Genomic DNA, 122,737 nt, shown 5'->3' with positions numbered 1-122,737 from the left:
TAAACAGAAAGTAAAATCGTCAATTCCCTCATGAAAAAAAGGACATTAAGAATGCAGTGGACCCGGAAGAATTCTACAAGTTCCTTGATAAGTTGAATGATGACTCTCAATATATTGACTTAGATCAGTCTGAACAATATCTTAATAAAGTGAAAATAAGGAGTGTTGAATCATTTTTCTTAGATCCGGCAACACCAGATGAAGTGAAAATGATAACAAATTCACTGAAAGGCAAACTTACTTCAGATACATATGGTTTATCCACTTGTATTCTGAAAGATATTATAAATGTTATCGCGAAACCTCTCACTATCATTATCAACAGATGTTTCGAAGAAGGTGTTTTCCCGGAATCCCAAAAGAAAGCGAAAATCATTCCTGTTTATAAACAAAGCGGCAAAAATAACATGCCACATAACTACAGACCGATTTCTATTCTTCCAGCATTATCAAAAATCATAGAGAGTTTGATAAAGAATAGATTAATGAAAAACATGGAAACACATAAATATTTAACAAATAAACAGTATGAATAAAGAGAGAAAAAGTCGACTATTACATCACTGATAGAAGTATTAGAAAAAATTACGGAAAGTCTTGATGACGGCAACAAGGTAAAACTGAGCTTATGCGATCTGTCGAAGGCTTTCGATAATGTTTCTCACTAAATCCTCTTGAGAAAATTAGAATATTATGGAATACGAGGCCTGCCTCTTAAACTGATCGATTCATATATGGAAAATAGACAACAATATGTTCTAGTCAATAATAAATCTTCATTGTATATATGAACGATCTACCCTGCAATATAACATGTGAAAATGTGTGTAATTATGCGGATGGCACCTCATTCTCGAAAGCCTGTAAAAACTCAGAGTCACTCAGAACAAAGACACATAAAACTCTTCGATAAGCTAAGTCTTGGTTCAATTCCAACGGCCTCTTCTTGAATCTAGAAAAAATTGAAATATTGGAAATAGACATGAGGCTGAGAACTACACAGTGTCGAAAGCGTGAAATTTCTTGGAATAGAAATTCATGAAAACTTCAAATTCAGTTGTCACATAGAAAAGGTGGTAGACAAGTTATCGTCTACAATATTTCTGCTCTCCAGGCTGAAAAAAATTACCCAAGACAACATCTTGGTAAATACTTATTTCGCTCTATTCAATAGGTGTATGTCTTATGCCATAATTATCTGGGGCGATGTATCGGAGGCAGATCTGGTTTTCCTGAAGCAGAAGAGAGCCATAAGAACAATTGCGGGTATTAATAACACCATTTCCTGCAGGGAATATTTCAAAAATTTAAGAATACTTACCTTCTATTGCCAGTTAATTTTTTCATGTCTAAATTACATCCATGAAAATAAACACTTATATTTTACGACGGGCGAATTTCATCAATACGCTACACAAAAAGCCACTAACTATCTAAGCATAAAATTATATAACCATCTTCCTGTGGACTTCAAAACTCAAGATGGTTTCAAGAGACTCCTCCGAAATTTGATGATTTCGAAGGCCTTTTATTCTATTGAGGAGTTTCTGTCCGATGTACTTCAGTAAGATTCTCAATACTCTTAATGAATATGATAATATATGTGTATTCATTTTTGATACTATTTTCTGTTTCAAATGTTTTGGTATTTATTTTACTATTAATTGTTACCTTTGGCTTTGCAACTATTTGTGAAATAAATTTAATATGATTGGATTTGAAACGAACTATAAATCATTAGGTAGTTAACAAAGTTAGAATTAAAAGTGCAGATTATTTATTTATACATTTAAGCATAAACGCACTCGCCATTTTAAAAATATCATCGATTAATAATGATATTTAAATGGTGCCTTGTTTAAATTGAATTGTTTTGTTAACGACTTTCAATTTGTTTCCATCTAAGAAAAACCAATTCTCGAAATGGGTGGTAACTATAATAATGTAATGAACTCGCAATCCCTACGCCACTGCCTATTTCTAGAAGGTACCGGACGCACCGAGAGCTTGATAGAAAGATCAAGTCCCTTCTGGAGAGAGATGCCAGAGGTATATAACCAATGGAAGCCGCAGAGGAGGGCAGTGTCGTCGTAAACGGCATTCAGTGCTCAAGTAGAAATAAGTGGTGGAAATAAATTAATGTAGTAGTTGAAATAAATCAGCTGTAAATAGTTTTTTAGGGTTTTGTATCTGAAATAAATCACCAATTCAATCAACCAAAAAATATTAAAATACTAAAATTGATGTCAAAGAAAGGAAAAACTTAAAATTTGAAAAAAGTTATATAGTATTCTGAGACAACCTCTGGACGGCAGACGGATTGTTTTATTCGACTTTCGGATTCTGCACAATCCAAAGTGTTAACTATGAAAAATAGTGGATTTGAATTTACTTTTTCCTGAAACGATGTCAAATAATCATTATTCGAAATGATGAACTAAAATGAGAAAACCATTGACTGACGTTAAGTTAGAAGCTTTTGCTCCCTTTTCAAATTCGTATTCCTAAAATTTTTTATGAAATTTCTTATTTGCATTTTAGCTTCAATATCTAAATCATTCCTCTACACAAACCTGCAGTCATAAGTTTCTGTCTGTGAAACGCCATGAAAACGTAGAATCACGTGATACTGTGGACCCTATGTCATTTTTCAAATTTTTGAAATAACAAAAATATTTATAGATAAAATTAATGAATGAGTAGGCAATTCAAAGGTTGGATATTTTTCCATTTCGATACTGAGTATTCCTAAATTGGTTGCAAATAACAAAAAAAAAATCGAAACGAATCAGTACTTTCTCCGAAAGTTATTGTGAAGGAATATATCCATATCCATCAGAAAAACTTGAACATGTACACAAAAATATCAATGAAATCGGAGGGATGGTTTTTTTCAAATAAACTTTTCTCACCAAATTTTGCATTTACATTCTTTTCATTATCATATAACTGGTTTCTAAATGCCAGTTCGGTTGGATGGGTATCTTTTATATTATTAAGAAAATAAATTTCATGAGGGTGGAAGCATCAAAGGAATTCTGCCCATTAACTAAGGGAAAATATTGTCTTCATCAATCAAAAAACTACAGACATGTGCCTTGAAATAAACGCGCAAAAAAAATAATAGTAAAATTAAGCTTTTTTTAACCATCGAAAATGAAATGTGAATGAACTGTGTGAAAAACACATGTACTTTCGTGAGAATTGATAAATTAGCATTATAATCACAAAAGTGTTTCCACTGATATTGAAATGGTGGCTAAGTAATAAATACTCCGAAATAAAAAAATTTACCCAATAGTATATTATTATATCCAATGTAATGTAATAAACCTAATCTTAGCATACATTTTCTATAATCTCATTGGGAAAATTAGATTGAAGTTCAATTTATAGGGTTAGGACCATTAACATCAGGTGACCAATTTGGACTGAGCCAACATTTCGTCTATATATTTAGACTACAGAATTAGTTGTTTTATATTTATTATTCATTCCGAAAATAAAATACAAAGTTTTCTTTTGTTATATTTTTTATTGAAATAGTGTTTTATATTTTAGCGTTGACAAGAGGTTTATCTCAGATCCAAAGCATTGCTAAAGTAATAAAATAAATTTAATATCGAAACAAGTCCAAATTCGTATTAAATTCGGTGTTTTCATGTCTTAGAGTAAACATGTTGAAGTTCAAATTGTAGTGTTACGTCTAAAGGCCAGTTTCATAATTCATGCTAAAAGGCCCCTCTTGGTAAAGACCGCTTCATTAGAAAGTCGCCTTCATATGGAGCTTTATTTTATTCGTGAGTGTCAAATTTCCTCGGTTTGGCTATTATGAGAATTTGTGATTTATTGTTTGCATTTGGTAATATCTCAATATTGGGCACAGATCGGTGGATTGCCCAATTGATGAATCAGTTCTTCGTAAAAATTCCAATATTCTGAGAGGTCTCACAGAGCTTAGGAGAATCGGGATAAAAAACATTAAACAAAAAATGTATTTCCTACAGACATTAAAAATATGCTCGATTATGCGACACGTTTCGACTTGTTTGGCTGGGTTTGGAATACACTCAATTAACTACTGACTTCGAGTTATAGAGCTAATTTTTGTGTGTCTTCGACAAATAGAGGTAAAAATGGTCAAATATATCCGTAAACTCATTTCCAGTTATGCATGGAAATCTTTTCGGCTTCGACGGGTTTTTCCAAGGGGATTGAATTGGAAATAATTCCATAATCTATGAGTGTGAAAATAGTGTCAGGAATGATCGCTTCACGAACGAGAGTTTTTCTTCTTCTTCTTCTTCAGGTGCCATCTCCTCTCAGAAGGTTGGCTATCAAAATGGCTACCTTCATCTTTGACACTGCAGCCCTAAACAACTCAACAGAACTGCACTTGTACCATTGTCTCAAGTTGTTTAACCAGGAGATTCGCCTTCTTCCAATGTTCCTTCTTCCCTGTATCTTTCCCTGTATCACTATCTGCAATAAGGTATATTTCTCCCCTCTCAGCACATGACCCAGATACTGCAACTTTCCAATCTTCACCCCGTTCAGTATTTCTCTCTCTTTACCTCTTCTTTATTTGATACTTTGTCTATCCACCTTATTTTGAGTATTCTCCTGTATGTCCACATTTCGAAGGCCTCCAGGCGATTACTAATATCCTGTTTTATTGAGAGTTTTTAAGCTGTTGAAATTTCCATTTTCAGTTATTAAATATTGCTAAACGTTCAAGCGAAGTCCTTAAATTTCGTTCTGACATAAATGGATTGGTAAATGTTAAACACAAATTTTTATTAACAATTTTGTAAAAAATGTATCAACCCTCCCCTCCCCAGTCTCCCCTATTATTATTTTACGTTAGAGTGATTTTTGCAAAATGTGTCTGAGTCCGCTTCTGCACCGCTCGTATCATATCGGATCGGCATACACAAACTAATACTAAGCATAATATATCCCCAGCATCAATATGATTGTCAACAACGCGCCGACCTGGCACAATAGTGGAAATTGGTTGAGGTTCGAAGAAAGTCGGAATTGTTCGTGTGAACTCGTAGTGTGTTCAATTACTTACTACACCTAATTATCGGCTGAACAGCAAATGTACGTTTATAATCTGCCAGAGTTTCGATCTGGAAATCTCGAAACCAACTGAGCGCCGTCAACAGTCTCGCATCTTTCTCTAGAATAAAACGACAAGTTTGATTGGCGTTATATTCAGGTATCGCCGTCTCTGTCCTGATGCGCTACGTTCAGTTCACGAAAACTGGTTATCATTGAAACAGGCAGTAATCATGCGTTAAAACGTTTAACTTGCAGTGCTTAGTAGCGTAAATGTCATTTTCGTGTGCGTTTGCCCCGTACTGCACGGTTGCCTATATCGAACTGCGATTGATATACATAGATACTAGATAGTGTGCGTAAACTATCATCTGGCGTCCGAAGCAATGATGGGCGTTTTTCAAGAGCTTCAGAACTTTTAGTGATAATACAAGATAGAAATATTGTTTTCATAAACTTTTTATTATGTATTATAGTCTGGTAGATAATTAAATGGCATTTATTTTTTAAATACCTATGATTTTCGACATATGTCTGCTGCGGCTACGAAGTACTTAGTCCATTCAATCAGTCCAATTTTTCACTCCTTTTTTCAATGAATCTGGCTGTATGGTGGCAATGCTGGTTTAAATATTGGCTTTCAATCAGGGGCGGATCCAGGCGATTTTTGAGGGGGCCAAAGAAAGTCACGGCTCATATAGGTTAGCAAAATAGCGGATTTTTTTGTTGGTACCTACTAGGTCGAGTGTTTTTTATAGAAAGATGGATTTTAGTAAATAATATCATTTTCAGTTTCCAAAATTTTTGTAGGACAAAAACAAGTTCAAAAAATTTCACATATTTCATAAAAATATGTGGATTTATTTCATAAGAAAACTTAGGCGCAAGAAAGTATAAGGTGTAGTGAAAAGAAATCGTTTATTTTCGCATGAAGAACAATTACCATAGTTAGAATGATCCAATTTAGGTCAAATATGTGCTGTTTTGTTCGATGAATACAGATCCGAGTTGTGCTTTAGAAAAGCAGCTCTACTTAGATAATTCCTTGACAATCCCACTAAACACCAATCAAAACCTTCCTGGCCGTTTTCGACGTCTCACCGCGTTTCGACCACGACCGTTTTTGCTTGACGTTGTCGTGAATGATCCACTTTTCATCAAGCATTTCAAAAATGGGACGATTTTGTTGCGATTTAGCAGTAATTCTCAGTGGGAATTCGGTCCATGCGGTTTTTTGCGTCAACTCGTATGGTACCCATACATCTACTTCTTGAGACCAGCCTTATGCGAATAGTGTTCCAAACGGTTTATTGTGCACTCTAAAGCTCTTGAACAATCGAAACAGGACTCGACAATGTCCATATTTTCGACAATTGGCCTTCCAGTGCGTGGTACATATTTGGACCCCCCCCCTAAATTCTGCTGGCTCCCACTAAAATTTGACATACTAAGAGTAAAAGATTAGCAGAACTATAGTTTTGCTTTACTTTGGCCCCCCAAAAAAACGTCACCCCTGTTTTTGAAAACTGGCATCGCCACTGCCGGTTTATCATAGTCAAACACATTTTTTTGGCAAAATTAGATTTTATTATTCAGCATAATTGCCTTCGAGGGCGATACAGCGATTATAGCGATCTTTCAACTTTTCGATACCATTTTTGTACTATGATTTGTCTTTCGCTTCAAAATAGACCTCAAATTCGGCGATCATCTCTTCATTGGCGCTAAATTTCTTTCCAGCGAGCATTCTTTTGAGGTCTGAGATCAGGAAAGAGTCACTGGGGGCTAGATCTGTCGAATACGGTGGATGCAGAAACAATTCGAAGCCCAATTCATGCAATTTTGCCATTGTTTTCCTTGATTTGTGACACGGCGCATTGTCTTGCCGAAACAGCACCTTCTTTTCTTCAAATGGGGCCGTTTTTTAAAGATTTTATCCTTAAAACAACCCAATAATGCTACATAATAATCGTTCTTGAAGGTCTGACCCTTTGGGAGGTAATCAATGAATATTATACCTTGCGCATCCCAGAATACTGATGCCATAGCCCATAACCTTGCCAGTTGACTGTTGTGTTTTTCTCGCTTTAAATTCGGTTCCTCGTGTGCAGTCCACTCAGCTGACTGTAATGATGAGTGAAATGACGGAGCCATCTTTCATCTATTGTCACATATCGACGCAAAAATTCAGGTTTATTGCACAGCTCCAACCACTGCTCAGAATCATTAAGACGTTGTTCCTTTGGATCGATTGTGAGCTCACGTGGCACCCATTTTTCACACAGTTTTCTCATGTACAAATATTCGCGAATGTTATGATGTACTCGTTCAGATGATATCTTCACAATGTCTGCTATCTCGATCAACTTCACTTTACAGCCATTCAAAATTATTTTGTGAACTTTTTTCGTCGTGACAGCCTCTTTTGGGCGTCTATTGCGTTCGTCGTCTTCGGTGCTCATTTCACCACGTTTGAAGCATACCAATCAATGATGGTTGATTTTCTTAGTGCAGACTCCGGAAACTCTTCATCAAGCCAAGATTTTGCTTAAACTGTATTTTTTTCCTTCAAAAAGCAATATTTTATCACAAACTAATGGTCGGACTGCTGTCAAATTTTGAGACGTATCGTTTGAAGGTTGGTACTAAATGAAAATCATATGGATTCAATACTAGCACCTCCATCTGTGCATCAGACCGGGGACTTTTCAATTGGCCTAATACGTCAAAACGTTATAATTATTATTATTATTATTGTTTCAGTAAGAGTAGATGTACAAATACCTATAAACTCAAACTTAAAAAAAATAACATTCGGAAACTAAATATAACTCAAAGCAAAAATTATGGTTTACAATGACAAAAAAATTTGGACGTATTATTCTCGAGGTTGGGTAATCCATCGGTCATATCCATTCTTGAAGGCGTTGGTGGAGGTTGCATCTACAAGATCACTCGGTAGACTGTTCCATAAGTGGAACACCCTATTTGTGAGGAACTGCTGACTCTGAGGCGTGCGGAACTTTTCTCTCCTAAGCTTAGGTGATTGTGGTTTCTGGAAAACAAGCGACGGATATCGTCGTCAAAATGATTGCGAAGGGCTTTGAAGGTAAAAATGATATCGCCTCTTGTTCTCCTGTCTTCAAAGTTTGGCAAACTGAAGAGTTGCAGTCTTTCTTCATAAGAGGGTCTAATGGGTCCATAAGGAAATCGAGTTACCCACCGTTGAACCGACTCCAGAAGAGCTGCGTCCGCTCGAGATGAAGGCCACCACGCTGGTCCTGCATATTCCAGAATAGGTCGCACATAATATTTTATTAGTTTACTGAGCGTAGCATTGTTACAGCCGTTAAAAGATTTTGTTATGATATAATTACCTATAAGACAAAAAATGTCAAATTTTACAATGTCAATATCAGTTTTCATCTGGCTATATCAGCCAATTTTCAATACATAATTAGTAGCTCTTGTACTACGAATTCCGCGAAGGATATGCGGAACGAATTCCCGTCACTAAGGCGATGCGATTTTGCCGCGTTTGTTTGTGTATGCCTTTTATCAGTATCTGCAGTGAATCCGAACCGGCAATACGTACACCTCGCATCGAAATGCAAAAGATTATCGAGTTGGTTCGGAAGCACCCCATCTTATATGATCTTTCTCATGAAGATTACAAAAATATTCGCAAAAAAGATAAGATTTGGGATGAAATAGGAAAAGAAATTTGTGAAGATGGTGAGTAAAACAATTTCTCTATTTCAGTATCATAATGAGTTCATTACAATACTAAAAGCAGTGCTGTAATGAACTCATTACAGCATTGTTTTCAGTTATATTTTCGGTTTGCTCGTTGGCTACACTGACTTCAGATCCTATCAAATTACAACATACGTCAATTGTCAATATAATATATTTTGAATGTTGTGAAATGATTTGCAGCATTATTCGCAATTTCTCTTAATTCTGGTGATGTTAAATCGATTCCTTCAGATATAATTCACGAATTCAATGCGTAATCAAAAATACATCAAAATTCCAAACTTACAATTCAAATTACGTAATCTGTCAATTTTCGTAACAGTCACACCAACTGCCAAGATACAATACAAAAGTCACTGGGTTGTATAATTTGAATTTTTTATTGAATTTCGACAATATTTCACAAAACTTGACTGAAATAGAGAAAATATCGTCTGATACTCGTTGCAAAAGGCTATTCCAACGTTCTAAAATTTGCTCCTTCGCCGCTTGTTTTCGAATTTCGCATTCTTGTTTGAATAGGATCCCATTCTGCAACTTGTTTTAGAATATCCTCATTTCTTTACAAACGAAATTACATATGAAGGAGACTATTATTCTGTTATATTTCATTATATATATATCAAAAAAAGTTACAAATTTATCTCGTTGAGAGAATTCTTGCTACTCTCCCTGGAACGTTTGGGAAATTCTGAAGAGCTTTGTGTTTAGGTTGTAAAAATTCGATCAATCCATTATCAGATTTTTTCGTTATTAAGAAATTATGTAGAATACATGTTGCTTGTATCAACTTTTGTTTTAATCGGTCCGTAGAAAATTCTTCATCTTTGAACAAATATACCAAAGGCTTTTTCCATTACCCTTCTTGGCTCACAAAGTCTCCTTTTAGAGTTTTCTTTACGAATATCAGCTTCGCTCTGTTTGTAAGGGAAAAGCCTCAGCATAGATGGTTTTAAGGCCAATGCTTTGTCTCCGATTGTGACATGAGGAGAAGGTTCATTTCTTTCTGGGAGACGTTTGGTTCGTTACATTTGCTTCGAATCTTCTTCTTATCTTGGAAAATTAAAATATTCCACCATTAATATTTTTACCAAAACCTTCAATATCGATTGAAATAAATTTAAATTCCGGACCAACAATTGCTTATAATACTATTAAGAATTTGTTCCAATAATACCAACATTTTTTATCAGTAACATGTTTCTCGTCTATGCTGCCTATACAATTTGGCAAGTGCCAAGAATATCTGAAGCCTTTTTCAGATTTTTTTCCATTATTCGGGAAAATATGTATCTTGCAAACTTTTACATGCAACTTCACAGACTTCGTTAACAATAGCACTTACAGTTAAAAAATCAACTTCAAACTTAGGCTAATCTTGTAGAGTGTATTCCCAATAGCCAGATATCTGAAACAATATATTTTCAGGAGAAGCAGTTAAGAAAAAGTGGCGGAATCTAAGAGATAGCTATGCAAAATATATCAGAGGCCACAAGATAACAACAGGTCAAGCGACCAATTTAAAAAAAAAATGGATTTGGGCGGATCAAATGGAAGGATTCAGACCATTTTTGAGCTTCACAAAAACTAGTTCAAATGTGAGCGAAATCCTCTCAGAAGAATCTAACACAGGAATTCTGGAAATAGCTGAACCTGATAATGTGAGGCAGCATTCTATTGAACAGAAATATAAAATATTCGAATCAAGCTCAAGTTCCACACCATCAATATCTCAAACTAACCCTAAAGTTGCTCCTACGAATGATACTTCATCCTGTAAAAAAGGAATAAAAAAACGGAAGTTCGAGCCATCCACTTCTGTACAGGAAATGATCGCTTATTTTGAGGGAAAAAGAAAGAAAGAGCATGATGCAATTGATGCAGTTTTTTTAGGTCACGCATCAACGGTTAGAACTTTTTCACCTAAGAGGCAAATTGAAGTTAAGATGAGGATTGCACAGGTGATCATGGAATTTGAGTTTCTAAACTTGGAAGAAAGTGCATCGAAAATATCTGTAAGTAGCATAATTTCCATTACTTCTGCAGCCATCCGATTACAAAAGCAATTGGAAAGCTTCAAGTGTTTTGAAATAGCTACATCCACCAACACAGCATTGTCGACGAACCAACAAATATGTATCAATGTATCATCACATCATTGTATGAAATTTCTATTATGGTTGCCTTATCTTGATTTTGTGAATACATTTCTTCGTTTTTTTATGTTGAAATACGTTCTTTATTGAACAAACATATTGAGTATTTATATATAAAAGTTTTTTTACGTGAACTATCTTCCACTACGCAAAAAGAGTGTTTCTTCTTTTTTGATGATGTGTACATATCTGATTTGGTATGTATACATTTCCAATTTAGGTATTTGAGTACAGTTTCGTTCTTTGCCAAGAGCACCTATAGGTAATTAAGGTAGATCTTTGTCGAATGATGCAATTTTTTCGCTTTGGTGTGAGGGATATTACGAATTCAGTACAGGATATTCGCAACTGATGTTCGTTTTGGTCAATTCAAAACAAAATAACTGCTCTTTATAGGGTATGTACTTTCAGTGTTTTATTTTGAATATCATCTAAAAACAGGGTGATTGTCATCATGGGAAATCAGCTAAATCAGTAGTCAATCTACTTTGCTGCATTATTACAATTCCCACAATCTTTTTATTTTTCCTCTTGTGATGGATAGGAAGAAAATTTGATTGAAATCGCAATTTCTGTAATGGTTGGTAGCTATGGAATATATATGATCATAATAATTATAGTTGGACAACTTATGAAATATTTTATTTCCGTTGAGAATAATCATTTTGCTGCCTAAGCAGGAAATGTAATTAATACTTTGCTGATTAATATGTATCTACAACAAGGGTGTAGCAATGGGGGGGGGGTACTGGGGGTAACAACCCCTACCCCATGATTTCCAAAATATAAAATTTCAGAATTCTCTCAAAGACGAAGAACGGAAATTTTTCCATGAAATAAACCAATAATCTTTCTACTTTCCTTCAAAATTACCCCCATTCCTCATTTTTAATCCTCAATTCTATGTAGATTATTATATTATACCCTATTTAAAGTTGATTATCACAAGTCAAATAAATTATCTCTACTTCTGTTCTCGTTATTATAGTAAAAATTTATCAATTTCAAATATATTTTCTCTATGTTCAAGGCACCTTCTAAGATTAAATCCATATTCATTAAATCTTTCTATGCCCTTCAGAATTTAGTATACCTCCTTTCCAGGGTCAACAAGCTTGTCGAGCCGTCAAAAAAAATTAAAACCAAAAATTCATCAAAATGAACAGACAACAATTTCAGGTAGAATACTTAATGACAACAATTGCTTTCCTCATAGAACAAAGTTCGAATTTGTGTATCCGAAATATGCCACAAATAAAATGCACACTCTTATGATTCTCGATGACGCTTACGTATCAAGGTTGGCCATGAATATAATAATAAAATTTGTTATTTGTCATTGTTATTTCGCACGTCTCGTATTAATGCAGATTTCCTTCGGTTTATTCGAAATTATGTAACGGCTGTGATGAAATGACTATCAATAATTATTAGCTTAGATGGGCTACATAATGATTTGGACATGGATTCGAAAAGTAGGCTACCCGATAAATTTGCGAAAGTTCACTATTTTGAGGAAAAACAAAAATTAATTGGTATGTATAGAAGGCAAAAAATTGAGAGAAGCACTGACTTGGTGTCAGGGGCTTTTGAGCGCTCGTTCATTTATACACCTAGTACGCCCTTGGATACCAAAGAACTGTAAACATAAAAGTTCCTAGATTTGACAATACCATCAACAAAATTATGCACTAACATTTGAATAAATATTCCATATATAGGATGTTCCTATATTGGAGGTACAAAGGAAAATCAGAGATTTCTTCCTACTTTTTTGCAATGATTATTTTATCGAATCTTTTTCAATCTTCGCTATAGCTTGTTTGAAAAGTAATTACCAAAACTTATAATTAATTTACTTAACACAGCTTACAAACTGAAACTTAATAATAATTTGAATTTTAGTGAGGATTACTAGAGAATAGTTCCAATTTTTTTTTCGAAATTTGTAGAACATACAACAAAACAATAAGAAATCAAAAAGTTCCTTTTTACATTGTTCTGATTTGCGGGCACTATCAAGAAAAAATATCACCCTTTAGGCTTGCATTCAAAAGTACAATATATCATGCTAAAAAGTTCAAATTGGAATATAGAGGAAGTATACGCAATTTTTTCATGTCCCCAACATGGTTAGATTTCGTTGGAGGATTGTAATATATATTCAAATAAAAAATTTTACTATTTCGTTAAGAATGCATGTTTATTATATTGAATGAAATATATTTATTTGAGTAATTCCCGATTAAATATGCAAGTTCGTTTTTTGAATTTTTGATATATTTTGGTATTTATTTCGATACACATATCTTGAGTTAATATGAAACGTTAATTAAGAAATGCGTTCTTTGTGGAGAAACTCGCGAATTGAGTGAAATATCGTGTCACTGATATATTTTCATTTCCGCGCGCTTCATGTCAAATTTGATAGTTCTTGTTGTGGACAAAATTTGCTGCCTGAAAATGACATATGCTCTCTCTATCTATGTTTATTACTCTGAGGGAATTCAAATAAGAAGTGTGAATACAATATTACTTCGGCCATTTCTTTGAAAATTCGATCGAATGAAACAAAAAAACCGCTCCATGGATTGAATTGAAATTCTCTGGGATTTTTGTGGTGATATTGAGCTGTAAAACGCACACTCAACATTGATGGTTTTTTCGATATTTTCAATTCAGCGCTTGATTATCCAAAAAACCTCCAAAAGCCCTTTTTTATCAACTTTTCAAATTAATGTAGAGAACGAAGCAGTTTTTTTTCCGAAAATAGCATAGCTACTTCTTGTAGAGAATTCATTCAAGATTTCAAAACATCCCCTACATTTTCTGTGCAAACATTGATTGGTGAGATATTGATGGTTAAAGACAAAAAGGTCCTTTTCAATTCAAAGTTCAATATTTCAGAGAGAAATGCTCGTATCGAAATTTTGAAAAGAGGATATTGAAGCTGAATGAACAAGTTATATCATCCGTATAGTGGTTAAGTTGGAAAAAAAAATTCCAAGTCTGTAGGCCAAAAATGAAAACTGAAAAAATTTCGCAGAAATTTTAGACACTGTATTCATTAGGATTGAGCGATACACGTTGCTTGAAAAATTTTGTCATCATGAGATCTCTAAACTATAAACTTCAAGCTTCGAAAAGCTTTTTTTCAAATTGAGATACGACCATTGTTATGGAAAATACAGCCATTTGAAAAACCGCTAAAAATTTCGAATTTTATTTTGATCCTTTAATTTATTTCACTAGTATATAAGTAGGTATTCAATTTAATTCAATCAAGTTGGAGACGAATGATGATAAGTTTGTTTATCAATATAGGTCTTGATAACGAATTAAATCGTCGATTTATTGACGAAATTAGAATATAACTATCAACAATTTCATATACAAAATCATTACAATAACCTGTCTCGTCTCTTCCTCATTTCCCAATTATTTTTTCCAAACAGTTGATGTGTCCATGACTTGAATACCTCGCAAAGTTTTGTTTACGAAACATTTTGAACTTCACCTCATTTCGATTTCGCTAATATCTGCGAATGTTAATAGAATGGGAACGTTTGTTTATTAACAATTATATAACCTTGACTAGAGTCAATTAATATGACAGGAAGTAGGTATGATCTAGTCACCGAAAACCTCAACAAATAAATGTTGAATTTGTTTAGATGGGAAATTCATATTCATTGGATGTTCGAGTAGTGAAATACAGAAAAAACAGTGGACTCTTCGATTTTTTCGAGCAGAAGGAATGAATATATGTATTGATATATTTCTTAGTAATATGTCTACCTTTCGTAATGTCTGTTTGGGAATGGCCTTACAGACTAATTCTGCAAATTCATAACTGAATTTTTGAACGCAATGAACTCCATTATTTATACATTGTATCCATACTCAACTGTCAACACAAAAAACAACATAATTTTTGTTAGAAAAATGCAGCTGCAACAGACCTTTGCTATTATCATATTAGAGTCCAATTTTTTGTTCAAATTACCTTCTGCTGTTTGTACAATGTGTAGTCTCTTTCTACAGAAATTTCCAAAACTTACGATTTAGTCTGTGTGAGATTTAAAAAATATCTGCCGTGAACTACCAACATTTCCTTAAAAACTTGAAAGTTCAAATTGTTTTGTAATATGCCAAATTGGGGTACTTTTCTTGAAGATTTTAAATCATTGAGGAATCAATAAATATTTTTATTAAATTTTCATATTCTTCACTGAGACGTACCTATACTGTGAACATTTCAAGGCTTGAAAATTATATTTTGGAAATACTTCAAAGGATTATCATTGGAAATAACGAAGCAACACATCTACATGATGATGGCTGAAGATGTTAACGTCACTATATTTGCATTGTTCTGAATAATACCTTTAATACAACACCATTAACAAGCAGGTAAAATGTAGGTATTGCTACCAGTTACTTGTTACTCCAACCTTTGTAGTATTATCTCAAACCGACTTTACACATTTCACTTCTCTTCAAGTATTTCGCAATAAAAGAAAAATGACGGTTGGTTGAAGAGAAAATCAAAAACAGTTACATTTTTGTCGAATGAAATTTTAAGGAATTTGTAAAAGATTTTTGCTTTAGACCTAATATAATGTCCTTATCTGAATCATATTTTTCAGTGAAGAAATATTCTGAAATCAGTCAAAATTCTACCTACCTGAAAACACTACTCGGAAATGGGGTACAATATTGTTCGACACGTCCTTGAGATTCCGTTGCTTTCGAAGATAGTTGAAGGTTTCTCGTTCAAAAAAAATATTCAACTCTCATTTGGAATACTTGTTTTGAAACGAAAAATATTTGTGTATTATGAACATCTATTTTCAGCTTTTTCCGAGAATTTTGAATATTTTTCTTCAATCAATGGATATTCGTGCATTTATTATTTGTTACCTAATTTCGTTTTTGATTTATTTGTGTAGAATTACAACTTACAAAGATGAAAGGCAGCTTATTGTATTTGGAATGATATGTAGAAAAATGTATTGAAATATTTTATAAGCCAAGCAATTACATCAGTTACGAACGAAATTAAATGGGAAAAGACATTTACTGAAAAAAAAGTTTACAAAAGATGAAAATTTGATCGATTTCAGAAAATCACTGTGGAAAAGTCACGTGCTAAAAGAACATAGATAATTCTAATAAGAATTATGCATATCTTTGTTTCTAAGGGCCAATTGCACCATTCAAAAAATAAACATTGTTTCCATAATCAATGTTCAGTATTAATCGATGTTTGATAATTACCAAGGTTTAGATAATCAGGAGATATGTTTGGCAACATTGCAAAATCTCGACGGTGATCATAGAGAAATCTAGTGGCGTACCCAAGGGGGGGATAAGGGGGATATATCCCCCCCAGGAGTAATATACATTATATGTAACAACTTTCATTATCACAATCTTATTATGAGTAAGCAAACATCTTTGGAAAACTTTTTCAAGAGAAGGAAAATTTGAAATTTTTTTTCTTTATCCCCCAAAGCTTATGTCTGAGCCAGTGGCGTACCCAGACATAAGCCTTGGGGGGGAGAAAGAAAAAAAATATCAAATTTTCCTTCTCTTCCTGATTTCTCAGAAATCAGGAATTTCAATGTTCTCTGCTCTTGTGGTTGCAAAGTTAACATAAATTTTAGCACTTTTCATCAATCAATTTTGGAATTGAAAAACTTTCAGAACGTGGCTTTCAATCATAATTTATTTAATTAGATAATTTCAGAGGCTTACTGCCTCACTCATAAGGGAATAGGCTTACACCAAAAAAATGAAATGAGCACTGAAGTAAAGTCAGTAGCTTTTTAGCGGTCGTCATTCATGCGCCGATTTTGCCCTTGAGGACCATATAACTGTATAGAGGTCTAGCATTTGGGAAAAACTATAGGCACAATCGCTCAAAGTTATAGATGGGACATCTGATAATGATTCCGATTTGCAGCATGGCAAACGACAACATAATTCGTCTAGTTTGATTTTCTTTGCATAAGGCTGCAAGATGAAGTCAAAAATTCATATTCTTGAAGTATTTCTGTGTGAATTCCTTTTACTCATTGAATTATGACTCTGAGAACGAGTTCAGTCCATCGGAACTGGTTTGGAGAAATGTGCAGAAGTTCTCCGACATTGTATTGTGACACAAGAAGACGAATTCTCATAATTGAGTTTTATGGCAGGGTAAGACCTTTATGTCCTCAGAGTAATGGTATTTTGAAACCTAAGTCACTAGCCCGAAAATGTTAACAATAACTTTCGACACAGCTGTTGACGTAAACTATTTCTAAGGCCATGTCTTATTTATCGGAATCCGACTAGGGTTTGACTTTGTGTACAAATAGGTAAACCTATCAACAAACACGAATCTTGCAACGCCAGTAGTACTTGAATTCTTGATGTCACTCCCTTACAAAAAAAATTTACACTTTGATTTCTTGTTTCCACCTATATCAAAGAATATGAAGAAATCACAACATGAATATCGCTGTTTCATTTTGTAACAATGTCCATAATTTTTCAATTTTTTAGCAAGGAATTGTCTCGAACGATAAGATTCAACTCACTGATGACAAATTTTTGGACGAATTCAAGAATGTCCTTTTAGCCAGTAGTAAACATACGAGGAAACTTGAAAATTTCAGGGTAATTTCGGATCTCTAATGTCGCAGTTGAGTTCGTTAATGGCATAACTCGACTGCGTTTCGTTCAAAATTTTGTTTTCCTATTAATTTCAAAACAGCAAAATTTTAAGTTGAGCACAAAATTTCATGTTGGTCGCGTAACCAGAACCATAAAAAGTTCTAGAAGAATATCAAAAAAATTACGCAATATTTCCATGATCACAAAACGATAGAATTGAAATTTAGGGTGTGAATTGGATTGATTAAACAATTGCAATACGATTATACTGAAAGTAATATTTTTATATTTGCAAATTACATTCGAATTTTGGGTTTATAACGGATTTATTGTTAATTTCTTATATCTTTTGAAACAATTTAGAACGAAAAATAATTATTTTTTTTTTAAATACACAGTGTTTTCATTCGGATTATGGATTCTATATAATACAATTATACTCCTCAAAATGATTAAAATAAAACACACATACTTATTCATGAACTATTAATAATAATAACATATATTCATCATCAAAGTTTTTTTATTAACTGAAGAAATTGTCTATTAATTGTCGAGTAATTTTGTTATCTAAAAATACTGTCTTGCATATTGCTTTCGTCAGTATCGTTTAAAATTGTATGGTGAAAATGTTGAGTTAATCTAAGCATTTCTTCGTATGGAAATCCTGGATTGTTTATCGATTGTTTGCAGCTCTCTTATTACGGTAACAGGTGAATATAGTCTCTGGAAATTGCAATCAAAGAAATTGCACTCCGCAATATTCTATTATTTATTCAGACTGATTGTGGCTTTCTGCATTTGTTAGTTCATATCAAATTGGATAAACAAATGATATGTTGAATTACGATATTTCATTGCAGATAGTTATTATAAATTCGGTTTTGGTTTACCCATTTGTTGAACGGAAATACAAAAATCCATAATTTTTAAGAAATAATTTTATTCTGAAATTTAAATGAAATTTTTATAAAATAATAAAGTTGGGAATTTGTGTTCGAAAATATTGTGTTCAGTATTTAAAATTTGGGCTATTTATGGGGGTTGTAGTCAACTAGTCTTTTTAGCTACAAGTTCGGTCCAGTACAAAACTTTTTGGTTTCTTGTAGTTTTGTATCGAGGAAAATTTTCAATTCTTCACTAATCCTAAGGAATATCCAAATTATTATAAAGATCCATTTAGTAAGCTTTGATGAATAAATTAATTATTAATCTTGGTACTTACATATTAACCCAATCTGTAGCGAAGATTGATGAAGATTCGATAAACTGGTATAATCATCACAAAAAAGTAATACTACAAGAAAAACCCTGTGTCTGGAAAACAAAGCGTTTGAGGATCCAGGTTCATGGGACTATTTTCTTCAAAAATTACCAAAAAATCTTTTATTTTACTTTGAACCTCCAATTTAGGAACAGCATTTATGTTCTATCAGTTTCTTCTTTGAGTCGATATAATAGGCAGTGAAATGTTCGAAATAGATACAGCAATTAAAATGAAACATGAGTGAACGTCTATAATATACGGTCTAGAATATTGTTCACACTCTGTAACTATAGAAACCAATAATTTGTGAATTTATTGTTCCACTTTCAAACCAAATTGTTCCAAGGAAAAGTATGTCAACGATACATCATTGCGGATTCGTATTCTCTATTGTCTATTTGAAATCGTTCATTGCCATGTTTGATGTATGCAAGGTATATATGGAATATATTGAGATGAATATAGAATCATATTATTGATTGATATTTTTATGGATGATCTGATGATTGAGAATAACGGTAAGACTACCTGAAATAGGGAGCTTCTTGCGCGTTTGTTCATCACTTAAAATCATTACTTAAAACCTTTCTTAAGGGCCAATTGCACCATTCAAAAAATAAACATTGTTTGCATAATCAATTTTTAGTATTAACCGATGTTTATAATTTCTACCGACTGCACCGTTTGATAATTACTGATGTTTAGCTAAACAGGGATATATGTGGCAACATTGCAAAATCTCGACGGTTATCATAGAGAAATCAGGAATTTCAATTTTCAGTTATAATTTGTTCTGCTCTTGTGGTGGCAAAGTTAACATAAATTATAAATTATTATTATAAATTGTCATTAAATGATAATTCACAATCTGAATCTGAATCTGAATCCATATTACAATTTTAAAATTCCTCACAACACCAAACAAGAAACACACAATGTGATAATATCAGGTGATGTCCATAGAGAAATAATGTTTATGGTTATGTAATAAGTCATGTTTCGACGTTTTGAGTTGCGCATAACCCTGGTCAGATTAATCGGGAAGATAAACGTCTTAATTTTACTGTTTAGTGTAAACATTGATTAGGCCACATTAAACGTCATTTAAAAGATGGTGCGAGAGAAATCATATCAATGTTTAAATTTTTAATCAATATTTAGCAGGAGTTGTCCAAAGACATGTGAATGAACGAGCGCTCAAAATCTCCTAATTTCGGGCCAGTGCTTTTCTAATTTTTTCTATATTTTGCTTGCATTTTCTATGGTTCTAATGACGCTATCAATACAAAACTGTGCACGAAGCTTGAAACTGTTATTGAATTTTAGGTTTACTCACAAAATTTCGACCCGAACAGATAGGTATATTGTTACGGAAATATTAGGTGTTTATTTTCCAAAATTTCTCTTGAATTTTCTATGGTGTGTATTTCCTATGATGTGATCAGTTTTATTTGTATAGGGAATGAAATTATTAGTTCTTTTCTACATTAGAAGTTCCAGTTCGATCAAATTGATAGTTTTGAATTTATAAAGAAAACAAATTACTACGATTTTGACCATCAACTGAAACTTGAGGTTTCTATTTTTTTTCCTTCGAGAATTGACATATTCATTAATGGACGCACATAATCGAATTTGAAAACGAATTCCTCATAGTTAAGACCATTCGTGGCACAAAATTTAAACACTACAGACGTAGTGACAAAATGATAGAGCGATGTGTTGAGGGATCGACTGCTCAAAAATGTCAGTAAACAAACCAAATTATGTATATGATCTATGAAATATCGTCACAAGAGTAGATCGTTGTACAGGGTGTCCCAAATTCGATGCTAACTGAAAGCATCCCGAAAACTATAAGAAAAAATCTCCAAGGACCCTCGATCTCTTATTTCGAAATAATAAGATATCAGAAAGTAGATCATAAATATCTTGATTCGTTCTCGGGTTACAGGGCGTTTCTGCAAAATGACTGTTTCAAATATTTCAGTTTATCTTGGTTTCTGTTCGAAATATATAAGTTTTTATGGTTTATATGATACTCATAACAGATCATACAAATTAATTACCGTTTTAGAGATATAAAGCAAAGTTTGTGTTTTTTAAATGGAACATCATTTATTTTTCAACGCAACTTTTTAGCCGCAGATTTGTCGAAAAGCATTCCGTTATCACTTTTTGAAAAATGTCATCCATATCGGAGATATTTAGTTGTGATATCCATTACGAGTTTGAGATCTTTGCATACGAGTTGAGATTGTATGTTGTAGAGCAACATATACAAATAACCAAGATAAAAAACTAGAAAATTCTGAAAGAAATTAGAATCACTCTACGATGTACCTACATAACTCATTTCAGAATACTTAATATTTGTCTAATTCTGTGGCAAATCCGTTGATTCTGCCATACCTTGTAGAACAAAATGGATCGGTAATATCTCAGTTTCACACATATTTCATGGTTATTTTTCATTATTATATTATTGTACTCGGAAATCTCCTGTGACGTATTTATGTATTATCTGTCAGATTTGTGATACAGAAAACAATTCTTCTAACCAACATTTTTGCAATGCAAAAATCACTAAACGATATTTATGGAAATATTCAGTGAATTAGAGAAAATAATGTGTAATATTTCGTGGCTCATTTTTGAATTTTGAACGCGTGGAAGAATATCAATGCCTTATTTCGAATCAATTCTTGGAACCAATCATAAGTGAAGAATTACCAATTTTTCAAATAATTTTCACATCGCCACATCATCTAGTCCAATCACCAAGTAAATTCCATTTGGAATTCTTTCACACCAACATATCTTTCTAGTTCAAAGCATCGATATATGAGCTGGGGCCGTTTGAAATTCCTCATTAGAATGGTCATACTTTCGATCAGATGAGCTCCCCTATAATTAACCTCAACAATTCACCGGTAGAAGATCTCTCCATCTTCGACGGGTTCAAGGTAGGACCGACGTCTTTGAGGAATCAGTGCGGAGCTGTCGAAATGACACGATTGTCTGGACCCGTTATGAGGAACAGAATTGCGATGCCGTTAAGAGAGAAGCCATCGAACTACATTGCTCTGCCATGCTTGTGTCATGGTGAATTTATTCATATATACTCAATTATTGTGGATATGCTACAATTGTCGGACGACTGCTGGTGAATATTGGTGGTACAGTGGCTCGAAAAAAAGTTGCCGACGTTGAAACATAACGCATTCCATATCACGTGACCCAATATGACGTCTGTGGGCAAATAGCTTTTTGAAGTGTCATAAGAAAGTATTTGGTTCGTTGTGAATAAATCATTAAAAACTTTAAAAGTTATCACTATCCAAGCGAAAGAAGCTCTAGCTGAAATAGGACATGTCATCACGTTAGCCATGATATTACAGCAGAAGGAAAGTAGCTAGCACAAAACTTGATATGTCGTTCCAAAGCCTGCTAAATGGAGGAATTTTTACTGCAAAGAAAACAAATTCTCATTGATAGTTTTTCATTCATAAAACGATTCGAAAGATACGACTTATTTCGCTATCTTCAGAGTATTTATATTCACCACCTCACCACACTCGTCAGTAAAACTCTTTTGCCACTCATGACTTCTCATATCAAGGCAAATTTAATGCTCCTTCGGAATATATATATTCCGAGTCCTCATCGAATATGATCATATATGATCATATTCGATGAGGATGCTGAAATTAATAAGATATAATTGGTTTTATGGAAAAAAGTGATAAATTCCGAGAAATGAAGAAATGTTAAATTGAAGAATAACCGCCAACATTTCGACCATGTGTTATATGACATTTTTTGTTGTAAATCACTTGTATAATCTCCTCCTGGAGTTAGGCCGTTTTAAAAGTGTACACCCTGAATACTACAAACATTGTTACTTTGATTTTGACTGTTAGTTTGGTATGTGTAAAGATAATTACAATTTACATGACAATCATCTACTGTAATTTTTTATTGTAAATTATTAATTATTTTACATTATCCCTGTTGGAACGACTTCCGCAATCAACTACAAGGCATGTAACAGACATTTTTTCGTGAGAATACGACTAATAAGCTCTAAACAATATAGAAATCATTTGATGCAGTCACGAAAACAAAAATCTCACAACTTTTAGATTAAGTTATGACAGAACAATATGACAACAAAGCAATGTTTGCCCCCAGCCGCCATATTGAATTTGTTTTGACAGGTCATTGCAATGCATTTTTGTCGAACTTGTTCATCGTTGATCGTTACTTGGTTAAAAATTGTGATGAGCAAGTTCTGGAAGATATTAAATCAGTTTGTAACACAACACGAATAATTGATATTCAATGGATTCGGTCCTTTCATGAAATTCATTATAAATAAAATAAAACAAAGTATTAAATGTAGTAAAAAGAAATCCATTATTTTTCCAATAGATGGCTTTAGTTATCTGAATCTCGCGTTGTTTGGGTTCCACTGGATGGCGTTAGGAAGAAGAGATTTCGTACTACAAAAATCTTTGTGACAGTTTTGTGATCAGTTTACTCAGTTTAGTTTGAGCGCACTCCAAAGATGGACACTAGCAAAGAAAAATACTCTATATTTTACAGCTTTTCTTCGATAGAGTTGAAAATGCAAGTCAGGCGACTGAAAATGAAATAGTGTTTAACCTAATATTGCAACAGCCAATAACTCGCAATTTTGGTTTCGTCGATTCCATCCCGGTAATTTCGATTTCATAGATGCACCACGCACTGAAAGGCCATTGTCGAAAATGTCGATAAAATCATGAACATTGTCGAGTCCGACCGTAATGTAAGAACTATTCAATAATATTATAATTATTTATTATACAGGTTTAGAATTATTTAGAGAGGCACTATAGGGATATCGAAAACCGTTAGAAATACGGGTTATAGAACAGGGGTAGAATCTTTATATTGGATAATGGCTACAAACCGAATTTCGTGAAGTTATCTCTAGAAACGAATGAGTTATGCAGAAAAAGAGAAAATCTCGATTTTCAGTTTTTTCGAGATAATTCGAGATCTATTGGAGATATTTTGGATCTGTAAACATCAACACACAAATCCTTAAATGACGCAACTTTTTTGTAATTCAAGCCACCCTGTATTTCTAACGGTTTTCGATATCCCTGTAGTCCCCCTCTAAATAATTCTAACCCTGTATATAATATAATATAATTTCCACTAATATTTAAATTTTTGCGACAATTAGCACAATGTTGGCAAAACAATATTTGAACAAATATAAAGGTAAAAAAAGTGTAGGTCCTTGATGAAGGCAATCTAATATAAATATCAGAATTATCAAAATTATAATTATTATATTTGTATTTAATATTATTATAATTCTATTAAATATTATCTAGAGATATTCTGGAACGATGCGTCTGTCTGTTCATTCAATTATTCTCAATTCATTAACCGTTTACTCAATTTGTACACTTTTGTATATGTTTTTTTTCGGTTGGTTTTAATATTTCGTCAGTTGGAATTGTATTTCTAGACAAAAAAGTTTATATGTCAAAAAGATACATATATCAGATAGTGAAGATTCAAGTTTTCACCTGGAAGATAGGGAAATAGATTTTTGTAACGAGAATGTTTGACTTAGACGAAATGTCCTAGTTTTCGAAAAAAGTGTCAAAATATTATCTAGATACCAAATCACTCTATCTGAAATCAGGAGGTATGAGTGTAGAATCCGTTTAAATCTTCTTGATTCATCAAATCATGTCAAACGTCATTTTATATAAACGATTAATAGCTGCTTCTGAATTATTGAGCAACAATTTGAAAGGTAGTTCTCCAAATTAAGATTGGTCGTTTTTCAAAACCTCCTTTTCATTAAGTTATGCCTATTCAAGAAGTTGAAATCCTTAAGAAATTATAAAGCTGAAAGTTTTGACCACAGGAATGCTCAACAGAATTGGAAAATTTCGAGCTTTTTAGCTATACTATAGTCTGTTTTTCACCGTTTCATGTTTATAACATGAGTAAGCATCATGAAAGTTTCTAGGCCTTAGATTGTGACTCGACGCTGGAGTTCTCCGATAAGAATATAAATTCTTAGAAACCATAGCCTGCTATCAAATGTATTCAAATTCTTATATCAAGTAGGCTGGTATTGAATAAAGTCATAATGAATAATAAATAAGTTTTGAAGGAATTAAAAAATTATGGGGTTTTAACCATGGACTCGTCTTCAAGTATTTCTATTTGTATTAAAACATTTCCACAATCACAAGTTATACTGCATTCTACAGTTGGTATATACAGGATACCTTGAGATTTGTCTTGGATATGCTCAGGTCATGCTCATGCAGATTGGAAATCTTTTGAATGTTTGTAAGAAATTAATAAAACTTAGTTTCATGAATAAAAATTGAACTGAGAGAGATGAGTACTACAAGAAGATCTCATTATGGAGATGAGATATTATTTCTGCCTGTCATCAAATAGCCTTTTTTTCGATTGCTATACAAATATAGGTAGTTACTATTAGAATCGACCCAGAAAAAATGTAGTTTGTTTTAAGGCTATACAAAAGAAAAACTCCATAAATAAGCGTTTTGATAAAATGTGTACCTACTAAAAATGTGTAAAACAAAAGAAAATTTTCCAAAAAAAAAATGAAGCTCAAAGATTATACTGAATTTGTCAGCAGTTCACTTACTATAATGAATTTGTACCTATACCTACGAATAAATTGAAAATTGTCGGATATAAAGTTATAAATATCCATGTATTGGAAGACTTTCAAACATTTCAATCGCGCTGTTCTTTTTTTAACGATCATTTCGTCAATAGCTATACGTTTCGAATACTTATAGGCTCGGGTATGATTGAATTTGGATACATCAAGTAAACATTGGATAATAATAGTAAATTAACACGTTTAGATGGAGCAACATTAAGAGTATCGGTAAATCTCGCCTGTTCCTATAGAGATTGAATTAAGGACGTCTTTAATTATTTCACAAAAAATATTCAAGATGAGAAGATTGTCTTCAAAATATCTAATGACAAGGAGCTTTCGAAAGTGAGTTGTTTACTAATAACAAAAACGTTTTATCTTTTGCTAACGTAATTTTACCATGATCAAAGTAATCGGCACTTTTTGTGAAGACTGATATCTGATATGTCGACTAGTTATCGTTTTTTTACGGAAATACGTTGTAATAAGCAATAGATATGGTGCTAATTTACAATTGTCGGCATTCAATATCGGCACGAATGAAAGGATGAAATTCTAATATCCAGATCAAATTTGATTTCGGAATTATTTTGAAGGAAAGAAAACTATATAATCAGTTATATTCAATAATCGCTTTATTCTTTACTAAAATAGAATCTGATCTCTACTAAAGTAATCTGAAAAGTGAATACATCAGCGGTACTATTATCATACCTAAGGAGTTATTCAACTATTTTATGTACTTTAGACTACAAAAACTAAAAGTAAGATAATAAGAAAAATAATGAAATATATACTTTATTTTAATAATGACATAATGTCAGCAATTCAAGAAAAAGGTCGTTGCCAGACTGTTGAAATAATCCTTTCACTTACAAAATACATTTTGCTTACAATATAGCAAAGGGGTGACAATACAAACATTAGAAATGGATCGGTTTTGTGTGCGTTTTCAACATGGATGGAGAAGGCATCTCCAGATACGCCATCTGTGATGACATAACATTGATCTCGTAATTGGTGCCAAGTACAAATTCAAATTCAAACTAATTCATCTAACTGTACAAAATGTAGAAAAAAATGTACAAATGTACAAAATGTAGAAAATTTCACTGTAGAAATGCTCTTGCTTTCTTCTGGGAAGAGTATCGTGTAATTTTTTTTTTATGATAACAAATTCAATATTAATTGATAACGGTCTATGGTCCAAAGGATTGAAAGTGACGACTTAGTGATAAGTTTTCGACAGGCTTGTGGTCGACTGGTCTTTCAAGCTCATTATTTGGATGTTAACTGGTTTTCTCAAAAATCTTTTTGGTCTTTCTCATTCTAAATCTCTGCGGATATGTTGGTTTATCACAAATAAGGGCACATTACAGCTCTTATCAGTTTATTTTTTGTTGCTTGAATCTTCTTGATATGGCTTTTAGCTGCTTATGTGCTAGTTGAGGTCTTGAAATTGACTTGATCATTCTCAGTTTCATATTTTGGTTCATAAGACTCCTATAAGACTTCCTACGAGTATAGGTTGTTGTAGTCTGCTTATTGCTGTGTTTTTTATCCACAGAGACTTTGATGTGATATTTATATGTTACTCCTTTATCTTGTCTCACACTTAGATACTTATTTGACTTAATTTGCCCATTTTATCTCTTCTCCATCTATCTTTAGATTTGAGTTGATCCCTAGTCTCCTTTTCTGTAGGAGAATAGTATGGTTTTTTTACACTTCTTTAAATCTTACAGATAATGAACCATTCATTTATATCATCTAATACTTCTTACAGTCTTCTGGATATGACGTCTATTTGTCGATGTCTGACTGCTACCTATGTATCATTCCGATTTTAAGAAGCCTCACAAAAATGAGTCTTGAGGAGACAGACCTGGAGATCTAGCTGGCCATTTTGTATTACGCATCCGACCAATCCAATGATTGGTTTACATAAATCTGAAAATCGTCACCACCACCAGAGACATATTGAGGCAGAACTAGAGCTTCATCTATCTGGAAAAACCAACGTGATTCAGAATAGCCATTGGGCGCCTTCAGCAGAAAGATCGGTAGCGTAAGTAGCTCCACTACTGATGGGTATCAGTTTGGAAACGTTAGTATTCTCTGCTGGACTGGTTGCTCCTTTTCTTGACAGCAATATGTTCTGTGAGTCCTTCTTGAAGGTTATGTTATGATGAGAGACAATTTTCTATTATCATATCGATTCTAATTTCCAATTTTGCTTTCGGAATTATTATCGTTTTATTTCGGCTGAACTCTCGCCTCTTTTTAGAAGTGAAAATAGAGCAGTTATTCCAGTAAATGAAAATTTTTATAAAAATAGTCCTTCAATATATGGGAAATTAAAATTTATTCAGAGTACTATTTCAGAATGCTAATAAAAGTATATGTTTCAGTTTCCATCAATGCTATATTTGAAATTGAAATTTCGTCCCAAAATCACTGTCACAACTGTCACTTGTCAGTAACTGTTACCAAAAAGAAGCATAAAATAAATTCGCTGCCTAAGATGGCGACCGCTAATACGCTTATACGCTCTGTAGCGAAAACTAATAGAATGTGTTCAGCAGAAAATTCATAGAATCTTGACTAATGTTCCACAACTGTTGAGTCTGCTGAACGCGCCTATTGTCATTCTCATCGATGTCAATAAGTAGAGGGAAAATCAATTTTTTTTGGTGTTCTGAAGTAGCATTCACTAGTCAAATTATTCTCTAAGAATATATGCGGTCACCAAAGTTGCCCGCCCTGACATTTATTTTTTGTGGTGTTTGAGTGTGAGTTTCCTTCATTCGTGCGTTAATATGAAAAAGTTTTTGAGATATGTGTTAACGAAATTTTTTTTTGTGCTCAATGTTGGATCTGTGTTTACCTTTCCTAATACTTCGAAAGTTGAAGCTTCATTCTTCACTTGAAACTCGAGTTTTCCATTTCGTTTTTTATTTGTTACAGTTTCTTGAAATTTCCGTACCAAATCCAGAATGTAGATATTTTCCAATTATACATATATTCATCATTTAATAAGTGAGCTGTCTGGTTTGGATTTTCATCATAGAAAAAAGACACAATTTCAACCAATTGTGTCTTGTTGAAGATCAGAAGGAATTATTGTGTTTCTTAGAATTGTTCGATATTGAAAAAGAAATCCTGGAGAGAATAAATTATCGAAATAAGAGTTTTGGTTTGATTTTTTGTGCATCTCATTAAAAACGATATTTTATATTTCTACAAACTTCAACAACCCTAATTCACGACATATAATAGCTTTTATTATCGAGGAATACAACAGAATATCTCCTGAAATACTCCGAAATGAGAGACGGAAATCTGAACAAAAAAAAAATAATACCATTGTATGGAATTCTATACGGGGTCAATTTGTTGGGATCAACTATTCAGGGATACTTATCATGTTTTTTTCGTCAAGTTTCAACGCCCAGTCTCTTCTCATTAATTCAGATAAATGGAGATATACACTGTGTCCGTAAAGTATGGAACAAATTTATTTTTATCTAAACAAACCATTTTAAGAAGTAATCCTGAAACACGTCGATTTTTTATTTTAATTTACCGTATTTTAAAATAATAATCTTATATACAGGGTGAATTACTTTCGAGTAATGACCGTCATTTTTTTTAATGGAATACCCCCATTTTGTCTCAATTTTCTGATTATTCCAATGGACTAGTTTTCATTTTTTTGTTGAGGATTAATTCTAAAAATTTAAGTAAAATGAAACAAAAATGTGAAAGAATCATTGATATAATATAAATATGGCCATGTTCAAGCGTGCTGTAATCTAGTCATAAATATATCTGTTGAGCGTCGGTAAGTTCAAAGGTGCCGCATTCAGATCATAAATATTAGGGACGAGCTTCGACATGTGTTATTACCCCTATTTTAACGAGATTTTTGCGCTTCATCAAACTTGTCGGTATTTCTTCGACAAACGGTGCCATCTATTTTCAATGAACTGCGGCGGCTTCTCTTTCTCTCTTACAGTCTTTATATGTACGTATATGAATATCAATGGTTTCAATAAAAATGAGTAAATATATAGGTTGTTTATGATTATGTGCGAAAAAATTATGGGGAGATTCGTTTTCAAATAATAGGGTGGGTCTTTCAAATAAACTTTTTTTGAGCTCTCTCCCATTTAGTGGGAAAAGTAGTTTTTAATTTGTGAAAAGTTAATAAATGTTTTTTTTTGTTACATTCATTTAATATGTGTACCAGTTCTCAATAAAAATATAGTTTGACAAAAATAAAGTTGAACTGACATTTCATGCGAGCGAGAAGGCATTCGAAAAAAATTGTTGGTGGTATTTCTCTATGATTCCAAGGAGTAGAAAAAGCCACCCTCCAAACTTGTTTCGCGATAACTGTTTCCTTATTCATATTTTACAATGAGTAAATTAATTTTGGATAGACTAATCCATTTTTAACAAATAAGGTCTCTTGTAATTTTTTGCTTTTATTCACAGTTTTCGAAAAAAAAACATCAACAAATAATACGTCTGAGTTGTGGAGGTTGCAATTATTTTCGACCTCAAATGTATCCAATAGGCGGAAGTCAAAACGATATTTCGATCGGGAAATGGTACAAATATAAAATGATTGAAACAAAAAAAACAAGAATTATTTCACAAATTGAAAACTACTTTTCGGGGGCCATCTTTAGGGGGCTACAGCTAGGGAGATGGAGGCGCAAAAAACCCACCCTATTTTTTAATAAGTAATTTCGGCCTAAATTTTTTCGCAACTATATCATATACACCCTGTATAATATTGTTTATTATTTTAGAACTTCAACGAAAGAATATGACTCGAATTATGGATAAAAAAACACTAAGAAAATATAATGGGTGAAAAAAAAATCTTCGAAAATGGGGGGCGCTGTCTAACATATTGCCACAGGCGCAATTGTACCTAGATACGGCTCTGAATAATTTCATTGTACGCAGCGTCTAGTGTGTGATGTCACGCCACTTAAATGAGGCGACTGGTATACGCAGAGTGCTTACGAATTCATTGGTGTACAATCACTTGTGCCGTTCGTGTCGTGTTTTGTTCGTTACACGATGGCTGAAATAAAAAAAAAATCCTACAAATATTGTATTGTGCCTAAGTGTGCAAGCACGACAGTTAAAAACCCCAATAAATTGTTTTTTCATGTACCAACTGACATGAATCAAAGGAAGAAGTGGTGCAAATTAATGAGTCGTGACTCAATTGGACCTAAAACTACTTCATATGTGTGTGAAGATCATTTTGATGTAAGTACCTATCAGTACTAGCTGTCTATTTCTGATAATAAAAATACTAAGGTGTAAGTTGGTTTGAAATAAGTTATTGAGTAAAAATAACTAACCTAACCTATATTTTTACAAGCTTTTAGTAAACTTGCATTGTATGTTTGTTTCATTAGATCAAATCTTGCAAGTTAATTTTGACCCACTTCCGAATAACTTGATATGTGGCAGTTGTACATGATTTCCGTGAGAATGCATTATGATTTTTTCAAAAGAAGGCGACTTCGAAATGGCGGACAAGTTTTGTGGTTATGGTCCGATCCTATTCAAAATTATTGATATCTGGGTGTTTTTGGGTTCGCAGATTATGAATTCACTGTATGTAGAAAGGGTTTTGCTTTTTTGAGTTTATCTATATGGGTGTCTTTCCTAAGAAAACGCCATTTTATGCAAATAATAATAATAAGACAAGTTTTGTGATTATGATTCGATTCAAAATTGGTATGAGGGGGTTTTCGGGGTTGGAGATTATGGTTGTTTTGTCAAAATTTGCAAATTCAAGATGGCGGCTCTAAGATGGCCGACGAGTTTCGTGATTATGGTTCGATTCAAAATAGGTATGTGGGGGTTTTCGGGGTCGGATTATGATTTTTGTCAAAATTCGCAAATTCAAGTTTTTATTATACATGTATTGTCTATGTAGGTATCTAATCTATCTAATTTTATATCGTGTGATCGGAAAAGGTAGGATTATAGGTAAACTCTTCCTATTCCTATCACTATGTAAAAGATTCAACTTCAAATTCCCGCTTGAATATCATATAAAATTGTAAAATGTCACAAAATGATGATATGTCAAAGTTTATTCTTTTCTTTTTAGAGCACTCAAATAAAAGCTCGTGATAATTATATAATATTATATAAATATAAATTATATAAGCTTGTTATAATTATAATAGAAATGTATTTTTTATTTAGTTTATAAGTGTGTAGGTACTTTAAAGTTGGAATTTGTGACAAGTCACAACATTGAAGTACCTACTTTGATAAGCTACATTCAATATAAATAATATGCTTTATTACAGATTGAAAACGACACAGAAAATTTAGTTAAATATAGACTGGTTGGAGGAACATTGAAGTTAAAAGTCAACTTATGTCCTCATAAATTTGACTGTCAAAAGGCAGTGAAACCAAAAAATCCACAAGGAGCATATGAAAAAAGACGTCGAATTGAATTCCTTGAGAACATTATAACAAAAGAGGTACCGTCGACTTCAAGCCCAGCAAATTCATTCCAATCACAGGCAAGTGGCGTGACATCACAGACGAGTCGGGGACCAAAGACGTTCTGCGCTAAAATACGTAAATTTAAATAATCTATTTCTCAGTCATTTATTGATGGATTTTCAAAATTTTTTCACTGATTTATCAGTTTTGCTCTATATTTTAATTCTATCGTGTCAAATATAGTATTATCAACATCACTAAACTAGTCCATTGGTACAGACAAAAATACAATAGTTTTGTGTGTGCTCATAGAGTAACGCGTAACATTCTTTATTAGTTAAATTAACAATATTATCAAAAATACTTATTGTCTAGCGGCAATTGGTTTGAATGTAACACTCTGTAGTTTGTTACATTTTTGGATTAATAAAAATGAGCTATTTCCAAACATGTTTGGTACTTGTGGTCTAGCAGATAGAATATGAAAGAAATTATTTCTTATCAATTAAAAAAAAAAACAAAGTCGTCTAGTTTTTTGTAAACTTTCATTATTTGTTTATTACCGCTAGACAATAAGTATTTTTGATAATATTGTTAATTTAACTGATAAAGAATATTACGCGTTACTCTATATGAGCACACACAAAACTATTGTATTTTTGTCCAGCCTGTACCAATTGGAATCAACATGTGATATATTTTTGGAATCAGCTCAGCTAGAGTAATCGGAAAATTGAGACAAAATGGGGGTGTTCTATTTAAAAAAAATGACGGTGACGTCATTAGTCGAAAGTAATTCACCCTGTATATTAGATTATTATTTTAAAATAAGGTAAATTAAAATAAAAATCTCCGTGTTTCAGGATTATTTCTTAAAATGGTCTGTTTAGCTAAAAATGAATTTGTTTCATACTTTACGGACACAGTGTTTTCAATTTTCAAACCGAATATTATAGGTAAACGAATAATCTGATCTAATTCTTGAAAAAGAAACTTTCAACAACATATCGCAGGACCCATCTTCCCAATTCAAATTTGTGAGTTTGGGATAAAACAGGAATGGAATGATATGATGATGGTTTTTATGTAGAATAATGTCATCTTAAAAACAAGCGATTTCGGAAAATCTCAATTTTCTACGGGAAATAATTACTTTGTTTTTCCATCAATGTGACATCGTGTTTAATTTTTCCATACAATGCGACATATTCCGTGATACCTATTAGAAGAAATATGAATCTGTAAGAAGTATGAAAGCTGAACCAATAGGAAAATTGTGAATGTCTTCCTGTCCATGTCTTCTAGATTTTGCCAGTTTGTCACATGCGGCACCAGGAAGGCAATTCAGTTCATCTCCATTCAATTTTGATTATTCGAATAGACGTACCGACAATTTAAATTTCTACTGCTAGATTTCTAATATTACACCTCCCAACATCGCCCACTTTCGTTACTTGAACGTGATTATTTTCAATGAAAGTGAGCTATTTTCATAGTTATAAAGACGTAGTTAGGTAACTCATTATGTAATTATATGTTACAAGACTTGTCATGACTTAACTTGGAGATAGGTAGGCATGGATAATGCTTTGGTTTCGTTATTGGCGCAGCCAATCGAGTTCAAAGTTATCTATTCCGAATATTTGAGATGTTTTCCATATTCTGGGCCATACTGGGAGGTAGCAGTATCTAATTGTTAGACGATTCGTTGATGTTTTACTATCGTACGCTAAGTTTATGAGTTGAGGATTTGAAAGGAGTTTTGTCCTTATCGAGTTTCGTGAGGATTTATTATTCAATGATGATATTATCTTAATGACCATCATTCCTGAAGAATTCTAGAATTAGATTTATGGAATCAATGTCAATACTTAGGTTGAACATTCCTTTATCATGATTATACATTTATATTATATACAGGATGTTCCTTAATTGAAGGTACAAACGAAAATGACAGTTTATTCGTATAATTTTAAGAAATGAAAGTTCTACAATCCTGGGCCCGCAAACGCTTTGTTTTTGTGGTACAGGGTGGTGAAGTTTGATTTTTATTTTTTTTTTAATGCATCTGTATTTCACAAGATATCTAACTGAACTTGGCATAAATATTTCAATTTCCAGTCTGCATCACGCGATGTGCCAATTTCGGTGTACAGGGTGATATTTTTTCTGTAACAAAGCCCGCTTTTTTCCTCCAGAACCTTCCTACGGTGAACCACTGGTAATTCAAGAAATGTAGAATGAAACTTTGATCTAGTACTGAACTTTTTGATATCTCTCTCGAAATTTAATAGGGGAACAGCTGTTTTGTTGTCGAGGTTTTTTGAGCTTATTCTATATCAATTTGATGTCCTGAATTCAAATGACGTATTCAACCTAGAAGTTCAAATTTTTAAGATATAGAATTTTCGAGGAAACTAAGTTACATTATTTCAACTCAAATCCGTAAGTGTAATGAACAAAAGTAGATACGAAATTTTTATTTTACTTTATTATACAATATTATGTCACTCAAAACTTTTAAAGCTTCTTTTCCGCGACATTCTTGAATGTTTTTTTAAACAGTCCCTCTTTAAACTACAGCAGTAATCTGCCATCATGTGCATGCCGCATTTTACTTGATAGCGGTCCTCCATAACTTCAATATCTTGGTGGACTCTTTCACCTTGTTCACCACTCATGTCACCTAAATTTTCTGGAAAACGGTCCAAATTGCTGTGTAAATAGTGTATTTCAATACTCATATTGCTCCCTAAGGATTTGAAAATATTAAGCATCTTGTTAAACATAGTTTTGAGCTTTATGTTTGCCTAGAAAATTTTCTACAACCGCACCAAATGATGTCCAAGCTTCTCGTTGACTTGATTCATAGAATTTATGAATGCAGGATTCTGAATTGATTGTCTTATTTGTGGGTCGTCAAATATCCCCGCTCTGAGTTTTTCTGTGCTCAACTGATGCATTTTACCCCTATATATGCAAAACATGACTCATTATTATCAAGAGCCTTTACAAATTACTTCATTAAGCCCAACAACTATATATGTAACGGGGGAAGTATGATTTTTTTCTCACTTACCCGAGTTAGGGGGTTATAAAATGGTTAGTTCAGGTACCTGATAGGCAATGGTTCCACTATTTATAGATTTACCTGGAATTTACTCAATTACAGACTGACAATGAAACAATTGTACCTACATTAATCAATATAAAATATTTTTAGAACTCTCATAAATGAATATACTGATGAAACCCACATTGGTAGATAAGTTGATGTATCTAAAAAAATATAGCTGATAGAAAAAACGGATTGCATGTACAGATTTAGTGTCCCAAATAAAGTTAAAATCAGCTCTAAAATACCAGGCTAAAAAAAGTTGTTGCCCTGTATTATCATTCTTTCGGACATCACTAAATTCTTGCTGTCCCTACCTGAATTCTCGCATGAGCAAAACAACACAACTTGGGTGCGGCAGAGCCGACTGACGGGTTTCGAAGAGTCATGGCTCGAGCTGTGGGGGGGGGTAAGTATGTGTTGTGTTGCTTAGGATCCGTAGTTTTTAGTCAGCACCATGATTTGGAACGAAATACAACGGGACTTTGTCGTTCGTACGTTTAACGAAAATAATCGTTCTGTGATCGCGACACAGAGGGCGTTTAGGCGCCATTTCGACATACCTGACAAGGGGGCTGTACCCTCTGCTAACACAATCAAAACTTGGACTCGCCAACTTGAGGAAACAGGAAGTATACGAGGGCAAGGACATGGACAAGCGAGAACGGTAAGAACACCTAAAAATGTGCAGGCTGTTCGGAAAGCAGTCGAGCAGTTTCCAGAACTTTCTGCGCGGAGTCTTGCAACAGTTTTAGGAATGTCAGACCGATCTTTGAGGAGGATTCTGCATGAAGATTTGTCAAAACAAAAACTAGTAAGTCCAAAATTATATTTTTTTTACCATTTTGAATAGCCTTTTAAAACCCATCAATAGGCTCTGCCGCACCCTATATATTATGTTTTTAGTATGAAGAGGGATTACTACCACGTGGATTTCCGTGTATCAGTCAAACCGAAGGACCCATTCATTTCACCTCTGGCGCTCTTGCGATGACCAAACTTTGTAAAGTGCACGAAGTGATAAATGCATTTCATCTTCTTTCTCTTTACGAATCAATAAGTAGACGGCAGCACTGTACGACGATCGATTATCTCTTCACGAAATTACAGTTCTTACTCTTTTGTGATGAATTTCGTAGGTTTTTTTCACGAATATTTTAAAAATATATTAGTGCCTCCTACATTGAACATCTCATCAAATTTTTTGCGGAAAACAAAAAGTGACTAACATTTTTTTCCATCGCAAATTAAAAATATTGTCATTCTACTATGTAGATTATTGTGTAGGATTTCACATATGCCTACTTATGCGTTTCGTCCCTTGCACACACACCGGACTCATCAGTATGACTTTGGTATATTTGTGCGTGCCGTGTCACAGATGCTTGGGGAATTTATTATTATCGGGAGCCGCCGGGACTCGAACCCGGCACCTTGTCGCATCTCGGTGAGTGAGTCTACACTCTTAACCTCTAGGCCACCGAGTGCTGTGTTTATTGTTGCTATGTGGAGCTTTTTATGAGAAGCCGCGACAATTGTTTGAATAAATGATTGTAAATCGGTGATTGTAAGAGGAAAATTCTAAAATTCGTTTTGAACTGAGCAGTCACTTTTTTGACCCAATTCTTGTAACAAAGATGTCTAAAAATTCTCCCCCCCCCCAAATTTCGGCCCTGGATTTGCACCTGCCGTAGTTCCACTTGGAACAAGTAGGCATAGATCGAGAGAATTTAATTGAAATATAGAGATTTTTAAGGTGTTGAATTATGAACTGGAAAGGAATAACAGTTGTAATAAAAAGCAAACAATAAAAAAACAATAAGAAAAATAAGTGACGAAAAAGAAAGTAACATTCTACTGAAAAATTGAACAAAAAAGAAGACTCTTTATCTGCGAAAGGTTCCAATACGCTCGAGAATGAGTTCAATATATTTGATGTTACGAAATTCAATCATTATGAACGAATTCAATTCGAACTCTATCAATACAAAAAAATTTGTTTAGATTATAAAATATGCGATATACGAAACTTATCAGTTGAAACCGATGTGTCTGTCCATAAATATATACATAACAAAAATTTGGAGCTGGCAATAAGAAAGAAGTGACTGAATACCAGAAAATATTCACAAGTATCCCACCATTGACACGGATCTATTGAATGAAAAAAATTAAATATAGGGTTTGCCATTTGAAATAAGCCCAATATTAACGTTTTAATAAGTCATTAATGTATCATAGCGAGAAGACGTATACGTTTCACTGCTCCGATAAGTTTAAATTCAAGTTTAAAAAATCTGTGAAAAAAGTTATGAGAACAACAGAAAAATGGTTCTTTTTCGAGAGACCAGAGCTGAAATAAAAAACATCGTCAAGGAAACTATTATGGCCGTATCAGATAATTATTTAGAAAAATTAACAGAAAGTGTTATTTAGAAAATCAGGTAAACAATGCAGGGTGAATCTCAGGAAATTAAATTGAAACTGGAAGAAACTGAAACCAAATTGGAACAGCTGCAACAGGAAAATAAGAAGGCCAATGTAATAATTTTTGGAGTTCCTGAAACACGAAATTCTAATCCGACATTTCAATATGTGAAGATAATAATATAAACATCGCTGAACGTGCAATAAACATGCCATCGTCTAGGAAAAAAAAACTGAAAACACAAGACCCATACTAGTTAAATTCATCGTAACCAATTTATATATTCACTTAAACAATTCCTAGGTACAAATATTGTAGTGAAGGAGGATTTGACCAAGCTGTGAAGCTTGGAAACAGAAACGTTTGGACAATTGGCGGTGTCATAAAGGCAAAGACTAAAAGTGATATAATATCAGTGAATAAAAAAGAGGTTATCGATAATATTACTCAGGGTGTTCAGCATAGAGGGTAATTAATAATATTGGTTTATTTTTTATGAAACTTAATAGTACAGTTTGTATTGATGTTGTATCATAGTTTGTCAGAGGGTGAATTATTTGATTTCCAATCGCATATTTATAAAATTAATGCTTTTCCTTTTGTCTTACTTTATAATTACATTTTGTAGTTGAATGCCTATTATTGAGCCAATGTTGGAGGAGAAGACGAGAAGATTCATTAATTTGGATGAGGTTAGAAAGATCCTTTCAGGTGACAGAAACTTGAATATCATTCATTTCAATACACGTAGTTTGTAATATAGGAAAAAAATATTTTGTTTTTGAGAAAGTAGAATAGTTCATCATTAGTAATGGTAGAGGTTATGACAGTATACAAGATATTTGCTCAGACTGCTATTCCTGCTTCTTTTTGTATATGTTTCGATATGTATGTATTTCTGGATGAATAAATTGAATTGAATTGAAATTAAATTCTCATTTTGAACAACCGGTAGAGTTCTCAATGATTATGACAAAAGTCAATATTTATCTCCGTTCTTATAGTAAGTACTCACTTCAAATTCTCATTGAAAAAAATATATTCATTTATATAGTTTCTCTAAAGATCCTGCAATTTAAGAAATCAGTTAGTTTTAAGCATAGCAAACTTCGAACAAACTTGGATTAATTCGTTCCTTAATTAGAAATCTTATCTTTTAACAGTAAGAGAGCATCGCGACAATGGTGGAATCCTGGATATATATATTTTTTATTCTGTATGTCTGTTTTTCTGGCTGTCTGTCTGTTTGTGCTAATCACTGCACGGATTTGATTGCGTATTTCACAGTAGAATTAAGATTATCTTGGAATAACAGGGAAAACTTACTTGCGTAGTATAGTGCGCTACATTTTAATATAATTCTAATCTCTTCATTCTGTTTTCTCTGCTAATACCTTCATATTTTGGTTCCAGCGAAAAATTGTAGGTAACATGCTAAACTCCTACAATCTATAATTTTCCGTCTTATTTAAATTTATATAGGTACCTGAAATAATATACATAGAATAATTCTTTTTGTACACTAAAATCATAACTCTGCTTTCCATATTGTTCATCCAGAGATAATTCAGTTATCTCAATCAATTAGAAAATTTCAATATTTCAATTGAGATTATCTCGTATTGAAATTGGAAGTGTGCCATCCTCAAACAACTCAATCCTCCAATAATGTAATTTATATACATATATTATACTACACAAAATTCTTCCAAGAACAGCACCCTGTGGTACTCCGGAACAATGTCGGCTAGATAAGCCTCGTATTTTGTGAAAGTCATTGAATATTTTCTGGAATACAACTGGAACGTAGTTATTTCTAAATTAAAGATGAGCGATTTCATCCAACCAAATCAATTCCACAATATTACAAGCGGTCAACGATTTCTCGGCAAAAAGGAGAGCTGCAATTTTTTCTGGTGCAACAGAAACATATCTCTACGTATAATGAATGCATAATTCTCTTTGCAGTTCATCAAAGAGAATACTTTCCATTTACAGATGACATACCTACCTCGTGCTACAATTTCACCTGTTCTTACGTTCCGGTTCGATTTCTAGTAATTTCTCTCATTTATTCAGAAAGATTACGTTCGACGCCATTGTTTTTGATACAAAAGAAATCTAATCAATGTTCGAGGTGAATATTGTCGAGGATTGTTTTCGGTGTTGTTTGGTGCGATTTCGTGGGTTGAAGCATTTCAGTTACTTGTCATTGTTTCGCAATCGGAATAATAGGTACACCTTCGACATTCGTGATACATTCGTGAAAAATTCGAGATTTCAATAAAATACTTCCTGTCGGTGAGAACAATGAAGAAAAATGAGGATGAAATCGGTGTGTCGCGCCCTTGTTCCAATTTTCAGAGGTTGTTCAGCTGCTGTAATGGTAATTTACGTAAGAAGTTCGGAAAATACAGTTTTTCGGAACGAGTATACAAAAAAAATCCAAAAAAAAACTGTTTTCGGACGTGTTGCAGACACTAATTATTCGGTAACTTCTTTATTATATTTCTTTGTAGAACAAAATTTCGAATATTTCAATTATTATCTGTATTAAATATTGAAATTCATAGAGAAGTAGGTATTAACAAAAACTATTGAAAATGATCTTTCCCATATATATTTTTCGAATAGCCTGTATAAAAAATTTGAAATGTTAACAGTTTCTTGACAGTTTTTAAGATTTAGACAACATAATTCAGATTTCGAGTGAAATAGTAAATTTGATCTGATTCTTGTTCTTGAAGTCTATCTTTTGAGATGAGTCTAATTTCCATGGAGGGATATATACAAAATCTTATACAAAGGAGTTCTAACAGAAACAGTATAATTCTCATTTGAATCAATATTTATATTTTTAAATTAATTTCACAGCATTCAGACAATTTTTCAATTCTGGAAAAAGTACCTCCCCTAGCGAGACTCGTACCTCCGAATTACTAGTTCGACGCTCTAGCCACTGAGCCATCGAGGAAGCTGAAGAGTGGCTAAGTGGCTAGACTCGGCTAGAGCATCGGGCATGTAATTCGAACGTTGCGGGTTCGAGTCCCGCTCGGAGAGGTACTTTTTCAAGAACTGAAAAATTGTCTGAATTAATGAAATTATAATTATATGTTAATACACAGACGTTGAACCATTATTTAAATATTTATATTGTAATTGGAGCAATTATTCTGTAAGCTACAGGGTATAAACATATAATCACAGGGGCGTGAGCTTGTACGTGAAAATAATATAATGATTAAAAATAAAATTACCAAATTGGAAGAATCAAATCATCAAATTTAAACTCTGAATGAAACTTCGGAGACATTGTTGAATTGGAAACAGCAGAGTGAGTAAATTTCTCCAGATTTGTTGAAGCTTTTCAATGTTCAAATGTGTATATTCGAAAGCCAGGATCTACAAAACTTGTGTTCGACCCATCATGACGTACGGCATAGAAACTCGAGCAGACAACAAGAGGACAAAATCCATCCTAAGAACGACAGAAATGAAGATACTGAGAACCATATCTGGATACACGCTGAGAGATAGGAAGAGGAACACAGCCATCCGAGAGGAATGCCAGACTCAGGACATAGCTAAATGGGGAAGAAAACGACGACGATATTGGAACGACCACGTCAGCAGAATGGACGCAGGCAGAATTGCTAGGATAGCCCGAGACGGAATCCCAGGTACCAGAAGACCAGTCGGCAGACCCCCTAAGCGCTGGAAAGACTCCTGGATATCTACATCCACCGAGGACTAAAGTGGAATATACAAGCCCTAGGCTTAAATTAAGAAGAAGAAGAAGAAGAAGAAATGTGTATATTGCTAATATTGAAGGGATTCAATTTGTTCGAGATGCTCGGTATATTTTTAAATGCCTTTTGTTGAAGTCAGAACAAGGTGAAGTTGCCTCTATACATTAATTGTTTTCATGTGATAATTTTCGAATGGTCTTTGCAATTTTAATTTTGTTTGTATGTGAATTGTCTATACTTATATCCTTCAGCGACATTGGTAGATGTTCCTTTTCTAATTTGTGATGTTTCCACTATCATCAGTAAACAACGTTGCTGATATTCGATGCATCCTATAGCCTGTGTAATTTTAAGGATGGGTTAAATTTAAAAATTCCGCGATGTTTAATCCGAGATTCCCAAAAGTGTAGATATCAACAGGATGAATCGAACATTTGCCTTTTTTGTAATTCACGAATAATCTGTTATGTGAATGGCCGTAAAGATAGATATACTATGGGTTTTCTAGTCCAATAACAACAAAAGTAATCTCAATATGTGTTTTGGAATAAGACATTTTTGTTAGTTTTTTCCATCTTCACGCAACGGCTAACCCAATAATTATTACTACCTTAAAATAAATCATATAAAGTTAATATTTTTATATCCTACAACCGTAATAGTCTGTTGAAATCATCTTTAGCATAGATAGATATGTTTCATTATGCGAGGCGTGTATTTAAAGTAAGGTCTCCAAGGCCATTGTATCGCCGCAAGTAGCGCTAGATGAAATCCGGCAACACTGTTGTATACGTTGGGCCCTCCTCCACCAATCGATACCTGGTGGAGCTCATTAGGACGCTCAGTCTTGACGTAGCAGCCATTTGCAATGGAAGTGCCGGTTGTCGCTCCCGCCAGGTGCGAGTTACGTGCAGTCATTAAGTTTTTGCACTCAAAAAAAACTCCACCTATAGAAATTCATCGTCAATTGGAAGAAGTGTATGGTGAGAAATGTATGGCCGCGAAAAACGTTCGAAAATGGTGTAGAGAATTTTCTGCTGGCCGACTAAACGTTCACGACGAGGAGCGCAGCGGCAGGCCGTCACACTCGGACGGAACAGTGCGGAAAGTTGAGGTAATATGCATCCCTAATGAATATGTTGATTTGCTCGCTTCCTAGGACATCTGATTTCTCTGCTTTATAACCAACATTCTTTCGTTAGAAGAGTGAAATATTTACATTTTTCTTCCCTGAAGTGTGACTTCTCAGCATATAGTACATGCTCCACAGGGTAGAGGATTTGATAGTTTCAGATTTTTGCGCCAAGTAAGCCAAAGCTATATCCTCTGTAATAGTTTCGCATTTCTTCCTATCCATCCCTTTCATAAACAAATGATGAACGTTTTCGTAATTGATTTTTCATGCAACAATTGTTCATTCAATTCATGAAATGTCAAATTTAGTTATCGAATCATCGAATTTCAGTTACGTTTTGTGTTTTCCGGAAGTCACAGACTACTCCACAAAGTTAGAAATTATGGTTTTTACTCATTTACAGTTCTTCCTCGGTAACTCTTAAAGTATTCAAGGTTAATATTGACTGAAATAATGAAAAATATAGGTTCTATCTAATTTGAAAGTCGTGAGTTTTGACGAATTTGAGTTATTCAAGTTCATTATTTTCGTATAAAGTCCTTGTACATTTTTGGTCGATCAATATGAAATGCTGTCTATAGGCTTGAAATTGTCATTGTAGATCCAAATGAGAATTCTTCAAGAGACTTTGAATTTTATTCTACATTCAAATGCAAATTCCATCTCTATCGAATCTGATGTTTCAAAATTAACAGAAAAACATAATTTAGAACGCCCTTATTTACGGAACCCTTAGTTGAAACTTATATTCGAAAATCAATAATAACGAAATGATTTTAAATTTCTCACTTTCTGGCGCTCCTATTTTAAACTGACAATAATCAGTAGCTTTCGCTTATAAGTCTGGAATTAGAGGAACTTGGCAACGCCGTTGCTAGTCAATGCAATATACGCGCAAGACACGTGATCCAGAAATCCACTATTGCGAGTTGTATGAAGTTTTTACACGTGTTTGTTATATGTTTTTTTCGTGAATGTAAGGCGTGAAATGAGTGCGATATAAGTAGTTTTAAGTGGAATGCAATATAATTTGAGGGTGTTTTTCTTGGGTAATTCGTTTGAATGAATTTGAAATAATTTATAGAGGAACATGGTGCGAACGTGTTGTGTTCCACTTTGCAGGAGCAACTATGATTATCTCAAAGATCGAAAATATGTCCCTTGTTTCAAGTTTCCTGGAGATGAAGAACTGAAGATTCTGTGGATAAAAGCTATCCGCAGGAAAAATTTTATTCCCTCCATTTTTAGCTCAGTTTGCGAAAAGCATTTCGAAGAAAGTGATGTAATTAAGGATGACAAATATTTACAATCGGATGGGACCATCAAAATGTTATCTATGAGATTTCCAAGACTGAGAAAGAACGCTATTCCGAAAATTTTTCACAATTTACCAAAGAAACTCCAGCTCAAAAGAAATGAGATAATTTCTAGACAAAATAACAAGAATGTAAGTAAAGGACATTCGCTATCTACAGAATCCACGTTAGACTTATTGAAATAATCTTCATCTTTCTTATAGTCATTTTAGGCGGATATAAATAATGAAAATTTCAACTAATTCGGGTAGGTGGAAATCATTAAAGACCAACTCAGAAAAATCATAGCGAAAAAAGTAAATATTAACTGAGTATAGTAATTTTATTCATATTATATATGCTCATGATTGTTAGCACGAAGTAAAATTCCGCATTATAACAGAATGCAAGAGGATATTATGTTGAAGCGAGATACTATTATTACTGGGTAGAAATGAACGATGGACAATTTGAACATCTTACTGATTAAAATTCGTTTAGAATCTCGCCCACTTGATGCTCTTCAACATTCACTTCGAAAAATTTTTTTTACCGAAAAGATCGCCAAACACAATTCAATTTTTTCAGCGTATTCATAAATAAAATGCCAAAACCTTCTGAATTATGTGTCACTCGACCCTTAATGTGTTTTAAGATTCGTGAGGGTGTTGTCATTCCGCTTATGGGGATGATCGTTATAACAACGAATTTACAATTGCAATATGTTTCCCTCTAAATTGTAATTTACTTGCCTCGACGATCTCCAGAAAATTCTAACTTATCAGTCTTGGGGTAGACTGTTTTATGTATATGCTACTGCAAATTCAATAGTATTCGCGGATCTGTTGAAGAAACGTGATCTATTTGATGATTGTGTTTCTTATGCTGATAAACTCGTTATATTACTAATTTAGTGTTTTCATGGTTGAATATGATGAGAAGGTATTGTAATGAGTGGTGCGAACCACACCATTACTTTGAAATCAGAAGAATCGCAAAAATTCTCAGCTTTTTTAGTCTTCCTTTTGAAAAAGATTTCAGAAATGTATAGTACTTTAGCTTATAGATTGTTCTTTTTATTGTATCTGATTGCTGAAAAAAGAATTCCAAAAAAAAGTAATGTATAGTTGAGAAAAAGACCTGGCCCATTGAAATATACCAACAAATGGCTTGAAATTGTTTTTCTCTATACTGGGTGTTAAACAGTAGGAGGTGATTCTACAAGAAAAAAATTACAGTTTGCTATATAACTTTTGTTCACAAACGCTTTCTATTTCGAGGTTTCTTAAAAACAGATTTTTTATTTATTCCTCTCAAATTTTCAAACTCAAAATTATTTTTGAATTGCTTGTTCAATTTGGGACAAAAAATCTTTAATTTTTTTGTATAAGGCGCTATTTTCATGCAAAAAATAAAACATATTAATTTTAGTATACATATCACCAAGAAAATATCTAATTATATGTAGATAATTCATTAAAAAAATGAGAAATACGCGTTTGGCCGTTTTATTTTTGTATAAAAATATACAGAAAAGGCATGAGAAATTTTTTCACAAATTGAACGAGGAATTCAAAAATTAGCTCGAAATATGTCAGTGGCGTAGGTACCATTAAAAAAAAGAGATTAATTCTGAATTCGTGAACATACAATTTTTTTTCTTGATTATGTCAACAAATGCACAGTGACTACCTCTTTCAACTCAGCAGATTTGACTTGAATAACTCGACCGGTTTCAAAAAATAATTAGTCAGTTCATAACAAGAAAACTTTACAAACCGTATTTCGGAATGCGAATTATTTGTGAACACAAATATAGTGAACTGTAATTATTTTTTTAATGCAGTCGCACTCATTCACTAACACCCTGTATTTATGTTAAATTTCAACACGGTCGGTTCTGAAACATCCATTTGTTTTCGAAATTCTGCTTGAATTTTCTAAGTATCTGTGATGACGCTATCGACACGAAATCTCAACACCGTCGGTTCGAACATGGATATTTACGAAACCCATGTTCGAACTTTAGCTAAGCTAACCGCGAAATTCCAGTTCCGAACCTACCTTCAAGTCTCTAGGTCATTTCATTGGAAATGTATCATCTTCTATACAGGCGGCCGGACAGAATTGAATTTGAGGGCAGATTCGTCATCAGTGAGTCGAATGTTATCGTTTGGGACCATTGCCGGGTCAAAAATCGAAAATTACAGGCCAGGGATAGGCGCTCAAAAAGTCGTATTACATGATCCGAATAGATAAATGTATCGTCAAAGGTTAACTCAATTCAAACCAAAGGAAAATACGGATCCTCCAATATTTCAGAATATACATAAATATCTAATTCTATTGTTTCAAAGCTTCTTTGATTTTTCATATACAAGGTGCGGCACGGAGGGCGGACGTTTTTCAGATGGGCATAACTTTCCCCCACTGAGGACGAGAGAAGTGGGGAAGGTGCCGTTAGACTCGTGAGTTCCTAGCATTTATTTACCAGTTGTCGTCATGGAGCCTTGGACGGTGGAGCATCGTGTTTTCGCCTATGATAGTTTCGTCCGAACTAATGAGTCAGTCACGGTCGTGCAGCGTGAGTTTCGTCGCCATTTCCACATTCATCGGAATAGAGCTATTCCCTCTCGAAACACCATCCTTCGTTGGGTTGAATCACTTCGCAGACGTGGTGAACTGATCAACAGAAGACCAAGAGGACCTGTGCGAACAGTTCGAACGCCTGAAAATGTTGAACGCGTTCGACAAGCCATTCTTCGCAGTCCGTCGAGATCTGCTCGGAAACATGCTGCTGCACTTCGCCTCAGTGATCGTTCGGTGAGGCGAATTTTGCATATGGATCTTCGCTTTCAGGTATTATGTAATTCATTCAATAAATGTTCAAACTTTTCATTCTAAATGAACACATATCAAAATTGCAACTCACTTATATAGGCTTAACGGGGGGGTGGGAGTTATTGAGGACATAACCAACCTATTGATCGGAAGAAATAAACAAAAAATCAGAAAAATTCAAGTAAATTAAAAAATTTTAATCAGTTCAAAAGATCCCGAAAATTCATAAAAAATTGAAAGATTTTGCTCTTTCAAAGTGGGGTAGTCCCCCTATGAGTCAACTATAGTTACGCCAATGCTCACTTCAATTAAGCACATAGAAAACCAGATATTAATACGATTGAATAACTCCCATCTTTTCGAACTTCCTACGGAGTATCTACAAATACGATTGCCGAGTAGGTAGGTATCTCCCCTCTAAACATAATGTTGGAAGTGGAAATCCAACTGGATATAATGCTCGTTCATTATGTTTTCATCGGTCCGACATTTTCCATCCCAAGATGTATTCTTGCCGGGCGGGCATATAATAAATTGCATTTGATTGTACTGGAAATCCGTATATATTCCGAAACCACGTTAGGCTTGGCATCACGGATGACTCCCTATAGTCCGCGTCGAACATACTGAATAGAGGCGGAACGTACGTCGTTCTATGTCACGGAGAAAGATAGCTTCACCCCAATGAGCGGTGATGACAGAGATAGCTACTATCGATGTCGATGATGAACGAGAACTGACGAACAGTTTTCTCATATTCGATGGTCGTACGTTGTAATGCTGTACAAATTGGAAGCGGTTACTCAAGATGGCAACTTGTACAAAAGAAGAAAAAGTGCAGATAATAAAATGGTATTTTGGCGGTACCTCGACAGAAGCAATAGTTGAATTATTCAAAAAGAATTTCGAAAATAAGTCAGTAACCCAAGACTCGATTTTTCGAATCATAAAAAAGTTTGAAAACTGTGGCTGTACTAGTGATTGTCAGAAATGTTGGATATTGAATATTCATACAAATCAAGAAACTACGGAGACTGAGGTGAGTGTAGCGTACTTCATAAAATCCGCATACCTAAGGAAGATTTTACCAGTCGCAACGTGTTGTCGTGTTACGTATCTTTTCATCCCGCTGCTTTGTCCCGGAGCTCAGTGGCGTGCATCCGTTGTTTTAACGCTGCGTCTGGAGATATGTATTTATATTGGAATATTGAATGATACCAGTGGCGTAGCGCCGGGAAACGATTGAAACAGTCGATAAAGGGTAATATGCGCGTGAGGGCGCCCGGTAAAACTTCAATAATGATGGAAAAAAGAATCATCAATTTAAAAAAAGTTAGTTGATCGAGCCTATATGTTTTCAACTCGGGTGAAACATATTTTTCATTTGTTTCTGAATATAATATGAGACACATTTTCGGTATTCGAAATTAATGTCGTGAATTCCAAACCCAGTGTCTCATTTATTCGAATGCGTGTACGTCAATTCAAATTTCATTGGTTATTTCCATTCACCATTTTAGTGAAAAACATTTAAAAAAAGAGTGTTTTTTAAATATTCAGGAAAATGGGAGAAAAAGAGAAGGTTGAAAAAATATATTGTTTAAAAAAAAAAATTTAATATACCTATTTGGTATAGGTTGATTTAGTGAGAACATTGTATTAGAAGTGTTAAAATTAACATTCATAAAAGTGATAGAAAGGGGGCGACGAAAATATTATATTTGAAAGGTTGTCTCAAATCTAGGAAAATTCAATATTTGTCATTTATTGAGTTGAATAAAAATTTTCATCAAGGGTTGATTCATTGGAATTTCGTTGATTTTCTCATGTGAGATTATTATAATATCAATTATATAAGTACCTCAGATACCAGATAAACTTTTTATTGCGGGATTTTTTTTTCGATATTTCAGCAAAATTTCTCAAATATTTAATGAAGAATGAGATTTTTTTCAACAAAAAAATCATGGTTCTGAATGATATATTTTCAGTGAATTGAGAGTAATAATTATTGTAATTTCAGTTGTTGTTTCTGTTTTGAATTTTCACATTTGCAAAAACTCGTCTCAAATATTGACAAATAAAATGTGCTTTTATTTATTTCAATGAAATCGGTATTTCTCTATTTGTAGTATTATAAAAAGCTAAGTGATTGCTAATAGGCAAAGAGTGGAAGCGAATTGTATGAAGAATAATTGAACAAAAAGCCATGAATGTCCCAACTGAGAGAAAATATTTTGTTTCTTTTACCATGTAAGGGTACATGTAGATACTAGAGGAAATCACAGATGAGGAAGACGATTTCAAAGAACCGAAAAACATAAAACCATGATAACAACACCAATATAAACAATAAATTGGTATCTACTCAGAACATAAATCCTCAATTAGTGGAAAAGAATAATAACAATAAAAATAAATGGTACATCAAGAATAGTCCAGCAGAACTAGGAAAAACCTATAAAATAGTAACATAACCGACCAGAACAGAATAAAGAATAAAATAATAAAATCGAGAAGAAACTGGCGACAGCAGCTATTGTGCACTCAATCATTCGTGCGCCTATTGCCTCTATGAAGACCAATATTCATGGGATGTGTGTACTTGACGTCTTTGTTGTTGGGTGCTCAGAAACGAGTTGGCAAAAAGACCATACTAAAATTAATGACAAAAGGAATTCATATCGAATTTTTTATTGAGGAAAATGCAATCGAAAAAAGTGACAAGATAGCAAAGGAGTGAAATACCAATAGATTTAGTTGATATAGAAAGCAAGAATCTACCAACGATTATAGCTATCAAGGAATTGATGAGTTTCCGCATTTTCCATAATTCACATCAATCGAATGTGTATAAATTTCTCTGGAAGCTGCTCACTGATTAACAAACAATGTATAATATACTGGAAAAGGCAATTACATTATGATAATTCCATTTCTCTTACGAACTGATCTGATGCATGCATTTTTCAAAACAAATTGGATGTAACGTAATTTTATCTCTGAAAAAAATTAAATTCTCCTCATCAGTTTGGAGAAAAGTTTCAAAACTCAATTCAAGATCTCATGAGCATACCTTTTCACTTGCTTTTCTTATGGCAATTCCTTCCACAAATTTCACATTTCTACTTTTTCTTATTCGAATGTTAACTAAATACAAACAAACAGAAAATCGCGGGCGATTATGATATCGAGCGCCGCATTTCTCCCACTAACCTATTAAGCAAGTGGGGGGACATCTATGCGAGACTCGCGGAACTTTAAGTAGTCACTGTTGTACTCACTATTGTCAGTTGTGAGATGATAGCGGGTGTTTTCGCGCTTTCCTTGAAGAAAATGGGAGCTCGAAAGAAATCTCAATTGGGCAGAAAAACTAGAGCTGCTAGATTTAAAGCGATAAAAAGACGAAATGAATCTACTGCCGAAAGAAATTTGAGACTTTGGAACGCACGTTGGACAGGCTTGAAAGCTAGGTCCAACGAAACAATTGAGATGAGAGAAAAACGACTAGCTGAAAACAGAGAGCGTATTAGAAATAAACGAATGAATGAAAAATGGAAAAAACGAAAAATTTATAGAATTAATATTGGTGCTCTTCAACGGGAAGAAGCATTGAAGATGAAAATGGTGAGTAATAACAGTAATTTTGTTATATCTCTTATTATCTATGCTCACATTTGTAAACAATCTGCCTCTAATATATAGACCATGATTCTATTTCCGATGGAATCTATTTTAATATTCTGGATTGAGGTTAGACTTCTCAAAAAGAAGAAAGGAATATAAAAAGACGATATAAAAGAAATTCACACATTTCGCAATAAAAAGAAACAACAATTTTGAAAAAGTGACCAAATCAGAATCTTATACTTCTTCCTCCTCCTCATTTTAAAACAGAATTCAAATGGTTAAGCTAAAGCTTTAGCAATACAACGAGCCATCGCACAAATTGGAAGTTATGATTAAAGAAAAACAGACAGAATAACCAATAATGCATGGAATTTCTAAAGAATCTAACCGAAAATAGAGGAATTTATTTCATTGATTGGAACAACAACAAACATATCCAATATAATAACTTAAGTTATTAGTTATTATTATTTGGATTTCAAGATCAGAAATTACTTATGAGAACTGGTAGTGTGATCAAACGCGATAATGTTATGCTAGAAAAGAAGTCAAACAAATAAGGAAAAACATTGAAACGTAAATTCCCTCAGACCCATCGAGTCAGAGGACGGACCAACTAAATATTAAAAGAAGGGAAGAAATATTTCAATTTTTTAATGATTTTACTTGGCCATGGATTTTCTTCTGTGTGTTAATCATCATATTCTGACTTTAATGGTCTATCATAGACCGCAAATTCAAAAAAAATTGTATAAGAAGCAACTCGATATTTAAAAACATGAAGAAAACAGTGACGTGCAATCAGTAGCAATCATATACCTGAATACAGTTATGTGGTATCAAAGGGCGAATTAATTTAAAACTCCTGAGATCACGTTAGTGCTTTTCTCATTTGGTTTTCTATATTCTGCTTGAACTTTCTATGACTTTGACTCCGCTATTAACATGAAGTTTTGATAAAGGCTATTCTACAGGCAGCGCCAGAGAAAATTATTTATTTGAAAAAAAACTCCCGAGTGGGGAGAGGGGGCGCATCTGGAAGGCAAAGTCCCCAAATCTGTGTCCCCCTCTAGTCAGTTGCCATCGTGCTATGGTCTACAGAGCAACGTGAATTCGCCGCGGAAAGCTCCCTTCATACAACCTTCTCAGATCTTCTTTTTGTTTAAGGTCCGGAATTTACATTCCCTTCGCCTCTAATTTCCTTGCTCCTATTTTCTGCTGTTGTCTGTTCGGAAGGCTTTCCTCCCTACTTCATGTCACTTTTTTCTTCTATTTAGTTCTTTTCTTTCTTAATTCCTTATTCTCGTGCCCTTTCAGCGTCTCTATTGTCTTCTTTCTTTGTTTATTGCATACAACCGTCCGACCCGACTCCGATCATACAATGGGACGGGTGTCAGAGAGGGGAATGGTATCGGACACTGAACGCAGGCGTTCACACCTCCTTCGATACGCGTCCCGTCCTACTCCCACCCTTCTCCGATTTTGCTTCCGATCACGCACCGACACTGCAGTCTATTCGTTGACTGTAAGACGGGTTGTTGTAGGACGCGTTTCCAGTGGTTTTTTTTTGTTTTTGTGCGTGTTGCACTTCGATTTTTCTCAAAATGAGCACTATAATAGCAGAGAAGCTAATAGAGGAAGTACGGAAGCGTCCAGTATTGTACGACCAGTCCAATGAGCTGTACCGAAACGTCGAACATAAAGACCAGGTCTGGAAAAGAGTCGCAAAGGAATTGAATATTGAAGGTAAGACCATAAATATCTAAATTTATTGTAGGTATAATCTTAAAACGGAGTACGTGAAATATATATATGAGTGAGAATTGAGTACAAAAAATCAAGTATTTTCGAAATGAAATAATAAATTACATTGCTGTTAGTATAAATAGAAGGATAATTCTCGTTATGTTATCAGGATTTCCCTGGGAAGGCCTAAAGAACATTCGAAATTTTTGCAACAAAGTGTCGAACACATTTTCAGATATCCTCCTAACTTTACTCAATCCGTAAATCAGCAAATCCTTTGCTGGTCGGTCAATTTCTGGCATAACTTTGTTCAAAAGTACTTCAATTACTGCTATGCTCGTTTGATGAACAATGGATGCATCTGTGCTTCTTCCCATCCTGTAGCTGAAGGATATACTCTTGAATGTATCTCCTGTAGCAAGAAACCTGAAACAAATAAATTAATTATAAAATTGATCTCAATAAGTTTTGATTAAAATGTATTCTTAATTATAGTTACTATTAAATAACTTTTTGTTGTAGGTCAAGATGAAGAATGCAAAAAAAAATGGAATGGTATTCGAGACAGTTTTCGCAGAGCTCGACAAAAGAAGAAGACAAAATGTGGTCAGCTGACTACATCAGCCACCAAGTACATTTATGAGGCTCTCCTTGAATTCTTAATCCCTCATTTGGCCGAACGGAAAACTTTATGTAACGCCCCAGATGAAGATGGCGATTCTCCTGAAACCGTTGATGAGTCACAACAGCCGAACTTCCAACCACTAGATAGTGGCTGCGCTGATGAACCTGAGACCCAAGAACCCTCGCCATCACCGCCACCCACAATTCCAGTCAGTCAAGTTGCAATTGTGAAGAAGTTTTCACATGCAGCTCGTAAAAGGAAGCTCTCAGATACTGAAGTAAAATCTCAAGAGTCTGCATCATCTCAGCTGATGGCATACATATTGGCTGAGAAAGAAGCCGAGAAAACAAGTCAACCATCTGAAAAACATCCTGTTGATGCTTTTTTAGCGGGAATCGCCCCATCTCTCAAATCTCTCGATCCCTTCCTCCTAATTGCTGCAAAAGGAAAGATTTTCAATATAGTGCAAGAGTATGAACTGGAGCAGCTTCGTGTCCATAGAGAACGAGCAACCACTTTGGCCTATATGTCATTAGTATCATCAGGCGAGGCATCCTCCGTCGCAACGCCTTTGAACGTAGAAGTAAGTGGATCGTGTACAGAAGGGCATTTTAATTTTTCAACCCAGGTTCCCACTGCTGTCAACCAACCAGCCATCAATCCAGAAGAATAAATAGAAATCCTTTATTATCAAAACTTTTTTAATAAAAAACATCAATAATATTTCTTCGTTTGAATAGACTTTATAACTTTCAAGACAAAAATTATATCCTTTCATTTTTTCCCTTTCTTTTTACTGTACCTACTTGCAATAACCACTTCCATTTTGAAAGTACAAAGGGCATAAAGCACCTATCTTATATCAAAAAAATTGCTAAAAGGTGTGTAGCACTGATTTCTTCGCTGAAGTAGGTGTCTTGGGTGAACGTCGATTACGAGATTCGAAAATATGTATGAACAAGTATGTCCCTGCCTTAACGGTGATTCACTTGTTTCTACGCAACATGCCTTCCGCGTTCGCTTATAAATTTCTCCTCTCAGACTCGTTTCTGGCCGAAATTCGATTCTGTCATGGGTTTACTCATTTCAGGAGTTTGGAGGTGTTGCTAACCTCAGAAATGGACATCAACGGATCACCAAAACTGCGAAAGAAACGTCGAAAGAGCGAGGCAGTCAATTCTGCGTTCTTCCTAGCGTTCGGCTCGCAAACATGCATCTACTCCGGGAATTTCTGACCACTATTTGACGAATTCTTCATAATGACCTTCAATTTAATCCCTATAAATTGGTATATATATACACGCATAATTTTTCCTTCGTCGAACTTATTGTCAGTGAAATATTAGGTTATTGTTTTCCTATTTTCTACTTGAATTTTCGATTGTTGAGATGACGATATTTAGGTACACCAAGCTTGAAATGGTTATTCTATATAAAAACGCGGAATTTCAACGCTGTCGGATCTGTTGTCACTTTTTATTGGGTACTTCTTTTCCAATATTTTTCTTGAATTTACTAGTTTTGATGATGTGATCATACACTACTATGACTGCTCTACAAATGCTTAGTTAGCATTTTACTGCAACTTGCGCTATGATTGCAAATTGCGGTCATACTATTTTATTTTGATCTTGAATTTAATCTGCCTGTCTTCAATGAGTTTTTTTTCAGGATCCAACTATTGAGAATATGAAAGTGGAAGTAGAAGATATTGAGCTACAGGAACCGCACACAGAGTTTGTACAAGCATTATCTGATTCATCGTTAAAGGTGGAAGATGTTGAAACTAGGAGTTCAGACTTTCTACAGAATGATAATTCGAGTGAATGTGAACTATTCGGCAAATATGTTGCTGAGGAACTCCGTGTTTTACCTTATTTAGAACGTTTAGATTTGCAGCAAAAAATTACGGAGTGTTTTAAAAAAGTGATATAAAGAAATTGTTGTCTGTTTTTTATTGTTCTATTACCGAAATAAATTATTTTTTAATATACATATTTTTCATTTCAAAAAGAAATAGCCATTCCTAAGTTTAGTTGAGTGTCCTAAATATATATATATATTCTTTTACATTTTCAAGTTGTGTGCCGTCAATGTTTATGTGTTCTGTGGTGTTATTGATGAGTTTGGTCTTCGAAACATTAATTTTCAAACCGACATTTTTCAGAGAAAGAAAATATATATTTAGGACACTCAATAAGAATCGGCAAAGAAAATCAAACAGCAGAGATAAAAAGAAGAATCAGGCTAACGTGGATGGCTTTTGGAAAGATGAAGTATATATTCAGGAATAACGACATCCCAGTAAACCTTAAAAGGAAAGTTTTTGATGCCTGCATATTACCGGTAGCGACATATGGCCTGGAAACGATGGCAATAACTAAGAAGACCGCAAACCAGCTGAGGGTGATGCAGAGAGCGATGGAAAGAAGTATGCTCAATGTCAGTCTTAGAGACAGAAAAAGGAATGAAGAAATCCGACAAAGAACTAGAGTCGTAGATATTATAGCGCGTGTTGCAGAATTGAAGTGGCAGTGGGTAGGACACGTGGCTCGACAAGACAAATCGAGATGGACATATAAAGTGACACACTGGCGACCAAGAACGACGAAACGCAGTGTAGGTAGACCACAGAGAAGATCGAAGATGGCTTGATGATATAAAGCAGTATGCAGGAAATAGATGGTTTCAGATAGCTCAGGACAGGACAGCATGGAGAAACATGAAAGAGGCCTACGTCCAGGAGTGGATAAGGGAAGGCTGACGAAGAATAAGAAGAAGAAGTTTAGTTGAGTGGACCAGTAAACAGTGAATCGAGTAAGTGAATTTCGTATTGATCAGTTTGAAATTTGAAAATGGTGCGAATGCGAATCTAGGGTATGGTGCTTTAAGCTTCGGAGAAAGAATTTATAATAGCGTCCCTTGAAATAGCGCGGATATATGGCATGATATGGCATGCTCTCCAATTCAAAATATGGCATATGAATAAGATTTTTGTTAGCGACGTCCTAGCTTCATGGAAAGAACATAACAGATCGAAAGAAGAACTGACTTGAAATCATATACAGATTGGGCCATTGAAAACGAAACAGCGGCTCTGTAGGTCGGCCGAATCGAGTTATATAAAAACGCTCGGACACGTCAACAACATTTTCGAGGGGGACATCGTTCGCGATGAAATTCACCCGAAATACATTCCATCCCTCGGAGCTGTGACCGCCACCCCTAAATTTTTAAATGGCATCATATGGCAAGTGATACCTCATTTGAAAGGTAGTTTCCTTCTCAATATCAATCAACAAAAATGAATTAATTTTATCGATTCGTTTTCGAGATATAGGAACTTGAAGTTGGGAAATAACTTTTTATTCACTCAATCAATAAAAATAAGATCTAACATTGCAACTGTTAAAAGATAATTATCATTGTCAATGAATTAAATGTTCAAACTGTCTACCACCCATTTCCATACAATAGTACAAGTTTTGTTCAAAATGAGACCTCACATTTTGCAGCATTTCCGGCGTTATTCGACGGCATTCTTCAATAATTCTACGTCGTAAATCTTCCAGAGATTCTGGTTCGGTTGCATAGATTTTGTTTTTCAAGTGACCCCACAGGAAAAAGTCGAGTGGGGTTAAATCTGGAGATCTGGCTGGCCACTCTATAGCGCCTCTTCTTCCAATCCAACTTCCAGGAAACATTCTATCTAAAAACGCCCTAACAACTTCAAGTTCCTACATCTCGAAAACGAATGGATAGAATTCATTTATTTTTGTTGTTTGATATTGAAAAGGAAACTACCTTTCAAATGAGGTATCACTTGCCATATGATGCCATTTAAAAATTTAGGGGTGGCGGTCACAGCTCCGAGGGATGGAATGTATTTCGGGTGAATTTCATCGCGAACGATGTCCCCCTCGAAAATGTTGTTGACGTGTCCGAGCGTTTTTATATAACTCGGGTCTGCCGACTTACAGAGCCGCTGTTTCGTTTTCAATGGCCCTCTCTGTATTATAAATAGTGTATTCCAAAGTAGAACTAGGACTAGGAAATAATGCCATACTTATCTGGAAAAATTGTAAGGGTACAAAGAATATTCCAGAATGACTTTATATCCATAAGTCTGAGTCCTAGCGGCATTTCTTAAAATAATGAAGAGAACAGTACCAATGCTGTTGCAGAGAAAAACAGAAAAAAAGGAACTTATCAACAAACACTGTCGCCATATGTCTGGTTGTAGAAAAGACATTTGGTAAAATGGGACACCAAATTCTACTACAGAAAATGAAGATGAAGAAATTACCTTCAAAATAAGAGAATGGAAGTGAAAGAACACCTGGAAAATAGGAAACTTATGATTGATATAGACGCAACAAACTTGAAGGCAAATGTAATTGCAAGAGTTTCATAAGAATTTGTTAGAGGCTGTTGTTCAATATGTATATATTTATATCGTACTTCCATTGAATGAAAAGATACAAGATAGACCAGCTCGTAGGTGATAATGCATAGTGATACTCTGTAATGAAAAGGATGAGAATTAGCTAAAACTGGACGTTACAAAATAGACAGAGCTTCAAAAAATTAAAAATAACACAAATGATAGAAAATATATCATCGTGAAATTTTTAGAACCAATTCAAACCCCACGATGTTGACGTTTATTATACCAATTCTATAAGGGATTTAGAACAATGTGCAATAAACTCAAACCGAAAAAAAACTTTAGTTTGTACAACGTACATTGTATAAAAAAAGCTACGAAATTTTCAAAGTTCCAACCCGAATACCAACACCAAATTCGTACATAATCTGTTTTTTAAGAGCCAAGCATGAAGGCACATTGAATGATCAAATGCCCTGAACATCATTGACACATGCTGTGAGGTGAAGGAACTTAACTTTCAACTCCTTCGATCACCCTTATTCCATTCTTCAGAAAGAGGAGTTCGCAAGCAAACTTAACTGGAAGGCACAGATAGAGGCTTCAGCAGCTACTTAGGCTTGCAGAAGACTTCGAGAAAACTTGGGGGCTGAAAGCGATAATTATGTTGTGTACATACATGACGGTCGTACGACTCATTGGACAAAAACTGTAAAATACCACAATCAAATGGTTACAGAAATAACAAGGGCTCGCCTGCGTATATTTGAGAGGAGCTGACGATACAACTCCTACAGTGATATCGGTGATACACTTAAGGAAATGCAGCCTGCTAGATACTATTTAAATCTCTCAGAAGGGTAGGCTCCTATCTGGAAACTTTGTGGTCCAAAATCGGATCAGTAGAACACGAAATGTTGAGATTCTTAACGATATAGTATGGGCAAGCCATCGCACTGTAGATCTGAAAGAAAATTTCATGGAATCATTTTCATGACCACCTCATATACATTCATCAACATCTTCCAAAACACCAAGGAGGGTTTTTGAAGAGTAGCTTCTCTCTGATTGAATCTACAATAACGGAAAAATATCTGAAATAGATCTAGGCTTTTTCAGGATTACTCGAAAATAATCAACAGGAGCTAGTTGAAACGAAGAAAAAATCAAGAAATATCACCTTACAGATAGGATGAATGCAAAATTACCCAAGCAATTCTCTCAAAAGATTGTATCAAGCGACTGAAATTTCGTAGGATGATAAGAGAAAAAAAATCGGAAATAAGAATGATGATTTTTCTCCGAATGCTAATTTTGATTTCGTTTTTAGGCCTAATACTGATAAACATGGTCGAATAACAATCATCACGTCCCGTGAAAACATAGCACAATAAAATCATTGACGTGGAAAAAGAAGATTATCTATAGGTATTAGTATTATTACTCAATTATCTTAATTTTTAGTCGATACAAGGCTTGAGTTTTGTATTCTTCAATTTTAATTCCACCGGCGATACGAAAGTTCAAATCAATGTTGAAATTGTTCTTTTAATATTAACACATCAACCAAGAATTACACCAAGAAGTTGAAAACGTCAACCAAATCCGAAACAAGACAGTTGCATTGGAGAAAATACAGCAAATGGTAACGAAACTAAAAAACAGAAAAGCTCCAGGCATCGACGAAATAACGAATAAGATGATCAAATATGGAGGTGACGCACTGCACGATGAACTGCAGAGTTTCTTCAACAGAATACTTGAACTCAATAATATACCTTCTGAATGGAAAGGAAGCATTTTAATATTGAGTATTTTTTTCTTGAATTTTCTTTGTTTCTAAAGATCAGCTTGAAATTCTATACAGTGCTTGATATTAGTATTTCAATGATGAACTATTTTCTTGACAGGGTTGAAGGTCAGGTTGTTGGAACAAAAACCACCTCTCAGACCATTGCCGACATGTTTCGACTTTATTCTAAAATCTTCTTCAGGGCTCTATAATAAATCATAAGATTTTTTTCAAAAACACTAATAAACAAACCATGTTGGAATATACAATGGGACATTACAATTGAATAAATAATTACATGAATATCTGAACAATACAATGCAAAAAAGGAATTTTTCAAAAACGAAAAGTGAGAGAAACATTGAAAACAATCCAGCTCAGCATACAGGTACTTGATGATTTTACATTAAAAAGGGGAAACCAATTACTTACAGTCTATTTGCGGTTTTTTTGTCAGAATCATGAAATATATGAAATAAATATCACTTTTTGACACCATCAAATTATAATCTAAAACGAACGAAATGATAAAACGGGAACAGACCACTCTGATAATACATATGTTATAAGTAAATAATGAATAATGTTTATATCTACATAAATGACATTGACATTCAATTTGAATAATTAGTTCAAGTTATTTTTCCTTTTATTTTGTTGATGAGATAGTAATAGGCCGTATTCAAACCTTCAATGTCTGTTCTCCGGTTAATGGATTTTTCATCTTGTTTCATTGAGATCATTTCATGTAGTAAGCGTTTCTTTAAAATTTTTTGGTGTCCCAATATTTTTATTGAATCGATGTTAAAACCAATAGAATGGAGTGTATTTGAGACATGTTCAGCTAGAGCGGTGTTGTTCTCCTTTTTCTTTTTCAGAGGGTTGAGTATGTTGAGGGAATCTCTCTTATGTTCAGAGATTCTGTCTTTAAGATACCGACCTGTTTGTCCTATATATGTAGATTGACAATCCTTGCAACAAATCTTGTAGATAACATTACTCAACAATTCTTTTTGAGTTGTACTCTTTAACCTTGAGAAAAGCTTTCTGTTAGTGTTATCAGATCGAAAAGCTATGTCGACACCAAGCGATGAAATAGTATTTCATATCAACACCCAAAGTCAAAACACTGTTGGTCTTGAGGCCAAGGAAATATTTTGTAATTTTCTTTCAATATTCCTCCTCAATTTTCTAAGGTTATGATTACGCGATCAATTTGGAATTAGCAAGATGCTTCAAATGTCATTCTACATCCAAATTTTGAACGACTATAATAACGGAATCCCTATTCGAATTTTGTCCTTTAACGAATTTATTATTAGACGAATCTTATAATTTGGGTGAGTTCAAAAAATACAATGTGACAAAATTATCGTGCAATCGGTTCAGTAAACGACCAATCAAAAAAGAGATAGAAGAAGTAGTCATCGAGTTCTTCCGGAATTGATTTGAATAATGGGATGACGCCACATAAAAATTTGGTAAAAACCATCATCGACTGAAATATCTCGTGGAGCATCCCGACAAGATCATGCCCAACAACAGATATGTTGCTCAGCATAGGAGCGCCATAAATACCTTATATTTCAAAACACATATTCCTCACCTTCGACAGGATTGGGTCAAACAGTCGGACAAAGCTATCAGTTGACTCTAATCTATAGGAATATCGACAGATAGAACAACATTGAGATGTCCCACATTCTAAACGACAATGGAATAGAAACAAATTCCAATTCAAGCGTGTAATTTGATTGTGCTGCTTTGAACTTGGAAACAGTAATTATAGAAGGTTAAGAATCAAGGCTCGAAGAATTTCGTGGGATTTCTCACCATTTTTTTCTATTTATTCAAAGGAATCACATGTTTTGGTCTGAGAAAATGTGGAACTGTGCGATTTGAGGAAATGTTCCCATAAGAATGAACCATTGTTGGTCTGTTATAGGTTCCTGTCAAAGAAAGAACGTTCATCTAATGCTGATAGTAAGTGGTACATGACTTGAAGAAATGGAGATTGATAAAATGTGACGATGAGACAATTTCATATTTGAATGTCGAAGTTAATTGATCGAGAAAAGATTATTTCCCACAATATATCTTTTAATCAATTCAGGAAAATTTATTCAACCTGCCCTCGATTTTGAATGAATAACCTTCTGGGTTTTAAGATGCAATAATCGAAAATTCTCTGTAAATTTTATTTGAAATAGACTGAGAGTTTTAAGACTGGAAGTTCGATGTGTTTTCTTTTTTTTTCTTGGAGCTTCATATGAATGGAGCTTTCTCGTGATGTGTCAATATTTTCCTAGAAGAGGAGGGACAAAAATATTGTACGGTGATTCGAAAACGATTGAACGATCAGCAGAAGTTAGGAATATTAAAATAGTTTCAACTTTCGTCGAAAATAAGTGCTTTGCTAGTCTTAATAAAAAATATCACAAAATCAGAGTTTGGCCTCTTCTGTAATGATTTTTTTTAGGATTTTTTAAATATTATTTTTAAAATACATCAGTGTTTTGTAGGAATACCATATCATCAATTCTTCTGCTAAAAACGAGAAGTAACCAAAATTGTTATTTTATCACTGGCAAATCAAAAATATTGAAATACTACAATGTAGGTAATTGTTTAAAGAAAGTATGAGAAAATCTCATAAATAGAGTGATTTGTGGGAAGAAATATTTGTTTCGAACTGAGCAGTCACGTGGTGCTGTCTGCTCTTAATGGGCATAATCCATCTAAGGAGTTTTCGTAAGTTTGGTCGTCCAAAATTTCACATTCAAATGTGAAATAACAATTTCAAGCTTTGTGCAATATTTCATTATATTATCCGAACCATAGAAAATTTTCATTTGAAAGCTTTAATAGGAAAATATATTTATGGTAATATTAATGCAGAATATAATGCATTCTTAGATCGATCTATCTTGAGAATCCGAATTATTCTGAAAACTGAAACAAAAGTAATGATATTTCGATTGTTCTAAATAAAATATTATTTCTCCGAATTATTGAATTGTAGTTATACTTTTACAAATATATATTTCTTTTCAATTTCATAGGCATCCATTGGATCAAACTTAATCATAAAGAGGGTTATTATTAGTGATATCAAAATACTAAAACAATCAAATATTATTAGATCATGTTAGACAAAATCATACTTATTTTCCTTGAAAATCTCCCCGATTCAGATCGAATTGGTTCGCCTCATTAAAACAGTGTTATCGAGGTCCATTGCTGCTCTCACCTAGATAAATCGTCTGAATTTTCAACAAAAATTATATACTTCACCTAGCAGAGCAGTGTTCAATTCGAAATGAAGTTAATAATAAACGGTAAGATATCTCTCTACTTGCCCCACTTTCATATTGAATTTTTACGCTTACAGTTATGACGATTACTCGATTCGATTTCCATGAATATCATTCTGAGATACTTTTGAAATTCACTCTTTTAAATTTGAGGAAGGATTTCTTTAGAAACCTATTTTAGGAATTACATTTCTGAACCGAAACAGCAGATGTATCTGTCTTTGAATAGAACTTGATGAAAGTAGTTTTTATAAACATAATAACGATGTATTGTTGAAAATATGAAAAATATAATTCCGATTAAATCAAGTAGGAAATTTGGTATATTTGGAAATATTTAATTATTGATATCTATTAGTTAAGTAATCTCCATGAAGTATCGGGTTTTTCACTATAATTTGACCCCCCTTTAACTTTGTTACTGAAAGAGGTACAAAAAATGTTTTCTACAAAAGTTTCACAAGATCGAAAACACCCTGTATATTTTTCTATATTTGACTAGCTCTTTTTTCCCTGATTTCGAATATATAACATATGATTGGCCTATCTTTCTCATTCTGAGTACCACAGAGTTTCAAATTTTAAGAATCACCTTGGTTCAGAAGAAACCACTCAAAACCACTCAATCCACAGAGACTTAGAATCAGAGAAGGTTCGAGTGATTTTTGCGCCTGAAGCAAAGAATTTTCGGCGCCCCTGTTGATAAAGCATCAATAACAACATGACCTCTCTCATAATCACCAAGAATCAAGGAAGAAATATGAAAAGACGGCCAGCAAACTGGGTCGAATTGCCGCCCCTCAAATAAAGCCCTGAAACGGTCGCGTCACTGTTTCACCCCTAACGCAAGCCCTGCTAAGAATGAGTAACTGTGATGAGAAGATTTTATGAAGAGTACATTGGATCTTCTCAGAAAATTTAAGTGTTACTGTGGAACACCTGTTGAAGAATTAATTTCAGCGTAAAACGAAGAAACTAGTGTCACACCCATTAAAAGAGTTTTTTCAATTCGAATAATAAAGTACCTCAAGTAATTTATAAGTGTCAATTTCTGGAAATTCTCTTCGTGATTCTCAACATAATCCTCGATGCCAAAGAAGTGAGATTTATCAGTTTAAATATACTGCAAATATTCCCGAAACTATCATTAGAATTGTATGAAGTGAAACAAAGGTCAATCGATAATTCAAGCAACAGAACTAGTTTGAATAATACAACATAGTCGGTATCAGAGTGAGAATCGCGTTAGAACTGATATAAAATCGTGAATTGCTCTTGTCATCATAGAAATATTGCACCTCAGGTTTATTGATCGAGTTATGATTGCTTCGTTTGAGCGTACGCTGAGTGAGATTCTCTTAATCTAGAAAGTAGGAGGAGCTTCAATAATATAATTATAGTGGTATAACACAACAATGTTGTCGTGGATTGGCTTTCTATGTATGAGATCTCTAAGATCAAAATGATAATAAAACACATTTTTGTCAAAAATTCGACTTTATTCGTTAACATAATCAACTTCATCATCCATATGATGCCTCATGTGTCTCAGATCCTGGATGTAAAAGGATAATATAACAATAATATAATATAATAAACAACAGCATCAAAGAATTACATGCCAGGTCAAAAAAGAAAAACACATTTCAGTTCTTGAAGAATTCTTCCAATGAATATATTGTATTCTCTAAGAGGATGTGTTTCGCACCATTCTCAAATTTCTTCTCTGATAATTGCTTAATTGATTCAGGCAGCTTATTGTAGATTTTTGGACCCCAGAAGTCTGTGGACTGAAATGTTGAGCTTATCTTTTCCTCTATTATTGAATAGATGATATAGGCCATTGGATGGAAAATGGTCCAGATTTTTATGAACATATGTAGCGCATTCAAAAATATATACTGCTGGTATGGTTAAAATTCCCAACTTTTGGAAAGGAACCCTGCAGATGTCTGACTATTTGAGATTCATGATTATTCTTATAGCCTTTTTTTTTGGAGAATCAGGAGGTCATGGACTAGTGGTGAGATACCCCATAGGAGTATTTCACATGTTGTCACATAATGGAAGTTGGCAAAATATGTAATCAGAGCTGCGAGCCTTGAAGATATTTTATTCACTGTTAATATTGAACATATAGATACGGACAGCTTCTTCTTTATCTGCTCAATATGTTTTATAAATATTTTAATAGTGTTTCCATTTTGAATAATATATATATTAAGTTCCATAAATGAGAGTGTTTTTTACAAGGTTCTTTCTCATTTCATCATTTTTCATTGATGTGCACAAGTACACACTATACACAATAAAGCTGCTAAAAATCTAATAGCTTGATAGAATTTACTTCATAAATAAATACTTGACTTAACATTGACAAATTATTATGTGACTTGTTCTTGATTTGATTTCAAGTCGAGCCAAGTCAAGTAGCTCGAAAATCAAGTCGTCTTGAATCTCTATTAACGACAGTTTCTGCATTACCTAGGTACCCAATTTCCCATCGTTACCTGTATCCTATGAAGGGTGTTCATAAACAGATTGGACAGGGTAAGTAGGAAACTTTATAATATACACTCATAACAAGCCACGCATGTGCAATAATATTTAGATTCGGATTCAAGATTCAAAAAGTTGTCGTACCGGTCTAGTATTTGTATCGCTGCTAACAACCAATCCAGCGCGGCGCCGTAAATCAATTGTCACTATTATAAATCGATGTTCAACTGTTGACTTACACAGCTAATGCGACCAAAGTACCTACACACATTCCCAGGGATTCGTTTACCTTCGCTCGTGTGTCTGTATGCAAGGCAGTCGAGTGCATCTAGCAGTAAAATTGAAATACTTCTTCACTATAAATATAATTCCTTTCTATATGTTCCATTTTGTATGGGAAGTCAAACCGAAGAGATACGATCTGACAGACTGACGAGTGGGCTCATCATAGGAGCAGAACTGAAATTAATAGTTTCATAATAACAGCGATACCAATGGATTTGTAAAATTTGACGTATGTGGATAAAACATCATGGTGCAAGACAACTACTTATGGAATAATTAGTCAATTATGTCAAACCATTTTCGAAATACGATGATAGTCTGTGAAAATGATAATAATCTGTAATAATAATAGGTCTCTCATTCGAACTGCTATATACAATACATTCATATTCATGAGGAGTCTAGAAAAAGTAAGGTACTCCATTCAACCACTGAAAAAAAAATTGATACTTAGTGCATGATGTTTTTGTTAATTTTTATAAATATTTTTGAGATAAGTTGTTGGAAATTGATTTTGATTTGTGAAATTATTTGAATAGCAGCTACTGTATTATATTTTGTTTATTTATAAAAATTTTCATTTCAGTCAGATTTGCAGTTTCCAATTAATAGGAAACCAAATTTTGAATGACCTTCTTTACGGAACTCCTAGTCGGATTTTGACCATTATCTATCCGAAGTATTTGTGATTCAAAACCAATTTCAAGTTTCTTCAATTATACGAATCATTCTAAAATAATTCGGTATTATCTCAACGATAATTACGCAGATCTCCATACAGAAAAAACCCTCTTCTTTTAACCTTAAATTTATTAGACTGTGTGTCATCATTCCTCTATCGTCTTTTTTACAGGAGTGTGCATCTGTTTTCTTATTATCAGTATAAAAATCAGAGATAAAAAATATTCGTTCACATCAACATCAGTTCACTATTTTTTTCGCAGATAAAATTTGAAAATTCCTATAGGCAAGATTCAATGGAGCAGGTAATGAAATATTAGGTCCTTTACTACAAGAATATTCTTGAAAGACCTGATGCAATTGCATCTAGGTATACACTGCTTGGCTTGATTTTCAAGCTAGTTGACTTGAGCTTGACTTGATTTCAAGTCAAGTTCAATTCAAGTAGTGGTTTAAATCACTATAAATCATAGCAAAATAAAAAATAATAAAAAAATAAAGTTTCTTAATATTGAGAAACCTCCAGGCTTTGTTTGATTTCATGATTTTTCATCCAGGATCTAAGACACATGAGTCATCTTATAGATTTGTTGCCAAAACATCTTGTGGGTTTTTGTAACTGTAAGAGCGGCTTTGGAAAATTGTCTTTCAACAGAAGCTGAAGATGCTGGCGTTGATAAAAAATCCTTGGCCATGTTTGGAAAGATATTTCTGAAACTACCAAAATCTACCAAAAGATTTCATAGAAATGTGGAAAAACTACTAATAAAGTCACACTGGCGAATACTTCAGTCTCTCGGCGCTCGAAAAATCCCCTTATTTAGTTTAAGCGTGCACGAAATTGCAGAAATATATACCGTGCATATTAAGCTCAAGTAATATCAAGTAGCTTGATATCAAGTCAAGCAATACATATCTAAAATCAAGTCAATCAAGTATGTAATTTTTCATGAGCTTGTTTTTCAAGTCGAGTAGTTAGTTAAAATGTCAAGCTACTTGGTTTGATGAACTCCCAATTGCATCATTATCAGCTAAAATTTATTTAACGCCATGAATCCACATTGTGGCGAAAATATTGTTTTTTTTAATTCATTCAAATCAACTCAAATGGATTGATTTCCTTCTTATTTGATTTTTTAAACTGAGTAATTGTTTTATATTCCTCCTCCAAGCCAGTAGAATGAAAAATAGGAATTGAATCATATTTGTTATCGTTTTGTTCATAGAAGAACACATTGTAAGCTGCGTTTTGAACATTCAATAGAGTGTCTCTAATCATCTGTAGTATATGTATTTTGCCAAACCCATCTTTGCTAAGGGTCCTTTCATTAGGTTACTGAATTCCAGGTTATTTTTTTTGCTGATTAGATTATAATTTTAGGAGGAAATTTCTATTTTAGCCGTTGAAGATATATTTTTTCTCTCTTTTTGGCTTGTACCAATAAAAACATCAATTAACCTGTATCTTAGACCCAATAGCTAATCGAAAAAGCTGGTGGCGTTTTTGAAAATAACATATTGAAAACATTGAAAAACAGGTGCTGACACCAAACTTTATTTTTCATTGTGTTGACCTGTGCTTTTGAAATATTCGTCATTTGCAAAATTCCAAAGAAAAATATATGAGTCCCCCAATTACCAATTCGAATTGACGAGTCATTTCGTGAATAGGATCCAGGGAGTAACGACCTCTTGCAACTCTCTTTATTTCAAAACGATTAAAAATATTCCGGATAAACTTGGAATCCACAATTTCATGACGTCTCTCTGGGCGAGATAAATTCATCAGTGAGTAATTGAGGTTCGGTATACAGCCACGAGCCGTTGTTGCTTCGTTTTTTCCCCTTGTCAACTATTAATAGGGACACATCCATTCCAACATCCGAATCAAGACGCCTTCGACGTCGCCTGTCTGCTCCACAATTAACGAACTAGGGGTGACGGGCATTCCAGAAAATTCCCCATCTACAGACATATTTAGAACCGTTGCAAGCACAGAAAGATGCAGCAGCGCGAAATGAGCGATTGAATCTATATTTTGAAATTTTTCAAGGGTACCCGACAGAGTTTCTTTTCACTGCTCCAACTGCTTCCGCTTTTTCATTCAGGACCGTTCTCATTAGCAGCTTCGGGTTCGTTATTTTCGATATTGTGGAATCACCAAGGAAAAGGTTATAGGTGTGGATAATATTTTATGATTTCTCATAAACATAATGATTTCTTAATTTGGTGAACTTGTTTGGTTCCTACTGCTTTTAACTACTAAACCAAAGAGTTAAGTTGAATTATTTTCTAGTACTAGATATTTCAGAGGATCAACTTCAATCTTGATAGTGTGTGTACTATTTCATATGATTTAAAGTTAAATATCAATGTATGCAAAACATTCTGTTTTTACGAATTCTCGTCAGTACTCTATAGTTAGGGATAATCTCCAGGTGTGTGTTGGTAGACAGCATCTCACCTTATGTGATGGTGTGAGGAATATAGAGGTCGTTTTTGGTTTTTGTAATCCTGTAGCGGGTATTTTGAAGAGTGCACTTCATCGGTTGAGACTGGTTTATGGGTATCGTCGTTTCTTGACTTTCAATGTCAGTAAAACCTTAATTGAGTCTTTGATAATATCCCTTTCTGGACTACTGTGATGAGGTTTATGGACCCTGCATCAGTTCCTATGTAAGTTTTCGTATACAGCTTGTACAGAACTGGTGTTGTCGTTTCATATTCTGTTTGAGGAAGTTCGATAATGTTTCTTCTCGTAGTATTCGTGAATTGGGGTGACTCTTCTGGTCCTGTTCCACGCGATTCTGCCGATACTTTTCCAAGGCATTTCGTCACCGTCCTTGCAGTGCCTAAAAAAAACAGCTTTTGCATTATATTAAATATATACTAACTAAGTCCTAGTTGCTTGTTATTTCTCTTGTGATTCTTGGGTACTATTTCAGTTGTTGAGATGATAATTGGAATAGTTTTCATTTATATCATTCCACCCTGGCACCTTATCTGAAATTCGAGATCCCTGTATTTTAAATTTTTTTCGACCTACTTTTGACGCATGTTGTTGTCATTTGTTGTTGCTACGTCGATGAATAATTCTGTCTTTTGATGTTTATCGAATAGTTATATATCTGGTCTGTTGTGAGGGACTGTTTTATCAGTCAAAACTACGATCCCAGTACAGTTTATAGCGTTCGTTTTCCAGGATGGTCTCCGGTTGGTACTTGTAGTATGGCTCTTTGTCAGAATGAATTAATTCTAATATGGTTGCCAATTCTTGGTATAGTATTTTTCCTACTGCATCTCTTCCCCCTTTTCATACATTTCCAGCAAACATTTGACACCCTCCCGTGATATGTTGGATTGTCTCATTCATTGAACACCCATATCGGCATCGATGGTCAGTAATAAGTTCTATCCTTCATGATATGCTCGCAGTAATTTCTCGTTGAGATAACTTGATCTTGGATAGCTGAAATGAAACCTTCCGTTTCTTGATACATTGCACCTCATGTGAGCCAATAGGTCTATGCTTCTATGTCGACATGATCCTCATTCACTTCGTTGAAATGTATTCCATAGAGGGGCTTCTCTCTCTATCTTTGAAGTTTTTCTTGGATTATCTGGTGGTTGTATGAAAATTGCTCCTTGTGAAGTTGCAAAGGTGTTGATTCGTCAGCCTCACACAGTATTTTGTAGAACTGTGATATAATTGCTTGATCTCTGAAGCATTCCCGTAGGCTTTCTATCTGCCCACGAGAAAGTCCCATGATTTCCTTCAGACCACTGCATCTTTTCTTCCTCGGCAGTGTTGTCCTCTCAATGCTGCTTTTCGGATGGTGCTTGTTTGCATTTGTCATCAGCGTTCCCATTTTGCATTGCAGGTTTTCCATGTCTGTTTTGCTACATGGAACTACACAGAATGAGTATGTCAGAATTGAACATTCATATTTATTAATGGCTAAGTTATTACGTCGTTTTTCATTCTTTGGTGATTCATTTGTCGGTTCTGTTTCATTTCGGATATTTGTAAAGATCATCCGACTTCATTGCTTCTATTTCCAGTCCATTTGCAAGAGTAATGAGTTCATCTTGAATTGAATTGAACAATAATATCATATGAATGAAAAGTATCATTTTGAATGGTAAAAATATTAATTTTTTCTAGAGTTCTGAAACCATGAAGATGTTTTCACTTGGCAGCGGCATTGAATTTCCAGAGAGACTTCAAAATTTGAATTTTACCTGATAGTGAATTTCTTATTGATTTATTTGACCTCTGAGAAATCTTTCACAAAATCGTGAATTCCCATCTAGCCACTGCAAATAGAAACCAAGTCTTAATTTACGCAACATGCTTTCCCTTGTTTTAATCCATCAGTTCACTATCACATTTATTGATTTATTGTCAGTTCACAACATTGGAAAGACTATTCTTATTAACAAGAGTGTAACGTAATTGATACTGTATAATTGTAGTCTATAAATCTATCTTTGTAAATCATGATTGTAATGCATTTCTCTCTTTGTGATCAGGGTAAAACTGTTACTTCCTTCGGAAGAATGTGCAGGAAGAAATTGCTCATGAAATTACACTTTTCCTGCTCACCAGGCATTTAACTGATGAATGTTCTCATTAAACTGTTACATTGGAGGAAAACTTATGAGATATTCGGGAATTTGCTGAGAATGAATAATTGGTAATATATCGAAAATATGATTTGAAGAAATATTAGATCGATTTGGTTTGATTGATTGAAATCTTCAGATAAGAAAAAGTTCTGAATGATACTTCACAAGAAAATGTTTTTTGAATACTTTGTTACACATAAATTTTCTTTAAAATAAGGTACAAAACAAAGAAGCTTATCAGCAACAAACATCCAATGTAATAACTGAAAATATTGCTATTTACTTCCAGAACTAGCTCCAGAAAAAAGTATCACTCAATGATTATTGGAAAACAGCTTCATTGAAAAACCAAAAATGTAATGATGGATATGTCGAGAAAAGAACTTGTAATGATTGCCTTATGCTCTGCATGGGCCGAATAGAAAGCTACTTCTGGAAGATATATCAAAGGAATTATACATCACTTCTTATTTTTTATACGAATCATTGAAAACAAATTCACTTATAGAAAAAAATTGAAATTAACACTCTCACTCGGAGTCCCTGAGGAGCAGCAATATTGCTGCTACTCGATAGGACATTCAGAATTTTGGATATCATTCTTGATAATTCTTTTCATAACTTCAATAGTACTTCAATAAGTACTATTGAAGTTTTCATGGTTTATTTGAGGAAATCATTTTGAAAGTTTGCAAAATCCCTACGCCGTTGGTTCTGTGGTCATGGGAATACTGAAATTTCTTTCTCGAGTCTTCTTCAGTTTTTTATGGTCCTGCCTAAGCGATCATGATGAAATTTTGCAGCTTGAAATTGTTTTACATCCAAATGCAAATTTTCATCTCGACCAAAAATGTAGTTTTGAAATTACAATAAAAACACAATTTCTGATGGCCAGTTTACGAAACTCTTAGTCGGATCATGTCCATTAACGACATTCTTAAATTTGACCATGAATTGGTCATCAGTGAATCGAACCTAACGCTGTGTCCTACGTGAGCGAATTATTGCGAGCGATTAGCTCGACGCGACCAAACGCGATATATCAAACATTGGAATATAATAGCGCTGTCCTACGTGCAGTCGTATCGGTCGTAAAACTGTTTCAGCCGAATTTCGCGCTCTGTCGGCGATCAAATTGTTTGATATTTCCAAGCGGAATACGCGCGAACTTCAGTAGTTCTTGTTGATGCAGGCACGTTTACTTCGACCGCTCTACAATGAATGATTCAAACGAAGTTTTAATACTGGCTGTTAGAAATTCCAGTATACTCTGGGACAAGACTGATAAAAGATATCATAATCGACTGTTGGTGGATAGAGAATGTAGAATTGCCGATGAACTGGGGGAAACAAGTGAGATTGACAAATTAACTATAGTATTATATACACTGGGAGAAGTGTTTATTTGATATTATCGAAAATGCATTATAGTTAATGGATCATTTATTGGATCTATGGTCAAACAAATATTAGTTTCATGGAAATAAATAATTTATTTGAAATCCCACCAATAATCATCATTTATTATTCCACTTCATTTATTTACGCATAACTTATATTACTAATGCTGAAGAAATATCCATTTGAAGGAAATAAATATAGTTGAGGTTAATATATCATTGAGTAATAATAAATAAACCTTATTTATATGTAATACGTAGGTATCCATGCAGATTGAAAAAAAATATTTCAATTCAGTAATGGTTTACGTATTTCTTAGATTTTTTTTTATTGTTGCTATATAGTCAAATGTTGTAGGAACTGTGGAATAAATTTGGAGAAGTCCTTAATTGTTTATATAAGTGGTGAAACTCTCCAAAATTCATTCGTTCCAAAAATATTTAATTTGTTGGATTTCTCTTTCTTTCTCCATTTTTCTGCGTCTTACAATTAGCATTTTTGAAGCCACATTTTCACATATGAATAATTTACGTTTTCTTGACCACCTCATTATATGCGTATGACAACGGACTGATCTTCCGCAATGCACATTCCCAACCCAACCCAACCATATTTATGTCGCGTCGTGTCGCGTTTGTAGATTTCAACGTAGGACAAAAAAAGTCGCGCTGCTCACATCGCTCGCGTAGTACATAAAATTGGCGTCGCTCGCGTCGTAACATTAGTCGCTCACGTAGGACATAGGGTAATTGTTTAAGACTCTTTCCAGTTCATGATATAAAATAACAGATATTCCAACGATACAGCGATCTATTCAGGAAACAAGACCTCAATGAGTGTTCTCTAAGCTACGTGATTTTCACGGTGCATATCGTCCTGTTGTGACGGATGACAACTTCATGAATTTAACGTGGTGATTGCATACAAAATGAACCGTAGGCAGCCTAGAGCTGAAAGTGTTCTCTAACAAGAGTATGAACACGTAAATCCGTATTTAAAATGGAAAATTTTCAGATCTGGGAGCTAGGAGGTCCAATTTAGAATGAATAGCTGTGTCAAAAAGCATAACTGTCTCATCTTGCATATTTAATGCTTCAAGAAATCGCTATTGTGATCTGGCATGGACATATATTTTCATCTCTTCTTAGGTGATGGCGAAGACGCTATTACTATGAATAATTGTTTGTCATACCTGCATCAATTTCCTTGTTCTATGAACTAATAACCGATTATAACTGACCGTATCTCAAAGGTAGCTTGATAACAATAACAAGGCCAAATTTTATTTTAATTCCGATCTCTAACTCTATTTTCTATAGAGAAGAAGAATCATTATTCTGATTTAAAATTGATTTCCATCAATGTTATATGTGAGTAATGATACAGCTTTATTGAAAAAAAAAGATATGGTGATGTTTTTAAGTGGCTTAAACCATTATAATCGATGCTGAAACTCATTGCACGTGCTATGAAGACTCACATATGTACATATACAATTGTTACTTATACTTTTTAATACAAGTGTATAAGTACAAGGTATATACAACGCTGGCAATTTGGGATTGATATTAATATAAAATTTTCAAATCGTTGTTGCATGGTACCCTCAAATACAATTAATTGTGACCAACGTGGTCGAATTACAATAATGACGTTCCTATGAAAACATCACAAAATAAAAATACCGTTTTCTACAAAATACAAACTGAGAATTGAGATAATCAAGGCCAAATAATTCCTAACAGGCATACTTGAACCCCTTTTCCCTCAAAGCGGTTTTGGAAAGATAATTATTCAAATGACCCCACCAAACCATATTTATTTAAGTAATAAGAATTTGTTTCAGTTCCTCGCATTCGAGAACTACTCTATCGAGACGTATCTTTGCCAATACTGTTTATATGATTAGGATATTATTAAAGTTTTTACTAAGAGCATATTTAAGTACGTCTATATGGCACAATAGGCCAATGTACAGAGAACCATGTTGCGTACAATGACAAAATCGCGTTCGAGTTAAAGGTTGACTACCTTCTATTTTTTATTTGTTAATTGATTTGGATGCGTAAATACTGTTATTGAAATATCCGACATTCACTTTTTACTTGTTAATTATTAAATGCTAATTGTTATTTAATGCCACATAAATGCACTCTTAGTTGAATATAGTATATTTCACTAACAGTGTAATACTTACGAGATTAATACAATCTGGCAAATAGAAAATTTAGGATGCATATCGATCGTACCAGGTCGACGATCAGGAAATTGAAGCCGGAGTTCCACAAGGATCGGTGATAGGACCGCTGCTGTTCAACTTATACATGGCAGACATACCAAAAATAGAAGAAAGTAGAATGCGGAAAACAATTACTAGGCAGTTACATATAGACTTAGATAAACCTATGGTCAATGCATCGAAAACAGTTGCAATCTACTTCGGAGGAACAACAGTAAAGAAAGAGAAAGCAGGAAACGTCAAAATAGAAAATCAGACGATAAAATGAAAAAAGGAAGCGAAATATCTTGGAGTAATACTCTAGATGAAAGAACTAGAGAGAGTTTTAACTAACAGAAAAAAAGCCAAGGCAATTGTACGGGAGACTGTAACCGCTGCTCAACCCTGAAAGTAGTAAACATTCCTAAGAAAATAAACTGAAGATAATAAAAAAAGTTCTAATACCAAGCATTTCGTATGCAGGAGTAATTTGGTATAATACGAAAGACAATAATAAGGATCAGTTCCAAAGTACGCTAAATAATCAGAATAACAATTTTTTACTGGCATTGGCTTTTGTCATAAGTAGAGACGAATCGTTGTACTATTACGTCATAAGCAGCATTAGTGTAACAAGAGTTGACTATCCACACTTTGAAAAAGCAAAATCTTTGAATGGACTAGTTTTCATTTTTTTGTCGAGGATTGATTCTAAAAATTTAAGTAAAATGAAACAAAAATGTGGAAGAATCATTGAAATATCTCTAGAAATGAAAAAGTTATGGGACTTTGAAGTTGCGCTTGGAAGAATAATTTCATTGTACGCAGCGTCTAGTGTGTGACGTCACGCCACTTACACTAGGCGACTGGTATTCGCAGAGTGCTTACGAATTCATCGGTGTACAATCACTTGTGCCGTTCGTGTCGTGTTTTGTTCGTTACACGATGGCTGAAATAAAAAAAATCCTATAAATATTGTATTGTGCCTATGTGTGCAAGCGCGACAATTAAAAACCCCAATAAATTGTTTTTTCATGTACCAAATGACATGAATCAAAGGAAGAAGTGGTGCAAATTAATGAGGCGTGACTTAATTGGACCTAAAACTACTTCATATGTGTGTGAAGATTATTTTGATGTAAGTACCTATCAGTACTAGCTGTCTATTTCTGATAATAAAAATACTAAGGTGTAAGTTAGTTTGAAATAAGTTATTGAATAAAAATAACTAACCTAACCTATATTTTTACAAGCTTTTAGTAAACTTGCATTGTATGTTTGTTTCATTAGATCAAATCTTACAAGTTAATTTTGACCCACTTCCGAATAACTTGATATGTGGCAGTTGTAAATGATTTCCGTGAGAATGCATTATGATTTTTTAAAAGAAGGAGACTTCGAAATGCCGGACAAGTTTTGTGGTTATGGTCCGATCATATTCAAAATTCTTGATATCTGGGTGTTTTTGGGTTCGCAGATTATGAATTCACTGTATGTAGAAGGGGTTTTGCTTTTTTGAGTTCATCTATATAGGTGTCTTTCCTAAGAAAACGCCATTTTACGCAAATAATAATAATAAGACAAGTTTTGTGATTATGATTCGATTCGATTCAAAATTGGTATGAGGGGGTTTTCGGTGTTGGAGATTATGGTTGTTTTGTCAAAATTTGCAAATTCAAGATGGCGGCTCTAAGATGGCCGACGAGTTTCGTGATTATGGTTCGATTCAAAATAGGTATGTGGGGGTTTTCGGGATCGGATTATGATTTTTGTCAAAATTCGCAAATTCAAGTTTTTAATATACATGTATTGTCTATGTAGGTATCTAATCTATCTAATTTTATATCGTGTGATCGGAAAAGGTAGAGTTATAGGTAAACTCTTCCTATTCCCAACACTACGTAAAAGATTCAACTTCCCGCTTGAATATCATATAAATTTGTAAAAAGTCACAAAATGATGATATTTCAAAGTTATTATTTTCTTTTTAGAGCACTCAAATAAAAGCTCGTATTTTTTTTGTTATAATTTTAATAGAAATGTATTTTTTATTTAGTTTATAAGTATGTAGGTACTTTAAAATTGGAATTTGTGACAAGTCACAACATTGAAGTACCTACTTTGATAAGCTACATTCAATATAAATAATATGCTTTATTACAGGTTGAAAACGACACAGAAAATTTAGTTAAATATAGACTGGTTGGAGGAACATTGAAGTTAAAAGTCAACTTATGTCTTCATAAATTTGACTGTCAAAAGGCAGTGAAACCTAAAAAACAACAAGTAGCATATGAAAAAAGACGTCGAATTGAATTCCTTGAGAACCTAATAACAAAAGAAGTACCGTCGACTTCAAGCCCAGCAACTTCATTCCAATCGTTTGAGATGATTGAGTGTGATAAAATGGAGTTCAATGAAACAGAGGATCTGGAAACAGAGGATCCGCTACCAGAGGACATTACATTCACCGAATCAGTAAGTCATGTAATTTCTTTATAAAATTTAAATTTCTTCCAATCCAAACCCCCTCGTTACGCTTATGCATGTAGTAAACACAGCAGTTTTTAATTAACTTCGCACACTAATTTTCGATTTTTGTTCACTTTTTTTTTTGGGCATTTTCGGTATAACAATCGAAATAAGTGGATATTAGGTATCAATTATCAGATCCGATTATTCGAATCAAATCGAATCAAATGATAAGCGAATAATATAAAATAAATTACATATTGAAAATTGTATCTATTAAAGTCAACACCTTATGGCGCCTTGTATTGAGACGTTCCGCTGAAATATTCTATTTTTTGTGCGGTAAAGTTCACTTCGTTTGTTTGCGAGTGAACGCGGTAAATTCGGAGAGCAGACTCTACATAAAATGTAATTTTAGATTGAGTTTCCTGTGAAATTCATTCGTATACAATTCAACCTCGGTAAAGGAGGTCTATTTAAAATGGCATTTGATAAATTTTTGATGTAAACAGACGAGAATATTTCAGTAAGTATTTCTTGATTGGTGCACCACTGGGGATATTTTTAGGTCAACGCCGTTTTGCGTTACTGTCGCTACTTAATTTTATACATCATGAAGCGCGATTGTTGTTCACAGCCGAAGTAACGCCATCTTCCTTCGGTTTACGGATATTCAGAAGGAGTGAGCGACGTGGAGACTATTTCAAGAAAAGTGATGAATAGCATTCTATTCCGGTTGGTTTCTTGTTTACAAATTATTATTAAAATGGATTTATAGCGCCGGGATATATTTTAAACTCGCACGTTTGACTCGAGTTGGTTGAAGTAAATTTAACATATTCACTTATTGTGTGATTGGTAGGCTCCCTCAATGCAGTTCAGCTGTTAAAGAGCAGGGAATGAACGCTCTTGGTAACAGACCCTTTGTGTTTTTTCACATCTGTCTCTGGGTATATCGAGAATGCATAACCTTCCACCCTGTAGTGCACGTGTAATTTTTCCATTATATGGTGTGGTAGGAAATCGGGATCTGTTAGGCACGTTTATCAATGAATAGTTGCGAATGCGCTCAATTCTCGATGTCGATGTCTATTTCTATCCGATTCTTATTTTAAAAATGTCACCGGCGATGCAGGTGTGAAACTCGTATTTCCTAATTAACTAGCTATCACAATTTTAATTTTTCACCAGTTTAAATAGAATGCATTTATAGAATATTTAATTTTTTTGTTGAATGTTCAAGTCAATCTTTTTTGACACATCCAATGAATTCAATGTCATTTTGAAATATCTAGAATATATACAAAAATCCAATAAAAAAAATAGTCCGTTCACCATCCTGAGTTTATCGGAAACTATAAGTGTACAAATATTGATTACTATACTGCATTGATTGATTCCCCCAGTTCGAGAACACGCACCATTAATTATTGAATAAAAAAATCATGAAAAAATATTGGAAAATACCTATTCATTTCTCAAAAATTTACCGTATAGAATATTCTTGTAACAAAATCCTAGCTCTGGTAGTTTCGGAGATATGAATTTTTGAAATTTTCATTCGGTTTTCGGAATTCATGGCCCTGGGTTCGAATTCCGTTTCTTACTATTCTTTAAAATGTTTTGATAATTGATAATTCTAAAATTTTTTTGTCACATGAGCGTGGAAAATGTAAAATTTGCTGCGATTTTCATTTGGACTGTCGAAAATATGCGCGAGATTCATAAATTGAAGGGTTATATTTTCAAATCCAGAACCAAAAATAAAATTCCTAGAAAAACCTTCCATCCGTTATCGAAAAAATTTTTTTGGAAAAAGAGCTATTTGCGTTAAATCCATTAGGGTTTTATTGATAAGATCCTACTGAAATTTGGATGAATATTTGATTATTTTACATTATATACTGTTGTTACGGATATCTTAGGCAATTTTTTTATTTTTTGCTTGAACTTTCTATGGTTCTGATAACCATCACAAAAATAGTTACTATCACTATCACACTATCGTGTGTACTATCACTCTGAAGATGGGCCTGAAGGTGAGTGTCTAGTTATTTAATATCAGAACGTGTCTTAAAAATCAATTAATTAAGTGATTTCAGTCTAGACAATTTTATTTTCGCGATAGACTTTCGTTATATTAATGTAAACCAAACTTTAGGATGCACGATTCCGAACATGCCTATATGTTGTGGGTCTATGCAGAGATATGTTAATTATGAAATAAAAACGTTAAGAGGGATTACCACCTCGTGGTTTTTCGCGTATCAGTAAACTTTTGGTACTAATTTATTTCCCCTTTGGCGCTCGTGAGATGACCAAACTTTGTATGGTGCACATCCACTTAATCTTTCTTTTTTTGAAGAAAAGAAATGGAGGGCAGCACTCTTCGACGACTTTCACGAAATTGTTATGTTACCTCTTCTGTAATGATTTTTAGTATGTTTTTTTTTCACGAATATTTTTGAAATACATCACTGCTTTATACAAAGTACATATCATCAATTTTTTTGCGAAAAGCGAGAAGTTACCGAAATTTATTTTTTTTTTAATCACAAATTAAAAATATTAACTTTCTTCCATGTAGTTTATTGTTCAAAGAAATTATCTAAAAACCTAATAACAATCAGTGATTTGTGAGAAGAAATATCTCTAATTTTGTTTTGAACTAAGCAACCACGTGATGGTGTTCCCTCTTAATCTTGTACTGTATTTGTTCGTATTGAGAATAGTATAAGGATCGAATTTCAATTATTAGTCATTTGTTTATATTAAAGTGGCGAAATTGTCCCTATACCTACCATAATTTATCAAATTCCTGTTCGACGATTCTGGCAACTGGTTCTCTTCAAGTTCACATAAGTGAAATTTATGGGTATAAGCACCAATATTGCTACTGTTTGCACGAATCACTGAACTTACTAAGCAGTTAAGGAACCATTACAATCCAGTGGCTCACCCAGACATAAGCATTGGGGGGGATAAAGAAAAAAAAAATTCAAATTTTCCTTCTTTTGAAGAAGTTTTCCGAAGAAGTTCGTTTACTCATAATAAGATTGTGATATATAAGGTTGTTAGATATAATGGATATTCCTCCTGTGGGCGGATAAATCCCCCTTATCCCCCCTTGGGTACGCCCATGTTACAATCATTTCATCATCAGTCATCGTAATTAAATATTAAATCAACTTTGTTGGCTTTGTCCACTATTAAACACAAATCTTTCCATATAAATACCCACGAAATATTGTTAACATACAGATGAAGCTAACCGAGTACGCATCAAAGCTTTGGCGTACCCAGACATAAGCAAAGCATAAGGGGGATAAAGAAAAAAAAATGATTATTCGTTTCCGATGTCCTTTAAATTTACAGACACTTCTTGAGATTGATTTTCAATGCGAGAATTTCGGAGCTTTTACTTCAGAATCTTATTAAATTTTAGCTCATTGTTATCTTTTATCATCAATTTGGCATTTATAGCCTATAAGTAAATGATGGTTATGCCAACGACAGCCGGATCAGATCAAGCCATTTGAGGTAACCGTTAGTTGATGAAATCGTTGATTCAATTTTTACACAATCGAATTATTGAACGTTTTGACTTATAATGGATATTCCTTCTGGGGGGATATCCCCCCTAGACTCCTCTTGGGTACGCCACTGCTTCAAAGTAGTCAGTTCGTTAATTTGACAAACCAAGTGCGCAGCGTGATGTTCTAGACTACGCCCATTTCATATGACGTAACAGTACAACGTTCGCTCAGTCGATTGTGTGCTGTTGTAAGGTGAACTGGAGGACTTTGTGAATAGATTTTCAAATGGCCAATCCAGTAACTAGAAAGTCATGCATTGTGCCAAAATGTACTACTACAACTATCAATTCACCGGAAAAACTGTTCTTTTATGTTCCAATGGAAGTCCGAATGCGAAAAAAATGGTTACAAGCCATAAAGAGGACAGCTCCACTATCCGATAGAAGCTCAGTTTATTGTTGCGAAGATCATTTCGACGTGAGTAAATTACTCTGATTATTTTTTCACATGTCAAAATCAGACATTTTGGTGATTTCAACTGATAGCAACACATTATTCCAGCCAATCATTCGGAATTATACTGATAAATACTACCTCCTCATCGATAATACTTTGTATACATTGAAACGTCAAAATTTCACCTTGAATTCGTCATTATTGACAGTTTGAAGTATATCATTGAAAATTGAACACAAACCGATTCAGTGCCATACAACTCGCTCTTCAAATCTTATCAGATAATTTTTATTTTCTTCACTCAAATTTGTTTGAGGCAAAAACATTCAAACTAACCGAATATAGATAAAATGGCAAACAAGTTTTCGTGGAAAAGAAAATATTATTGATTATTGGTATAACCTTTGACAGTCTATCATGAACAAATTAAAAAATTCTTAAATTCTTCCTTCATTTATTCGGTGTATAATTAAAATCGGGTTAGAAATAACCATTAAAAAATTGATATTAACGTTTAAGAGCCCGCGGACGCCAAACTTACGTCATGATATGACAGCTGAATGTACTCAATGTCTACTATAATGGCCAACAAAAAATTAACCGCCCATTCCTACCTGATCCTACCCCCTCTAATATGACATCCAGGGTCATTCAATAAGTGTTTTTCGTAATCGTTGGTTTTCTATACAAACCTTTACCAAACCGATCATACTGATCTGCTCGCGAAAGTACTTACATGTTTTTTTCTGTTTCAGATTGAGAAAGATATGAAGAATCATGTTAAATTCAAATTGGTTGGAGGTAGAGTTAAACTCAAAAAAGGAACAGTTCCCCACAAATTCAAATGTCAAGAAGAAGGCGACGATCGAAGCGTAAGTGAATTGGTAGGTTCATTCAAATTTGCACTGCAATCGAATTGACATAAAATACCAACGAATCCAAACAACTTCTTACTGCCAAATCTGGCGGAGGTGGAGGAAGTTCCATTTCATAAACAATAACTTTGAATTAGTGTATGTCGATCTAAATGTCCACAAATCCTTTTAAAAGGTTTAGCAACGTGAGGCTGAGCTTTGTCATGCAGTAGAATCACTCAATGGTGCCTATGCCCGTATTGTTCAGCTCAATTTCATCACTTGAAGTCGATACCATTCTTCAGTAATGGTTTCACTCGGTTCCAATAACTCATAATAACTAACACCAACTTGGGACCATATTCTCGACAAGTGATTTTTCAAAACGTATACGTACATTCAGTGTTCAGAGCACTGAAAGTATGAATACGTTTTGAAAGATCACTTGTCGAGAATAAGGTTCCTTGTCCACCCAAAAACACAGCATAACCTTCGCAGCATATTGAGTGAAAATAGCAAGGATGATTGCCAACATCCGGACCGGATAGGCACTGGAAGAAGAAGAAGAAGAAGATTTTTCTGGTAGGGCTACCTGAAGTAATTTGAATGAATCTGATGTCTGTAGTTTGCGTAGTTTTTTCTTAATAGCCTTTCAAAAGTGCACTGTTCTGTTTCACTAGGGATTCACGGCTTGGCTTGATTTTCAATCTCAAGTCATGTCAAATATTTATTTATCAAGTACTTGAATCATATCAAGCTACTTGATTTTTAGCAGTTTTATTGTGTAGTGTCACATCAAGAAAAAATGATGAAATGAGAAGGAACTTTGCAAAAAACCCTTATATCTATTAAACTCATTGTCTGAAAGGACCGAAAATATCAACTCTTTTGAAATAGAAACATAAATTAAATCACTGTAAATCATAACAAAATAAAAAATAATAAAAGACATAGTTTCCCAATATTGAGAAACAGAAGACACATGAGGCATCTTGTTAGAGCAGGTCTGGAAAATTTTCTTTCAACAGGAGCTCAAGATGCTGACGTTGATAAAAATCTTTGGTCATTTTGGCCAAGTTTGGAAATGTATTTCTGAAACTACCAAAATAAACCAAAAGATTTCATAAAAATGTGAAAAAACTACTAATAAATTAATGCGAATGCTTTCGTCCTCTTGGCGCTCGAGCAATCCCCTCATTTAGTCTAAGCGCGCACGAGATTGCAGAAATATATGCCGTGCGACGCGTGCATATCAAGCTCAAGTAAAGTAATATCAAGCAGCTCGATAAGTCAAGCAATTAATATCTAAAATCAAGTCAAGCTCGAGTATGTGATTTTTCACGAGCTTGATTTTCAAGTGAAGTAGTTGGTTAAAATGTCAAGCTACTTGGCTTGATGAACTCCTTTGTTGAACCCTGCAATTCACGAGGAAATAATTAACAATAATATAAAATTTATAGTGCTTTTAGTGTTTATAACGAGAAAACGCTCTGTACAATGAATCGGCTGCCATCCTCTATTACGGAAATGCGGAATATTTCAATCCGACCTGTATATCACGAACTATTTCGGACGCCTTCTCGATACGTCGAGTTTCGATTATGAAATGTTTACATTTTGTATCTGGGAGAAAGTCGGTTATTTTTATTGAATATTCGTCGTCTGATCGAGACTACGGAATGCCAAATTTATCGCTCCACCCGCTGCACCCTTCCTCCTCATCTCGAAATAGCTGCCTAAAAGAGGGCACTAGCCAAGAATAGTAGGTACCTACTCCTGTAGTTTCAACACAGTTCAATTTTGGATATCAGTGCCGTAGCTATTGATAATCTTCCCGTGACTCAACCCGTGCTATTGAAATATTTGAGGGGGGAGTTTCAGGGTCAATGGGAAGCTAGAATGTACCTTCTGCCGCCCCAAAAACACCCTTCATGACGTAATTGTGTGAGGATCGGTATATTACTTGGTTTGTTTGTGGGGGAGGGTACACAGCGCTGTTATGGAGTTTAGTTAAAAATTTATTATGAGTGTCGAATCGATTTCGTTTTTTACCTCATATCATAGGTATGGTCTATGTTGAAGTTTAATTAATTGAGCACAGCAATTCTGATAGAATTCTATCATTCTTCGTAGGTATCTATACCACTTGTAAAATACATTTCATATCATTCCCAACAGCTTTGTCTGTCGATTTAATTTCCTTGTTATATCTATGGCATCTGAAATTTTTATCAAATTTTAATGGAATTTGTTATGAGTATCCTGATCCTAAAACTACATTCTATACATGGCATTACTAAATAAGTGTTACAACCTTCAGGAGGCGATTATGCATAAAAAAATAATTACAGTTTCATAAATATTTTTTTTTGCAAATGCTTCGTATACCGAGATGCAGTGTGTTAAAATTAAAAAAAAATCAGTATATAAGTCATACTTTAGCACTTTTACATTCATTGTTTTAATTTTTAGGTATTGAAGTCTTGATAATGTGATGTTTCTAATTAGGTAGGTGTCTCCTGCCAAACTCGTCCAATGGCGTAGATTAGGGTTACGATAATCCTTTTCTTGAAAATCTACACCACTATCTTTTTTTTTGGAAAAAATGGTTATGGTTTTATGTGAAAACATTCCACTATATTTTTGCGTATTCGAATATGAATTTCCATATATGAAATCATCAGTCATGACGTATGCATCCCTTTTTGATTTCGAAATTTGGGGATCTTTGGGATATTGGAATACAAAAATGATCAAAATAACTGTGTCCGTAAAGTATGGAACAAATTCATTTTCAGCTAAACAGACCATTTCAAGAAATAATCCTGAAACACATCGATTGTTGATTTTTGATTTTAATTTACCTTATTTTAAAATAATAATGTAATATACAGGGTGAATTACTTTCGAGTAATGACGTCACCGTCATTTTTTTCAAATGGAACACCTCCATTTTGTCTCAATTTTCCGATTACTCTAGATGAGCTGATTCCAAAAATATATCACCTGTTGAATCCAATTGGTACAGGGTGGACAAAAATACAATAGTTTTGTGTGTGCTCATAAAGTTACGCGAAACATTCTTCATCAGTTAATTTAACAATGTTATCAAAAATACTTATTGTCCAGCGGCAATTGGTTTGAATGTAACACCCTGTAGTTTGTTAGATTAATAAAAATGTATAAAAATAAGAAATAATTTCTATCATATTCTGTCTGCTAGACCACAAGTACCAAACATGTTTGGAAACAGGTCATTTTTATTCATCTAAAAATGTAACAAACTACATGGTGTTACATTGAAACCAATTGCCGCTAGACAATAAGTATTTTTGATAATATTGTTAATTTAACTAATAGAGAATGTTACGCGTTACTTCATGAGTACACACAAAACTATTGTATTTTTGTCCACCCTGTACCAATTGGAATCAACATGTGATACATTTTTGGAATTGAGACAAAATGGAGCTGTTCCAATTGAAAAAAATGACGGTGACGTCATTACTCGAAAGTAATTTACCCTGTATATTAGATTATTATTTTAAAATACGGTAAATTAAAATAAAAAATAGACGTGTTTCAGGATTATTTCTTAAAATAGTCTGTTCAGCTAAAAATGAATTTGTTCCATACTTTACGGACACAGTGTATAATGGTTATTTTTATGATGAAATCACAGCAAACCGAGACTGGACGTTCAAGGCGTGATGGAATACTAACATTTTGTGATTATTAGTTCAAGCTTTGGTACCCATTCATTACCCCTTTGGCGCTCCTGCGATGACCGAACTTTGTATGGTGTACAAAGTTGTATACCTCATCTTCTTTCTCTTTTCGAAGCAAATAAGTTGAGATCAGCACTGTAAGACGACTTTTACGAAGTCATAATTTTATCTCTTTTGTAATATTTTTGGTAGGTTTTTTCCACGAATATTTGAAAAATATATCAGTTCTTTTTACAAAGTACATATCATCAATTTTTTTGCGAATTTTTTCACCAATCGTCAATTGAATATATTCACTTAACTCCAGGTAGATCATTGATAAGGAAATTAAGTGAAAACCCCATAAAAATCTGTGATTTGTAAGAAGAAATATCTCTAATTTCGTTTTGAACTGAGCAACCTCGTGGTGGTGTTCCCTCTTGAATTCGAAATAAAAAGTTCTATATTATATAGCAGTCGTGGAGAAATGACGTTTTCAATCAGTCATAATCTGTTATCAGTTCCTCTCAAAAATAATTCGGTAAGACTTCACCTGTCAGGAAAGCTCGCAAAATCAAAACATAAACACACAGGCGGCTAGTGACTTAACACAGACGACGCAGACGTAAGTACCTAAATGTGGACAATTAGCAAAAACGTTGAAACGTCTCGCGTAAGTCATTAGCTGTAACGAGCGAGAAATGATAACGAATTGCTTGACAGAGGACGATACTTTATCGCTTGTCAAACTTATCCAGGATGATTATCATCATACGTACAACAGGAATTGGATTTTTTTTTATGGAAGAATAATTTGAGAATCTGACATTCAAATAAAGAAATTTACGGAAACACTGGTCGCTACAACCTAATTACCGGGAACACTGATTTCTCTCAGCATCTGTGGAGCAATTCTCAGTAGTAGCATTTTTTTTATCCATGACTAAAATTCACTATACTTTCACTAACTGATAGTGAAAACTCTCCAGTGTATTTTAGATTTTCATCTTGGACTTGAACTTAAATTTTTCAACTAAGAAGTCTGGATTTCTTATCTATTGGATTTTTTTATTGTAAATATCCATTAAGCCAAAGAACGATCAAGAAATTCATTTTTGTTTTAAATTTCTAACAAAGATCATGAGAATAACTGATATATGAAAAAATGAAAATCACTATGGTTTTCTTTCTTTTTTTTATTAAACAAAGGAAATCACAGTGTGGTATTTAGCGTTTGAAGAAGATGGCCTACCCCACTAAGGGTCAGTTTCATAATCGAAAGTGAAGTCTCCTTAGGAAATTAAACATTCCATGGTTAAAAAAAGCTTTGGACATCCTTTTATTTATGATGAAAGACACTCCAAAGCTTCCATTAACCTTGCAATTGGTTTTGGGAATACATTTCATCTCAAGGCGACTTTACTTTCGTTTATGAAACTGGCCTTGAAACTAACCTGGTGTTTTTAAGATTTCGGGCATCAAAATTTTTGCCTATTAATTTTTTGTTTGTATCTCTTTCACGATTTCTTTACTGTGCTTTTGGTGTATACCCTTGTCCCTTAATTTTGATATTTGGAATTGAGTTTTACTCAATTTCTGATCCTACATAGTTGACCTCTGGGTCTTTCGTGAAAGGTTGACTTCTTAATCCTTTTTTCGACAGGTTTGTAGTCAACTAGTGTTTTTAGCTCGTCATTCGGATGTTGACTTGTTTTTCGAAAATGTTCTCCGTCTTTCCTTAGGGAAATCCGTGACAGTTCCATGTTTTCTAGGTCTCTGTGTAATTGTTTGTTCCTCACAAACCAGAGGGCATTCATTGCAGCTAATAACTGTTTATTTTCTGTAGCTTCAATCTTCATGATATGGGTTTTGGCTGCATATCTCGAGGCTGCCGATCCATATGTTAGTTGAGGTTTTGCAACTGACTGATCATTTTCAGTTTCGTATTTTGGTTCATTTGATTCTTTCCTCCTATATGTAGGTACTTGCTACTTATTTCTCAATTTATATTATCCACCGACTATTTTATGTGATTTTCTCATGTTAGTCTAGGTATTACCTAGTATTACACCTAGATACTTGATTCAATTTTTTCATTTTATCACTTCTCCACTGATGATCTCTAGTCTCCTATTCTGTAGGAGAAAAGTTTTTTTTTGCCATTTATTTGAATTTTAGACTCAATAAACGATTGATGTTACATCTTTATATTTCGACTTGCCTGCACTACCCTTATAAACCGACAGCGCATGCTGCTTTGATCAGAATATCATAATTTGATTTCAGTGAAAGCTTCTTTTCATTAAAATGTCAATATCTGTTTTTCTCATTGTCTCAATAAGAATATGATATTCTTTTGAAAATTTTACTTGAAAGGCTTACTTTTGGCATGACATGCCGATATAATTTTTTTATAACAGAAACAATTGAAGTTGTATGACGTAATTTGAGAGAATACAAAAGTGGAACCATTCCGTTTTTCTGAACATATCATAGGAACCTAGGAAAAATCTTTGGTCATGTTGGTAGGCTGATTTGTCTGTAATTGTCGATTGAAGAGAGAATCACAAAACACCAACATTTGTAGCTGCGGTACTCAGAACAATGGCTAAGATGTAGATTTTGACGGTTTTCATGAAACTGTCCATATCTCGAAAAATAAAACACTTTTACTGAAATCAAATTTGGATATTCTGGTCTGGCTATCAGCATGCTCCAGGTTGACGTCGGTTAACGGGACACCCTGTATATAAGGTATTCAAAATGAAGGCATATAGAAATTTCGATTTTATATTTCGATGCATATTTTTCGTGTGTTCAAACAATTTACGTAGTGGAAAAAATAATAAACCATAATATACTATCGCCGCAGCATTTTTGTTTGAACGAGTCAAAACATTTAAGATAATTAACCTATAAAGGCCTAATCGAAGTATAGAAATTTTTAAAAATTACGGTTCGATATTTGAGTCGAATTTCCGTGAACACGTTCAAATGTATGATCTTCGCCCTTGGTTACATTCACGTGAGAAAACAATGATATCTAACCCAATAGCAACAATCGTCGTATGAGAGCAATCATTGTCGCGCTTCGTGAATTTCAAACTAGTATGTCCACAAATTCGAACGAATACCTAGTTCACAAAAAGGCCTCCAAATCTATTTTCTATACCTTCCGTAAACAGGTAGACCTACATGAAAATGGTTCAAGGTAGACGTGGTGATTCGACGATTCTTGTGATATTTCATCGCTAGACAGCGTTTTGTTTCGGCGGGAAAGATTCGGTTTTTTACCGAAAAGGAGAAATTCGACTGCGATATACATTTCAGTTAATGCGAATTATATTAGACGGGAAATTCGAAATAACCTTGTGTTCACCTTCAACGACTTCCTATTCTTTGTTGTCTTTGTTGCGTTTAGAAATGTTCATCAATATTCGATCCTCGTGATCTTTAGATACATTTACAACTCAATTTTGTCACATTGGTATTTTTAATGAAACCACAACAGTGAACGATTATTTCCTTTTGAGATTTATCGATTTGAAATGTGGTAGTTACAGGATGTCACAAACTCGATGCTTTCTGAAAGCATCTCGAATACTATAATACTTAAAGAAGAAATTTTCAAGGACCGCGTGCTCTTTTTTCGAAATAATAAGATATCAGAAAGCAGATCATAGATATCGTAATTCGTTTTTTTGTTACGTTTCTGAAAAATGACTGTTTCAAATATTTTGGTATATCTTGGTTTCTGTTCGAGATATTCAAACATTTTTATTTTTTAAAATACCTAGAAGGTTTTTTTTGCGCATAGGGTTTACACACTAACATACAGGGAAAAATAACCTATTAAAAAAAAAAAAAAACACATATCGGAGTTTTGACGAAAATGATTAATCTTTCGCTTGGTTTTTAGTGGTGCGTTAATTTATTGGCAAAGTGTATATCAATATTTTAATTAATATCGAGCAACGAAATTTGAACTCGGAATCATTTGTACCAAATACCGAATACCATTTAGAAAAATTCATGAAATAGCTGAAGGATTCTTTTTGCGGATTGTATACATTCCAAAATGTAGAAAGACTTTGATTGGTCCTAACCCTGTCAATTGAATTTGAACTTGTTGGAATTTTGTTTCCATAAAGAATACTAAAGTTCATAAATAGTGAAGTTCATTTGAATGAAATAGCTATACTTATCTTCAACAAAAAAAAAACAATAATATAAAAAATAAAAATATATTACTCCTTTCCCATTCAAGACAATTTGGGTGTTAATTTGGTTTCGAATGATGCTACTAATGACATGGAAATTAATTATAGTTTTTCATCAGATATTCTGTGAAATGAAAAGAAATAATTATTTATTATGAAAATCTGCAGATTGAAAATTTTAGTTCAACAAAATTGTCAGATTTTTTTTCTACAAAAAATTTGAATGAGCTATTTTAAATAAGATTTAGCGATCGAAGGCAGATGTCTGCTATTTAGATATTTTATTTTTCTAAAAATATAACAGCCATTCAATTGAATAACCATTCTCTTTTTTTATATTACAAAAACAGAAAAAATAATAAAAATAATGAGATGAAAGATAATTATATCAATTTTGAGAGCAAAATTCGCAAAACAGAAACCTATATATTTATCGAAAGGCATAGAAATTCAACTCATGGTAGCATAAAAATGTATTATGCAGTAATACACACATAATAATAATACATATTAAAAATTCTCCTCAGTTTTATATTTTTTTCCCACGTGGAATGAACATATAATATTTGAATTGATCGAGACTTTATCAATAGCTTTTTCCATAAATCAAAGTTTTTGTCAACGTGATTAAATTTTATATTGCATTGTTCAAGCATAATACTATGTTTCGGTACGTAAAATAGTAATAAAACCTTGAACAATAAATCATTTTGATATCGAAGGAAAATTTTGCAAACTGATATAGGTAGGTACCTCGTAACTAGTTCAAAAATGAAGTATGTAAAATTTTTCAGTTCAAGAGGAAAAAATTATTTTGTTCAACGTAATGCCTAATTTGTGATGATAATTCTTGTATGTCGATAACTAAATTTAACATTTCAAGAATTATAACGAATTATTTGTAATTGAAAATTATATTGGTTTATGAATGTCTCAACAATCCCAAAGAAAAATCAGTTACAATACATGAAATGTTAAATTTAGATATCGAGACATTGAATTATAGTTTCTTTCTATGTTTTCTGGAAATCACAGACTGCTCCACACAGTTGGGAATTGCGGTTTTTCCTCATGTAAAGTTCTTCCTCTATAAGTTTCAAAGTATTCATTTTAGGTATAGAGTATGCTCAAGTAACCCCAACAATCTTTTTTACGTAAAATCGACAGAAAGGAATGAGGAAAACACCGAATGCACACAATGACAGAATCATATTCGAAGACGGTTTCGTCATCGACGAGTCAATCCTTACCGTTTGAGATCATTCCTGGATTAAAATTCGAAAATAAAGACATTCAGATATTCTGTGACTTCAAATCGAATAGAGATGGTATGGATCGAATAGAAATGCACTGAATTGAATAATTTCGAATTGGTTTTCTGTAACTCAAGCAGAATTAATATGGATATCAATTACGAATTTCATTTGGCGATAAAAGAAAAATTGAATGTAGAATACCAAATTTGGAAGCGATAGAAGTAAAAGATTTCGATTTCTCAGATTACGATACGATTCGTTCGTTTCTATTCAAATTACAGAATACGGTTGAATGAATCGAAATCCCTAAATAACGCAACTTTTGTGTGATTTGAGACACTCTAACGGTTTTCGATGTCCCTGTAGTGTCCCTCGAAATAGTTCTAACCCTGTATAGTAAAAGTAGAAACATTTTTGTGAAATTCTTCTGAATTTTTTTCAGTACCTGATGCGATAATATCAACGCATTTTCGTTTCATCGAGGCCATTCAATTAAAATTGCAGATCAGCAGTTTATTAGCATCAAAATATTCTTGTTATTGTTGAATAAGTTGTAAGTTGAAAAAAACTTCGACGAACAACCTTGTATCCGCTAATATGCAGAATATTCTTCCGGATGCCTATGCATTCTCCTTTCCCTCACCCCTTCCACATTTCCATTGATATTTCAGCGCAACGTAGAAGCAATCTAGTAAATTGGAAACACACCGTCTAAATGAACGCGAAAAACCGAAAAGTTCGAAGCTGTAGGTATTCAAGCTGGACCTGATTAAAACATCCGAATCGATAGACGTACAAAAATCATATCAGCATGACGAAACGGAATAGTCACCCATCCGTGTTACCAACCTGGATACGCGATTCTCGAGATCAGTCTGAAAATTAGCGCTCGCAACGCCTGCGGCCATAAAAAGAATGAAATATTTCATGTCGGGTTTGTAGCACTGGAAAACATCGGCGTCGAATGGGGGAGGCGGTGCAGCGCATGTTCATAAATGATTTTCAGGAATTTGAAAATTGATAGGGCAATTTGTAGTTATATTTATGAACAAGATAACGGATGGAAAGGTGTGAGAAGAATATAACATTCCAACAGAAGTAACAGCAATAGATGAAAATCGAGCAATTCATACCGCTACAACAGAATTGAGTTGTTGAATTGGACGATCAGTAGGCTCATTTAGGGAACTTTCAATTTTCTATTATCATCTGTAAGTAGTTTCATGAAACGATAATAATGAAAGTGCCTTTGTTTGTAAGAAAAATATATATGGGCAAATTCTAGCTTGAGGTATTGGACTACTGGACCAAATAATTTTATCAAGGAAAATAACATAAAAATAGAAACAAGAAACAATAACCACGAAGCAGCAATGATAACTTACTCGTCCTAACCAAATCATCTGCTTCTTTAACATCTTTTACCTCAAAATTTTTCTTAATGAGCTCACAGAGACCACCATTATAGAGGTGAAGTAGTGACGAGAGAAGCGCTGAAACATGGCTGAAAGGAATCTAGCTAACATAAACCTTTGTCCATGCCTATTGGCAACTGAACATCATCGCACCTAAAAATCAACTTTCAAGAACAAAGATAAAAAATTGTCATTCCGTAGAATATAGACAATATAAGTGTTTCACAGATATATATGCCAGGATAAGGCAAAAAAATTTCCCTGTCGGGACAAGTGACATAGTGAAAGAATAGTATATTCTAAAACAAGTTGTTGCCATTCCAACACGAATCCGAAATTCGAAAACGAGCGAAGAAGGAGCGAAAACGCATGAGTGTTGGAATTGCCTTCTGCAACGAGTATTAGACGATGTATTCTCTATTTCAGTCAAGTTTTTCGAAATATTGTCGAAATTCAAAGAAGAATTCATATTATACATCTTACTGACTTTTATATTGTGTCTTGGCAGTTGGTGTGACCGTTACGAAAATTGACAGATTACGGAATTTGAGTTTGAATCGTACGTTTCGAATTTTGAAATAATTTATAATTACGCAGTGAAATCGTGAATTACCTATGTCCGAAGTAATCAATTTAACACCACCAGAATTGAGAGAAATTCCGAATAATATTGCAAATCACTTCATTATATCCAAATTATATTATATTGACAACTGACCTGTGTGTTGAAATTTGATAGGATCGGAGGTCAGGGTAGACAATCACACAGGGCCCCCGCAAGGGTCATCAACGCCCGCGTGCCGAAAATATTTTGGCGCCCCTTAAAGGGGGGAAGTGGAGAAAAACGTCGCAGGATAATCGGCAAAAAATGTTTCAGTTTTCGTTTGGAATTTATTTGTAGAAGGGTTAAAAAAACTATCAGCAACCTTTTTTGGATGCCTTAAGAACTTTATGCTGTCAGTTGTTGCATAATACATTTTCTAAATTTTTCATTATTTTATTCAAGCATTCGATCAAAACCGCATTTTATTTTAAATTTGTAATGAAACTGCAGAGTTTTCAAAACCTGAGCTTTATTCTTCTTTAATCTATTCATAAATATATAAACCAAACAATAAACGAATAACAAATAAAATATTCAATTAAAGGATAAAATTAAATGGATGTTTTTCTAGATTTGGCTGCTGCGAATTCTTTTATTATATCATCAAAATCAATTTTATCGAATATCTCTTGCTCTATAGCTAAGATGGCCAATCCAGATAATCTTTCTTGTGACATAGTAGACCTCAAATATTTTTTAATTATTTTTAATTTAGAGAATGATCTCTCACCAGAAGCAACAGACACAGGTAAAGTCAGAAGGATTCTTAAGGCAATACTAAGATTCGGTAGAGAAGAAGTTAGATTATTTTCAAAAATATATTGTAGAATTTCGAGAGGATTTGACGCTTCAGGTAATGAAAACAATCTTAGGGCTTTTATCTCGTTGAATAAATCATTTTCTTCCACGTCAGCCTCCTTCTTTTCCTGATCAGTAAGCTTTTGTTGAAGAGCATGACAGCATTTTAATAGATTTTCGTCATTTAATTTAAGAATATCACAAATAAAACCAAAAACGTTATCGTATTCAGATATCATATCGAACCTACTATTTAAAGAACTTAGCGTTAGATTTTTCAAAAAGAAATTAATTTTGAAAGCGATTTTTGGATCTTGAGGTGCCTCATCCGTGTGTTCATAATCGAACAATTTTGGTTTATACTTTCGTCTTACACTATATAATGGAGGAAAACTTTGCTCTATCTCAAGAGCAGCCGCTAGTTTTCCAGCTTCAGAAAGTTTTTCCTCAAAAACATTATCATCTCTATAATTTTTAAAATGATCAACTAAATTCTTTAAATAGTTTTGGCACACTTTAATGTCAATCGCTACACTCTGCATCATTTTGCTTACAATATTAATTTGGAATAAAACATCATACCAAATTATTACACTACAAATAAATTTGAAAGTTTGAATATTTGATAAAAGAGAATTTGCTTTATGTCTAGTTTCTATGGTGAAAGTATCATTTTCAGCTAATTCTAAAAGGCTATCACATATTTGAATTAAATGAAATTTTAGTGGTTTTATAACATCAATCCTACTTGACCATCTAGTATCACTTAGGGGTTTTAGATGTAACTGAGGAACATGCTTTTTTATAACATCCCATCTTTTTGTGGATGAGGAGAAAAATGTTTTAGTTCTTGTACAATATTAAAAAAATTCAGTGTTTCATTTGAAACCTTAGCAGCATCATTTACAGTTAAATTTAAGCTGTGTGCAGCACATGGCACAAAAAAAGCCCTAGAATTAGCATCGAGTATGCGTTTTTGTAAACCAATATGTTTTCCGCGCATATTCGCCCCATTATCATACCCTTGACCTCTCATGTATTTAATATCTAAATTTAAATTTTCCAAAAATCCCATAACAAAATTGAATAGCCCTTCCCCTGTGGAGTCGAATATTGGACTAAACGCTATAAAACTTTCTTGTATTTGAACCATTTTAGAACTGTCATTTAGAACAACATAACGCAAAACGAGGCTTATTTGCTCTGTATGGCTTGCATCTGGTGTACAATCTAAAATTATTGAATAATATTTGGAACTTCGAACCATATCCAAAATATTATTTTTTACTTTAGAAGCCATCAATTCAATAATTTCATTTTGTATCTGGTAGCCTAAATAATGGGTCATCAAGAATTTGTTTGTGAGTTTTGCACTCGACTAATGTGCTCTCTCATCACAGGATCAAAAGATGAAATCATTTCGACAGTTTTGAGGAAGTTCCCATTATCATTTTCAAAAAGTTTTTTAGAAGAACCTTGAAAAGCTAGACACTGCCTGGATAAACATTTAACAATTGAAACAATTCTTCCTAGAACGTCATGCCAATATTTTTTTTCAGTTTCTAAAACCCGTAAGTGATGATCGTTCACCGTTGTGGACAATTTTAAAATTTTTTTTAAATTCATCCATTTATTCATGTGAACTTTATGTGCAATTGATGTTTCATGTCTTGTAATGGCTGAGGATAAATGTTGCCAATCAGAAAAACTAGTAGAATTTTTTGCGTCTTGACCTCAACCCCTAAACGTTTCGAAACAAAATAACTATTCTTTGGATAGGTTTCTGCTGTTATAGCATAGCAAGCTATAGCAAGATTTTGGTAGTTTCAGAAATTCTCTGTAACCTGTAGTATTTTTCCTACAGATGGTGGCGAAAGTTTCAGTAATTCCCCTGGCTAAAAGCTATTGCTTCGGTATTTATGATTGTTTATGTGTACCATATGCGTTTTAGTGATGATCGAAGAAATGGTGCCCGCCGTCCGGTGCAGGTGGTCCATAAAAAAATCCCGTACCGACAAAGGGATGATTATTTATGATTTGTTTACTCGAAAAGAATCGTATAATTGCAATCTGTGGCCGAGGTTATTTTATGGGGATTGCGACGTTCGGGAACTTGTTTGGATGTGTAAAAGATGTCCTTGCACGTTCAAAGTTGTTGAAAAAATAAAAAAAAATTTTGGTCTTTCGGTTTTTCATGTGGTCTATAAGAGATTTTGGCGCCCCTATAGAGTGGCGCCCGCGTGCGGTGCACGCGTTGAACGCGCGGTTGCGGGGGCCCTGCAATCACAGAACGAAAAATATAACTGAAAACAATGCTGCAATGAGTTCATAACACCACTGTTTTTTGTACTGTAATGAACTCATTAGGATACTGAAATAGAGAATAGTATATTCTAAAACAAGTTGCAGAATGGGCTCTTATTCCAACACGCATGAGTGTTAGAATTGCCTTCTACAACGACTATTAGACGATATTTCCTCATTTCAGTCAAATTTTGTGGAAGATTGTCGAAATTCAATGAAAAATTCAGATTATACATCCTAGTGACTTTTGTATTGTATCTTGGCAATTGGTATGACTGTTATGAAAATTGGCAGATTACGGAATTTGAGTTTGAATCGTACGTTACAAGTTTTGAAATAATTTATAATTATGCATTGAAAGCTTGAGCTCTACGGTTAAAATAGTTCATTCATTACAACGATAGCATTACAGGTTTTATATTTCATGATTTTCCTTAAAGTAGAGCGAGGTAGGTTGTAACAGGGGACGGTTGAAACAACGCTTATCGATCGGAAACTGGTGTGGGTTGGCAGCAACTGTATGACGAGCCAATGTAGTGACTTACGTTCTGATGTGTTATTCAGAGTTCGGTGTCTCTACGGTGAACGTGCACATGTGCTAATGGGGTTATCGTCTTTTTTAAACCAAAAGTAAGTATTTAAGAGTACTATCTTTCGTATATTATTCACAATGCATGATAAATACGATTATAACTGCATTTTGAAGTATCAGAGTCGATTATTATCATAGATGAAAAATAGGAATAAATAAATATTATCTACCTCCTGTAGTTTCGAGGTTTTGATGCAAAATTTTCAAAATGATGTGCAAGGTACGAAGTGATACTTTTATGTACAGGGGACGGATGATACGTTGAAATAGACCCCGTTACAACCGTCCCCGGCTGTAATGAAACGTTTATGAAAATAATAATATTTTGTTTCGGATTTCTCAATAACGTTATAAGTAAAATTCAAACTTAAAAACCAATATGAGTACATCGAATAATAGTAGGCTTTTGAATATATACTCTTTGTTTTAAAAATAGATAGATTACCTATACATAAGTTTTCATACAAAATTGTTTTTAGTTTTCTGAAGTGAAAATTTGTGGTTTTACATTGCAAGAGTCGCTGCCAGGACCGGTATATCGGACATTTTGCCGGGGCGCCAAATTGCAGGAGAGCAAAGTCAGTTAACAAAACAAGACTTAATTTTCGACACAAAAATTTTTCTGTATGAAAATACCACTCTGCGAAGTAAAATTAAAAAATGGCCGAGCGCCAATTTTTCAGAAGAAATCGAAATAGGCGCTCTCTTATGAGAATACAAATAGGTACTAAAATGCACCTTTAAGAACTTCGTCGGTCTTTTACTATAGATCAATTTTTAAACACAACTTTCAAACAATTTATGGCGTTTTTTTATGAAATCGACAAAACGTCCTTTGAGTTCAAAAATACGATTTCATATGAAACTGAAAAGATGCCTGAGCGGAATAACAATTGAATTTTGTCAATATTGATAAAAGTAATAATAATTGAATGAGTTGAATGATTAATTGTCTCATTTTGAAGATTTAGAGTAGAGTTCTCAATCATTATCGAAAAGTCATTACTTACTTATCTTCGTTCTTTTAGTATTCACTTCCAAATTCTGATTCGAATAAATTTATTCATTTCGAAGTTATGAGGTGTTCCAAAGACTCTTCAATTCATGAAAAATATCTCAAGAACGGTTTTCAGCAATATTCCCAAACAATTTGAGAATGTACCTTCAATGGAGCATAATGTTAATTGTCGAAAAAAATTTAAAATTTCAGCGCTTAACAGTATTAGGGCTTCGGGTCAATGGTCAATGATAATTGAATAGAAAAATATTTAGTAATGAATGGTTGTTCTACAGAGCCCTCAACTGCCAAAAACATTTTTTTCTGGAAAAAAATAAAACACATCAATTTAATAGCAGCCAATGAAGTACAAGTAGACAAATATGGCGATGAAATTTTATTTTGCAAGGGCGCCAAAATGTCTGACGGCTGCCCTGCGCATTACCGACATGTCACCTACATGCGTTTATATCAATGCTGTGTATACGTATTGAATGCTTGTGGACAGTGGTTTTTTTAATTTTTATAGTTTCAATTTTTATTTCTATCGGCAGTCCTCATTACTGTTTTAAATATTTTTCCATTCATTATTCTATTTTCAATGCACTATTTTTTCAATAAGAGTGGATAAAGAGAAACTAAAAACACTTTTGTAAGAAATGAACGTACCTGATGTTTCCATTCATTATTCTTATATTGCAAAAGCCTTATTGTAAATGCATCAAAATTAAAACATAAAATTAAAACAATAAATATTAATAGAGATAAATATTTATTTTTCTTAGATGCCGAGGCAACGCGTAAAAACATCTGTAAGAGGTCAGAGTGACATATCACAGTACATGGAAGCGTATGACGAATTGAAAACGGGCATGTCACTTCGGAGAGCAGCCGAAAAATACAACATAAATTATGTGTCCCTCCTTCGATATAAAAGAAAACGCGAGGCTAACAAAGATGAAAGCAATAAGTCAACATCAATGGGCTACAATGCACATAACAGGGTTTTCACAGATTCTCAGGAGAAAAGCCTTACCACATATCTGATACTATGTACCGATGTTCGTTTAGGCCTTTCTCCGAAAGAAGCGAGGAAATTTAGTTATGAATGGGCTGTTAAAAACAAATTGAAAAGACCGAGTACCTGGGATTCAAATGGGATAGCAGGGGAGGATTGGTTAAGAGGATTCTTGGGTAGAAATCCAGAACTCTCGATAAGAACTGCTGAAGAAACTAGCGTGTCCTGGGAAAAAAGCTTCAATATGGTGAATTTCTTTGTCAATTTCTTTATATACACTCTTTCGAGATAGAGTAATCCAAAAAATTTGGAGACAACTTTATTACCAGAAGTGGCCCTGTTAACTGGCCCTCTCGTTCGTGTGACTTAACACCTCTTGATTACTTTTTATAAATCTATGTTAAAACGTTGGTTTATGCATACAAACCAGCAACATTTAAAGCATTGGAAGCCAATATTCAAGTCGCTATTGACGCCTTTCAGTGAGAGTTATTGAAAAAAATGGTGAGAAATTAGACTGATCGAATGAACTACGTTACTCGTAGCCACGGCAGACATATGTCGGAAATCATTTTTTTCGGCAACCCTCCGGGAAATGCTCACTTCCCGGACGCTTTTTCTCTGAGAAAGTAGCATTTCCCGGCCTAGTCCGGAAAGTACGTACTTCCCGGACTAGGCCGGAAAAGAATCATAGAATCCATAGCAACCGAGATAACCGCTGACAGTTCATATGAAATTAGTTGTCAAAAATTTGCATGTTTTTTTATCGCAATCGTAATAAAATATGGAAAGCAGCAGCGATAGTGTTATTTTACATGGTTGCCGAAAAAATATTGTACGCAACACGCCCGAAAATGGTTTTTTTGGACTCACAGACTTGTCTATTCGTCCAAAAAAACCCTATTTGCCGGACTTGTTACGTAAATTACTATTCTCTATTTCAGTATCATAATGAGTTCATTACTGTACTAAGAACAGTACTGTCAAGAACTCATCACAGCATTGTCTTCAGTTATATTTTTTGTTTTGTGGTTGTCAACACAGACTTCCAATCCTATCAAATTTCAACAAGAATCAGTTGTCAATATGATATAGTTTGAATTTAGAGGAATGATTTGCAACATTATTCGCAATTGCTCTTAATTCTGGTGGTGTTAAATCAATTTCGTCTGACATAATTCACGAATTTGATGCGTTATTATAAATTATATCAGAATTCGAAACTTATGATTCAAATTCAAATTCCGTAATCTGTCAATTTTCGTAACAGTCACACCAACTGCCAAGATATGATACTTGAGTCACTAGGATGTAGAATCTGAATTTTTCATTGATTTTCGACAATATTTCACAAAAATTGAGTAAAATAGAGAAAATATCGTCTAATACTCGTTGCAGAAGGCAATTCTAATACTCATGCGTTCGAAAACTCGATCCTTCCTTGCTCGTTTTCAAATTTCGCAATCGTGTTGGACTAGAAACCCATTCTGCAACTTGTTTTAGAATCAACTATCAATGAAGAGATACCATTAAATTATCTACCAGATTATAATATTGTATTAGTATTTGAAGTTCTCAAGTTCTTAAAAAAACACCCATTAGATCCCTTCACAGGTGGAGATTATAAAAACTGCATCTGGCTTATTCTGGAATTACTATGGTTTTGCTCTATATAGGGTGTTTCGCAAATTCAAAACATCTTTTATTTAAAGCCTATTCAATTGAATCCACAACCTTGCTCACCAAGGACATACGAGCTGCCTGTCGCAAAGCCTATAACCTCTCTCAAAAAAGTATATGCTACAATAAAAAAAAAAGTTTTAATAACGAGCTATGTATATATGTATATTATTATTTTAGGTTGGAAAACGTGGTCTTCGCTGTTACTTTTTTTTTTGAAACGTCAAAAATTACTGGTTAACCATTTAAAATTATTTTCCGAACAACTGAAAAATTTTCACAAAAGTTGTTTTCGGTACTATGAAAAGTTTCGGAAATATTCGCAAAAAACTTTTTTTTTTTCAATTTCAACACTCTGTATCCCGAAAATGTTGCATTTTAGAGGGTAAGTTAATGAAGACCTTTTTCATATTTTTGAACGAGCTATCACATCCTGATATCCTGCTCTAATATTTATGAAACACCCTGTATATTGTCATTTTATAAATAAGTTCGAATCCGTCTCGGAGGACCAAGAATCGGTTCAACCAAGATCCGACTGTGTTTATCGATCAGGAAGGCGGATGAAAGGGTGCAGCTGAGACTCCACATCGATGTGATGAACCTTAATTTTCTCGTCTTTGGAATCGCTAAAGGTCGCCGCCCATGGCGCGAAGGCTGATCTTGAAACTCGAGGCGCGCTACTGCCGCGGAACGCTAACAAGTACGTGTGGCGTGCAAAAACAAAAGCGAGTACAGGTTTCGCGACCCTGATGGGGACTCGCATTCCTACTCGGTGCACTATTGTAAACTTCGCCATTAGATTCTCTATCTATTTAGATTTGCAGTCGGGTGGAAGGTCGATATACTCGTATGAACGTTCTTGCCGCTGTTTCACTGAGGAATAGACAAAAACGCCGAACGGTAGCATTGGGTTCAATTGGTGTGCGAACAAGACGAAATATGACCGGTTATTTGTCCAATTGAGGTTAATCAATTTATTAATTGAAGGTTCTCCACATTTGGAAGACAAATTAGTTATATCAGACAGGGTCGTCGGATGTTTGTTCTTTTTTTTTAATGAATGCTGTTCGGGTCGGTTCTTCGGTTCTGTAGGATCGTCGGGATGACATCGCCTGAATTGAACCTGCAGAAAGAAAATATCAAATTTTATATTATAATTATCTCTATTCTATGCAAACCATCTATAACTTATGCATATACAAGGCATTGATTTATATATACTCAGGTCTTCATTTTGTATAATGACTGGAATTTTATTCCCTACGCCTCTTCTTTAATTTCTCCGATTTCTTATTGTTGTCAAATTGTTAGACTTTTCTCCCTTCTGCTTGTAACTTTTCTTCTATTTGGTTTTTTGAAATTGGTATTTCCTCTTATTTCTCTTTCTTCTTTTGAGTTGTAGTATCTTTCTTAATTCCTTATGCTCATGCTCTTTCAGCATCTCTATTGTCTTCTTTTTCTGTTTGTTAAGTATTTCCTCAATAGCTTCAATTTTCAATTCTTCTCTGATTTGTTGGTTGCTGTTCTAATTACTATATTTAGTGTACGTATTACTGCCTTTCGTATTAAACCAGGTTATTCCTTCATACGTGATGCTCGACATTAGCACTATTTTTATTATCTTCAGCTTGTTTTCTAAGGAAAGTTTACTTTTTGGGTTGAGCAGCGGGTACAGTTTCCCGTGCAATTGTCTTGCCTTTTTTCTGTTTTCTTCTATGTGTTTCTTAAAGTTCATTCTTTCATCTAGAATTACTCCCAGATATTAATAATAATAATAATAATAATAATAATAATAATCTTTATTTCTTATGTTAAATATACAGAGCGAGAGCATACAACAAAAGAAAACGTCAAAATAAATACATTCATTCAAAAAACTCAGAAATATAATAGCAATTCTTATCTAAAAGTAATGACTTAACCCTCTTCTTGAAAATAAATAAATTTGGAGAATTTTGTACTTCTACAGGTAACCTATTGAAAATTTTACAACCCATATACTGCAGATTTTTTTGATAATACGTAGTACTGTGATTTTTTGGTGCTAACAAAAATTTTCTTCTGGTATTATAACAATGTTTGATATCATTAACAAATAAATATCTATTCATGAACACATATTTACAAACTTCAAAAATGTAAATTCCTACCAAAGTGAGTATTTTTAAATCCTTGAAGGATGACCTACATGATTCTCGAAAAGGAATCCCAGCAATTATTCTTATTGCGTACTTTTGCAGTATGAATACTCTCCCAACATCAGTGGCACAACCCCAATTCAACACACCATATCTCAAGTGACAGTGAATGCTAGCAAAATAAATTGATCTCAATGTAGTATTGCTACAATACTTTTTCATGAATCTGAGTGAAAAACAACTATTACGGATTTTACCACACAAAAATTCTATGTGCTCTGTCCATCGACATCGAGAATCCATAACAACACCCAGAAGCTTTGTGTGTTGAACAAAATGAATCTCGCCATCAGCTATCGGAATTACATTGTCTATCACCCTTGGTACCCTCAATGAGAAATGTACCGCATGAGTTTTCGAACAATTGAGCAATAAATTATTCTTTTTTGACCATTCAAAAATATCATTGCCAGTATTTGTAACAGAGATTTTGACTTGTTCTATATCAGCACCAGAAACAAGAATATTTGTGTCATCCGCATAACATACTATATTACATGAAGGTGATTTCTTCTTCAAAAATTTTGGGAGATCATTACTAAAAATTACATACAGCTTTGGGCCTAGAATCGACCCCTGGGGAACACCTGTATTAGTATATCTCATGGTACTCAAAACTCCACCGATCTTTACAACCTGAGACCTACCTGTCAGATAAGATCGGAACAGGTCCAGACTAAGACCTCGAACACCATAACGGTACAGCTTGTGCAGAAGTAGTTCATGGTTGACAAAATCGAAGGCTCTAGAAAAATCTATCAGGTGTGTGAATAAGTCTTTCCCGTTTTTTGTAAGAGATGGCGCCACCAATACTGTGCGAGTATTTAATGGTTACATATGTCATAATCAAAGCTTATTCATCTGTCAACAATTCCACACTAACACATTAGTTGAAATTTTTTCGCATCATAAATTTTTGAAATCGTGAAAATGTCGAAATTTGAGCCGAGTCGACGTCATTTGCGGGAAGTTTCACTTTATTGGTTCAATTTGAAGAAATCTGCTGCCGAGGCGCATCGGTTGCTTCAGGAAGCTTATGGAGAAGGTTGTGTCGATGATTCAAGTGTTCGCGGATGGTTTCGACGCTTCAAAAGTGGCGATTTCGACGTGGAAGACAAGGAGCGTTCCGGGCGGCCGCAAATCTTTGAAGATCAAGAATTGGCGACTTTGCTTGATGAAGATTCGTGTCAAACGCAAGAAGAACTTGCTGAAGCATTGGGAGTTGACCAAACAACCATTTCCAAGCGTTTGAAAGCCATGGGAATGATCCAAAAGCAAGGAAATTGGGTGCCGTACGAACTGAAGCTGAGAGACGTCGAACGGCGTTTTTTCACTTGCGAACAGCTGCTTCAGCGACATAAAAGAAAGGGTTTTCTGCATCGTATCGTGACTGGCGATGAAAAGTGGATCCGTTACGATAATCAGAAGCGAAGAAAATCATGGGGACTACCCGGCCATGCATCATCATCGACGGCCAAGCCAAATATTCATGGCGCCAAGCTCATGCTCTGTATATGGTGGGACCAGCTAGGTGTGGTTTACTATGAGCTTCTGAAACCGAATGAAAGGATCACAGGATCACGTCTATCGACGACAATTGATGCGTTTGAGCCGCGCACTGCGAGAAAAACGGCCACAATACTCCGACAGGCACGACAAAGTTATTTTGCAACATGACAATGCTCGCCCACATGTTGCACAGCCGGTGAAAACATACTTAGAAACGCTCAAATGGGAAGTCCTACCCCACCCGCCGTATAGTCCAGACATTGCTCCGTCTGATTACCATCTCTTCAGATCGAAGACGCATGGCCTGGCTGACCAGCACTTCCATTCCTACGAGGAAGCCAAAAAATGGGTGGATGACTGGATAGAGGCCAAACCGGTCGAATTTTTTCGCAACGGGATTCGTATGTTGCCAGAAAGATGGGGAAAAGTTGTAGCTAGCGATGGCCAATACTTTCAATAATTCATTTGTAACCATTTTTTCACAATAAAGGCTCAAAATTTGAAAAAAAAACGGGAAAGCCTTATTCACACACCTTATACAAACAGACCCACAACATGCATACCAAAATCTAGATCTGCCACAATCTCATTATGAAACTCATAGAGTGCAGTTTCCGTACTATTTTGCTTCCTTTTTCCATTCTATCGTATGATTTCCTATTTTGACTTCTCTTGCTATCTCTTTCTTTACTGTTGTTCCTCCGAAGTAGATTGCAAATGTTTTCGCCGTATTCGCTTTGAATCTCCATTTCTTGAAGTGTTCCATCAGTTTATCTAGATCTATCTGTAACTGTTTAGTAATTGTTTTTTCTAATTCTGTGGTTATTCCGTTCATTCTTCCACATCTTGTAGAACAAAATCGTGCGAGAATATATCAGAAACGCACAGTTTTCATGGTTATATTTTATTATTCTATGTTGGCACTCCGAACTTTCCGCTACGGTTTTATCTGTCAATTCATCAAATTGCCTTAAAGAAATTAGTTCTGCCAACCAACACTTTTCAATGCAAAAATCACTAAATTATATTTATGGAAATATTTCATTAATTTCAATGAAAATGCAATGAATTAGAGAAAATAATGTATAATACTCGTACAGAAGGCTCATTCTACCACTCGTTCATTCCAAAACTCGCCACTTCGTGGCTCGTTTTTGAATTTTGAACTCGTGGAAGAATATCAATGCCTTCTGCACTTGTATTATAAATAACTATTCCCAATTCTACTATGATAATAAATTGGGCTATCTTGCAGCTATTCATTCTTGGTATATCTGCCATGTATAAGTTGGACAGCAGCGGTCCTATCAATGAACCTTGGGGAAGTCCGGCTTCAATTTCTCTGTTCGCAACCTGGTACTATCGATATTCACTCTATATTTTCTATTTGCCAGCTACAGTATATCCAAAGTCACTTGAACTAGTACATAAAAACGCTTGGCCAGATGTCCCTTTGATGTGGATACTGCGATCCTTTAAATACTTCATTTGAAAGTATTGTTGAACTATAAGTTCACAAGCTCCAAAGGAATTTCTGGAAACTGGGATAATCCTTGTATAATCGAAATATTTTGGCTTCCTCCAAGTGACTTTGGATATACTACACAATTGCATTCATCTCGTAGTTTGGTTGAAAATTTCATCAACTTCATTTTGTATATCAGACCTTGATGCCACATTTTATCGAATGCGTTTTCTATATCCAAGAATATTGCACCAATATGAGTAGTATGAGTTCATTTGCTCCTCAATATTTTTATTTAGTCGTACAAGTTGGTGGATTATTGAATGCTTTTTGGGAAACCCAAACTGGTGATCTGGAATTATTTTCTTTTCTTCTAAGATATCTGTTAGTCTCCTGTGAATTAATTCCTCTATCACTTTACTAATTGCCGATGCTTATGGGTCGATAATTCGTTGGGCCGTTTTTGTATTTTCCTTTCTTCTAAATTAAGATTGTATCCGCCCGCCGTTTTCCATTTGTTTGGATAATATCCTGTTATCAGTATTAATCTGGCTATTTCAACGATTTCATCTGGAGCTTCTCCTAGTAAGTTGTTAAAAAAATTCCTGCAGTTTACAGCTATAATTTTTTATCAGGTATTTCTCAATCGAAACCGCACTATTGGTTTAATTTTTTTCCTTGGACGGTTTTGTATGTTTATTATTGAAAATGATAAACAAAATATGGAATGGCTAAAAGAGCTATGTTTGGGTTAAGTATATGTTCAATGACTACGAGTCAAACACGTACCATAAGAATTCTAGATGCTTATCCAAGTAAAATACCCGGGAGCCAATTCAACTCGTTGAATAAGATATCGAGTACCATTACTGGAAATTTATCAATCAGGGTTTATTTTTACAGCATCAAATAATAGGTGGATATAACTTAACAATTGTCAAGCAAAAATAACTAAAATGTTACCATTTATGCAAACCAAATAAAAATTAGAAGGAAATTCATTCCAATGAAGTAAACCTTATATGTTTTTTCATGTAAACATATACTAACTGACAAAGTAACTGTAACACTCAAAAGGAACTGTTTAAATTTAATTTTTCTTTGAAAAACGTATATAGTATAGCAAGGAGTAAATGATTGAAATTTAAAGAGAAAAAAACGTAGGGTTTACAATGTTTTTTATCAAGTTTCTTGATATTGTGTTTGTCCACCGCGATTATCTATACACTCCCCAACTCGTCTCGGCATTGATGCAATAATAATAATATTTCTTCTTGAGGCATACTATCCCAAGCTACGTTTACTTTATGTTTCAGAGCCGCCAAAGTCCCTAAATTTCCAACCCTTCTACCCATGATGTCCCAAACATGCTCTATGGGCGAAAGATCGGGGGTTTTGGGTGGACATGGGAAAAGATTCACATGGCTCGCTTCGAAAAAATTTAAACTAACTCTGGCAACATGAGGTCGGGCATTATCTTGCTAAAATAATGAATTCTAGAAAGTAACACAGCGCTGTCATGTTACCTCGAATAAAGATTAAAGGTGACCTACTTGCATGTGCAATAGCACCCCAAACCATAACGCCTACTGTCCGGTGTACATGACGCTTAACATCAAATTAAGGTTCACGTCTTTCTCCCCGACGTCGTCTTACCCTTTTTTGGCCATCATGTGCACCCAAGGAGAATTGTGATTCATCAGAAAAGACGACCTGATGCCATTCCACATTCCAATATTGACATTCTCTGCACCACTGTAATCGTTGCCGGCGATGCTCAACCGTAAGAGGTAACACATAATGGGGTCGATAATACTGCAGTCCAAAAGACCTTATCCAACAGTAAACCGTTCGGACAGTTACAGGATGGTCTTGTTTTCCTAACCGGTCATATGCCAAAGATCGAGTTGTCGCAAATCTTGAACTTCATTTGAGCCCCTACGACGTCCGGTGCCTACTCTTCTTCGATTTTGGGCATTATCAAACCACGCTTGACAACATCTCAAAACAGTAGTTGGACTTCTGTTCGTACGGTTAGCGATTTCTCGAAAGGACAACCCAGCCTCCCGTGAACCAATAATTCGACCTCTTTCAAATTCACTTTCTGGCGATAAAGTCTGCGTACACGTGCTCTAGGCATTTTAGCAACAACTAAACATCGACTCTGGATCTCCTTGAACAGCTGGTTCGTGGTAGAATTTAAAAAACTTGCAGAAAACGACTACAATATTTAAGTAGCAAAAATTGTTCACATGAGAAAACCTTTATGAATTTTTTCTCCAAATTCATTTACTCCTTGCTATACTATGTTTTACCAAAAAAAAATTAAATTTAAACAGCTCTTTCTGGGTGTTGCAGTTTCTTAGTCAGTTAGTATAAATAAATATCTTTGGAAATTTTAAAATGTGTTCGGTCAATCTGCCGTACAACGTTCGGAAGTCTTTCAAGTAAATATAAGAGCTATTTGCAAGAAATACGACATAAAAATTGCTATCATTACAAAGGCCCAAAATGCGATATTTGTCGAAACTTGTTTTTGTATCGGTTCAGATATCCTGTGAGAAGTGATTATTTGCAATACCTTTAATGGATTAATTATTATGGACTCTTCGGAATTAAACTGAGTCTATAATTAACTGTCTCAAATTCTCATAATATTGTTCAATAAAAATCCACAGAGATAAACAAATTGGACAATGGCGGTTGTATTTTTTGTTGATTTGTGTAAACCACTCAGAAGTTGGCATTCACTCCACGTTATATAAAGACATTGTTGGATCGAATTCATATGGGTATTTCAGGTTGACCTTTTCGTGTTCGTTCATAATTGAGGAACTAGGAACTCGTCCTGTATTCATTTTTTTTATACTTTTGCTTCATCGGGAATCAAATATGTAGTTGGGTCGGGAATATTTTGCAAAATTTGGATTTCTTTCAGAATAGTTTCAAATTTTCGAAATTGTGAGTTCAATAGAACTAACATGTTATTTCGAATTTGATTGTCAAATTTATTTTCTGATGGTGACAATATTGTTGTCGAAATGATGTTGAAAGCAAGTAGAGATTTCTAATACTTTATATAAGAATGTAATGGTTACTAAATCCCAAAAATTCTTTCACGATTATTCACCAAATAACACTTTTTAATTTCTAATAATTACCAGTCTTACCGATGTATATACACCAATAAATTTTTGATGGAATAATGAATATACCTCGAGTCACAAAATTTAGAAAAATATAGTCTTTAAGTAATATATGTTATTTTCAGAATTGTTACTTAAATTAATATTCGGAAATCGAATGAAATATAATCATTTGAAAGCATTTAAGGCTCAAAAAAATTTTGGAATCAGATATTCAGGCAAAATATTTGTTCTGAAGAACATACGGACAAACATCAGTCTATTATTAAGATTTTTTACTTTTATTTACCCTAAACAGTAACCATTTGGTAAATAGTAAGAGCTAAGCGTCATCTAATGTCACTAACAGATTAGCAGTGCAGTCTATGTACATTTTATTCACGAAGACCTCTCTGAGACATCGTCAATTATTTTTAACCTTGAATTGATATGCAAGCTACTCTCTTGTGAACTACCTACTTACTTTTTATACTAGTTTAATTCAATGAACATTATTTTAAACCTTGTCGTGCATTTCTTGAAAAAAATATTGGAAAAAGCACTGACGTGAATCCAGGTGCTTGAGAAGTGATTCATAAATCACATCTTATGATTTTTTTTCAATATTATGCTTGAAACTTATTAGATAATTCTTTTCGTTGTTCAGCTTGAGTTTTCTATGGTTCTGATGGCGTTATCAACACAAGTTTTGCAAGAAATTTAAAGTGGTTATTTTATATATATCCACGAAAACACTATCAGATCATTCATGAGTAAAATGTTGAGCTTTCCCATATTTTTCTTAAATATTCTTTGGTTCTGATGTAATCAGCCCAAAATTTCACTAAGAACTTGATCACGGGAATATCGATTAATTTTTTTCGATATTCTTGTTAATCTTATATATTTCGAAGCGACAGCTTCGGAAAACAAGCGCTCAAAACCTTTCTAGAAATGCAATGTAACTGTTTTTTCTTATATTTCCCTATACCTGTAAGGTAGAAAATTCGTACATAAAAATGTAAATACTCTCATTTAATTGAGCATATATTATATTATATACCTTGCCACTATTCCAAACCATTCGTGTGCAGTGAATGAGAATAACCTTCGCTATACGTTCATACTTAAGGTGAAGGAATATATCCAAAGGTATCGCTTTACTATTGTTTCAGTCCACCGTTTCCTGTGATTTTTCAACCCGTGGAGGATATTGTAACTGGCAAAATCATACCATGAAATGAAAGACATGATAATTATATAGGTGTAGACGGAATATTTTATCAGTGGGAATTGAAGTAGAGTATTTTACTCCATATTGTTGGTTTAACTTCATTCTTCTATTTCTTATCAATGTCTAGATCTATTGTTTAGGAAGGTGATTCTCAGGGTGGCTCTCAACAAGACTTAGGGCAATGTCTCTGTTCTCGGAATAATAATGGGAAGGTGTTCTACAGGGTATATAAAATTGAGTTTTCAAAATTGAACAATCAAAAGAAATTTGAATTGAAACTGAAAAAAATGTATCTATTTCTGATATGAAATATAACTATATATATATATACACCTCTTGCGTTTCTAAAGTAGCCGAACATTACATCAAAATTTTCAATCATATTCTGGCCAAGTTGCGACTCTATCTCAACAATAACTTGATTAATTTCTGCTTTCAATGCTTCAACTTTTCGAGAATTATCCTTGTAGATCTATTCTTTCACATGGCCCCAGAGAAAAAAGTCTAACGGTGTTAAATCACACGATCTTGAAGGCCAATTCACGACACCGAATCTGAAAATAACACCACATGTCCTCAGTATCAATATTTTCTAGTTTTGGCCATAAAAAATTGCGATCATGTCGCGATATCTGATTCCCTCAACGGTTCTGTCTCTTCCAGCATTATTTTGAAAGAATTACGCAGCAATCACACTAGCAGACCGCAATGAACATCAAACAGTGACACTTTGTGAGTGTGGTGCACTTTAATTCAATAATTTAATTCAATTTATTTGCCATCGATTGGTATAAAAAACATGTAGAAGGAAAGCATCTCATTTTTGTGTGCTATTTTCACTATTTAGAGGGACACTACAGGGATATCGGAATCGGAATAGGGTGATTTGAATTATAAAAAAGTAGAGTTTTTGAGAGATGAGTGTGTAGGTGTAAACAGATCCAAAATTTCTCCAATGGTTCCCGAAATATCTACAAAAACAAATGAGTCATAAAGGAAAAGCGAAAATCTTGATTTTGAATTATTTCGAGATATTTCAGGAACTATTGGAGATATTTTGGATCTGTTCATTCCTAAATAACGCAACTTTTTTGTAGTCAAAACCACCTGTATTTCTAACGATTTTCGATATCCCTGTAGTGTACCTCAAAATTGTTCAAACCCTGTATGTTTTTCTTCCCAAAAGTGATCATAAACCCTTACCTTGGGTATACTCGAAGCAAAATAAAATGAAGTAATCATAAAATTGATCTGTATCTTAACGCCACTTCATTCTCAAAACTTTCGAACAGAAATTCAGCTATCGATGACTTTTCTAGAAGAATCCATTAACAATTCAAACACACCTTAATGAGCCGACGACAGTGCGGTTAATTGATCCACAGAGGTGTTCAAAATAAACATAGTAAGCCATGAATAATAGACGGTATGCATCGGTCGCAACCCGAAGAATGCATATCCGGTCTAGCAACCAGAGCAGTCATGGCTAGCACGGTCAACTATAGAGGTTATCATTCTTTGGGTTCTCACTTCGACGCAACCTACTCCTATTTACATGTGAATTGACTTCGAAGTCTGTTCATTCCTACACTTTCAGCACAGGTCGTTTTTCTATGATTTAGTGATCATTCGATAGCCTTTGTTTGTCCTCTTCACTCCGCTTGAAACGCCTTGGGCTGTAAAACGAATGAAGGCTGAGTGAAAGAAATTTTTTCACCTTATCAAATATGTGGAAACCAAAACGGAAATAAATAAGAATTGAACAACATTAATTGTATCATTCGGATCGTTTGCTCTATATTAGCGAAAAATCCAAAATAACGAAAAACTCAGTGCTCAAGAACATTGCACATTTCACACGATGATTTGTAATTTGTCGCATAATAAATCAAAAATTAAGTAATCGTCTTATAAAATATAAAATCTCTAAGGCTTCGAATTTATTCAGCTGCCGTTTGATACCTCCACTATAAATTGCAGAGCAAGTGTTCAGCAGTATTTTTTCTTAGAAACATCTTAAATAGTGCTGATAAAATATTGCTTTTTGAAGGGCAAAAATACAGTTGAAGCAAAATCTTGGCTCGATGAAGAGTTTCCTGGGACAGCACCAGGAAAATCAACCATCATTGATTGGTATGCTAAGTTTAAACGTGGTGAAATAAGCACCGAAGAGGGCGAACGCAGTGAACGCCCAAAAGAGGCTGTCATGGACGAAAAAATCAAAAAAATTCACAAAATAATTTTGAATGACCGTAAAGTGAAGTTGATCGAGATAGCAGACATTGTGAAGATATCATCTGAACGTGTACATCATCGTGTATCACTCACGAACAATTGTACATGAGAAAGCTGTGTGCAATATGGGTGCCACGCGAGCTACCAATCTATCAAAAGCACCAACGTTTTAATGATTTTGAGCAGTGTTTGAAGCTGTTTGAGTGCAATAAACCTGAATTTTTGCGTTGATATGTGACAATGGATGAAACATGGCTCCATCATTTCACCCCGGAGTCCAATCGACAGTCAGCTGAGTGGACTGCACACGTTAAACCGAATCCAAAGCGATGTAAAACACTGCAGTCGGCTGGCAAGGTTATGGCATCAGTATTCTGGGATGCGCTGGGGATAATATTCATTGATTACCCCCAAAAGGGCCAAACTATAAACAGCGATTGTTATAGTTTTAAAAATGAAATCGTTAAAAAACGGCTCCATTTGAAGAAAATAAGACAATCAAGAGAATGCGCCATGTCACAAATCAATGAAAACAATGGCAAAATCGCATGAATTGGGCTTCGAATTGCTTCTGCATCCACCGAATTCGCCAGATCTGGTCCCCACCGAATTTTCTCTGTTCTTAGACCTCTAAAGAATGCTCGTTGGAAAAAAAAAATAGCGCAAATGAGTAATCGCCGAAACTGAGGCCTGTTTTGAAGCGGAAGACAAATCGTACTACAGATATGGTATCGAAAAGTTGAAAGATCGCTATGATCCCTGTATCTCCCTCGAAGGCAACTATGTTGAATAATAAAATCGAATTTTGCCAAAAAAATGGTTTTACTATGGTAGACGGGGACTTTTTTTGTGCGTATGTTCTAGTGGAAGCAAGCTAGCTCTCATTTAGTCTCAGTGCCTATATTTTCAAATTTCATGCTGAAAATAATCCCACTTTTGAGTTAGAGTCACAATTGAAGAATTAAATTTCAAATTCAATACTGTTTGTATGGTGAAAAGTCATCTAGAGAATGGTCGAAATGTCTATAATGAATTTCCATCAATTCTAACTAAATGGAGGAAAATATTCATATCATTTCCAGAACATAGATTGTTTTTTTGAGAAACTTGTGGGGGGGCAAAACTTCTGACGATGTGTCTATATTATGTTGTATTCTTGACGGGTCTTCTTTACCAATTCAACAACCAACTGATTGAAAGTTACATTCTACAATTTACAGATCGCGGCACGGCTAACTCCCACATTTAAAAATGTTATTGCGCATGAACGGGTGGACTTAAAAGGGTGGGGAGAGGTTACCCGTGTTATGAGGGATGGAAGAAGTAGTTTTCTCTAATTCTGTGGTTATTCCGTTCATTCTTTCATATCTTGTAGAACAAAATCGTGCGAGAATATATCAGAAACGCAGTTTTCATGGTTATATTTTATTATTCTATGTTGGTACTCCGAACTTTCCGCCACGGCTTTATCTGTCAATTCATCAATTTGCCTTAAAGAAATCAGTTCAGCCAACCAACATTTTTCAATGCAAAAATCACTAAATTATATTCATGGAAATATTTCATTAATTTCAATGAAAATGCAATGAATTAGAGAAAATAATGTATAATACTCGTACAGAAGGCTCATTCTACCACTCGTTCATTCCAAAACTCGCCACTTCGTGTCTCGTTTTTGAATTTTGAACTTGTGGAAGAATATCAATGCCTTCTATACTTGTATTATAAATAACTATTCAGTAATCATGCGGAAGCGATGGTCAGAGGAGCAACGTATGTTTGCCTTCCAAACGTATATCAAAGAAGGTATCACTGCGACTCAGATGGCCTTTCGAAAACGGTACGGTTTGAAAGAAAATGAAACCGTACCAGACCGAAAAACAATTTTGAATTGGGTGGACAAAATTAGAACGACGGGGTCTCCACGAAACCAGAAAAGAGATGGACCTGTCTTCACCGTTAGAACCCCTGAGAACATTGCTAGGGTGAGGCAGTCTATCGAGCAGTTTCCAACCCTTTCTCTACGGAAGCGTGCTTCGGATCTTCAATTATCAGCGAGTTCAGTGAGACGAATTTTAAAGGTTCACCTCAAGGTGAGTATCTTACTCACGGCATCATTCATGAATATTTTATACGGAATTGACAAAGACTCAGATATAAATAGGGATTCATCAAGCCAAGAAACTTGACATTTTAGCCAACTACTTGACTTAAAAATCAATTTCGTGAAAAATTACATACTTGAGCTTGACTTGACTTGACTTTAGACATTTATTGCCTGACTTGATATCAAGCTACTTGATATTACTCGAGCTTGATATGCACGTGGCGCACGGCATATATTTCTGCGATCTCGTGTGCGCTTAGACTAAATAAGGGGATTCCTCGAACGCCGAGAAGCATTCGGCAGTGTGACTTTATTAGTAGTTTTCTCACATTTCTATGAAATCTATTGGTAGATTTTGGTAGTTTCAGAAATATCTTTCCAAACTTGGCTAAAATGGCCAAGGATTTTTTATCAACGCCAGTATCCAAAAACCCGCAATAGGTTAGGTGACAAATCTATAAGATGCCTCATGTGTCTTAGATCCTGGATGGAAAATTATGAAATCAAACAAAGCCTGGAGGTTTCTCAATATTAAAAAACTTTTTATTAGATTATTATATATTTTTTTTATTATTGTTTATTTTGTAATGATATAAAGTGATTTTAATTATGTTTCTATTTCAAAAATATTTTCGGTATTTTTATACAATAAATTTAAAGATAAAAGTGTTTTTTGCAAGGTTCCTTCTCATTACATCATTTTTTAATTGATGTGACACTACAGATTAAAACTGCTTAAAATCAAATAGCTTGATCTGATTCAAGTACTTCAAAAACTATTAATTGACTTGACTTAAAATCAAGTCAAGCTCAAGCCAAGTAGCTTGAAAATCAAGCCAAGCCATGAATCTCTAGCTAGATAGAAACGTTGCTACATTTTTCTTCAAGTTTCATTCATGGCATATCTGATACCAACTCGCTTGTGGGCTGTAATCGTAAGCAACAGATAAAGTAACAAAGCTTCAATGTGCACGCATGAAACAGTCTCCGCTTTATACCAGTCCCCAATCTTTTTGCACTTAGATCATACCCTGCAATGGAGGGGCAGTATTGATCGATTTGAAACCCAAATCTACAAATATGAAAGATTTTTGGTCTTGGTTCGAGCCCACCTAAGGTGGAGGGGCCTTGTGATCATTTTTGATATGTGATTTGAAAATTTCCGCTTGAAAAATTCAGGCCGTTATCAACATTACTGTCTATCGGCATCATCGATTCAATTGAATCATTGTGGTTTTGGACGATATTACAAAATCTTCGTATGATTATATCTTCTTCTTCTTCTTCCTCTTTTATTTAGGTCGTAACCTGTTCTTCTTCACGGTGTCTCTACCGAGGTGGATACCCAGCTTTCCAGCCACCTTTTTCTTGGTCTTCCTACGTCTCTCCTTCCAGTGGGTTTTCGATCTCGTGATTATATCGGAAAATTAAATTATCCATGAGGTTAAATATCCGAAATCTACTAAGTTGAATTCATCAGATTTGATGCAACAGTATCTTGCAAATTCAACATAACTACATATAAAATTTCTGTTCAGATTAACCTTTCACTTTTTGCGTAATTGAATTTTCCTCGAAGTTTTCATATTATCTATCGACCTTGAAAAATTTTCTTTCGAACATAAAACATTATTTTGTAATACCTGCTGTTGATAAATAATGAGTTATTAAAGCATATTTTATCTTACTTTCAGTAGGAACCTTCCTATTTCGATAACAATGAAGTCGCTTATAGCAATTCTGTTTTATTGGCACTTAAGTACACGGGAGTACTTAACCATTTTTATGGCTAATTATTCGTTTTCAATCATTGCAATAATTATCGGCACGAACATTCTTTCCGTTTCTCGTTTGTAGAATATAGTCATGTCCAAAGTTGAAATGTAATCAGTTGCAATGAGCATTTCAACTGACGAATATCTACGAACTTAAGATTCAAATATTATTTTATCATGTCCAATAATGAAAATCATCCAAAAACTCAATATAGCCATTGCTATAAATTAAAGAAATGCTTAGCATTTCACTGCAACTAGTAACTACTGCTTATGTTAATGTATTCGTTGTATTCGGGAGAATTTTATTATCAGATGAAATCATGGACCTATGGACGGTAGAGTACCAGATTTTGTGAAAGATGTGAAAATAATTTCAGATCACCAGTTTAGGTTTCGAAATAGTTATTTATAATACAAGTGCAGAAGGCATTGATATTCTTCCACGAGTTCAAAATTCAAAAACGAGCCACGAAGTGGCGAGTTTTGGAATGAACGAGTGGTAGAATGAGCCTTCTGTACGAGTATTATACATTATTTTCTCTAATTCATTGCATTTTCATTGAAATTAATGAAATATTTCCATAAATATAATTTAGTGATTTTTGCATTGAAAAATGTTGGTTGGCAGAACTGATTTCTTTAAGGCAATTTGATGAATTGACAGATAAAGCCGTAGCGGAAAGTTCGGAGTGCCAACATAGAATAATAAAATATAACCATGAAAACTGTGCGTTTCTGATATATTCTCGCACGATTTTGTTCTACAAGATGTGGAAGAATGAACGGAATAACCACAGAATTGGAGAAAGAATAATCTACGATCCACCTACTGGTACGACTAACCTAAAATATTAAGAAGTAAGTGAGCCTCCCTCGACACTAGTGCAATATTCTTGGATATAGAAAAGGCATTTGATGAAATGTTGCATCAACGTCTGATATACAAAATGAAGTTGATGAAATTTCAAAAATTTACGAGACTAATACAATCGTAGAGTGAATATCGATAGTATCAGGTCGATGATTAGAGGAATTTGAGCCGGAGTTCCCCAAGGACCGCTGCTGTTCACCTTATACATGGTAGACATACCAAAAATGAATAGATGCTTTGTAGAATTCAAGAAATGGAGATTCAAAGTCAATACGACGAAAACAGTTGCAATCTACTTCAACAGAACAACAGTGAGAAAAAGAAAGTAGGAAACGTCAAAATGGAAAATCAGACGAGAGAATGGAAAAAGGAAACAAAATATCTGAGAATAATTCCAGATGAAAGAATGAGCTTCAACAAACGAATAGGAGAAAACTAAAGAAAGGCAAGGCAATTGCACGGCAACCAACAAATTAGAGAAGAATTGAAAATTGAAACTATTGAGGAAATAGTTAACAAACAAACAACAAACAAATAAAGAAGACAAAAGAGACGCTAAAAGAGCATGATAGTAGGGAAATAAGCAAGATAATACAAATCGCAATAAGAAAGATAGATAAGAGGAAATACCTCTTGCAAAGAATAAGACAACATCACGGTCATCACAATATTCATCGTTTAACATCATCGTGGACAATGGGCTTATAATACTGGCCCCTCTACCTACATCAGTGCCTGGCCCCTCTAGATCAGCAACTAACCTCTCTACATCAGTGGCTGATGACCAAAATTCTCAATTTGAAGACCTTTCATCATCTTCAGTAATGTCCGATGATGTAATTTCCAATATTTTCAATGAATAAAAATTTGAATAATTGCTATGTATTTTTCAATCCTCAATGTTACTGCTTGTCTTTCTTCTGCTTGAATACTTCTCCTCATAATTGTGTCTTCATGTTCAATTTGAGACTTTAGTATATTATTTAATTCATCAAACGAAGACATTGACATCTGCTCGCCAGCATGCTTCTGAACTTTGCCTCAGTTATCATTTGGTTAGGCGTGTTTTGCATTTGGAATTGAGGTTTCACCCCTGAATATTGTCTAGAAGGAGATTGTTTCGAAGTATTTCATAATTTTTCATCGCAAAGTGAATCTGCTTATCCTAAAAGATTTTTTCGTTTCAGGATCCAAGGTTGGAGAATATGAAAGTGGAAATTGAAGATACTGAGCTCCTGGAACCGCATACAGAGTTTGTGCAAGCATCATATCAGTCATCGATAAGGATGGAAGATGTTGACACTAGCAGTTCGGATTTTCCGCGAAATGATAATTGTGAACTATTCGGCAAATATATTGCAGAGGAACTGCGTGCTTTACCTTATCTTAAACGTTTAGTTTTGCAGGAAAAAATTATAAATTGTTTTAAGAAATTGATATGAATTTATAATTGTTAACTAATTTTTTAATGTTATACTAAGCAAATAAATTATTTTGAATATAAATATTTTTCATTTCTAACACAAGTTCACAGAATTCTTCAAATACAGTTTACAGTGAGTCTTTATGGTCAGTTTGAAATTCTAAAAATTAATGCTAACTAATTGAATAGTGCAGAAGGCCTTGGAATATGAAATGAACATGGCTCGATCCCTCGATATGGATTGCTCTCTAATTCAGAAGATGGTACATGAATAAGATTTTTGTTGTAAGCGGTCGCCTGACGTTACTTTTTTCAGTACTTAGACACAGAAAACCCATATTAAATCTAATTATATTCAATCCTCGATCCGTGTGAGGTGATAATAACAAAAAGAACAAATAGATCAAAAGAATAAATGAATCTGAATCATGGATAAAATGGATAAATCAAGGACTGAGGTAACGGGTGTTTTTTTCGAGGTATATAACTTTAAGTTGGCATTACTGTTCAAGATGGCGACCGATTTAACAGCTGTCAAGTGATTTATTCTCAGTTTGGTTTGGCAATTCATCATGAATAGACTCACGCCTGAACAACGCTTGCAAATAGTGCAATTTTATTTAGAAAATAATGGTTCTGTGCGGAATACGTATCGCGCACTACGTCCATTTAATCGTCGACAAAATCGTCCATCAGAGCAGTTAGTTCGATTAAACATGGAACGTTTTCGCACCACGTTTACTCTTATTCATAACTCGCATCCCCAGAGACGCCGTACGGTGCGTAAAAAAAAAGCTATTGCTGCTGTAGAGCATAGCATTGAGGAAGCCAGAATGAGTCTATCCGCCATCGAGCACAGGAATTGGATCTGTGTCCATCCAGCTTATGGAAGATTTTGCGGAAGGATCTTGGTTTGCGTGCTTTCAAAATCCAACTCGTGCAAGAATTGAAGCCAAACGATCATCAAGTAAGGCGTAGATTCGTCGAATGGGCCCAAAATGAGATTGCCGTTGTTCCCGATTTTCATAAGTGAATTTTGTTTAACGATGAAGCGCACTTCTGCTTGAATGGCTACGTCAACAAGCAAAACTGCCGCATTTGGAGTTAAGCTAATCCTCAAGTGTATGTCGAAACGCCGTTACATCGAGAAAAACTGACTGTTTGATGCTCTTTATGGGCTGTTGAAATCATTGGTCCGTACTTCTTCAAAAACGATGATGGCCAGAACGTTACAGTCAATAGTGATCGGTATAGAGCCATGATTACTAACTTTTTCATTCCTGAATTGAACAACCATGATGTCCAGGAGCTGTGGTTCCAACAAGACGGCGCAACATATCACACAGCTCGTGCCACAATCGATTTATTGAAAGACACGTTTGGTGACCGCCTAATTTCACGTTTTGGATCTGTGAATTGGCCTCCAAGATCTTGTGATTTAACACCGTTAGTCTACTTTCTGTGGGGCTATGTAAAGTCATTGGTCTATGCGGATAAGCCACAAACCCTTGATCATTTGGAAGACAACATTCGCCGTGTTATTGCCGATATACGGCCACAAATGTTGGAAAAAGTCATCGAAAATTGGACATCCAGATTGGACTACATCCGAGCCAGCTGTGGCGGTCATATGCCAGAAATCATATTTAAAATATAATGCCACAAGATTATCTTACGGATAAATAAAATTCATGTCAATCGAATAATCCATCGTTGTTTTATTGCAATTTAAAATTCTATAGCTCTAAAAAAAAACACCCTTAAGAAGCCTAAAAAAAATACAAAACAGCCATAATATGAAGAGGATTAGATAAAATCAAACCTTAGCCATTATAATAATTTGGAAATAAAGAATAAAAATAATCCAAATAAATATAGACAACCATAAGCCAGGTACTTTCAGACATTAAATATAATAATAAAGAGAACCATGCACAGTAGACTGAACGCATTAGTAAAAAAAGGAAATATTGCCGCAGTATGTAATCATTTTCCATAATTCAATTCTGTAACTGGGAGGGCCAATGTATCAGCGTGCCAACCCATAGTAACAGATTTGATGACACCACTTGAATGCTTTTTTGGAGATTTGCATAACCTATATACTTTGTAACAGGAATTGAAAAGGTTTCAGAGGATTGAGATACTTCTTTTCAATGTTTGCAAAGTTCCGAAACCATTAGAAATAACATACAATTTGGCGTTCGAGAAATTAATGTCAGTCCCAGTATTTTCAAATAATCAATTCAAAACCATGGAGTTTGTGTGAATTCCAAATCCCATACCCGTGCAAATGGATAGATATAATATGACGAAAATGTTTACAGTAAGAAAACTTGCCGATCTAGGTATAACAACCATATTTCAGGATTAAATCGTGTATAAAGAAGACCAAACAATGAATTCCAACAATTCTGATACAAACAAAACTCAGTTTTCAACGAGCAAGCCAGTTAATCTACCTTGTTGGTAGAACAATATAGCTGATGCTATAATACTACACTTCATTGAGATACTATGTTCACAAATAAATTATAGACGAAGTAATACATCACACCTCACAGAAATATTAGAATTCAAAAAAGCTTATTGGTATAATTCAGATAGCTATGAACAGATCTTTCAATTCAACCTGTTTTTCATTATAAACTGCTCTATGCAACCAAGAAGAAGATGAGCTCTACCCAAAAGAAGAGCCACTGCAGGACCAATTGTCTGAGCTCATCATAGACAACATGAGAAATTTTCTGTTGAGCGCCGTAGCCGCCCTAGCTCAAGCTAGTTGAGCTTGAACCAAGTAGCTTGAATATCAAGCCAAGCCATGAATCCCTAGTTGAAAGAATCACGTCTTTCTGTTTACTTTGCTTGCCACTTTGCAGGTCAATTGAATATTTGCAGTAATGGTAATCCATTATGATGACGATTGTTGAAAAGGGTAGGTTAGATTTGTGTTTGACTTTAGTTGTGAAATGACCGTTTGGTGGTTCATGCGAAATTTTTTGAAAAAAATCACAAGAATACGAATTGAACAAGCCTTAGAAAACTACCAATTTCACAAAATTGCTTTTTCCCAAGTTTATGGAGTTAATGTCAATGTAGGTATTTGAAAAAGAACCATTAGCAAATGAGTGATATTCACTAATAAGTGAGAGCTTTAGAAATTTCCCTCAGAGAGTGCGGAAGAACCTGTATATAAATGTAAAAGCACATACTACCAAACCGGAATGATATGGAACAATTATAGTAACTTACAGGTCAAGATACATATTTATACTTGTTATGGTTTCACGTTTTCAACTAGCGTCTCTAGAGCGGCATAGAATTATTTTGAATCTTCACGTAGGAGGAATCCAAAACAGTTCAGTACTACACAGCGGATCTTGACCGTTTTATTAGATCTTTCATTACGTTTGAGATAATAATTTGAAATCTTGTTTTCTAGTTTCCACAACCACAGAACAAGTTTCTTGAAAAAATCCATATACTCATTATTTCAGATACAGAAAATCAAACTTAGATTGATTGAGGGTAATTCTTGAATATGTTTATTTATATTTATCATAAATTCAAACATAATGCGTTGCATAACATGAGAACATTTTCAGATAGTTATTATATTATTTTATTTTAATCAACAAAACTAATTTCAATTACAAATTATTTTAAAAAAAAACGACAGTATAGTGAACAAAATTCCGAATTTCTTATACAAAAAAATCTTCTATGGAAATGAATTTTCCAATTATGGAGACTCAACTCGTTAACATACATATATTGATTTCGATTATAAACTTAGCTCTAACTCTATTCGTTAGAGACCTGTTTCGTAATTGACAAATACAAGTACGCAAACTGGTAGTCAAATTGTTGAACGACACGTGCTATAATTGGTATTTCCTACAAATCCAAAATGTGAAAAAGAGTCAATAATGGTTCTGGTGTAGGTCGTATTTAATTGCAGGATTTTAATGATTCCAACCATATTTTTTAATACTATATTGTTCCCTGATTATGATTTCATCGAATATGCTTCCAATGCTCACAAAACGACAGGTCTAATTATTACGAAAAATAATGTGTTTGTGAGAGCTCAAGGTTATCGTTAATAGATCCATAATTTCGGTAGCAGAGATTTGACGTGAATGAAAAACCTCATAATATATGTTTCATCCTTTATTATTTCGGATTGCTGGGGAATTCGTAGAAATCCTACGTCCGAGAAAAATATATAAAAATGTTCCCTGAGGCCACAGGTAGTTCATTGGCACTATCGGATTGGTCCTACTCAGTTTTGAAAAATTTGATGACAAATATACTGAGTGGCATCAGTAATATAACACTAATAACGAAAATTTATTTCAAATAAATTTTTTGCACACTAATTGATCATATGACAATTGTGGTTCATGATTTAGACCTGCACTGGTAAAGTAGGTAGATGTGATGTATCTGATAGACTGATGTATCTTAGATAAAACCATATTTACACCCTATGAGGTAGGCAGTCAATTCTTGACTATCTGTTAAATGTTAAATATTATACATACCAACCAAACACATTCTTTCTAATTCTAACCACTTGAACCACTCAACACACCACTTGGGTACCACTTGGGGTGTTCATATTAAAATTATTCGTTAGGGGAAAAAGTTTTTGGTGGAAAATTTTGAGTTCTAATAGCAACAACGTCATTATTTTATCTTTGCTGAATTTTGTTGAATCATTTATTAGTTTTTCATTGTGGAAAAACCGGGATATGTTAGCTGAGTTGTATAGATATACATATTTGATTATTGTGTTTCTGGCTATCAGATGGTTCCAACCATGTTCATTAAAATCTATTCTCCAAACATATTTCTTTTCAAACTATCTTTCACTGAACAGATCGCTTCTTGATAATGTCTGAAATTTTCGAATTTTTAGCCCGGTTATTCTCAAACAATAAGCTTCGACTTCATGATGACGTATCCGTTTTTAATTTAGG

The 122,737-nt window shown here is 34.1% G+C and overlaps 3 protein-coding genes and 1 long non-coding RNA gene across 7 annotated transcripts; 3 read left to right on the top strand and 1 right to left on the bottom strand.

Moving 5' to 3' along the window:
• Positions 1-8,588: 8,588 nt before the first annotated feature.
• Positions 8,589-54,680, top strand: LOC123675627 (transcription factor Adf-1-like). Its single transcript, XM_045611063.1, has 3 exons — positions 8,589-8,799; positions 10,252-10,838; positions 54,361-54,680. Exons 1-3 carry the CDS (start codon positions 8,613-8,615, stop codon positions 54,622-54,624), a joined length of 1,038 nt encoding a protein of 345 aa, XP_045467019.1. The 5' UTR covers positions 8,589-8,612; the 3' UTR covers positions 54,625-54,680.
• LOC123675628 lies at positions 51,674-53,895 on the top strand. Its single transcript, XM_045611064.1, has 2 exons — positions 51,674-52,064; positions 52,587-53,895. The coding sequence occupies exons 1-2, from the start codon at positions 51,923-51,925 to the stop codon at positions 53,360-53,362; spliced, it is 918 nt and encodes a 305-aa protein (XP_045467020.1). The 5' UTR covers positions 51,674-51,922; the 3' UTR covers positions 53,363-53,895.
• LOC123675631 lies at positions 52,066-62,183 on the bottom strand. The gene is made up of 2 exons (XR_006746796.1): positions 62,033-62,183; positions 52,066-52,490 (listed from the first exon to the last, which is right to left on the bottom strand). It is a non-coding gene; the product is annotated as an uncharacterized LOC123675631 (long non-coding RNA).
• A 13,784-nt stretch (positions 62,184-75,967) lies between these two features.
• Positions 75,968-117,828, top strand: LOC123675629. 4 transcript variants are annotated; one of them, XM_045611068.1, is made up of 3 exons: positions 75,968-76,373; positions 81,115-81,243; positions 117,517-117,828. In XM_045611068.1, the coding sequence occupies exons 1-3, from the start codon at positions 76,284-76,286 to the stop codon at positions 117,769-117,771; spliced, it is 474 nt and encodes a 157-aa protein (XP_045467024.1). In that variant the 5' UTR covers positions 75,968-76,283; the 3' UTR covers positions 117,772-117,828. The 4 variants fall into 4 exon arrangements, with proteins under 4 accessions (XP_045467024.1, XP_045467023.1, XP_045467022.1 ...); XM_045611067.1 differs by lacking the exon at positions 75,968-76,373 and adding an exon at positions 80,149-80,380 and having other exon boundaries at positions 81,115-81,231; XM_045611066.1 differs by lacking the exon at positions 75,968-76,373 and adding an exon at positions 80,149-80,380.
• The last annotated feature ends 4,909 nt before the right edge of the window (positions 117,829-122,737 follow it).

Source organism: Harmonia axyridis, chromosome 3 (genome assembly GCF_914767665.1).
Source record: "Harmonia axyridis chromosome 3, icHarAxyr1.1, whole genome shotgun sequence".
Taxonomy (NCBI): Eukaryota; Metazoa; Arthropoda; class Insecta; order Coleoptera; family Coccinellidae; genus Harmonia; species Harmonia axyridis.
The sequence above is the reverse complement of the archived record's forward strand: the minus strand, read 5'-3'. Positions and strand labels throughout refer to the sequence as shown.

What these genes read in the sequence shown, in the direction of transcription:
- LOC123675627 (XM_045611063.1), top strand. Translation starts at nt 8,613, where the DNA reads ATGCCTTTTATCAGTATCTGCAGTGAATCCGAACCGGCAATACGTACA. An exon ending in AAAAGAAATTTGTGAAGATG is followed by an intron (nt 8,800 to 10,251) that starts GTGAGTAAAACA and finishes ATATATTTTCAG; the next exon opens with GAGAAGCAGTTAAGAAAAAG. An exon ending in AAAGTGCATCGAAAATATCT is followed by an intron (nt 10,839 to 54,360) that starts GTAAGTAGCATA and finishes GTTTTTTTTCAG; the next exon opens with GATCCAACTATTGAGAATAT.
- LOC123675628 (XM_045611064.1), top strand. Translation starts at nt 51,923, where the DNA reads ATGAGCACTATAATAGCAGAGAAGCTAATAGAGGAAGTACGGAAGCGT. An exon ending in AAAGGAATTGAATATTGAAG is followed by an intron (nt 52,065 to 52,586) that starts GTAAGACCATAA and finishes TTTTTGTTGTAG; the next exon opens with GTCAAGATGAAGAATGCAAA.
- LOC123675629 (XM_045611065.1), top strand. Translation starts at nt 97,892, where the DNA reads ATGCCGAGGCAACGCGTAAAAACATCTGTAAGAGGTCAGAGTGACATA. An exon ending in GGGAAAAAAGCTTCAATATG is followed by an intron (nt 98,372 to 117,516) that starts GTGAATTTCTTT and finishes TTTTCGTTTCAG; the next exon opens with GATCCAAGGTTGGAGAATAT.